Raw genomic sequence first — 121896 nt, 5'->3', positions numbered from 1 at the left:
TTAGATAAATAATAACTTTTTAGTGAGAGTAAAACGATTGCATGAAATGCATTACTTGCTCTATCTCCGCTGTAAGCGATGACTTTGGTGATTTCTCAGCCTCAGTTTTGAACTTAAAATCGCAGCAGGAATGGCTGGTCACGGAGCCATAGATTTAAATGAAAAATCAGACTATTTATAAAGTGTCAAATCAGCATTGGGTGCATGGCTCAGCGGTAAAGCACTCCAGGGTTCCACCCCGGGCTCCGGGTCACTCCGCTCCGAGCGCGCGAGGCCCGACCGAGCCCCGCCGCGGCTGCGAGCGCTTCCGGGACTGACGTGACAGACCCGGGTTTTCGTACCGAAGCCACGCCCCTCGCCGCTGGTTTGGATCCTTTCGGCTTCCGCCTCCCAGGACGGTCACGTGGCCTGGCTCACGTGACCGGCGTCCCTGTCATCCTGCGGCGGCTGCGGCTTCCTCCCACCTGTGCTGGCCTCAACGTCTCCGCAGTGCACGGTGGCCTAAGCTCTCCCGCCTTGGCTTCCCGCCGCCGCTCCAGGCCTCAGGACCCGGCCAGAGACGCCAGCGTCCCAGCCCCGCTGCAGTCCCGACGCCCCGGAACGCCGCACCCTGTCCTGCGTCCTTCGGGTGCCTCGTAGGGTCCCCTGGGTTCGCCCACGGGTTACTTGGCCTCGGCACCTGTCCAGGTGAGGTTACCCCGGCAGGTTCCCCAGCTTCCCGGGGGGTGTGCGGGTCCCGAGCCTCTCGGCCCGAGTGGTCAGATTTCCCTTCCAGCCCTCCGCCGGGTTTGCAAAACGGCAGGTAGGGAAAGGAGGGGGCTGCTGTGTGAAGGGTTTGCTTTCTCCAGGGCCGGCCTAGGGCCTCGCCAGTTAGAGGCAGCGGGGTGGGGGTGGGGGTGTGTGGGGTCGAGCCTCCCCGGAAAGGCCGCCGGGACTTTCCTGCTTGATTCCCTAGTTCCAGCTGGGCCCGGTTGGAGCCCGTTTCTTCCAGGGCGCCAGCAGCTAGCACTGCACTAGCTTGTTCAGGCAGCAGATCCCGGATACAGAGATTAAGTTCCAAACTGACTAGTCATTGTGAATCCGGGATAGAATTTGGGGTATGATTTTGGTTTCTTTGAGGTTGGGGACCAAAACTTATGTTTTGCAAATGGAAACCTATGTTTTGTGTCGTGGTAAAATCAGGTCTAAACTTGTTTGCAAGTTTAAGAGTGAGAATTACTTAAATTACCGTTGTTGGTTCTATCTACATTGTAGTAATATATATATATATATATATATATATATATATATATATATTCTTTGTTTTTCCTTTTTCTTTTTTTCGTGTCCTGAGGCATGGACTCAGAGCCTAGGCATTGTCACTGAGCTTCTTTTGCTCAAGCTAGCACTCTCCCACTTGAGCCACTGAACCACTTCTGGCCTTTTCTGTTTTTGTGGTACTGAGGAATTGAACCCAGTACTTCATGCATGCTAGGCAAGCACTCTACCACTAAGTCACATTCCCAGCCTGTAATAGATTTTTAGTTCCAGAAATTTCTTCCAAAATTGAAACAAATTGTATTTTGTTTGAAAAGGAAAGAATCATTTTCTGAAAATTTACTTCCCCACCTTGTATATCTTATTTATAATGAATACTTTTAGAAACAAATGATGGTTTCTAATGGGGTACTCCAAATGATGCTTAATGAATGTTGATTAAGTACTACATTACATGGCCTTATTTGTATTATACAGGTTTTGGTCTTTGTCAGAAGAGCAAAGTTGAACTCAATCATAAATTTAAAGTTTTTTTTGTTAGCATATGAAAAACCTTGAATTCAAGCCTTAGCACAAAAAGAAAACTTTCCTTTTTATTTTTTTGTATCTCTGTTCTATTCAGTAATGGTTTCAGATGTCAGTTTCATAGGTGATAATTAAACCTCAGTGTAATTAATAATAATGCAAATAAACTTTCCTGTAAAAGAAAAAGCCCATAGAGAGCAATTGTATGGAGCAGTGTATAATATTTGAGATGTACTAATGTTTTTAGTTGAGTTTTGAATTCCTGGGAGAGATTAAACAAAGATCATGACTAGTTGGAGTTTGAAAGAAAAATAATTCCTGTTTTTACTTTGAAATTGAAGATCTGCTGAAAACATTCACGATCATAAAGTGTTGATGACCAAAATGGATATTCGAGGTGCTGTGGATGCTGCTGTCCCAACCAATATCATTGCGGCCAAGGCTGCAGAAGTTCGTGCCAACAAAGTGAACTGGCAGTCCTATCTTCAGTAAGTACTACTTTGCAGTGAATCACAGATAATCATGTGCTTTTGCATCAGAAATTTTCATGATCATGCTTCTATGAGGGAAAAAGTGAAAAAGATAGGAAGAAATGTGGAAGAAGCATTTCCTCCTTTGGATGATTAGCCATCTTAGGGAGAGAGCCTAGTGTGATGGGAACACACTAAGGTCTCTAGTGGGGAAGAGCTGCTCACAGTGCCATGTCTTTAAACCTTCTTGGCTAGGAAATAAAGACCTTTTGAAAGAGTGGGAAGAATGTGAGGAATGTTCATTGCCTAAGGAGGAACAGGATGAAGGATGTGGACCTGTGTGGCAGGCCAGTGTGTCCTGGTGATCAGAATTGGGAGAAATGAGTGCTAACACAAAGTATAGATGTTTTTGAAGTTTTCCCCCTCTCCTAGGCAAGGCCTCTTACTCGTTGGCCAGTGAGCTGCCACTTAAGCCATACCCCAAACTCTCTTTTTAAGTTTTGAAGTCTGTATTAGTGTGTTTCTATTCATTAGTTTGGTGATCCTTGTTAAATCACCCAGTTTCTCTAGTATGAAATGAGGATCTATGTTCTCCAGGCTTATTGTTGAAATAGTATATTTTAAAATATTATCGCAGTTGAGTACAAAACATTCATGTGTTGAGTACATTGAATAAATTTTGGTTCCATCCTTTCTCTTGTGTGTACTGACATTTCAGGATTATGTATTTATTTGTAAAGTAACCATTCTTAATAATTTTATCATTAGTTTATATGTGTTTATTTTAAATACTTATAGCCAGAAATTCTGTTTAGATTTGTATATAAATTTTGAAAAAATAAATTTAGAGATTGGTTTTATATTTTGAATGGTTTCTTTGGTAGTAGGAAGAATATACAGTACAAAAATTATTCTTCTATAATTTTATCCCCTGTCATAGTGATTTAGGGGCATTTTTTTCTAGACCTTGTGGCTATAAAAAGGATATACAGTAACATCCTGAAGGAACCATATGGTATCAACAGATCATTTTAGCTTTGTGTATTTACTGTGATACTAAAAATATGTCCAGGGGCTGATGTACACAGCGAGGGCAGGTAAGCCTATCATTAGAAGTGTTTTTTGAAGGGAATAGTCCCTGAGTAGGGTTCTTTAAGTATAAGTGGCATTTAGCTAAGAATGTTTTTTCAACTAGAGCAGACGTTGCCTGAGTAAAGACAGGAGGCAATATGGTATGTTGGGTGGAAGTCATTCATGTTTTGCAGGTAATCAGTGCGAGAGCACAGAGGCTTAGCTTATTGTGAAGGTCAGGGTGCCCTTGGGAGAAGTGTGGACTTAATCCTGCTAGTCACTGCATTATGTGTGTGTATGTGTGTGTGTATGTGTGTGTGTGTGTGTGTGTGTGTGTGTGTGCACTCATGCGCTAATCCTGGGGCTTGAACTTTGGCCTGGCTGCTGTCCTTGAGCTATTTTGCTCCTACAAAGTGCTTTACCACTTGAGCTACAGATTCACTTCCAGCTATTTGGTGATTAATTGGAGATTAGAGTCTTACACACTTTCCTGCCCAGGCTGGCTTTGAACTGGGATCCGCAGATCTCGGGCTGAGTAGCTAGGATTATAGGCATGAGCCACCAGCACCCAGATAAGTCAGTGCTTTTAAAGATAATTTGAAAGCCACAAAACTCATATTAATCTCATATTAATGTGATATCTAATAAAGAAGCTCAGTATGTAAAACAGAGGAAAATGGTAGTTGAATGGGGGTGGGGTATGTGTCTCAGAGCCTTTTTAAGGCCATTCACAATTCTTACTAGGGTTCAGGGTTCAAATTTAAGGATCACTTCTGGGGTGGGGTATGCGGTTCAGTAATACAGCACTTGCCTAGTTCACATGAAACCTTGGTACTACAATATCCCCAGCACCATAACAAAAACAAACATGCAGTCCTATACTGGGTGTTGTAGCTGTTGATATTCTGAGCTTGGAGTGAGACTGTCAGATTTGCTTCTTAGTTTGATTATTCTGCAGATTGGGTAACAGGTGGACTTGGGAGTAAAAAGTTGATAGACGGAGAAAACTGATAGTTGGACAAAATTGGATAGACTTGAGAAAGTTTTACTGATTAATGTGTAGCCCTGAAAGAAGTCTAGGATGACTCTAGATTCCTGCTTTTGAGGAACAGGATTGTTGTGGGGCCAGCAACTGATTGATGGAGAGGAGTAAGAGGAGAGGGAGGGGGTGAGTTATTAGAGGGGAGGGGGGGAGGAGGAGGAGGAACAAGACTTACTGAGGTTCACCTAGTTCATTGTATCTTGCCATTCTATAAATCCCCTGTGAAATTAGGATTCTGAGCTCTGTTTTGTAATTTCTTTGGTCAAGAGTGTGTTTAGATTAAAAACAAGGAGTTCCATGTTTATAAAGTCTGAATTTGTTTATAATGTAAATAGAATAATATTGTTGCTCATAAGGCGCTAGCAGAACTTTCTCTAGCATTGGTATTTGGAATGTTTTTAGTGATAAGTTAGTTTTCAGTTGCTTTCTTTTCTGTTTTTCTAGTTCCTGGAATTTGGAAGAACAGACTTGTACTATGTAAATTATATTCTCCATTTTGTCATAGTTTTGTCCTTTATTCTTTTTGGCCAGTCCTGGGGCTTGGACTCAGGTCCTGAGCACTGTCACTGGACTCTGTTTTGATCAAGGCACTCTACCACTTGAGCCACAGCACCACTTCTGGCCTTTTCTGTTAATATGGTGCTGAGGGATTGAGCCCAGGGCTTCGTGCATGCTAGGCAAGCACTCTACCACTAAGCCACATTCCCAGCCCTTGTCCTTTATTCTTTTACCCATTTCACACCTTCCTTTCTTCTTTTCCTTTTCTTTTCCCTTTCCCTATCTCTTTCCTTTCTTCTTTTCTTTCTTTGTGCTGGTACTAGGGCTTGAACTCAAAACCTGGACGCTGTCCCTGAGGTTTTTTGCTCAAGGCTAGGACTCTACTACTTGAGCCATTTCCATCTTTTTGGTGGTTAATTGGAGATAAGAATCTATGCACTTTTCTGCCTGGGCTAGGCCTGAAACAATAATCCTTAAAGCTCAGTTTGATTAGCTAGGATTACAGGAAAGAGCCACTGGCACCCAGCTCTACACATTTCTTTAAGAAATCTTCCCCTCTGTGTCTGAAAGTGCTTATCACATGTTAACTATGTGCCTGCTTTGACCTAGTTGAAAAGGATATCTGGCGGGTGTGATATGTGCCTTCTTTAAAATACCTTACCGATTGGTGAGAGCTAGACCTGACATGTGCATAGTCTGAGAATCTTGCATCACTGACAGAAACATGTAGAAGAGTTTCCATTGTCAAAGTGCCCCTGTGCTGTTTTTCCTTCATGAGTTAATATATTATGGAAATGAGGGATTTAAATGTGTTTATATTGAGCTTTTACCTAACTAGAGAGTACAGAAACGAGTAAGTATGGTTCTAGAATCCAATCTGGAATCCAATAAAACTATAGTACATTTTTAAAGAATATATTATTTTCCAGTGCTAGTATTCGACCTCAAGACTTTGCACTTGGTAGGCAGTCACTTTACTTCTGAGACACACCTTTTGTCCTTTTTCCCCCTGGTTGGATTTGAGATGGGGTCTGGCTTCCTGTACAGGTGTGTACCTGGACACCTGGACAGTGATCTGCTGCTCTGCCTGTTTTAGGTAGGTAGGATGACAGTCATCACACCCACTTCTTCTGTTGAGATGGAATATTTCAGAAGATTTTGCCTGAGCTTGCCTGAACTGTGATCCTCCCGATCTCAGCCTCATGAGTAGCTAGGATTATAGTGAGCATCTTGAGGATAAAAGAATTGTACGAACCAGTCTTTCTCTTGAGCTTTCACGCTGATGAAGAAGTAGTCTTTTCAAACATTAATGAGCTGTGTTAACTAGTAAGTGGAGAAATGTATTATACATAATATATTAAAATGTGTATTATACAATATATAGTTAATACTTTATAATATATGTTTCTGTTATATATATATGTGTGTGTGTGTGCCAAAAGGAAATAAATAACAAGGACATTGCAAATAATGTGTGGGAGCCCTAGGAACATCTCACCGAACACATGTAGTAAGTCTTGGAAAAACTTGGAGTGATTAAGGAGCTTCAGCTAGTTTGTGTTGGCTCCTTCGAATCTGCTTCATGCCAGTATGTATCCTAAGGTTCCCAGAAGGTACCCATACTTCTTACAGAAGTCAAGCATGGTTGTTCTCTTGACATGTATTTAAACAGTATCTTTCAGGAGGCTGGGGACAGTGGCTTAAATTGTAGAGTAACCTGAGTTCAACTCCCAGTACTGCCTACATTAAAAAAAAAAAGGATTTAGAGATTAGAATGGAGGTGGGAGATACTTTCTTGATACATTTTACATTTCTGGCTGAGTGCAGAAGTTGGGATGTGAAGCAAGCTTAGAGTGTAGAAAACAGATACAGTGGTAATGAAGCAAATTTGTTTCTGTATAGAGGTAGAAGGCAGTTGGAGTGAATTTCTAAGAGAGGGAAGATGGGACTGTAGATTTGAATTCCTGTGAAGTAAAGAATTTGGGGAAAAACCCTACCAACTTTTTAAGGATCAAGCCATGGGGAGAAGTCTTGAAGAAGAAAATTGAAATGCTGAGAGACAGGATGGGAGACAGAGACATAGGGGGTTATTTGAGTGGAGAAAAATTCGGATAACCTGAATATGGAGAGAACAGATACTTGGAGGATATAATTATAGAAGTCATTGTGAACTGGCTTTGATTGTGGTGAAGTAGAAGGTCAAGCAAGTATTTTGGCTTGGGAGGAGGAATAAAGGATGCTAAATGATGACATTTTATTGAGTGCTTACTGTGGGCCAGATGCTATGTTAACTATTTTATTTGAATTGTGCATTTTTACCTCAGTACAAGACCCTTGAAAACACTGTGGTTATCATTCCATTTTGTAGATAAATTTATCCAGGTTCCTCAGAGGTTATACTATCACTAAGTAGCTATACCATTCCTAAGCTTTGAAGTGACTTATAGCAGGGCCTCAGTCTAAACTTGTGGTTTACTATGACCAAAAGATAAACTTATGAAGAACTTAATGATCTTTATTGGCTTTGCTTGTGATTCAAGAATCACACTTCATTTCATAAAATAAAGTAAGTATTCTGATGGGCTTAGCAAAAGAGTTTTATAGACAAAGGCTGAAGAATACTGAAACAAAATACAAAAAGCGAATTTGTCATTACAAGGTTACACTCTTCCTGAGATATAGGGACAGAAATAACAGTAGAAAAATAATTGCCTCTTTTGGGTAAAGAGTAAAGAATAGGGAACTTTCATTATTACCATGCCATTGAAATGAAACTATTGGGGAAATTTCTTGATACTTATTGATTTCTCAAGGTCAAATAAAAGCCCAGCTTCAGTTTGGTGATGTTAGCTTTTCAGGTAGTCTCTTGTGGTCCAGGGCAGCAACCTATCCCAAAAATAGTCTCCTACAATTTTTGATGAATATTATCAAGAAGAGAGGAAAGAAATTAGGATTCACTCTGTCTTTGCTCACATTGGCTGTCCATCTCTGATTAAACAAAATAACTAATTTTTATTTTCTAGGGGCCAGATGATTTCTGCTGAAGATTGTGAATTTATTCAACGATTTGAAATGAAAAGAAGTCCTGAAGAGAAGCAAGAGATGCTTCAAACTGAGGGCAGCCAGGTAATCCATAGATATTTTGTTGTGACACTCTTACAAAGCCATACCTATTCTACAAAGGACTAAAACCATAGCTGAGTAGTGGAGTGCTTGATAAGGATGCACAGTGCCATGGGTTTAACCTTCAGTATTACCCCCCTAACCAAATACAAATCATAGGAAAAGCTTAATGACTATATGACATTGCATTGTATATGCAGGCACACTGGGGATCAGCTCAGGGCTTTACATATGCCAGACAGGGTTTGTGCTGCTCAACTACACAGAAAGTGTTGTTATTTCCAGCTTTCTTTGTTAATTGTGGGCACAAATGTTATACTGAGTGTTTATTTTTGTATTTTCTTCTGATTATCTGCCTGCCTGCCTGCCTGCCTGCCTACCTACCTACGCTGTATTGAGGTTTAAACCCAGGGGAACTGTGTGTGCCTCTACTACTGAACCAAATTTATTAACCCTTTAAAAATGTTTTGTTTTGTGACAGGCTCTCACTAAATTGCCTAAGACAGACCTTGAACTTGTAACCTGTAAGTTGTGCCTCCATGTCAGGATCTTTTCTACATTTAAAACTTTCTGAAATTTAGACCTTCCTAGAAAAGATTTTAAGGGGAATCCAGTATTTCAAAGCATATGGAGTTTTAAAACTAACTTTCTTTCCCTCCCTTCCTTCTGTCTTTCCTTCCTTCTCTCTTTTTCTTTCTGGTATTGGTCCTGAGACTTGAACTCAGGACCTGGGTATTGTCCCCGAGACTTTTCACTCAAGGCTATGGCTCTACCAATTGAGCCACAGCTTCACTTCTGGCATTTTTGGTGGTTAATTGGAGATATGAGTCTCCTGTATTTCCTGCCCAGGCTGACTTTGAACTTCAGTCTTCAGATCTCAGCCTCCTGATTAACTAGGATTACAGGCATGAGCCACCAGTGCCAGCAATATTTTCCTACTCCATAGTCTCAATAGTTTATTTGAAATACCTAAAGAAATTAATATATTTGAATTTATAGGGTATATTCATGAAATTGTATTTTTTATCATTAAGTTTGTGTATCTTTTAAAGTATATAAAAGATTTTGAATCTATAAGATTTTTGTATTTCTTGATTGATTTATACTGCTTCTGTGTGTATGTGTGTGTGTATGTATGTATATATGTATGTGTGTATACATGCTCTAGGGATTTAACCCAAGGCTATGTGCCTGTTAGGCATGTGCTTTACTAGTTATACAGAAGACTCTATTAATAAAGAAAAGTCTAGTAACATTTGCCATATTCATACCAAACATGGTTTTCTTTATTTACCATTGAATTGTTTTGGAGTTAAAAAATATACGCTAGCTCAAAGTATTTGTATAGTTACATATATTGATGTTTTACTTGTCCTTGTGATTTGTTTGTTGTACAAAAATAAAATGCTGTTAAATAAAAAGGAGAAAATAAACATTGTTTTACCTGATAGTCTCTGTTTAAGATGGGACTTGTAATGGAAGTGACACTGGCTCAAGTGGTAGAGTGCTAACTTTGAGCTGAAGAGCTCAGGAACAGCACTCAGGCCCAGAGTTCAAGCCCCATGACCAACAACAACAAAAAAAAAAAAAAAAAAAGAAAAGAAGAAAGAAAGATAGAACCTATGTTATCTCTTTAGTGTATCTCCTTTTAGACATTTTCTGTGCATATATCACCTGCATACTTATTAATACAATGTTTTTCAACAAATGACATGATATATCTACATGGCCTTTTTCCTTTTATCTAACTAACTGAATATACCACCTTTTACAAACTGTTGACAGTATGCCTATGGCTTTTTAAAAAATTATTGAGTAGGTTTCCATTTGGTGAAAATGTAGTTTTCCATGCACAACCATTATCTTCTAAACCATATTTCCCCACATATTTTGGTAACTTTCATTTTTCCCCTCTGTTTTGAGATCAATATTCTTATTTCCTTCTAGGATGTGATTGTTGGTCAGACAACTTGAACATTTATAAGGGCTTTTATACACATCATAAAAATACCCTCTTGAAAGAGTACCAATTTGTAATGCTTGTTGGCAGTATGCAGGCATGTCCATGTTCCTGGCGACATAATACCCATCAGGTTCCTGGATATGTGGGTTCCTAGGTACTAGTAGTACCTAGTCCCATTTGTTCTTGCATTCTTTTTTTGTTAGTTGTGGGGCTTGAACTCAGGGCTTGGGCACTATCCCTGAGCTCTTTTGCTCAAGGCTAGTGCTTTACTACTTTGAGCCACAGCTTCAATTCCAGTTTTCTGGTGGTTCATTGGAGCTAAGAGCCTCATGGACTTTCCTGCCCAGGCTGGCTTTGAACTGTGACCTTCAGATCTTAGCCTCTTTTGTAGCTAGGATTACCAGAGCCTGGCTGTTATTGCATTCGTGTCCTTTTGATAGGTGAAATGGTACACTAGTGTAATACATTTTAAAGTAGATTTTGGTCTCTTTTTTCCTCTGGGTGGTTGCTTCTCACATTCTTTACTATTGTATAGAAATGTATGTATGCTTATTGATTCATCAGATTATTTTATGTGATAAATATATTAGTTCTGTGTATGCCATTGTTTCCAGCTTGTTCACTAAGTTTTAAACTTGGTTTCTGTGGCACTTTAGTGAAGTTTCACTTGTGCCATCAGGCTTACTCCCTTCTTCCTTTGTGATGCCAGCTATGGGTCTGTCCTCACTTGAGAAAGCTTCTCGGTCCCAGGTGCATGTGCACTGAAAGGGACTCCTCATTCAATGTTTGTTTAGCACATGGTACAGGGTCCTTGTCAAGTACACAGTTAGACTGGGGAAATGGTGCTAATAGTAAATGTTCTTCCCTTCAGGAAGTAAACTGAAGGCTTTTTCTTAATTGCAGTGTCCGGTGTGATGGACCTTCTAGGGCTTTTTGCGAGGAAATAAGCATTTGTTTTATTCAAACAAATTGACAGTATATCTGAAAAGCTAAAATAGAAAGGCTATGGGTAATTCATTCTTAGTTTTGAGAAAGGAGTGTAAATATTTCTACTTAATGTTTTTGACTAAAAAATCCAATTATCCATTACTTTCAACTTTCTAAATAATTTGAAGGTTATCCTAGGTGTGTTTTGTAGTCTTTAAAATTCCACTGTTTAGTATGGTGGTAGACTGTCCACAGAAGATACAACTCAGATGAGAATGTGTATGATTTTTGATAAGATATGTATTCCTACAGCATGATCTTGGTCATGATTGTTGTTCTACTACTTGAGCCATGCTTCCAGCCCTGGCATGATCTTTGCTACATATTTGCTACCTGGAGGATTTACTGAGTAAATGAATACTGAATGAAGTATACTTCAATTTATATGCCCTTATGTTTCAAAGCACACCTATTGAGTAGTGTTGCATCCATCAAACTATAATTTTTGGATTATTTAGAGAATTTCAGGGAACAATTTTAATTGGGCTGTATTTGATTTATATACTGAGTTAAACATATAAGCCTGGCATAAACCTAGCTAAGTGTAGTTTCCCTGCCCACAGATTTTCTGCTGTAGGACCCTGGTAGGTTGAAGGAGCCCATATATAATTTGGTCTGATCCCTACAATAGTCTTGGGAAAATTAGGAGGCCACCTATTTGTTGTTGGGTGCAATTTTATTGAGAGGTCATGTAGTTGATATATTGTAGGATGGAGAGGGTTCGGACCTTCTGATTACAGTCTCTAGTACTCTGATTCTACTGTTTTGCTTCCCAGTAAGCACTAAAGACAAAATAAAAACAAAATAAAGTTGTTTTTTTAAATTGTCGATATAACTTTTTTCTGTCATGAGTAATCAGTTGCTTGTACCTAGGTGTATCTGTTTTAAACATAGAAAACATTTTGAAGTTTAGCACTAGAAATAAAAAATCTGATGAAATCATATGGTCCTTTATTATGACAGTATTTATAAAGAAATACATTTTCAGTAATTCTGTTTGCTAATTGCATTTGTATCCTATTTGATGAAAGAGAAATAATGTTTACAGAAGTTCCATTAAAATGGGGGTTGCAACAATTAACATTAATATCATTTTTTTCTAGTGTGCTAAAACATTTATAAATCTGATGACTCATATCTCCAAAGAACAGACAGTGCAGTACATACTAACGATGGTTGATGATATGTTACAGGTAGGTATATCTGTTTCCCCCTTTTTTTTGTGCTAATCCAGGGGTTTGAACATAGGGCCTGAATGCTATCTCTGAGCTTTTGTGTTCAAGGCTAGTGCTTTACCACTTGAGCCACACTTCAATTTGAGGTGCTTTCTGCTAGTACTTCACTTAGGCTGTTCTGCCTCCTCCCTGTTTGAGTTCCATTGTTTGGCAGACAGACAGGGTATTTACACAGCACACATTGGTATTGCTAGAGGTGTCAAAATAATTTTAGGAACAGCAGATGAGTACAGGCAGAGAATGACAATGTATAGTTTCATCCCTTTTGATTTAAAGTAATCATTTTGATTAAACAACAATTTTGATATGTAAAATATGTCCCTCCCTACCATCCCTGCCCTCTGCCCATACTAATATCAGTGATAGACAGTGGTGTGTATGCATACAGTGGAAAAAGAACACAACACTGATGGATCATAATGGAAGGTTGGAAAGCTGTGCACAATCAGTACATTCTTCAGTACAGTTCTTTCAGACTAGTGATACATTTTCTTTTCTGTTCAGGAAAATCACCAGCGTGTCAGCATTTTCTTTGATTATGCGAAACGTAGCAAGAGTACTGCCTGGCCCTACTTTCTGCCAATGTTGAATCGCCAGGATCCCTTTACTGTTCATATGGTAAATTTTAATCACATTGTGTGTGTGTGTTCGTGTGTGTGTGTGTATGTATGTGTGTGTTATATAGTTCAATAAAGAAAGGACATTGTTTGAGGCAGTCACTGGATTTTTGTAGATAATTTGGATAATGATGAATTCATTAGCATCAAAGTACATGATGAATTCATGTATGTAAAAAGCTCCAGGTCATCAATAGGAGAATAAAGCATATTGCATATTTTACTATGTAGAAGTTAAAAGTTAAATTTTTCTTTGAAATAGCTACCGAGTCTTGTTTTAAGTTAAGTAAGAATTGCTTTCTCATTTCTTAAGCACCTTTGTTTTAAACAGTGTGAAGGGCTGTGTTTGGAAGCTCTGATATTTGAAGCATCTTTTATGGTGTCTGGAGAAGTAATGAGAGTAAACTATAGTACACACATTTCCTTTTCTATTTCCAGTGTAGTGGAGATTGTGTGTGTGGTGTGATGGGTACAGGCAGGAGCTTGGAGGTTCCTCATTTCACTGAAGGCCTTTAATTTTTTTATGTCACGGATTATGGTCTCCAAAACATTTTTGTGCTTGCAAGTCTTCCTTTTCCCCCTTTTTATTCAATTCGTTCGTTTGTTCCTTCCTTCCTTCCTTCTTTCTCTGTTTTTCTCTCCCTCTTTCCCTTCACGTCCCTCTTCCTCTTTGCCATCCCTCCTTCCACATTTATATTTATTTACATATTAATATATTTTTATATCTGATATATTGAAACATTTATAAAAAATTAAAAAGGAGGACTCATGAAATAAACTGCACATTAATGAATGATTATTTTTTTCTTTTTGAATTGTAGAAGCATGTTTTGATTATTTGGGTGCTCAGATGTCTTCCTAGTGTTTTTTTTTTTTTTTTGGCCAGTCCTGGGCCTTGGACTCAGGGCCTGAGCACTGTCCCTGGCTTCTTCCCGCTCAAGGCTAGCACTCTGCCACTTGAGCCACAGCGCCGCTTCTGGCCGTTTTCTGTATATGTGGTGCTGGGGAATCGAACCTAGGGCCTCGTGTATCCGAGGCAGGCACTCTTGCCACTAGGCTATATCCCCAGCCCCTTCCTAGTGTTTTAATATAAAATTAACATATATACAGGTAAGGCAGGCTTATGCTAAGTGTACAGATGCAGCCAAGTCGTAATTATCTTTTTTTTCTTTTTGGTGGTACTGGGAATTGAATCCAGGCTTTGTCAATGCTAGGCAAACTGTCTGGTATTGATCTGCATTCCCAGACTCATATTAACTTTTTGATACATAAATGACTTTTAGCTAATATTTCAAATTTAGAGGGCTAGACTTCTGTTAGTTTACATGTACTGATGGGGTTTGTATTAGCTGTAGAAATGTCAGGTTTCTGTATTCTTTTGTCATTATGTTTTTGCTTATACGTGTATCGCCAATAATATTTTCAATCTGTGTTCTTAACAGGATTCCTTTTAATTCAGTTGTTTATTTGTGAAGGTTTTTTTGATGGTCTTAAGATGAATCTTAATCTTACTTTTGAAATGCAAAAAGGGAATGTTATGATATTCTTAAAACCCAGCTAGTTTTAGTTTATTTTAAAGGAAATCTTTTAAAAATACATTTTGAATGTTTGTATTTCAATGTAAGTTAAAATTTTATTTCTCCAGGAATTGAGTATGACAAAAATCATAAAGCAAAGTTGCTACAAGTCCTGGATTTTAAGGCATGCAAAATGATTTTAAGAATCAATATTTAAATGTTTCTTCATTTCCAGGCAGCAAGAATTATTGCCAAGTTAGCAGCTTGGGGGAAGGAACTGATGGAAGGTAGTGACTTAAATTACTATTTCAACTGGATAAAAACGCAGCTGAGTTCACAGGTAACACAAATTTCTTTTAGTATCTTTGAAAGGAATATAACATTCATGTTCCCTTAAGCGATACTGAATTTGATGAGTATGCTGAACTGCTACTCTTGAGTGTGGTAACATGGGCTTCACTTGTTCTTTCTTTGGTTGTAATTTAAACCTTGCTGCCTTTTCTGCCACTTGTTTTCCCACTCTTGGTGGCTGCCAAGATTGTATGGCTTGGAGAAATGAAAGGATCTACAGAACAACAATAAGCTCCTCACACAAGGCTCCTGATGCAGGAAGAGAAGTGATCCAGCAGGAGAGAGTGGCCTGGCCAGCTCTGGGGCAAGAGGCTTCCAGGCACACTTCCCCGCTCTGCCTCAGGAATCTGAGCCAACAAGATTTGCCTGAGACATACTGGCTTCTTGGAGAGTGCTCTTAACATTTCTAATGAGGTCTGGTCATTTAACCAGGTTAGCACCAGTAGACCAACGGTTCTTGAGTGCTTCCAGGGGAATTTCAAAATGCACGCAGAACATTGTAGATCAAAGTTAATCAGCTTGGCTTCCAGGTATCCCTGGGTAAGCCTGGGCTTTCGCAGTCCAGCTGTGAGATGATGAATGAGCAGTGGCTTATTGTCCACCCTATCCCACTGTGATCATGGGATTAAGCAGCTAAGGCCAAACTGAGACATGATATCTACATATTCGTCATTTTGGTTGCTTTTGGGTCTTTCCAGCTCTGCTTTTCCATGGTGGAAAATGACTGCCTGGTGTATGACTGGGAGCATAATAGGCTTTCTATATTTCACTTTATGGTTGCTTAAAAGAGGACATTTGAAATGGCTCTTTGGGGTGTTTATTTTAGGCTTCCAGTGACTGTTATGTGGAGGTGGAGGCTTGGTGGGAATGATGCTCAGACAAGGAGAGGAAGGGAGGTGAGTTGGGAAGAGTATTCTGGGGACAGAAAAGGTACTGGAGAATAAGATTTTGCTGTGGAAGTTGTGACATGGGAGAATGATAACAGGAGAAATAATACTCATAGTTATAGTACTATATTTATAAGTAGGAGTGTATTTACTGAAAATAAATGCCTATTTATTTTTTGGAACGTTTTAAATTTTAATTCAGGCAACTCTATTGTTTTAGTAGATTTTAATTTGAGGCATTGGAAAGGTGTACTTTTTGTCTTATTGTATGCATGGGGCCTAATTGCCTCCCTCCCTTTTTTTTTTGTACCAGTACTTAGGCCTAGGCCCTGTCTCTTAGCCTTTTTTTCACAAGGCTGGCACTCTACCACTTTAGCCACAGCTTCATTTTCAGCTTTTTGGTAGTTAATTGGAGGTAAGAGTTTCATGGACTTTCCTGCTGGGCTGGCTTCAAATCGGGATCTTCAGATCTCACAGCTCCCTGAGTAGCTAGCATTCATTATAGGTGTGAGCCACTCGTGCCCAGCTCGCTAATTGCCTTTTATATTTGGGTAAAGACATTTTAGAATGAATTTGTTAATTTGAATGGAATTAAAAATTCTAAAATGTCAATAATATCAATTTTAACCTCCTACGGGCTTAGTTTATAAAGTATTTTTGTAAGAGCCATCAGCTTGCAGATTTTACTTAGTTTGGAAGATATTTAAAACATGAAAAATAGGTGTGTGAAAATGAGATTTTTTTTTTTGCCAGTCCTGGGTCTTGAACTCAGGGCCTAGGCACTGTCCTTGGCTTCTTTTTGCTCAAGGCTAGCACTCTACCACTTGAGCCACAGCACCACTTCTGGCTTTTTCTATATACGTGGTTTTGAGGAATCGAACCCAGGACTTCATGTACATGAGACGAGCACTTTACCACTAGGCCATATTCCTAGCCTGAAAATGAGATTTTAAATCTCTAATAAATGTATATTATTTGGAATCAGAATGCTTAGTTCATTGGGAAACACTCTTTCCCTTTGTATCTGTTTTATCTGTTTTTATCCGTCCTTTTCCATAAACCCCATTTTGCCTTACTGTTGTCTTTCTAGTTGGGCTCAGATGTAGCTGAGCTCATACAATGAAATCTGGAAGGGAAGACTGTCAGACTGTCTTTTTGGGCCGTTTCACCATAGCATTTCCTCATGGCAGTGCCATTGTCTTGTGCCTCAGATGATCTATCATTTTGGAATGATTAACATGTGTTTCATGCTCACATGGTAGTAACAATGTCCAATAAGTGGGGGGAATATTTCTCTCATTGCTAGTGGTAGGAAGTATTGCAGTGTCTAGAACAGCCTTCATCAGAATTGAACTACTTGGTATTAGATCCATGCTTTCTAAGACCTTTTCTGTATTTCTCTTAGTGCACTGTTTTTAACCACAGTCTTTGACTTTTATTTGTGGGTTAGTATTTCTGCTTTGCAAGGCCTTCTACTTCAAGGTGCTTTTTCAGGCTACAGATGACAGTCTGTTTTTGCTTCTGAGTTTGGCCACTGCTTTTGCTTGGCTCTCATCTTGCTCTCTGCCTTGCCCTGGGCAGAAATATCTTCCATGGTCTTGTTTTAGAATTTATTTATTTATTTTTGTGCCAACATAGGGGCTTGAACTCAGAACTTAGAGCTCTTGCTTGGCTTTCTTGCTTCCAGCTAGCCTTTTACCACTTGAACTATGCCTCTACTTTCAAGGTTTTATTTTCTGCATCAGTCAAATACTATGTAATAGTGCGGTATGTGGAAACTCTCCTTTTCTCTACCATAAATGCTTTCTCCTTCATGTATAGGACCATACATCCATGATTCTAGTAGAAATAAACTTTCAAAAGCCTAACTTTTGTAATTTTGGTCATTTTGTGTCCTTTTACTTTATTGTGGCAATTTTTGGAAGAAGATACTTTGTTTTCCACTAAGTGACCCACTATCTGTAGTAGTTACTGAGTAAAAAAAAAATAAACATTTTCTTTTAGAAATTCATTATCACTTTTCTCTTGCACTTTCAGCCTTTGACTTTCTATCTTGTATTTTCTTCATTTCTACATCACATTTTCGTCATTTCTACATCACATTTAATTTTCATGAAAATCTGTTAGCTTTGTTATGCATAACCTGATTTTAAGTCTTAGCAGGTACCTGTTTCACAAAGTTTTGCCACAGGCCATAATATAGATAATCAATATATGCCAGTCTTCTGAAAAGTTAGTTAGAAAATCCTGAGGGAAATTTTTGCTAGTTTCACTTGTGAATCTTAGCTGGAGCTTAACATTCAGTTTATTAGTCTGTTTTCACCAGTCTCTTGATTAATGTATTATCTGGAAGAGTATAATGACAGAATAGTTTATATCATCTTCATGCTTTTTGTAAAGTAGAATTAGTGAGAATAATGAAAAATTGTAAAAAGTAGCAAAGTGTAAACTTCACTTTGTTCTTTTTTTGGGTAAGCTGGTAAATTAGGGCAAAATTAAAAACAAAACTAGGTAATAAGTCATTTATTTTACAATAGAAACTGCGTGGTAGCGGTGTTGCTGTTGAAACAGGAACAGCCTCTTCAAGTGATGTAAGTACACCCTGCTTAATTCACCAGCTTCCTAACACCCAGAAATACATTACTTTTATTCTCAGCCATTTATAGTTGTGAAAGTGTTTGCCAAAATGTCAACCACGGCTTTGATGTGTTGTCCATCTCTAGTCAGTATAATTGTTTTGCAAAACTATATACAGGTGTGGTCTCTAGGGATCACATGAGATATGTCCTTCTTTGTTTCTGTTTTTTATTTTCCAAGGTACTCTATTTAGACTTGAGAGTCAAAGTGGGAATCTGACTTCAAATGCACAATTTGAGTAAATAATCATTAGGCTACTCTCATACTTCTTGCTGTCTTGTAAACTGTTTACTATTAGTCTAAGCAAAAGGGGACCAGTGAATCAAACACTTGGCAGGAATTCAGCTAACTGATGGCCTAAAATACACTCTTGTGCTGTGCTGCTCAGAGTTTGTGTGGATTCCACCTCCTTCTTCATTCAATCGTCTTTTCTTTGTGCCAGTACTGGGGCTTGAACTCAGGTCCTGGGCACTGGCCCCTTGGCTTTTCTGCTCAAAGCTAGCATCTTACCACTTGAGCCACAGCTCCACTCCTGGCTTTTGGAGGCTAATTGGGGTTAAGTGAGTGTCTCATTGACTTCCTGCCCAGTCTTGCCTCAAATTGGGATCCTCATGTCTCAGCCTTCTGAGTAGCTAGGATTAATAGATATGAGCCAGCAGTGCCGGGATTCTCATCCAATCTTTCCTCACATTCGTGTGGAGTGGAGAGCTTAAAAGCTAAGATAAATTATAGTCCTCTATGTTCCTTTCTTGGCTAACATTATTTTTCTGCTTTGGACTGGTTTAACTTTAAGCCCAAGAATTAGACACAGTTTAGACAAGTATGGATGGGCCTGACTTGGGACCAGCTGAGGTTAAAAAAATGCAGGTGCATTGAGCTTTTTTTTTATTCATTGATTCATTTATTTAATTAGTTACATATTTATTTATTTGCATGTGTAAATGTTTTGAGTGAATACAAACAGTTGCCTAAGCAAGACCTTCTTTCCCCACTCCAGAGTTGCATTGAGCTTTCATAAAGTTGGAAACACCTCTTGGACACTAGAAAGCATTGTTTTAGCATAGTTTCAACATACCAGCTAATGTAGATAAAAATGAAGCTCTGATGAAACCATCTAATATTTATATTGACTGCTGTAGCTTTCTTCCATAATTGGAATGAATTGGACTGAATAGCAGTGGAATCCAGTTTTAAAGCCAGGAGCTGGGCTCCCACTGGGGCATGGATTAAAAGGATTGACTGTAGTGTTAGGTCAGATAAAGGGAATCTAAGATGCCAAAAAGGGAGTCACAACAAGGTGGAGAGAGGAAGCTGTGGATAGGAGGTCCAGTTAGTCCTAGCACATGCATATATTTGGAATCTTCATGTTGCGTGACTTGTATTTCTACCATTTGAACTTTGAGAAGTTGTTTAGTATAGGTTTTAGACATATTGGTGGATTTCTGAAACAAGGTATTTCCAGAATCATTTGCCTTATTTTAGTTGTTGTTAAGGTATTTGTAAGTTAACGCTATCATAAGGAGGTGTAAGCTCTGCTGACATGAATGCTTTATTTTACTCTTTTCTGGAAAAACAACGTGGATTGAGTTGGCAGCTTGTTAGTGTCAGTAGGGTAGGTTCATACATATATCATTCCAGCTGAGATTAATATCAGGGGAAATTGTTAATAAGAAGTTTTCAAACCTGTTCCTATCTCTACTCTTCCCAAAAGGGTCTTTTTTTCATACTTGAGGTTAAGAATAGAGAATCAGGGCTGGGGATATGGCCTAGTGGCAAGAGGGCTTGCCTCATATACATGAGGCCCTGGGTTCAATTCCCCAGCACCACATATACAGAAAATGACCAGAAGTGGCGCTGTGGCTCAAGTGGCAGAGCGCTAGCCTTGAGCAAAAAAAAGAAGCCAGGGACAGTGCTCAGGCCGAGTCCGAGGCCCAGGACTGGCAAAAAAAAAAAAAAAAGAATAGAGAATTAGACCTTTTATCAGTGCATGGTACTGAAAAAATAGCTAGTACTTATTGAGCACTTACTATGTGGCTGACAACTGTTTGCTTGTTTTACCTTTTTCTTTTTTTTTCTTTTTTCTTTTGCCTGTCCTGGAGCTTGAGCTCAGGGTCTCTAGGTGCTGCTCCTGATCTTTTGCTCAAGGTTAGCACTCTACTACTTGAAACACAGTGCCACTTCTGGCTTTTTTCTGAGTAGTTTATTGGAAGTAAGAGTATCATGGATTTTCCTGCCCAGGCTGGCTTTGAACCGTGATCCTCAGATCTCACCCTCCTGAGTAGGTAGTATTACAGGCATTAGCCACTGGTGCCTGGCTTTCATTTTACGTTGGATGTGAATGCAGTTTGGTAAACTGTATTACCTGGTGTTGCCACTTGATGGCAGTATAAAACAGACAGAAACAGCTGTACACTGCAAAGTAGGAAACAGTTCTAACAGTCCTGTCTTTCAAAATGTCCACAGAAGCATCATCTCCAGTTATGACTGGATTATTGCAAACATTTAAGTATATCACACAAGTAGAATTTTCTTAAAATATGCTATTTTGTCTTTAGATAGTTGTGAAAATAATAGGAGCATATTCTATCTTTGCCATCTCTATGGTTCTCAGTTTTAGAATTATGTCTTTTCTTTTGAGGAGGCATCATGGCTTGGGAGTGGATTGCTGGGCAGATGGCCTGGCCAAAGAATGCTGTGATGGTTCAGAGACTTTGGAATATTTAGAAAGAACATGGGTGCTGGATGTGCTATTACATGCCTCAGGCCGAGGCGGGAGAATCTTCAGTTCAGAGTTATCCTGGGCTACATAGCAAGACCCAATCTTAAATTATATAAAATATAATAAGTACTCACAAAAGCTGCTAGTATTACTATATTCAAAGAGCATTTGGGGATTTTCTTTGTTTCCTTTTTCCTATGCTGACTTTCACTTATAGTTGTGCACAGGTGAGTGAGATGGCTTCCTTCTCGTGTCCTCTTCTTGGCTACTTTTGTTGTAGACCTGGTCTGGCATCAGCTGGTCATGGACAGACATCGTCTCAGTGGTAGACAGTGACTCCATTTCCTGCAGTAGGCCTCCTGTGGTGGTGGAAAGGCCCCATGTGTGTGCCCCTGTCCACGGTGGCAGCCACTAGCTCTGGAGTTAAAATATATTTCACATGCTATAGCGTTCCTCCCTTTGTAGTTAGGCAGTTTGTAATGTACTTATGAAGTTGTGTGACTATTACCACAATCAAACATTCTACATTTCGCTTCTCCCCAAAATACTCTATGCATCAAAAGTCTTCCCCATTCCTTCTCTCCTCTTTCAGGCCACGGAAGCACTTACATCCCTTTGTCTCTGGATCACCTGTGCGTTTGTAGAAATAAAACTGTCCACCTGGTTTTCTGTGACAGGCTTTGCTTACTCTTCGTGGTGTTTTCAAATGTCATCCATGTTTGTACAAGCAATGACAGCAAATTCAAGTGAACAGAGAAAGTCCAAATGTTGTTTCTTTGGCTTTTGGACATATTAGGTTGGTTTCTGTGGCATTTCTAGTGCATTTGTTGATGGAGTTGGCGTTCTGCTTTGGCTTGGTTTTTTAGTTTAATGATGTGCTGGTGTGATTCTCTTCAGAGGAGGAGGATGAGTTCGATCTGGTTAGTGCCAGTTTGTTAAGAAGTCCACCAGAAGGGTAGCCGATGTCAGTGGTGGTAGCTCCCCAGTTAAGGCCCGCTCTCTTAATCTGTAGACTGCTCTAGCTGGGGAGCTGTGAAATTCACAGGCACCAGAGAAACTTACAATTGATACAGTGGTTCTTTCTTATTTGTGGTTTTGCTTTTCAGTTACCAGGAGTCAACTGAAAATATTGAGTGGAAAATTCTGGGAATGTATGACACATGGCTTTAAACATCTTTTAAAATTACAGTTATTATTAGAATTAGAATTAGAATTAGAATAGAATAGAATAGAATTAGAATAGAATTAGAATTCTATTTTTTATATTGTTAATGTCTTACTGTGCTTGCTTTAAATGGCACTTTGCCTTTGTAGAAATGAAAGCCATTGTACACAGGGCTCAGTACTGTTCACATGTTTAGGCTTCCACAAGGGACTAATGGATAAAAAGGGGTTTACTTTATATAGTTTGTAAATTTTAAGAGCATTTATTTACCCAGAGCTATTTTTTATTTTTTTAAAAATTATTGTTCTTCAAATAGTGAGAATCTTTAAAATACACATACAGAATAAAAAGTAAGGAAGAGCAGAAGCCAAGTGTGGTGGTTCATGCCTGTAATCTGAACACATGAGGGGCAGAGGCAGGCGATTCAAGTGTTTAAGGCCAGCCTGGACTGCGTAGGGACCTACGGACTTCTGTCCATTCCTCCTCAAACAAAAAGGAAGGAAGAAACATAAGAAATTATGATTTTTCTTGTCATCCTTTTTGGAAGGATTACCTGGAGATTTATTCTGGCAGTGCAAAAAAATTAACTGATAATGAATTTGAGAATAAGACTTTGATAATAATTTAGTGCCATGATAAGGTACTCTAATATGCGTTAGATGTGTTCTTGGAATTTTTTTTTTTTTTTATAAAACAATAGCGAACAAAGTAAATCAACAGTACTTCTTTTTTTTTTTTTTTTTTTTTTTTTGCCAGTCCTGGGCCTTGGACTCAGGGCCTGAGCACTGTCCCTGGCTTCTTTTTGCTCAAGGCTAGCACTCTACCACTTGAGCCACAGCACTACTTCTGGCTGTTTTCTATATATGTGGTGCTGAGGAATTGAACCCAGGGCTTCATGTATACGAGGCAAGCACTCTTGCCACTAGGCCATATTCCCAGCCCCCAGTACATCTTTTTTTTTTTTTTTTTTTTTGGCCAGTCCTGGGCCTTGGACTCAGGGCCCGAGCACCGTCCCTGGCTTCTTCCCGCTCAAGGCTAGCACTCTGCCACTTGAGCCACAGCGCCGCTTCTGGCCGTTTTCTGTATATGTGGTGCTGGGGAATCGAACCTAGGGCCTCGTGTATCCGAGGCAGGCACTCTTGCCACTAGGCTATATCCCCAGCCCCCAGTACATCTTTCTTATAATAAAGGTTTTCAGTAATCATGTAATATATAATCAGGCAAATTGTATTGAAAGTACTACTTGAGGACGTATGACTTTATAAATTAATAATGAAATTAAAACTATGTCTTAATTAGTCCAGATATTTTCTTGAATATTGTACTAGTGTTTGAGCATAGCCTCCTTCTTACCTAGTAGGGCTCTACAGTTTGAGTCACACCTCCAGTTAGTTATTTTCAATTAGGTTTTCATGTTTTAACACTGATGAGCTGCACATGGCAATCTTTCTGCGTATATCTTCCTTAAGTCTAGGATTAATAGGCATGTGCCACCATGCCCAACTTATTTGTTAAGATAGGCATATTGCTGACTTTTTGCCTGGATTGGCTTGTGAGCCATGATCCTCTAGAGCTCTGCCTTTCAAGTGGCTTGGATTATAGGTATGAACCACTGTGCCCAGCTCAAATGATCTCTATTCATTCATAAGGCCGCTTCAAGAGAATTCTTGGGTATTTATACATTAGTTTTTGAATATAATAGTAATGTCTTATAATCATAGAGTATTTTGCAATTATCTAGTGTTTTATAGAAATAAACATCATTGTCATAGCCGCTTCACATTTTATTTTGGAAGATCTAGTCTTTCTTTCATCAGTGATGAAACAGTTCTGAAGAGGTTGATTTTCCCAAGATAACATGACTGTTAAGAAACTTCCAATTCTTCGTGTTTCCCCCTCTCCTTTAAATGAAAACTCGGAAGGGGCAGGGTTGAAATTCAGGGCCTTGTGTGTTCTAGGCAAGTGCTCTGTATCCTGCTGTGTCCTCTGCTCTCTCCCTCTCCCTCTCCTACTTCCTTTCCCATTTCTTTTTTTTTTTTTTCTTCAAATTTTTATTATCAAACTGATGTACAGAGAGGTTACAGTTTCATACGTTAGGCATTGGATACATTTCTTGTACTGTTTGTTACCTTGTCCCTCATGCCCCCCTCCCTCCCCCCTTTCCCTCCCCCCCTTCCTTTCCCATTTCTTTCTTTCCCACTTCCTCTCCTGTGTCTCTCCTCCACTCCTTTTCCCATCTGTTTCTTTCCCACTCCTTTACCTTTATCTCTCTCTTCCTCTCCTCTCTCTCTCATCTCTCTCTCTCCCTCTGGCACTCCTTCTCCTGTCGTGTGTGTGTGTGTGTGTGTGTGTGTGTGTGTGTGTGTGTGTGTGTCTTTCTCTCCCTTTGCTACTTTCTCTCCCTCTCTGTTTCATGAGGTGATTATTGCACTAGAATACTGCAAGAGTTTACATTTTTAGCAATTTATGCCAGTAAACTCAGGACCTGGGTGCTATTTGCTTTTCCTGCTCAAGGCTAGAACTCCACCTCTTGAGCCACAGTGCCACTCCTGGCTTTTTGCTGGTTTAATTGGAGGCAATAGTCACGGATTTTCCTACCTGGTTGGCTTAGAACTGTAATCCTGAAGATCTTAGCCTCTTGAGTAGCTAGGCTTATCAGTGTGAGCCACTAGCACCAGGATGTTATTTTATCACTAAGATTGATCTAGTGATAGGTTCTCAGCCAGGTGCTGTGCACTGTGATGAGCTAGCTCAAATGTGATTTCCAATGCTAACCCATGTCTAACTTAACTTCTCATATTTTTAAACAAGAACAATGTCTATTATAATTGCTGACTTTGAAGTTTCATGTTAATAACATGAGTACAAGCAGTTGTGCATGAAAGAACATTTTAACTATGAAAACATTGAGAGAGAAAAGAGTTCATAGAAATAATGACTTTTTTATGCAGCAATTTTCCTATATGTAGGAAGCATGAAAATTTCACCATTTGTAACATTGTCATCACAATACAATGAGATGATGTGTGTATGCTATGCAATTCAAGAAATAAGTGGAAATTGCTCAAGGAATTCATCTCGCACTCCACTAGAAGTAACATAATGTAAGAAAAGTAGCTGTTAGGCCATTTCAGGTTAGAATTCCTGACCATCAGATTGTGTAGATATAGGGCTGGGAATATAGCCTAGTGGTAGACTACTTGCCTCATATCTATGAGGCCCTGGGTTCGATTCCTCAGCACCACATATATAGAAAAAGCCAGAAGTGGTGCTGTGGCCCAAGTTGTAGAATGGTAGCCCTGAGCAAAGAAAAAGATTGTGTAGATATAGAAGACTTATCTCATTGAAATTCTGACTCCTTAACTACAAAGCCTCCAACATAATATCCATTTTAAAATGACATTAAAACATGTAGATTAAACAAAAATATTTCCCTGTATGAAAAGTTTTGTACATAGTAGATACTTGTTTCTCTCCAACCATCTCTTTCCCAGCATTTCTTCTTTTCCATCAACTCTTTTGCAGTAATACATTTCTGAGGGTAGAAATAGCAATATTTTTGGTTTATTTTTTAGACCCCCTGAATGTCATTCACTGCTGTGTTCAGGATCTTGACATTATCAAAGCATGTGATGTGGCTTTTCCTCCCTTCCTGTGCCATTTCACATCATGGGCTTTTTCTTCCCTCCCTCCCTTCCTCTCTCCCTCTCTCCCTTTTTCCCTCCCACCCTCCTTCCTCCTGCCCTCTCTCCTCTTTCTTTCTTTCTTTCTTTCTTTCTTTCTTTCTTTCTTTCTTTCTTTCTTTCTTTCTTTCTTCTCTCTCTCTCTCTCTCTCTCTCTCTCTCTCTCTCTCTCTCTCTCTCTTTCTTTTTATAACTTGGGGCAATAAAAAAAGGCAACTCATGGAAGCACCGTGTCTGACTGGATCTCTGAAGGACTCCTTTCCTTCCAGTTTCTCTCTCTCTCTCTCTCTCTTTTTTTTTTGGCCAGTCCTGGGGCTTGGACTCAGGGCCTGAGCACTGTCCCTGGCTTCTTTTTAGCACTCTGCCACTTGAGCCACAGCGCCCCTTCTGGCCATTTTCTGTATATGTGGTGCTGGGGAATCGAACCCAGGGCCTCATGTATATGAGGCAGGCACTCTTGCCACTAGGCCATATCCCCAGCCCCCCAGTTTCTCTCTTAAATCACTACTTTAATTTTAGCAAATTATACTAACTTTTTAAACCTTGGATTCCTCAAGTAAAAAATGACTATCATAATAATGAGCTATTAATATCATTAAGGTAGGAATTTTCCCTCCTATTAAGTAAATGATTTGTTAATTCATAATATTAAATAGTTATTTGAAAGTCCTTTGAAAAATAGAGTGGTCTTTGTAAAAATAGGGTTTTTTTTGCATAGTTTTAGGTTTGGGAGAGTAAAAAATTATTTTGATTATAGAAAATATAAAAATTTTGTGACAGAATTAGCTATATGAATACCATAAAACAAAAAGAAACAGTGCTCAGCAAACAGTATAGTCATTTTTAGTTTGTCTGTGTTTTGGGTTAGTCCAAATACAGCTAATACTTGGAGAAATGAATTATTGGTTCATTAGCTATTTAAGTAGGAACTACCTTGAAAATTTTTTTTAAAAGATTAACAAGTAAAACCACTTAGCATTTTTTCTTTTTCCTTATCATATCCCTGATGTAAAGGGTGCTTCCTTGTGATATTTCCATACATGTGTACAGTAGCCCTGATCAAATTCTTCCCTCTTGTCACTATGAATGAGGGTTCCTCCTTCCCCTTTAAGAAACAGTTTTCTTGGTTCTATTTTCTTTTTCTTTTCTTTCTTTTCTGATGGCACTGGACTTTTGAACTCAGGGCCTCACACTTGCTCAGCAAGAACTTAATGCACCGAGCCACTCAGCCAGCTAGCCCCTTACCATGTAGGCTATTTTCCAGATAGTTCTGGCTTTATGATTGGATCAGCCTGCACTGGTATTCTTCTGTTCCTGCTACTTTTAGTTGTTAGGATGACAGGCACATGCCACTAGTTGAGATGGAGTCTTGTAAATTTCTATGCCCAGCCTGTCCTTTAACCTTGATCCTCCAGTCTTTACCTCTCCAGTAGCTAGGATTAGAGGGTTGAGCTGTTGTGCCTAGCTTCTTGTTCTATTTTCATGCATGCATATAAAGTACTCAAATCTTATTCACCCATTTTTCACTCTCCTCATTCACCTTTTTCCTGCAACAGGTACCTACCCCTCAACATAACCCTGTCTTTAGTGTACATTAACTTTACAAAGGAGGTTCATTGTGATATTTCACACATGCATACATTATACTTTAGTTCCATATTACTTTCTCTTCCCATGTCTCCCTTACTCCTTATCATTCAGTGGCTTACTGTGAGTTTTGTCATGTCATCTTCATACGTAGATGCAATGTATTTCAATATTATTCACTCTCCACCATTCTCTTTCCTTTTCCCCTCTCTGATGTTCTCTCAAATAGTCTCAGAGTTGCAGTCATGTTTGTGCGTGTGCATGTGTGTGTATGTGTGTGCACTTCTGTGTCTGTGGATATTTTTACCTTTTAGGTCTAGATTCCACACATGAAAAAAAACACCCTACAATTGTTGTCCTTCTGAAGCTGGATTACATTGCTTAACATTAGAGTCTATAGATCCATCCATTTTCTGGAAAATACTGTACTTCTGTTCTTTATGGAAGAATAATATTTAATTTTATATGAAGATCATATTTTCTGCATCCATCAGTTCTAGGGCATCCAGCCTGTTTCTATGGTTTGGCTATTAGGAATAGTGTTGCCATGAACATGAATGTGCAAGTGTCTCTATTGTATCTTGATTTACCATTCTTTTTGTCAGTCTTGCTCTTATTTGCTGATCTGTTGAAGAACTTAATGCTTTGTCAATATGTTCCAGTGGTTTGACAGTGTTTTTCTGTAATAGCTTCAACAGTTCAGGTCTTATATTGAAGTCTCCAATCTACTTTGAATTGAGAGACAGATATAGTTCCAGTCTTTACCATTTGATCAAGATTATTGTCTTTTATCCAATGTATGTTTTTGGCAGACACATAAGACTCAGTAACTGTTTATGCTTATTTCTGGACTTCCTATTTTGTTGCATGGGTCTTTTGTGTCTGTTTTTGTACCAAAACCATGCTGGTTTTCTTTTTATAATTTTTTAAATAAAAATCCTATTTTTTGCTATGGCTCTGTGCAATAGTTTGAAACAAAATATTGTGATACCTCCCATATTATCCTTTTTGCTTGGGATTGCTTTGGCTATTTAGGTCTTTTGTGCTTCCATATGAACCTTATTCTTTGATTTTTCTATCTCTGTGAAGAATATCATTGGAATTTTGATGAATGTTTCATTAAATATACAGATTGCTTTTGCAGTATAGCCATTTTTACAATATTGATTTTGCTAATCAATGATCATGGGAGGTCTTTCTGTCTTTCTTTAGTTACTTTCTACAAAGATTTATTGTTTTATAGAGTTCTTTCACTTAGTAAAATTAATTGCTAGATATGTTAGTTTTTTGATAGTATTGCGAATGAGATTATTTTCTTGATTTCTTTCCCATTCAGATTATTGTTGGTATATAGAAAAACCAGTGATTTTGTTTCTTTATTGATTTTATAGTCTGTTAACAAAAGGTTTTTTTTAAATCAGATCTAGGGTTTGTTTTTTTTTAAAGAATCTCTAAGTTCTTCCTTTTTAGGGTCTTTTAAAGATACATATCATCTGTAAATAGGGATAATTTGATTTCTTCCTTTCCTATTGGCATCCCTTCTCTTTTTCTTGCCTTTGTGCTCTGACTAGAATTTCTAGCACTATATTAAATATGAGATGAGAGAGTAGGTATCCTTGTCTCATTCTTGACTTTAGAGGAAATGATTTCAGTTTTTTCTGATTTAGTACAATGTTGGTTATAGATTTATCATGTATAGCATTTATTATAGTGAGGTACATTCCATGTATTACTAGTTGTATCAGAGATTTTATTATAAAAAGGATGTTGAATTTTTTTTTTTTTTGGCCAGTCCTGGGGCTTGGACTCAGGGCCTGAACACTGTCCCTGGCTTCTCTTTGCTCAAGGCTAGCACTCTGCCACTTGAGCCACAGCGCCACTTCTGGCCATTTTCTGTATATGTGGTGCTGGGGAATTGAACCCAGGGCCTCATGTATATGAGGAGGCAAGCACTCTTGCCACTAGGCCATATCCCCAGCCCCAAGGATGTTGAATTTTGACAAAGGTCTTTTCTGTATCTATTGAGATAAGCAATCATGTGATTTTTTTTTTTTTTTTGTGTCTCTTTTTTTTGGTTCTGGGGATCGAACCCAGGAGGTTGCACTTGCAAGGCAAGCACTTTGCCACTGAGCTACATCCCAGCCCCCAATCATGTGATGTTTTTGTCCTGTCCTAGACAGTCATCTGTGTTTCTGTGTATCAAAATGGTCTCAAACTTGAGATCTTCTTGCCTCAGCCTTTCAAATACTGAGATTATAGGTGCTTATCACCATCCCTGGCTCCAAAATTGGCTCTCAACACTAAAAACATTTGCTAGTAAAGCAGTATAACATAGAGTAAATTAAAAACTGGTAAGCAATTTATTATCATCCTCAAGGATATGTAACTTAAATAATTAAAAATAAAAAAGAGCCAAGTGCCAGTGGCTTGGCCTGTAGTCCTAGCAACTCAGGAAGCTGAGATCTGAGGATCGCAGTTGAAGCTGGCTTGACAGGAAAGTCCATGAGACTTATTATCTCCAGTAAACTACTCAGAAAAAGCTGAAGTGGCATTGTGGTATACAGTGCTAGCCTTGAGCAAATGAAGCTCAGGGATAGTGGCCAGGCCCAGAGTTCAAGCCCCAGGACTGGGGGAGGGGGGGTGGGGGTGGGGAGGATATTTGCTTTAGAGAGGGCTTTTATCAGTCAGATTTAGTCCTGGTTCCAAAAAGCAATAAGGTAACAGTGCTATATTGTATATATTCTTAATTTTTAAATTGTTATTATAAAGGTGATGTACAGAGGGGTTATAGTTACATGAGTCATGTAAAGAGCAAATTTCTTTTTGGACAATGTCACTTCTTTCTTGCTTTCTATTATTGTGTTCTTGCAGTATTACTGGTATTTATAGCAATTTTTATCAAGTTTTTAAACTATTTATTGATTGCTATCTGTTAGGGCGTTGTTTAGAATTAGTGTGTGGCATAGGGATTATTTGTAATTTCTTTTGGGTATTTGGTGAGTGCTTCCCAGGTATAGTGCATGGTATTGAATACAATACTGAACACAATGAGTGTGATTCCTGCCTTCAGAGGGCTACATTATGTTTGGGGATGACAGTATTAAACCAGGAATTACACAATTGGTTAATGTGGCACTGCCTAGAAGAAAGATGCATAGAGTCCTTTCGTAGTATAATAAAAGGGGACTTCTGTTGGGTGGGAAGTTTGCTCAGGCTGTCCTGGCAAAGTTTAAGGATGGAGTGGATGAACTCCTGGGGGAGGGATCTAAATGGTGAAAGAGAAGGATATAGACCCTTTGGAGCTGTGTTACTCTGTATTAGGAGCATAACCATTGGAATGGTATCTGAACTGCCTTATTGTGCACAGTAGAAGAGAGTGATGTCAACTCTAGGACCAGCACCTTACATCTGGTTATAATGTGAGCATTGAAGCTACAACAAACAACAAAGAACCCATACTTGTTATATATTTCAACAAACATGGTGAATGGACATAGAAAAGGCTTGTAATGAAGCAAGACTTTTTTTACACTAAGAGGCCATAGGTGATGAGTGGAAGAGGAGAGAGAGAATTACCTAGGTTGCTTTTTATTTATGTATAGAAGTCTTGCTCGGATTCTCTCTAATATCAAGAAAGATAAATCCTTCTTCTATAATAGAAATTTTTACTGCTGGCTTAATTGGAAAGATGCATAGTTTATTCTGCTGTAGAATATTGTTTTAGTACATTTTCAAATGCACTATTTTTTGTCTATTTCTGCTATTGGTTTGAATTTTCAGGCAAATTAAATTTCTGCATATATTGTGTGAATGAGACATACTACCCTCTAGGTTGAACATAGATAATCTTTTGTTTATAACATTTGTCTATTTCTATAAAATGTACTCATATCATTGTGTTTTTGTAGTTGAGTGCATAGAATTTCTTTGAAGTGTTAGATTTTTATAGATGTTTAAAGTAGAACATAACGTTTACTAGTATCATATATATATATATCATATGTTCTTTGACTTTCATAACATCTATAGTTTTTTTTTTTGCCAGTCCTTGGTTTGGATTCATGGCTTGAGCACTGTCTCTGGCTTCTTTTTGCTCAAGGCTAGCACTCTGTCACTTGAGCCACAGCGCCACTTCTGGCCATTTTTTATATATGTGGTGCTGGAGAATTGAACCCAGGGCTTCATGTATACGAGGCCAAGCACTCGTGCTACTAGGCCATATTCTAAGCCCCACATGTATAGCTCTTCTGTTATAAAGAATTCAGAATTATTCTTGATGAAGTCTAGAGCCTTAAAATTTCATTTTGTGTCTTTGCTTCTGCTTCTTTTTTTTGTGTGCCAATTCTGGGGCTTGCTCTCAGAGCCTAGGCACTGTTCCTGAGCTTTTGTTGTCAAGGCTAGTGTTGTACTACTTGAGCCACAACTCCACTTCTGGCTTTTTGCTGGCCAATTGGAGGTAAAGAGTCTCACAGACTTTCCTACCTGGAGTGGCTTCGAACTGTATTCCTCAGATCTTAGCCTCCTGAGTGGCTAAGACTATAGGTAGAAGCCACTGATGCCTGGCTGTTTTCTCTGCTTCTTAAAGATGTAAGATTTATTGTGTATATTTTAAAGAAGGATAGGCCTTTTATCTGACTTAAATAAAAAAAAAAGAAGTCTGTTGTGGGGCTTGAACTCAGGGCTTGGGGCACTGCCTCTGAGCTTTTTTTTCCTCAAGGCTAGTGCTCTGCCACTTTGAACCACAGTGCCCTTTCTGATTTTCTGGTGATAGGAGTCTCAGGGTCTTTCCTTGTCTGGGTTGGCTTTGAACCATGATCCTCATATCTTAGCCTCCTGAGTAGCTAGGATTTCAGGCATGAACCACGAGTGCCTGGCATTGTTTTTGGTAAAATAGAGGGCTTTGAGACTTCTGAGGCGTATGATTCCTATTTATTTCAAGTTTCACGTTTAAGCATAATTTCTGTGAAACACAGCTACTGAACTGGCAGTGTTATTTTTAACGAGGACTGTTTCTCCACCCCCTTTCTCCCAAGTGTTTTTTATTACATTTTGGAATATGCCAAACATAGTTTTTGAAGTTTTCATCAGTTTGTATGCTAAATTAATTATTTCCCTCAAACCTAACAGCACCCTTCAGGCATTGTCCCCTGGTAATGTTTCCCTTATTAAAGACAAGGAAGCTGAGTGCTGTTTGCAGAGGTTCAGTAACTGGCCAGAAGTTATTCAATTATGAACTTGCCTCAAAACATCCACTCTTCTTTTTATTCTTTTGCTTTGGTATTTTTATAGTTACAGAGAGTATTTTTCTCTCTCTAGAGTACCTCTTGTTCAGGAGTATGTGAAATATGGCAAATCAGTATGCTTAGTTATCAAACAATCAAAGATATCCTAAATGTGTTCAATAATGAATTCTGTCAATTTAGTCTGGGACACAAAGTTGTCTTCGTTTCTGTGAAATAGAGATTAAAACAAATTTGAGGATCAGCTTTTAAGAACATGCTAGGGAATTTGGGGGTGCTCAGAAGTTAAAAGATTATAGTAAAATGAGATTTTTATGTAGCAATGTATCTGTCTAATCTCATGACTTTAAATGCTTTCCACTTTAAAACTGTGCACCTCTTCTTGTGTAGAGTTCTCAGTATGTACAGTGTGTGGCTGGGTGCCTCCAGCTGATGCTCCGGGTCAATGAGTACCGCTTTGCCTGGGTGGAAGCAGATGGGGTCAACTGGTGAGTGCCCTTTTACTTTTAATGTAGAAAAACTTTGAAAAGCATTTCTCCTTGAAATTTTCAGAGAAATTAATACATTAATCATCTGAAAGAAGTATTTTATTTTTTTGTGTCTGGTTTTACAATGGATTATGTTAACCATCTTCGAAGTCTGTAACTATCAAACAGAATGTTTCCTCTTCCCTTATTTGATCTTCAATTTTCTAAGAGGTGAAGTCCTCCTAAGAAGCTAAAGCTGGACAGAACAATCCCAGACAGACTCATTATAAGAGTATTGAGTGGGACTATATAGATAGAAATCAATAAAGGAAGGGCTTTCCCCCTTACTTTTTATTATGATCTTCCAATAATTGTAGAAAGGAATTTTAATTAATATATCCATTTAGGTGTATAATGCATCTTGATCACTATCACCCCTTCCATTCTCCTCACCTTCCATCTATCCCATTCCTATTGATTTCAAGTTTCCTAGATCCAGTTTTTGTATGTCCTTTGAGCATTATGACTCCGCTCCTCTTTCCATTTGTCCACACCTGTCCCCTTATCCCCCTTTCTCTCAGTCAGTGTGTTTCAACTGCTTGGTATTCATTTTGTGAACCTGTTAATTGCTCAAAGGGGTTACACCATGGAATCCCATGCCTGCATATACCATTCTTCATTCGGTTTTATTGTGTGTGTGTACATAAGCATATGATTCTGTATATATTTTCATATGTGTTTATGTTTTGGGTCTAACTTCTATATGTGAGGAAAAACATGCATCATTTATCTTTCGGAGCTTGACTTATTTTACCAACTACTATTTTTTTCAAGGTCCCTCCATTTTCCCTGCAAGTGATCTAATATTTTTCCTGATAGATGAATAAAATTCAGTACCACATTTTCTTGCTCTGTTCATCCATTGTAGGGCATCCGGACTGTTGCCATAACTTCACCATTGTGAATGGTGCAACAATAAACATAGGTGTGTAGGTGTTTTTGTTGTGTTGTTCTTTGCAATTTTTTGGATAAATGCCCCCAAATGGAATATCTGGATCATAGACTAGTCCTTAGTTTGTTGAGAAATCTACCTACAGAATCCATAGGGTCACACTAATTTGCATTTCTACGGATCCCTTTTGCCCATATGTTCTCACTAGCATTTGTTGTTGTTTGTTGTTTGTGTTCTTTTTTTTTTTTTTTGCCAGTCCTGGGCCTTGGACTCAGGGCCTGAGCACTGTCCCTGGCTTCTTCCTGCTCAAGGCTAGCACTCTGCCACCGGAGCCACAGCGCCCCTTCTGGCCGATTTCCATATATGTGGTGCTGGGGAATTGAACCCAGAGCTTCATGTGTAGGAGGCAAGCACTCTTGCCACTAGGCCATATTCCCAGCCCGTTGTTTGTGTTCTTGATGAATGTGATTCTGATCCAAGCGAGAAGGAATCTCATGTTCTTTTGATTTTTATCTCCTTTATGGCCAGAGATAGTGAACATTTTTTCACATATTGGCCATTTGCTCCTCTGAGAAGTATCTATTTAGCTACATAGCCTATTTTTTAGTTGACTTATTGATTATTTGGGGTTTTGGTTTTTTGCACTCCTAGGTCAGTCATTTAGCTGGCAAAGATCTCCCATTCTATAGGCTTGTCTTTTAGCTTAGTGACTATGTCCTTGCCATGTTTCCAGTTTTCTTAGCCCTGGACTTTTATTCAGAGAGTTCCCACCTAGGCCAATAAGTCCTTGTGTTTACTCCTTCCTGTAGTTATTTCAAGGTTTCAGGTCTTACATTGAGCTCTTTGATAATCCACCACTTGGAATTACTGTCAGTACACTATTTCTGTGAGATACTGGAGCACTCTTCTGCATACGGACATCCATTTTCCCCCACTACCATTTGCCAACAAGGCTTCTAAATAGGGAAGAAAGGGATCTATTTAAATAGGGAAGAAATATTGAGTGTATATGTATAGATACATCTATATGTGTGTATACACAAATTTCCTTCACTATTTAGATCCCTTTTATATATTTTTTCTTGCTTACTGCATATGCTAGCAAAGTGTAGAACTATTGAATAAGAGTCAAGAGTATGGATGTCCTTTAGGGGAAAAGGTTTCATTTTCTCACCATTTAGTATGATGTGGGCTATAAATGTGTTGCATACAACTTTTATTTCTGTTGCTCATGTTTTTCTAAGAGCTTGAAGTGTATCAGGGTATTAGTTTGAGAACTGTCTGTTTTGTTGATATAAGTGTTCATAGGTAGAAACTTACCTCAGAATTGTCTTTGATGTATCACAAAGGTTCTGATAGTTTTTCCTTTTATTTTCATTGGATACTAGAAACTTAAGGATATTTCCTCCTTTCTCTTCAATGACTCTCTCATCAAGGAATGTGTTGTCCAGTCTCTATTAGTTTAAGTGTTTTCTATGCTTTCTTTTGCTGTTAATTTCTAATTTTATTGTTATGATCTTTCAGGATACAGGGAACTAATTCAATTTTCTTGCATTTGATGAGACTTGTTTTATGTTCAATAATATTTTATGGGCTACTAAAATGCATATTTTATAGCTACTGGATAAAATATTCTGTAGAAGGCTGCAGCTCCAATTAGTCTGCAGTGTTATTTAAATTCTTTGTTTGAATTTTCTATCTGGAAGATAGGGAGATGGGAAGAGTAGGATATTGAAGTTTTTAGATATCATTGTGTTGGGGCTTACATGATTTTAAGTCCATTACTATTTGCTTTTTAGCAAAGTGAAAGTGCCCGACATTTGGTGCATTGATGTTAAGAATTATTTTGCCTTCTTTATTCTGAGTTCTCTTTGTTAATAAGAAGTGACCTTTTTCTCTTCTAATTTTGATTTGAAATCTACTTTGTCTGATATACCAGCTTATAGGTCTGTCTGCTTGGATTTGGAAGACTTTTTCTAACATTTCACCCTAGCCATTGTTTCTTTACATTGGTTGATATGTTTCTCGTAGACAACAGATGGTTGGATGTTGCCTTTTGATTCAGCTGGTCATTCTGTGCTTTTTGATTAGAGAATTGAGTCCTTTGACATTGAGTGTGAAATTTAAATAGCAACAGTCCATTAAGATTATTCTAATCTACCCATTTATCAGATACCCTATGTCTTGTATATATGTTTAGCTGATTTGGGGAAGTGAAGGGGAATAACAAAATGATGAGACAAAGAAGAAAGGATGAACTAATGCATCAGTGATACAAGATGCTATGTTGAAAATGAACTTTACAATTTGCGGGGAGAAGTGGGGGAAAGGGAAGTAGGAGAAAACAAGGGATAGGAGTACCATGTTCAACATGAAATATACTCATTACCTTATTTATGTAACTGTAACCCCTCTGAACATAACCCTTACAATAAAATTTTAAAATAGGTTTTTTTTAAATGGAAAAAAGGTATGTAGTGATGTCTTCCATGTTTTCTTTCATAATTTAGATACATATTCTTTCTTGTTTCTCTAATTTTTTATTTACTCCTCTGGAAAGACATGTTTTCTCCACTTTCTTCATCTGTAAGGCGTCTTTGGGTATTTTATGTAGTCTTTGTTTATTGGTAATGAATTATTTTGATGTGTATTTGTTTTGGTTTTCTGATTAAAAATTTTTGTTTCTCATTTATGAATGGAAGTATACTAAGGTCTTCTGGGCTGACAGTTGTTGACTTTTAGTGCTTCAGATACAGAGTTCTAAGCCCTCCTTGTTTTTAAGCTATTAGGAAAATTGCTCTTATTTTCAAGGTTTCTTCTTGTGACTTTTTTTTTCTTATAATACTTTTTAGTATTCTTTCCTTTTTTTTCTGTACTTAGTATTTTAACTACAATGTGTGAAGAAGTTCTTTTCTGGTCTTATCTATTGGGTGTTCTAAAAGGTACAAGAGTATCTGAATGGCTTTTCTTTTTTTAAAGACTTGGGAGGTTTTCTGCAATTATTCTGGTGAATATATTTCATATGCTTCTGCTATTGTCCTAATCTTGACCAATACCCACAAAATGTAAATTTGGTTTTTTACTAATCTTGAAATTCTTACAAACCCCTTTTGTGTTTATGTGATATTTTTTCTGTATCTTCTAACTTTCCTACTGTATCTCTTCAATCTTCAAGCCCTAAAATCTGCTTCCCATATTATCTGCTCTGTGTGAGAAGCTTTACACTTTATTTATTTATCTTTGAGATTTCAATTGGATTTTGTTCAGGATTTCTAATCTCTAATTATTAAGATCATTTTCAGGTCTTGCATTGACTTCTTCATTAAATTGTTTGTCTGTTTTGATCTCTCTCAGTTATAGTCTCTTTGAGCTCATTTAACTTTATTTGTAACTACTTGGGATTCATTTAGCTTCTTATCCATGCTGTCATTGAATCCCTTTATTTCTTTGTGTCCATGTAATTTCTTATAGATATCTTCTTTGATTTCATTAAATATTCTTATCAACATTCTTTGGAGCTCAGTATGTCTGGTTTCCCCTACTTTGCTTTCTTTTTGATCCATTGTTTTATACTTGTTGATTTTTGAAGATGTTGATATCTGTGTTTTCCTATATTTCTTGTACTTCTGTATTTTAGTCATTTACTTATATTTTTATGGGTTTTACTCAAAGACTCTTTGTAGTCTTTACTTTTATTTTCTTGAAATTCTGGTAATTCTCAGTAGTCTTACTAGATAGATGTTAGCTTGGTTGATCAACAGTTTCTTTACTGGTGCAAGGGTATATGTCAGCTGTATGAATTCTTCAATTCAAAGCCCATCTAAATATTTACATACAGTAAGATACCATTAATAGTTTTATCTGCACCACCAGTCATACTATGTGTTCTAGGGATTGGATATTTGTAAAGTATCATTGAGATTAGAACTAAATTACTGGGTTTAAGGAAGTCCAGGGAAGAGATAATTGAGTAAGGAAGTGCCAAGGGTAACAGGTAGGTATATAGTTCAGAATGCTCATATTTATGTCATCTTCCTCCCTACCAAAGATTCCACTATTATTAATGTCTTGTATTAATGTGATACATTTGTTTCAATGGATGAATCAATATTGATACATTATTACTAAGTCCATAGTTTGTATTAAGTACCATTGTGATGGAGATACTTTTAACCTAAATTGTTATTTGACAGTCTCAATTGATAGTTGTTTGAATATAAACGTTTCCCAGGGAAATGTTCTTAGCTCTCTTCTTTATGTGTTGTCTTCCTTGGGATACTTTCATTTCTATGAACTTTTCTGATTTTTCTTACTTAGTGAAATAAAGTATCAAGCTAAGAAAGTTATAGAGCCCTTTTCTGTTCCCTAAATTCTTTGATTGGCGTTATCAAATTCAGGCTCATCTTTGGTTTCATCCAAAGTCATCCGAGTTTCCTATATATTTTAAAGCTATGCTCTTGGTTTCTCAGACTCAAAAACCTTGCTGTAGCTGGGTTCCAGTGGCTCACACCTATAATCCAAGTTACCCAGGAGGCTGAGACCTGAGGATCCTAGTTTGAAACCAGGGTGAGCAGGAGTCTGAGACTCTTATTTCCAGTTAAGTAACAGAAAAAGCCAGAATTGGTGCTGTGGCTCAAGTGATGGAGTGTTGGCCTTGAGCAAAAGATGCTTAGAGACAGCCCTAGGCCCAGAGTTCAAGCCTCAGCACCAGCAAAAAACCAAAACAAAAACCTTGCTATAAAATCTGACTTGAAGACCCATACTCATTTTTGTCCTCATGTCCTCTTTATTTCAGCTCTGTGCTGTCTGTCACATTCCTTTTACTATTTTAGTTACTTTTCTTGTTGCAGAGCAAGTGCACCTATTTTCTGAGGTATTGTGACTTTAGGAGAGTAAGTAAAATGGAAACAGATCTTTGTAACTAGCAGTCTAGCAGAGTGCTATTGCTAGTAAGAAAGAAACTGAGGCCATAGTTCAGAGAGACTCGTTCCATTAGTATACAAAGAATTACTTCTTTTTTTGTTGTGCCCTCATATTAAATGTTTTCTAATTGTGTATTCCTTTCAGCATAATGGGAGTTTTGAGTAACAAGTGTGGCTTTCAACTTCAATATCAAATGATTTTTTCAATATGGCTCCTGGCATTTAGTCCTCAAATGTGTGAGCACCTTCGGCGCTACAATATAATTCCTGTTGTGTCTGATATCCTTCAAGAATCTGTCAAAGAGAAAGTGACAAGAATCATTCTTGCAGCATTCCGTGTAAGTGCTTTATGTATTTGTTGTTGTTATAGTGATAATGGTGGCTGTGTCTGTATGTTTGTGTAGCATTTTCTATTGTACTGTATGTTTGGGTTTTTAGCATGTGGGGAAATTGCTTATTTTTCATGTGGTTATTGAGTTATAGAATATCACAATGTGTCTTTATGACATGAAGCTCTGGGACAGGGGGAAGAAAGCACCTAAGCGAATAGAGTGCCTGTATCACGAAGCCCTTGTAAGGAGGAGTGCTGTGATGACACGTGGAGGGAGGCACTTAGTTTATAGTGCTCACCAACAGACTGTTCTGAAAGCAGGTTTTCCTCTGACAGCCACAGTGTATGGAGTGTACTTCAGATACTGGATCAACTGATTAGTAGTATGTTTTCAAGACAACTACAAAGACTTGAAATTATTTTAAAGAGTAAAGTTATATCATTAGGAAATTAGAATCTTAACAATTAGGTAAAACTACTTCCTGTCCTGATCAGATGAGGAGGCTGAGGGCAGTAGAGGAGCTGGCTAGAATCTGAATCTAGGTTGTTAGGTGTAACACAGAAGTAAAATACTTTGCTTTGTTTCTCTAGAGACAGTGTCTTCACAGTATCTGCTAGTAATTTTTGCTGATTGATTTAGGACTTGATAGGCTTCGGAGACATGGCTTTGTTGGCATAAAGTGTCATTCTAAAATGGTGATGTGTACCTATAATCCCAGCACTTGGGAGGTGGAGGCAGGAAGACAGAAGATCTAGTACTACTAGGTTCACTATTGAAGAGCTACATTGTGAGACCCTGTCTCAAATCACCAAGAAAACAAAGCAAAAACAAAAACAGAAATCCCACAAAAATAAAAAAAAAAGAAGGAATGCCAACCAAGAGGAGCAACAGTGGACATATCCCATGTTCTTATTTAGTCTTTCCTCAAGGATTTCATTTGTTATTCTACTTAATGCTCACCAGAGCCAGGTAACATAGCAGTCATTATTGTTAGGGAATTAGTATTATTAGTGTTTCAGTTAGCCTTTGCTTTGCAAGTAGTGTTTGCTGAGGCAGGATGGTTGCTTTTCTAGTTGGTGGTAGACATATAATAAGTGCAGGTTCTTTTTTCAGAATTTGTACTTATAACTTTTATTTGTTCCTGTGCTTTTTTAAAGTAAAGAGTTGTTGTGTATAACCTGGCTATGAAGTAAGAAGCAGAGATGAGAGGATTGCTATTTGAGGCTATCCTGGGAAAATGTTGTAGTGAAACCCTATCTCAAAAAATAAGTTGAGCTGGATGCTTGTGGCTCACGCCTGTAATCCTAGCTATTCAGGAGGGTGAGATCTGAGGACTGTGGTTCAAAGCAAGTCTGGGAAGGAGTCAATCACCAGAAAACCAGATGTGGCGCTGTGGCTCAAAGTGGTAGAGTGCTAGCTTTGAGCTGAAGAGCTTAGAACCAGAGTTCAAGCTCCATGACCAAAAAAAAAAAGTTGGGCATTGTAAGGCACAGGTAGGAGGATCATGGTTCAACACTAGCCTTTGACAAAATGAACCTATCTGAAAAATAAACTAAAGCAAAAAGGATTGAAGTTAAGGCTCAAGTTTTGAGTGTCTACCTAGAAAGCATGATGCTCCAGTTCAAAGTGGAATAGCACCAAACAACAACAACAACAAAAGAAGTAGTATAGTTGTACTATAAAAATTTAAATAATGTATATATCAATACAATCAATAATGTATATATCAATGTATATATCAATGTCAAATGTGCTATATACATCTTTCAGATGTTTCCAGGCACATTAAGGTAAGGTATAAATAGGTGTATGGCTTCTTTCTGCATTTAAGCAGTAAAATGCTATCATGTTGTAGTGCTCTATGTGATAAATATGCTTTAATTTCTTTATCTATATACATATTTAACATCCCTTTTATGGATTTACTATACAGTGTCAGTGTGTTAGCCAGTTCTCTATTGGTGGACATGTGGTGTTCTTAGTGTCAGTAAACTATAGTTGTCTACTTTGATGAAGAATTTTCTGGATGTAGTTCTAGGGGTGTGCTTACTGAGTCAAAGGAATATGCTTTTGTTTTTTAATAGAAAGCTATATGTAGATAATGTCAAATTACCTTTCTAAAGTATGCTGATTTATATTTTTAGGAGTTATGTATGGGGGAGTTCATGTTTTTCTGCTCTCATTTAAATTTACTGTTATATAATATTCCAAGTTGTCTAAAATCAGCTAAAAAGTGAAATCATTGTTTTAATTTGCATCCTATTAGTAATGAATATAGCTGTTGTATTTTAATATTTTTATTCACCACTTATTTTCTTTCTATAAATTGCTTATTCATAGCATTTGTCACTTTTTAACATTGGAAATTTAATGTGTAGGAACTCTTTTTCCAGGCATCTGTAGTTAATCACAGCTGATACTTATTGAGAGTGTAATTCTGGGTCAGCACTGTCCTAATTAATTGAGAGAAGTACACATTAAATCATTCTAAATGCTCCATGTAATGGTTATTAGGCCATCAAGGGGTAAGTGATTTGCCAAAATAGCCAGGAAACAACAGTACAGGGATTTAAACTCAGTTTGATTCATGCACTTGACCATCAGTTACCCTAGGTTTGGTGCTGAGCATAATAATTGTTGAATTTTTTAAACTGTACTTTTTCTTGTTTTTTCTTTTCTGGTACTGGGGATCGAACCCAGGACTTTCTATGCAAGCTTTGCCACTGACCTACATCCCAACCTGATTGTTGTATTTTAATGAGTCACTTTCATGTACTGGTATATTTAGCCTTCATAATTAACTTATATGGCCCATTATGACTTTTGTTTCCTACATAGAGAAACCAAGGCTTGAGGGAAAGTTTTTCAGTTAGTGTAAGATAACATTTCGTGGTGCTCTGTCAACTCCAAAACTGCTTCTTTAAAAAAATTCCAAATTTTATTTATTTTATTTTATGTGTAACAGTGCCTTCTTATTAACCATTTCAGGTACCATCATCATCCTCTCTTTCTTTCTCTCTCTCTCTCTCTCTCTCTCTTTCTTTCTTTCTTTCTTTCTTTCTTTCTTTCTTTCTCTCTCTCTCTCTCTCTCTCTCTCTCTCTCTCTCTCTCCTTTCTTTCTCTCTTTCTTTTTTTGATTCATTTTTTTTCAGGAACTTTAAAGTGTCATTCAAAGGGGAGGGGGGATTCATGACAAAGAAAATTGAAAGGTAATTTAAGAAGTCAAGTTTTCTTGCTGTTGACATTTCTTATTTGTTGAAGCATTAAACTCTGTGTCCTTCCACACTGTCTCAAGAGTGTTGAGGGGGTGATTGAAGGGTGGAGAAGGGATCAGTGCAGTCCTGTGGAGAGATAGAAAGTGAGATCCAGATGTGATCTGCTCAGTGCTCACCAACTGTTGGCTCAGTGTTGCTCTGGACAGTAGATTGACCTGTGTGTGTGTGTGTGTGTATCCTGGAGCTTTAGCTCAGGGCTTGGGCTCTGTCTCTGAGTATTTTTGCTCAAGGCTGACACTCTACCATTTGAGCCACAGCTTCACTCTGAGCTTTTTCATGGACTTTCTTGTGTGGGCTGGCTTCAAACCACAGTCCTCAGATCTCAGCTTTCTGAGTAGCAAAGATTATAGGGATGAACCACTGGTGCCTGGCTTAGATTGGCTTTTGATTATTGTTTTTTTTTTTTAATGCTTTTTCATAAAGAGATTGTTCTAGGAAGTATAGGTATGGCTCAAGTGTTAGAGTGCCAGACATAAGTGGAATGCCAGTGAGAGGCCCTGAGTTCAAGCCCCTGTACCAGATAGTTTCCTCATAAGAACTAGGCAAATGAGGCATTTCTTTATCCCTCTTCCTTAGCAGGGGGTGGATGTGGCATGCCCATTTCAATTGGGTGGCATGATGGGAAACACAAATTAAGCACCTGGTATAGTGCTGACTTCTCTGCATCCTGGTCACTCATGGTTTTTCCGCAACTTCTGTCTTTCACTGTACACTGTGTATTCAGTGAGGTAACAAGTGAAGTACATGGGGATAGTAATATCCAGTACAGTTTCCACATCCCTGAAAGCAGTATGTCTCTCTCTCTCTTTTTTTTCCTTCTTTTTTTCTCTGTGCCAGTGTTGGAGTTTGAACTCAGGGCCTGGGTACTGTCCCTAAGTTTCTTTGGCACAAGGCTAGTACTCTACCACTTGAGGCATAGCACCACTTCTGCCTTTTTCTGATTAATTTATTGGAGGTAAGAATTTCATGAGCTTTTCTGCCTGGGCTGACTTCGAACCTCGATCTTCACATTTCAGCCCCTTGAGTAGCTAGGATTACAGGCATGAGCCTCCAGTACCTGGCTGCAGTATGTCTCTTAAAGTTCCTGTCTCTGAAGAGATAGAAAAACAGAACGTAAGATATCACAAGAAATGTACACACTGCCCTACTATGTAACTGTACCCTTTTTGCACAACACCTTGTCAAAAAATTTGTGTTCAATTAATAAACAAATTTTAAAAAGTTCCTGTCTCTGTAATTTGAAATTTTGCTAAATTAAAGTTGAGCCCAAAGATCTAGTACTGTTTTACAAAAGGCAGCATGAATATTAAACTAATATTTAGTAAGCTATAAAAAGTTTTATTTTAACTGTAGTCATACATTCAAATTTTACTCGTAATGCATGTATTTGTCATAATTCTGGGCTTCCATTGTTTCTAATTTTGGATTTCAGATTATTTTCAAAATAGACCCAGGTCATTGGCAGAAGTAATAGCTCTCTTAAACTATCTTGTGCTAAGTTTTGGTTATTGCTGTCAGTTATGTGAACATTCAGAGGGCTGAAACTCAAAAGAACATCTCTAAGACAACCACAGGTTTCATAGATAGGACTGAATTATTCATAAGGCTGTAGTACAACTGTTTGATTTAAATCATCAATGAGGAGAAAATAATATTTAAAAAAAATCTCAATTTCATCTAGGTGCTTGTGGTTCATACCTGTAATCCTAGCTACTCCAGAGGCTAAGATCTGAAGATTGGCTGAGATCTAGCCAGTCTGGATAGAAAAGTCACCCTGAGACTTATCTCCAATTAACTCCTCAAAAACCAGAACTGGAGCTATGGCTCAAAGTGGTAGAGAGCTAGCCTTGAGCAAGGGAGCTTAGGGACAGCACCCAGGCCCTGGTTCAAGCCTTGCAACCAACAACAAAATAAATTAAAAAAAAAAACTCATTAGAACTAGGAAAGTGAAAGGGAATATCAAAATCGAGAGACAAAGGATAAAAAGACAAACGACTACAAAAGCAATACTTGCAAAACCATTTGGTGTAAACCAACTGAACAACTCATGGGGGGAGAGGGAAGGGGGAGGGGGAGGGAGGAATGAGGGAATGAGGGAGGAGGTAACAAACAGTACAAGAAATGTATGTATGCAACTGTAACCTCTCTGTACATCACTTTGACAATAAATAAGAAAAAAATCTCAATTCCTATATCTTTTAAAAAGAGATTTTACTAATGAGATTGTTTGAAGATTGTTTGTTCATTATTTTTCCCACCTGAAACTCAGCAGGAAATTTTTGTGAAGAAGTGAAAAAGCTCATTGAACTGCTATGAATCAAACAAATCTAACAGCTGTTAATTATTATTTCCTTCCATTTAGCTGGATGAGTTTTATTTTTGAAAATGTCACTCTTACTTATTCATAGGAGATGCTGAACTCCAAGTCTCTGCAAATGTTATTTCTGTTGGTTCATTTTATTTGTCAATCTTTAGTTCCTAAAATAAATTAGAATGTTTTGGGGCTGTGACTATGACAAACATTGCAAATCATATTTGTTGTTTAGAATTTTGCCTCTGTTGTGAGTTTTATTTCTCTTTTTAGGTTTTTTTTTGGGGGGGGGTCAGGAGCCTACATGGTGTGCCAGATAATAAAGTATATTATAGTTGTACAGCTGTATGATTTTTATTGGAAAGCTTAAGTGTTATAGCAAAGTTAAAAAAACCTTTATCTTTCTTTTTCTCTTCTTTTCCCTTTCCCCTCCCTCCTTCCTCTCCTCCTCCGCCCCTCCCTCACTCCCTCTCCTCTCTTCCTTCCTTTTGTTGTGGTCCTGGGGTTTGAACTCAAGGCCTGGGCTTTTTTGCTCAAGGGTATTGCTCTATTGCTCTACCTCTTGAGCCACAGCTCCACTTCTGTGTGTGTGTGTGTGTGTGTGTGTGTGTGTGTGTGTGTGTGTGTGTGTGTTTCAGTCCTGGGGCTTGAACTCAAGGCCTCGGCACTGTCACTGAGCATTTTGCTCAAGGCTAGAGCTTTACCACTTGAGCTACAGCTCCATTCCCAGCTTTTGGGGTGGTTCATTAGAGATGGGAGTCTCACAGACTTTCCTGCTTGGGCTGGCTTCGAAGTGCAATTCTCAGATCTCAGCCTCCTGATTGGCTACGATTACAGACATGAGCCACTGGTGCCCAGCATCCACTCTGACCTTTTGGTGGTTAACTGGAGATGAGTCTCATGAGCAGTAATCCTCAGATCTCAGCTTCCTGAGTAGCTGGGTTACAGGCACGAGCCACTGGCACCCAGCTTAAAATATTTTTTAAATTTATTTTCCTTTCTCATGAATTCTGCCTACATTTACCTGCATAAATTCAGAAAGTGAAAATGAGGAACATTTGCAGGAATCAGGAGAATAATTGAGTGTTTATTGAGTTTTATAATAGAAATGTTGAGCTTAAATATTACATCTTAAAATTAAATTTTTTTTTTAGAAAAAATTCCCATGACTGATGTAAACCTAGCAAGCATAACTTACAGTTGATATGCTTTAACCTACATTTTACATGGTTGTTAGTTTAATTTTGGTGGTTGAAATATCTGAATTGTCACATGACTCTATGTCCTTAAGTGAAGTTAAGAATCCTCAGCACCACACTTTCCAAAGGCCAACGTAATATTTATATTGGTGTGGCCACTTCTTATGTTGTATTGAGTGAAGATACTGGTTAATTTGAGTCTTTGATTTTCCTAATTACTTTGCACAAGTCATTCATTTCTCCTCTCCATTCTTTATCAGATAGAAAGATGAAATGGAAACTTAATGAAGGAGTAGTAGATAAGACTTCATAATTGATTTTACAGAGTTGAAGAAAAGGGGTAAATAAAAAATGACTAAGTTTTGCGATGCCATTGTTTTGAGAACTGAGAGGGGAGATGGTTTGAAAAGATTACCACAGGACTATCCTGTATTAATTATATGTCACTCTTATAGTTGAAACCATTACTGCCAATGATAAATAAATACAGAATTTAAATAAATGTGTAGGGAAAATACAAATGACCATAGGAACAAAAGTTTTAATATGCATCCAAAATTCAAAGAGCAGTTAGTAGGAAAATAACTCGAAAAATTAACCAAAACTTTATTAGGAACATTATTTAACATCTCACAAAAGAAAAGGAGAGTTCTCATAAAGGGAAAAAGTTATCAAATTTAGGTATTTGCTCAGTTTAGAGTTTCAAAAGAATTTGAAGGAGGAAAGCATAGGTGTCTGGGAAGAGAATAGTTTATAGGGGTAGTTGTAGTAGGAACTAGAGATTAGGGAGGGATTAAAAATAATCTGAATAGGAAAAGATTTTTGCCATATATACCTCAGGCAAGGACCTAATATCCAGAATGTCCATAGAACTTAAAAAATTAAACCCTTAACCTGGCTCCAGTAGCTCACACATAGTTAGGAGACTGAGATTTGAGGATTGTGGCTCGAAGCCAGCCAGGGCAGAGAACTTGATGAGACTCTTATCTCCAGTAAACTACTCAGAGAAAGCAGTAAGTGGTGCTGTGGCTCAAGTGGTAGAGTATTAGCCTTGAGCACAAAGAGGCTCAGGGACAAGCCCCAGGACTGACCAAAAAAAAAAAAAAAATTAAACCCTCAAAAAACCAACAAGTTGGAGTTTGCTTGCTAGATTTTTGGCTGGTGACGCATCTTTCTGTTTAAGTAAATTTTGCTTTGCTGTGAAAAAACAAACCCAACAACCTTATGAACATATGGGCTAATGAGCTAAAAAGACAGTCAGAAGAAATAAAAATGGTCAGTAGACACATGGAGAAATGCTCAACATCTCTGGACATAAAGTAAATACAAATCAAAACAACTTTGAGATTCTACCTCACCCCAGTTAGAAAGAATGGCCATTAGCAAGGAAAAAACAATAGATGCCAGTGAGGATGTAGCCAAAAGGGAATCCTAACACACTGTTGGTGGGAATGTATTGTTATACATGCACATAGAAATTTAAAATGTAGTCTTTAATTGAATTCCATTATGAGGAGTGAACCTGTCTGTAGAATTTTATAGACTTTTGAAATCTGAGACTAGTTTTATGACTCATAGTGTATCATAGTGAGGTACTATGTGTACATGAGTGTACTATGTGTACTTTGAAAGAATGAGGACTTTGTAGGTAGGAGTCGTATTCTATAAATGTCAGTTAGGTCAGAGTTGTGGATAATATTATTTAGATCTCCCATGCTCCAGTTTTGTCTAGCTTGTTTATTTTCCCTTTAATTCTTTCAATTTTTGCTTCATGAATTTATGAATGTTGCATTTTCCTGATGAATGCACCCTGTGTCCCTTGTGAACTATCCTTTATTACTGATAATACTCTTTGTGTACTTTATCTGAAAGTAATGCTATCAGCCTGTGGTCTTCTGCTCTGCATAATATATCTTTTCCGGTCTTTTTAGTTTCCCTTATGACTTTATCCTTAAAGATGACCTCTTTCAGACAGCATCTTGGGTCTTGAACTTTTATCCAATCATCTCTCTCTGTTCAGCTGAGTGTTTAGTTGACGGTTGTTTAAAGTAATTATTGGGTTGGATTTAGTTTACCTTCTGTCCCACCTTTTCTGTGATTTCCCTTCCCTTCCCCAAATCAGATAAACTTATATACAAGACAGAAATAAAAAACAGTGTCAACAGGGAACAAAGAAAAAAGAAATAACTGCAAACACTACACTAAAAAAACCCCTCTTATTTATTTATTTTTTTTTTTGGCCAGTCCTGGGCCTTGGACTCAGGGCCTGAGCACTGTCCCTGGCTTCTTCCCGCTCAAGGCTAGCACTCTGCCAATTGAGCCACAGCGCCGCTTCTGGCCGTTTTCTGTATATGTGGTGCTGGAGAATCGAACCTAGGGCCTCGTGTATCCGAGGCAGGCACTCTTGCCACTAGGCTATATCCCCAGCCCCCAAAAAACCCCTCTTGATTCCATTTCCTGGAGTTAATTTCAATAAGCATCATTTTATATGGTTATATGCAGATAGGTATTGAGCCACTGTGATCCTCTCCTAAGACTATCCTAGACATATTCTCATTATTACAGAGCTTCTTGTTTGTTTCTGTGTTGTTTGTGGCTGCTTTTGCGTGCTAACAAACCATAAAATGCTTACTTTTTGGCTAATTTTCACTGAAAAGCATTGCTTTCCCCAGCTTGAGCATCTGTATCTGCTTTTGACTGATTAGCTTAATTTTCATTATACAAAGATAATTTTATTTTGCCTTTATTCTTGAAGACACTTTTGTTGAATGCAACATTCTGGGTTTGGTTTTATTTATTTATCTATTTTTCATTTAGCACTTTAAAGACTGAGTTCTGGCCTCCCTGCATTGCTTTGGATGAGAAGTCACCCTTGTATAGGCAGTGGTTCTCCTACCTGTGCTTCCCTGTATCGTGTGTAAATTGCATGCCACTGCTCCCAGCCATTATACTTCTCTTCTGGCTGTAGATGTTGTCTTGTGGCCACATACTACTCTGCCCAGCTATTGGTGTGGCTGACTAGCTGCTGTCTCCCTCTTCAACTTTGAACTGAACACTGTTTTGTTTGGTGGTTCAGATCTTTTCTCTTGGGCTGAAATGCTTTGAATTTGTTCTGTGCCTGACTGTCTTAAGGGGTTGGTTCCATGTTATCAGACAAGATTCGAGTCCCTTTCCTAACTTGTTTTCTTCTTTTCAGCATTCATTGTTGTGCAGATTCACTATTGTCCTTTTCCAGGCCCCCAAACCTACCATTTGGCCTTTATTTTATTTTTTTGGTGAGTTCTGACTGTATTTAATCTCCAAATAAAACCTTTAGTGATGAGGCATGCTTATGTTGCTCTCTGCCCTCCCAGCTCAGTGAGTGCTGCTTACTTTCTACGGTAATTGCTTTTTCAGCATGTCGTGGTTTTATAGTTGTTTCTTCAGGACAGAAGTTTGTCCAGTAGCTTCATATCTGAGTTGAAGTTCATGTTTTTAGTTTTGAAGCAGTTCTAAATGCAAATTAATTGAGCTATGTTATTGCTACTCTTTTTATTTATAATAAAAAGATAACAGGTAATTTGTGATATTATAGGTAAAAAGCACTCAGAAGCAATGTTAGTAAGTTTACAAATATTTTACAAATATTTCTGAGTCAGACTCTGAGCCAAGCATTAATAATATAAAGAAAAACGAATCATTATTTTTCAAGGATTTAAAATCTTGGGGAAACCTAACTGAAAGAGTAGGCACTGACTTAATGCTAAGTAAATATTTTCTATATTTATTTAGCATAATTATTAAGGGTATAACTTTCTTGCAAAAATAAAATTCAAATTTAGTACAATTTATTTTGAGAGGTGTGTGTGTGTATGTGTGTTGGGAGGGTAGGCAGTTCATGTTTTTTTTTATTTTTTTTATCTGATGGTAAAAGTGGATTTCCTGAGATTGTGGGTCTTGGTTATTCTTGTTTCTAGAGTTTAGCCTGCACTTTGCCAAGTGATGATCATTACAAAGAACAGTTGATCTTCATAAATTTGTAGATTCCCTAATGTTTTCATAAATACTTTAGAAAATAGAACAGCACAGAAGAAATGTAGAATTTGACTGCATGTCAATGATACTTGTATAATCAAGAAAAAATTTAAGTTGTTCTTTGTGCCTTGTGTCCTTATAGGTTGATGGTGGGCTAGGCAATTTGTTAAACTAGAGATACTTGAGTGAACAATCTTTCTGTGTGTGTACGTGTGTGTGTGTGTGTGTGTGTGTGTGAGATACTGAAGTTTGAACTCAGGACTTCACACTTGCTAGGCAGCTGCTCTACTAGTGAGTCAGGCTTCTAGCAAGGATGATTTGTATTTTTAGTATCTTATCTGCTCTATGTGGGCAACAAATGGAAAGATCAGTGTGGTGTGCTCAGGAGCAGGGTCATGGTCAAGAATTATGATGGGGATTTAGTGTTATTTCCCTTGTCTGTGTGTGCTACTGAAGTTTTGTACTCAGGGACTTATGTCTGTACTTGACCTATGCCTCCAGTCCTTTCTGCTTAAGTTATTTTATTTTTTAGGCAGTGTCTTGTGTTTTATTGCTCAGGAAAGGATTGCCTCAGGAAAGAGGGATTATAGGTAAAGTCATTCACTTAAAAGTGATAGTTAAATCTGATACCCACAAGAAGGATATGAGAGGAAGTACAGAAATCTGCAAACATCACATGACAAATTATATTAGGTTCTCATTGTCTCTTTGTCTAACACAGAACTTTTTAGAAAAATCAACTGAAAGAGAAACTCGCCAAGAATATGCTTTGGCTATGATTCAATGCAAAGTTCTCAAACAGTTGGAGAATCTGGAACAACAAAAATACGATGATGAAGATATCAGTGAAGATATCAAATTTCTTTTGGACAAACTTGGTGAGAGTGTCCAGGATCTTAGGTGTGTTATATTCTTATTTTAGAAGTGTCCTTATACTGGATTTGTTGGGATTTGCTTGACTTAGTGTTTTGTTTTTATTTGGTTTTAAGATTGATGGGGAGGAGAATCCTACTAAGTTACCCAGGCAAATCTCAACTTCATGTGTTCAGGAGTTCCTCTCACTTCAGCTTCCTTAGTAGCTGAGACTACAGGTGCACCCACTGACTTGCATAGGTTTAAGAATTATTTTTTGTTATTGAAAAAGTGATGTACAGAGGGGTTACAGCTATATAAGTCAGATGAAGAGTACATTTTTTTGAGAATATTATCCCTTTCCTCATTCTCTCCCAGTTTTTCCTTCCTGTCCCCATTTTCATTTTTAACACAGTGTCTAGTGTCACTGCTACATTTGTTCACCCATTGTCCCATCATTTCTGTTCCCACTTTTACCCTCCCAAAGACACAGGAACAAACAAGACAAAAGGAAAAGAAAACAAGACAGCAACAACAAGAAAAAACAACAACCCTCATTTCCATTTCCTGGAGTTCATTTTGATAAATATTATTTTAGATGATCAGATGCACATAGACATTGTGCCTTTGTGTCCCTCCTCTAGGAATATCCTCCTTTGGTCTCAATGAGTGTGGATACCTACAATCCTGTATAATTTATCATTTCCCAGTATATATGTTTGTTTGTAGATTTACAGGCACATTCTAGTTACCACATATTAGGAAAACCCTGCGACTTATGTTTCTTTGTTTCTAGCTTACTTTGCTTAATATAATTTTTCCCCCAAGTCTTTCCATTGCCTTACAAATTGCATAGCTTTTAAAGAAAACAGGCGAAGGGGCTGAGAATGTTGAAAGGGATGATACTGATCAAGATGCATTGCACTTGTAAACTGCTTTGTTAAGTGACACCTCCTTTGTACAACTAAAGATAATAAAAATTAAAAAAAAAGAAAATTGAATTGGTTGTCAGCTATGAAAATTGAGAGCTTTCCCTCAATATCTTTTGTTATATTATTCTCACGTGGCAAGGTGCATTAGAGCCTTCTCTCTTGGAGATTCCCATCATTTTATTTACTCAAAGATAATAGAGTGATGGGTACAGTTGGTTTATCTGTTTTGGTTGTTATAAGGCATAGGATATGAATATTAAAAATTCTAGTTGACTTCTTATATAAACTGGCCTACATTAAAGTAAGAAATTGTTCAGTTAGGAACTCTGATCAACTTACGTAGTATGTCCTGGTTACACTGAATTACCAATGAATTTTTAATGAGTACATCTCTTAAAGTTTAACTTGAAAGAAAGTGTATGTATGTCCTGACATTGTCCACTGGCTAACCACAGTAAACAGTTTATATAAAATTTTGTATAACCAAGTTACTGTACACATAGTAAATGTTTTTTTTTTAAGCCAAGAGTATTGTAGTTTAATATATATGCTTTTGCTTTTAGTTTGTAATGGATTGATTCAACAGGTAAATCATTGGTAATCACAGGGAAGATACTGTAGTAATATTTATGATTTTGTTTTTATGATATATCATCATGGTTATAGTTTAATAGTATTAGAATTCTGATTTTACATATATTTACAATATCTTGTGGTCTGGCAAATAACAGTGTTTTAGATGTTATGGTAGATATTCTGATAGATTTTCTTTTTAAACGGATGGATGTTTATGTGCTTATTGGGTAAAGATTTTGAAAACATACTTATTTTAATATTTCATACCAGACATATTTGACATTTGAGTATTGGCCTTAGTATTTGGGATACTATTTTGCATGATTTCTTAAAGATTTTTTAAAGTGCTTAAGTTTTGTTTAGTGGTAGTTATTAATGTACAGAAGGTGGTCAGTTAGATATTTTATTTTGCTTATTAGTTTTGGAGTAGCACTTCGATTCTTATGAAATTAAAAAAAACACATTTTATAGCTCCTTTGATGAATACAGTTCAGAACTTAAGTCTGGAAGATTGGAATGGAGTCCTGTGCACAAATCTGAGAAATTTTGGAGAGAGAATGCTGTGAGGTTAAATGAGAAGAACTATGAACTCTTGAAGTAAGTTGTTATTCTATCTTGTGCTCTGAAAACCTCTGTTTTTAACCAATTAGCATTTTTGTTATTTTCTGCATTTTACATGTTAAATGGTTTTGACTTATATTTTCTTGCTGAAAGATGTTATTGAATGCCTTTTCTTGTTCTTTTTATCATTTTGCACAGCTTTTCTTGAAGACATACTTGTTAACTTTATTTCCATTTTATGGAGTTCTATATTTTTGAATTTGAAATTTTTTGATCATCTATTCAGCACTACTCTTTTGTCTCACTCTCTTATGCCATTTCAGTTTTTAATGGTACCTTGAGCACAAGCTTTCAGTTTTAATGTGATTCGATTTATTCATCTTTTCTTGCATGGCTAGTGCTTTTCTGTCTTTTGGTTAAGAAGTTTTTGCCTCCAAGACACAACGGTTTCTTTCTGTTATCTTGTAAAAACTGTTGTTTAGCTTCTTAAATTTAGATCTCCAGTTAATTTGGAGTTGATTTGGGGTAAAGCATGAAGTAGAAGTCAGGATTCACTTACCTGATAAATAAATGAATCAGCACCTTTTCATTGAAAGTAGTATTTTACCCCCATGTCCTATAGACTTCCTTTTGTCAGAATAAGTGGGCCAAATATCTTTCTTTTTTTTAGTGAGGTATTATTTACATACCATATTAATTGGTTTTCACAGATATGTGTAACGATCAACAATTAATGGTTTCATCATTTCTAAAAGAAACCCTGTAGCTATATCCTCTCTATGTACCTATTTACCCAGCCCTCAGTAAGCACTAGTCTACATTATAACACTATGAATTTACCTATTATATAAATCTTGAATTTTTGCACTTCAGGGCTGGTTTCTTAGTGTTACCATAATGTATTTATGATTTATCCCTATTGTAGTATTCATCATTACTTGTTTCCTTTTTTATGGTTACATAAATAGTCCATAGTATGAATAAGACCATATTTTTATTTTGTTTTTGATCAAAATCTAATACTTAAATTAATCTTAGGGATGTTTATTTTTAAATATACATATTTTTATTGTTATTATAAAGGTGATGTACAGAGGGGTTACAGTGATGTAAGTTAGGTAATGAGTACATTTCTTTTAGAACAATGTCACCTCTTCCTTCTCTCTCAGCTCATTTTCCGAATGTCTAGGGAGTATCACAGCTACATTTGTTCACCCTTTGTCTCACTATTTCTTTGCCTTCCTCTCCCCTCCCAAAGACAGATAAACTAATAAGACAAAAGGCAAAGAAAACAAAAACACCAACAAAGAAAAAAAAAATTCTAAAGGATGTTTTAAGCTCTAGTTGCTTTATTTTTTATTTTATTTTAAGGATTTATTATATTCTTTATTATATATTCTTTTTAATGAACATAAGAAGGGCTAGACTCAGAAGCTGAAAATAACAAAGCAGTTAAGCTTACCTTCATTCAAATGCTCATAATTACAAGATCTGGAGGTTAACATTCTCCTTTGAAGTGGTAAGTAACAACTCAGCAAGATTTGAATAAAAGTTTCTTCTAGCCCTCACTGGTGGCTCATGCCTATAGTTCTAGCTACTCAGAGGATGAGAACTGAGGATTGGGGTTGGAAGCTGGTCCAGCAAAAGCCAGAAATGGAGCTATGGCTCAAGTGGTACAGTGCTAATGTTGATCAGAAAAAGCTAAAAGATAGCATCCAGGCCCTGAGTTCAAGCCCCACGACTAGCACAAAAACAGGGGAGGAGAATTACTACTTCGTTCAGCACAAACCTCACACTATCTCTTTTTTTTTTTTTTGTCACAGATGGTAGAATTTTATTCTTTTTTTTTTTTAAATATTTTTTATTATTAATTGAACATAAAATTTTTTTTACAAGGTGTTGTGCAAAGAGGGTGCAGTTACATAGTAGGGCAGTGTGTACATTTCTTGTGATATCTTACAACCTGTTTTTCCATCCCTGGTCTAGGTCAGGTAGACCCATATGCAATATACAATGTATCAAGCACATATACAGTGTTCACAGACTTGGTCTCTACTGTCTCTCCATCTCCCTTTGTTAACAGTCATATATCAGGGAGATCATGCCCCTTTGTTTTCTGTGTTCTAGGCTTGTCTCACTCAACATTATTTGTTCGAGTTCTGACCATTTCCCTGCGAATAACAATATTTCACCATTCCTAATCGCTATGTAGTATTCCATTGTGTATAAGTACCATATTTTTTGGATCCATTCATCTGTGGAGGGGCATCTGGGTTGTTTCCAAATTTTGGCTATTGTGAATTGTGCTGCGATAAACATGGAAGTACAAATGTCCTTTTGATATCTTGGGTTTTGCTGTTTAGGATAGATGCCTAGGAGTGGTATGGCTGGGTCATAGGGTAGGTCTATATTGAGCTTTTTGAGAAACCTCCATACTGTTCTCCAAAGTGGTTGTACTAATTTGCACTCCCACCAACAATGGAGAAGGGTTCCTCTTTCCCCACAGCCCCTCCAGCATTTGTTGTTTCCTGAGTTCAGAGTATAGGCCATTCTAACTGGGGTGAGGTGGTATCTCAGGGTTGTTTTTATTTGCATTTCCTTTACTAGCAGGGATGTTGAGCATTTCCTCATTTGTTTCTTTGCCATTTTTATCTCTTCTCTTGTGAAGTCTCTCTTTAGCTCTTTTGCCCATTTCCTAATAGGTTTATTGGGCTAGGAGGGGCTTAGTTTTTTGAGTTCTCTGTAGATGACAGATATCAGGCCTTTGTCTGTTGCTGTGCTGGTAAATATCCTTTCCCATATCGTTGGCTGTCTTTCTATTTTGGTGGCTATGACCTTAGCTGTGCAGAAACTTTTTAATTTGTAGTAGTCCCATTTGTTGAGTCTTTCCCCTATTTGTTGTGCCCCTGGGACTCTATTCAGGAAGTTCCTTCCTGTGCCTATAAGTTCTAGTGTCTTTCCTACTCTGTCCTTCAGTAGTTTCAAGGATTCAGGTCTGATGTTGAGGTCCTTGATCCATTTTGAGTTGATCTTGGTGCATGGTGATAGGCTTAGGTCTACTTTGAGTTTTCTGCATATGGCTGCCCAGTTCTCCCAGCACCAGTAGTTGAAGAGGCTATGTTTATTCCATTGTATGTCTTTAGCTCCTTTGTCGAATATCAGTTGGCTGTAAGAGTGCGGTTTTATTTCTGGGTCTTCAATTCTAATCCACTGGTCTTCCGATCTGTTTTTATACCAATACCATGCTGTTTTTGTTATGATGGCCTTGTAGTAGAGCTTGAAGTCTGGTATGGTGATACCTCCTGCACTATGTTTTTTGCCTAGAATTGCTTTGGCTATTCTAGGTTTTTTGCTGTTCCATATGAATTTATGGATTGGTTTCTCTATTTCAGTGAAGAATGTGGCTGGGATTTTGATAGGTATTGCATTGAATTTGTATAACAATTTGGGCAATATGGCCATTTTCACTATATTGATTCTGCCTACCCATGAGCATGGGAGGTCTTTCCATCTCCTTGTGTCTTCTTTGATTTCCCTTATTAGATTTTTGTAGTTTTCATTGAATAGGTCCATCACGTCCTTGGTTAAGTTGATCCCTAGGTACTTTATTCTTTTTTTGGCTACTGTAAATGGAATTGTTTCCATAATTTCCTTTTCTGTTTGTCTATTGCTGGTGTACAGAAAAGCTGCTGACTTTTGTGGATTAATTTTGTATCCTGCTACTTTGCCAAATTGGTTTATTAGATGTAGGAGTTTGGGTACTGAGTTTTTTGGGTCCTTGAGATATAAGATCATGTCGTCTGCGAATAGGGATAACTTGATTTCTTCCTTGCCGATGTGGATCCCTTTGATGTCCTCCTCTTACCTTATTGCTATGGCTAGGGATTCCAGTACTATGTTGAACAGAAGTGGGGAGAGTGGGCATCCTTGTCTTGTTCCTGTGTTTAGGGGGAATGATTTAAGTTTCTCTCCATTTAATATGATATTAGCAGTTGGTCTGTTGTATATGGCTTTTATTGTTTTGAGGAATGTTCCATCTATTCCTGTTCTCTCCAAAGCTTTTAATAGGTATGGATGTTGTATTTTGTCGAAGGCTTTTTGGGCATCGACTGAGATAACAATGTGATTCTTGATTTTAGTTCTGTTTATGTGGTGAATTACATTGATTGATTTACGGATGTTGAACCATCCTTGTGACTGAGGGATGAAGCCTACTTGGTCATGATGTATGATATTCTTGATCACTTTCTGGATCCTGTTAGCTAATATTTTATTGAGGAGCTTTGCATCTGTGTTCATTAGTGATATTGGTCTGTAGTTCTCTTTTTTTGTTGGATCTTTGCCTGGTTTGGGGATGAGTATGATATTAGCTTCGTAGAATGAGTTTGGGATTTCTCCCTCCGTTTCTATTTTGTGGAAGAGTTTGAGGAGTATTGGAATTAGCTCCTCACTAAAGGTTTTGTAGAATTCGTTGGTGAATCCATCTGGGCCTGGGCTTTTCTTAGTAGGGAGGTTCTTGATTACCTCCTGTATCTCACCGTAAGTTATTGGTTTATTTAGTTGATTTATTTCTTCTTGGTTCAGTTTGGGCAGTTTGTACTTCTCTAAGAATTGATCCATTTCTGTAAAATTATTGGTTTTTGCTGAGTAGAGGTTTTGGAAATAGCTCCTTATGATTGTTTGGATATCGTGTGTACTTGTTGTAATTTTTCCTGTGGAGTCCCTGATTTTACGAATATGAGTCTCTTCTCTTCTTTTTTTTGTGAGTCTTGCAAGGGGTCTGTCAATTTTGTTTATTTTCTCAAAGAACCAGCTTTTAGTCTTATTTATTTGTTGAATGGTCTTTCTATTTTCAATCAGATTTATCTCTTCTTTAATCTTTGTAATCTCTCCCCTCCTAGTCGTTTTAGATTCTGTCATTTCTTGTTTCTCCAGTTGTTTTAGTTTCATCGTGAGGGTATTCACCTGCTCTGCTTCCATTCTTTTAATGTGGGTACTGAGTGCAATGATCTTGCCCCTCAGTACTGCCTTAGCTGTGTCCCATAGGTTTCTTTGTGATGTGTTTTCTTTGTCATTGTGGCTTATGAATTCGTTGATTTCATCTTTAATTTGATCTGTGGCCCAAGTGTTGGATAGCAGCGTGGGGTTTAGCCTCCAAGAGTGTGTATAGGCTCTGTGGTATCCTTTGTTGTTGAGGGTTACCTTTAATCCACTGTGATCAGATATAATACATGGGATGATGTCAATACTTTTGTATTTGCTGAGGTTCTTTGTGTGGGCTATGACGTGGTCTATTTTGGAATATGATCCATGGGCTGCTGAAAAGAAGGTGTATTGGGTCTCTGTAGGGTGGAAGGTTCTATATAGGTCTGTTAGATCCATTTGGGAAATGGTGTTATTTAGGTCCTCAGCTCCCTTACTAATCCTCTGGGTGTTGGATCTGTCTCTTGGAGAGAGAGGAGTATTAAAGTCACCCACTATGATTGTGTTTGCATCTATCTTGCTCTGTAATTCTGTGAGAATTTGCTTGACATATGTCGGGCCTCTTTTGTTCGGTGAGTATACATTTATCACCGTGATGTCTTGATTCTGGATTTTTCCTTGTATTAATATGTAGTGTCCTTCTTTGTCTTTTTGAGTGGACTTTAAAGAGAAGTCCAGCTTGTCTGAGATCAGAATGGCTACACCTGCCGTTTTGGTGGGTGCATTTGCTTGGTAGATCTTGCTCCATCCTTTCATTCGAAGCCTGTTTTTGTCCCTTGCTGTAAGGTGGGTCTCTTGTAGACAGCAGATGTCAACTTTTTGTTTGCGGATCCATTCTGCCAGTCTGCTCCTCTTGATCGGGGAGTTTAAGCCATTTATATTTAAAGAGATCAAGGATAAGGGTGTTTTTTCTCCTTCCATTTTCTTGTTGGGCTGTTTTTTCCTGTTTTTTTTTTTTTTTTTCTTCTTGTCTTTAGTGAGCTGGTCTTTCTGCTGGACTTTGGCTATTGAAGTTTCTTTCTGATTCTGTCTGTGTGTCTTTTACGATCTCTGTTGGGTGGGCTTCCCCTCTTAATATTCGCTGTAGGGCTGGTTTTTTATTCACATACTCCTTTAGCTCCTCTTTGGTGTGGAAAGATCTGGTTCTCCCTTCGAATGTGAACTCCAGTTTCGCTGGATATTTGATCCGAGGTTGTAAATTGTTATTCTTAAGTACTTGGATGGTGTTCTTCCAATCACTTCGAGCTTGGTAAGTTTGTGTGGATAAGTCGGATGTTATTCGAATCCTCTTCCCATTGAAAAAAGTTTCCTTCTTCGCTTTGGCTGAATTCAGAATTTGCTCTTTAATCTTGAGGTCTGTAGTCTTGAATATTATGTGCCTTGGGGTGGTTTTCCTGGGGTCTGGCCTGCCAGGTGTCCTATAGGCTTCGGTTACCTGGATGGGGTCCCCTGTGAGATTGGGGAAGTTTTCTGCAATAACTTTATTGAGAACATGATTAAGCCCTCTGCTCTGATATTCGGCTCCTTCTTCTATTCCAATTATGCGCAGATTATATCTCTTGTCTTTGTCCATTAGTTCCTGGATTAATCTTCCCTGAAGCTTCACCTTTTCTTGGAGTGTGGTCATTTTCTGGTTGTTGTCAGCTGCTTCATCGTCCAGGCGAGAGATTCTGGATTCCATATGGTCCACTCTTTGTGTTATGGTTTCAATTGCGGAGTTTATGGATGTCAGAGAGCTATTCATGGTTGTCATATCAGCTCTGATCGTGGAAATTTCTTCCTTTAAAGAGTTGTATTTTAAATCTATTTTTTCATGCATTTCAATTCTCAGGGTGTGGAGATTTTCTTTAAAGGCGGCTTGCATTGTATCCATTTTTGCTTCCATTTCTTTAAACGAGGCTTGCATTGTATCCAGTTTTGCTTCCATTTCTTTCTTGGCTTCCTGGGTGTCCTTCCAGATTTCCGCTCTAAACTCCTGGAATTGTTTTCTGATTTCATTTCTGACGGTTTCGATCATTCCTGTTAACATGGCCTCATTTGCTTTTTTATTCTCCATCTCCTCTTCAGTCGTGCTGCTTTTTGGAGCTGGCGAGTTGGCTTGTCCTTTGATGAACTGAGTTATGTTTCTTTGTGATTTGCGCATCTGGAGGTCTGTGTAGATCTTCCCTCCCTTCTGTGTAGGCGTGTCTACGGCAGCAGGTGCTGTCGCTGTGGCCCCGCCCACCAGTGCAGGGCACGCCTACCAGAGCGGGCGCTTTCGCCGGGGCCCCGCCCTCCTGTGCACTGTGAGTCCCCTACAACAGGCACTTTAGCGGGGTCTGCCTCCCAGAGCGAGCCCTGGGTTGTTGGGTTGTGCTTGCGCCCTCCCGCGAGTCCGCTGGGGGGGGAGGCAGTATGTGTGGGGCCCAGTGGGATCGACTGTCTGGGTGTGGCTTGGCACCCTCAGACCTCGCCTCTGCTGCGAGGACGGGGAACGAGATCAGGCTCAGGTGGCCCTGCTGGGCTGGTATTGCCCACCAGCGCCTGTGATTTTAGTTGTAAGAGTCCGCAAGGTCTAGGCGCCTCGGGTGGGGCTTGCCCTGCCGGCCGTCCCCCGGCCCCTGTTGGGAAGGGGACGGGGCCGGTTCTGCCAGTTCAGGAACCTTTGGGGGCTTGGGGCTGTTCCGCCCTTCCCCTGCTAGACTGGCTTCCCAGCGCCTGATGGGAGCTTCCCGCCTGATTTGGGGGTTCTTTGTTCCCACGGGAGTGGGGAGGGGGAGGGAGGGAGATATAGCTTCTTTGTCGGGCTTGGGTCTCCCGTTGGGGGAAGGGATTATGGGGGACTCACTTTTGCGGCTTTGTGTGTGTGTCCCGCGCCGCTGTTGGCCCTTCAGGGGTTGGCGAAGTGTCGTGGTGGCTTCCCCCGTTCCCTCTTTCTGCCGCCCTGGGTTCCCTTGTCCGAATCCGGTGTGGACCCGAACTTCTCGTCGCTGCCGGGTGTGTCTTGGTCCGCACCCTGCCTTGTGTCCGTGGGGTCTCCCGCTATATGGATTCTGCGCTCCTGGCAACCTGTCTGCCGATCGCCGGGTTTCCCTTTCCCAGCCTGACCCTGTTTGGGCCAGGGTCGGCTGGTGGGGGGAGGGTGCCCCGATGAATCTCCGGCTCCGTGTAGGTTTTCGGTTCTTCTTTTTTGCTCCTTTTTGTTTTCCTGCGTTTCTCCACTGCTTCTGGATGCTGGTTTTGCTGGGTTCTTGGTGGAGTGTTGGGTGTTGGAGTTCCCAGTTCGCTATTCAGTTGGTGCGAGTCGGGGTGCCTCCCTATTCTTTCGGCGCCATCTTTCTCCTTTTCACACTATCTCTTGACACAGAATGTGAAGCTTGCTGGGTGCTGGTGGCTCATGCCAAGCTGCTCAGGAGGCTGAGAACTGAAGATCCTGGTTCAAAGCCAACCCCGGGCAGGAAAGTCCATGAGATTCCCATCTTCAATTAATCACTGAAAAACCAGAAGTGGCACTGTGGCTCAAAGTGGTAGAGCACCAGCCTGGAGCAAAAGAGCTCAGGGACAGCAAGACCTACAACTGACAGGGGAAAAAAAAAATGATGATGCTTCAGGGTCTTTTTAATGAAGAAACTAGTAGCTGTGGATAATAATAAATCCTTATGTGCCTCTGTGGGACACATCTAAAACCCCAGGAGGCCGAGGCAGAATTGCCATTTCCAGATTTTGCCTCAAAATCTTCTGCATTTGAAATACTGATTTAGCAGGAAGAAGCACTTATAAAGGATCAATTAGTGTTATCTCTGGGAAAGGCACCTGGCTTTGATCACCCCGAACTAGATCGAGGACTGCAGTGGTGTTGTGAGTGATTGGACTTCTGTATGAACCACACTGGGGGTTAATAGGTGACCTTATGAAGAGTTTCTGTTTCTTTGAATTCAGGGCCTTGAGCTCCCGCTTGGTTTTATTCACCCAAGGCTGGTGCTGTACCACTCAAGCCACAACTCCACTCTGACTTTTTTTGGTATTTGAGGATAAGAGTTTCATGAACTTTCCTGCCTGGGCTGGCCTCCAACTACGATCCTCAGATCTCAGCATCCTGAATAGCTAGGATTGCAGACGTGAACCGTGGGTGTGGGGAAGCTTTTAGGGGAATCTTGTTTTACATACTTACACACATGTTGACACAGACTTCATCGAATTCTAATTGCTTTAAACTCAGCTTTAAACTTATATATTTTAAATAAAAGAGACAAAGAAAAGTATACTTTGTTATTTTATGAACGTAAGGTACAAAATATACCTACTGCCTTTGAGAAATAGTATCATAGGTAAAATATATTTTGATGAACACTGAATATTAAAACATAATGATATGTAAACAGATTGAACAGAAATGAACAGAAATACATAATCTTCAAGTTTCCAATAGCCTAAGAATTTATCACAGCCTTGGAACCATGCACCAGTGGCTTACATCTGTAGTGCTGGCTACTCAGGAGGCTGATGTGGAGGGTTACAGTTCAAGGGCAGCCCATGGAAGAAAAAGTTCACTATACTCCCTCTTCAAAATAAACAGCAAAAAGCAGGCTTGGAGGTATGGATCAAATAATAGAGTTAACAGCCTTGCAAGTGTGAATCCCTGAGTTCAAATCACAGGATTGATATATAAGGAAAAATGTTTGGATTTATTTTTAAATTTGAAATTCTCCTGGTTGTCTGCTGAGAAGCTTTAGTAGTGAAAGGGTGGCTGGGCTGCCACTAAAGGACATGCATTTGGCATATAATATTAATATCTGTTTTCCATTCTGGTGCCTGGATTGCCATAGTTTGGGCCTGGTGAACCAGGAAGGTGCATTCATTAGTGAGACTTTTATTATGACATAGTACAGACAGAGTATTGGGCTACTTGTTTCATGATGTTATCATGTGGCCATACATTTTTTTCAGGAAGGTAAATGAATAATTTAGTTGTATTTCTTCTATAATATCTGGAATATTTTGTTAGCAGATACTCATCTGCTGCTATTCCACCAGAGAGAGGTGGCAAACTCATTCTTTAGCTGGGTAAACAGTCTTATCTCAGTCTTATTAACATGTGGCTTATTTCAGTTAAATTTTATAATGCAGGACACTAAGCACCTTCATATTGCTGTTCTTGCTTTTAGGAACATTTGAAAACAGTGCCTTCTTCTCAGCGCACTCACTCTGTAGATCAGGATTCTCAGGTGATATCTTTTGCTCTTGGTCCATTTCAACCTCTTCTCAGACACAGCTTTGCTGATAGACTTAGTTGTTCCAAGTCTTAAAAAGAATGATAATTCAGAAGAAAGTAATGCGAATGATTTAGCAGGACTCTAAACTCGGACAAATCCAGCATCAAACACTATTTTACCAACTTCCTTTGGTATTATAGAGACCGTTGTTGCATCAGCATATTCTCTCTGCTTAATTCTTTCTGTTTCACTGTCTTTATATCTCTCTTAGATGACAGGGTCAGCGTCTTAATTTATTTCAAGTGATGGGACTCCTTTTATTCAAAGTCAGTTTGAATTTTAGTATTAGGTTCATTTTGATTTAAGCAATGTTCTTCATTAAAAACTGTTAGAGAGGGCTGGGAATGTGGCTTAGCGGTAGAGTGCTTGCCTAGCATGCATGAAGCCCTGGGTTCGATTCCTCAGCACCACATAAATAGAAAAGGCTAGAAGTGGCTCTGTGGCTCAAGAGGTAGAATGCTAGCCTTGAGCAAAAAGAAGCCAGGGACAATGCTTAGGTCCTGAGTCCAAGCTCCAGGACTGGCAAAAAACAAAAAACCAAAAAACAACAACAACAAAACCAAACCCAAATAACTGTAAGAGAATTGAACAAGCATTTTGATCTATTCAACTCTTGTTGTACTGTCTTAGTACAGTGAGTTATATGCTGTTGTGCCAAGATTTCTTTTGTTGCAGTTTGAGTTTTATCACCTTCTAGTTCTAAAGGATTCTGGGTGTCACTGGCTTCAAAAAGGCGTGAGTGTTATTCCATAGGTCTTTAGACCATCCAGTAACTGAAATATAAAATTCTCAGTTGCAAAGGAATTTTTCCTGTTTGTTTCACAGAATTTGTCTTGGCATGCTTTCTATTTTTTTCTTGATTCTTTCAGTTTTTAAAGTTGTTCTTTGTATTTTTGGGGCATTTTGTCTTCATTGACCACTTAGAATGGTTTTCATTGACTCTATACTTACTTGGCTTGATGTGGCCCATTTTTGAACAAGGTCTTGAGATGTCTGATCTTTGTTAACAAGAATTCCACCCATCAAGGATAGAATGTTGACATCTTTCAAACCAAAGTATATATTTCATTCATATTCTTATGTCTTTTTTCCTTTTGTTAGTGATTTTTTTTATGAGCGATTTTGATTCTAATCATGTCATTGCTTAAATCTTCCTGTGATCACTGGCAAAATGTGATGAAGACAGCCTGATGTACCTACTTGAGTGAAACCTCAGATAAACTCTGTAAAGACACATTTTATGTTTGTGTGTTTGTATTATTTTTATCTTTTGCATATTGTATAATGTCACCAATAATACTGTAAATCTAATGTTTGGGCATGTTTTTACTCCTCTTATTTGAGTAGATAACCTAGGAGTAGAATTGGTGGCAGCACAACTTTACATTCACAGGAAAAAAAAAATGAGCACAAAGTACTGAATGTTCTCCCACTAGAGCACAACTTCCAGTTTTTAAAACCTTGTATTTCTCCTGCTTTCTGTTAATTTGTGCCACAAAACAGACTTAAGTACTTGCAAAAATATACTTTCAATGGATTTAAAGTGGGTTGTTTCTAGGGTAAGAATGACAGCAGTAGCCTTTAGTAGAATGGCTGTTTCATGATATTTATTCTGTATATTCATGAACATGGGAAATCTTTCCTGCTTTCTTCTTTAGTTTCTTCAAAGTTGTTAGTTTTTGTAGTGGATGTTCTTCATCTCCTTGATTAGATATTCCAGTGGTTTAAAGAATTCTTTTAATATTTATTTTTATCAAGTAGTTGTACAAAGGAGTTTCAAACCAGAAATCAGGTTATGAGTTATTTTTTAAGCTATTGAAGAATAATTTGTTCTCCTAATTTCCATTGTATATAGAATATAGAATTTTTAATATATTCCTTATATTAAATGTTTTTGTATTTTTTTTACTTATGGCTTAGAGTCACGATAACTTTCTTAATCATTTTTAAAGATAGTCTGTATGTACATCTGTGTAGAAATGTGAAAATACTTTTTTCTTTTAATACTTTTTTTTTTTTTTGCCAGTCCTGGGCCTTGAACTCAGGGCCTGAGCACTGTCCCTGGCTTCTTTTTGCTCAAGGCTAGCACTCTGCCACTTGAGCCACAGCACCACTTCTGGCCATTTTCTATATATGTAGTGTTGAGGAATTGAACCCAGGGCTTCATGTATACGAGGCAAGCGCTCTTGTCCCCAGACCATATTCCCAGTCCTGTGAAAATACTTTTCTAGGAAAGATTCCTAGAGAAAGAATTGCTGGGGCAAAGGGGCCATGTATTTTATATTGTCAGGAGTAGGGCTAGAGACGTGTCACAAGTTGTAGAAGCCATACCTAGCATGTGTGAAGCACTGGATTAAATCCCCAGTCCTGAAAAAAAAAGTTAAAGAAAAGTAGAAATAAATCAAGGGCTATTGTTTTTTTTCCCAATGAAAGAAAACCTTTATTGTTTCAATGAGTATTTTCTTGGCATCTATTATGGTTAGTACTTTTTTCTATGTAATGCAGAAGTAATGGAAGATAGAATATGGTCCTTATAAAATTGCACTCATAAAAGTACAAAATCTTAAGGATTTGTGGGAAATATGTTAAAGTATAGCAAAATTAAATATCTAACCCTTGGTTTATAGCAAGTGTCTATTCCATGTTAACTAAATAAAAGACAATAATTCTTTTGGAGATTTTTTTTAGACTTATACGAAGACCTTGACAATTTTTAATACAATGCTGATTTATATGTTGTACCTTATTTTTATTAAATGTAGATGGAACAGAATTTTGATTATTTGAGCCTATTAGATTCATTAATACATAGGTTACTTTTTGAGCTGGTGCTAAGCTCAAGAAGGAAATTTAAATTTAGGATTGTTATAAAGGTCAAAAGTCAGGCAGACCTTAATAAATTTGGAGATTATGGGACTAATAGATATAAGAAAGATAAAAAAGGGAGGGGTTATTTTTCAAATCACTTGGAGATTTTCTTGGTATTAATGGTAGTCTGTAAGAAAAATTAAAGTGGAAGTAGTATTTTAGTTAGTAGTTTATATCTATTCTACTAGTAGGAGATAACTTTTACCAGTATTCTATTACCAATGCTAATGTAATTTAGAGATCTAGCTTAGTCACAGGTTTGAAAACAAAAGGTCTGGCAACTGGGTTTTCATGATAATATGAAAAGAAATTTTTGGAAGTAAAGATTGTATCCAAGTTTAGTTCTGATAGGGATGTATTTAAAGTTTTTACAATTGCCTTTTAGATTTAGAAACATGGGTTCATTTAGAGGCATGAAGTCTTGATTTTATTTGGAATAATGGTTATACTTTATAAATGCCTACTTTGTGTTTCTCTGAAAAATGTCCTACTCTGTTACGATTAAACTATTAAACAAGTAAAACATGCTAATTTTAGACTTAATTGCAAAGCACTGTGTTTTTCCTGATCCAGCAGTGTAATGTAGACATTAGTGACCATTTATTTCTTACACCTGAGAATCTCTGAATGTGCTGCCTATATAATTCAAAGTGGAATTTACCTTAAACTCTAAGGTTACATTTCATTAGGTAAAATATGTTTTAGTCCCATCAACATGTTCATAACTGTTAATAAAACTGCTTATTAATTTCACTGAAAAAAAGAATACGGCCCTTATAATCATTAATCTTACATTGTATTTGAGAAAGAAAGACTAAACATGGTCAGGGAATAGAGAATGTAAATGGCAAGTGTTGATTAGTATTATGAAGAGAACAAGTAGGAAAAGAGAATGATGGGTCTTTTCTTAGTGTGATCGGACTCCTAGATAAGAAAGGATATTTGAGCTGAAAAGGAAATGTGTGCTCTCAATGTTCTACTAGGTTGAATCTGTTAATTTGGTAAGGTATTTATGAATCTGTTTTTAAGTAAATGGGTTTTCGTGTGGTATATTAGAGTGCAGTAGGTTTTATTAGTTAATCTTTTACTTAGCCCTCAAATATTGCTCACTCTGATTATCACTGTTTTCCTTTGCTTGTAGAATGAGTTGAGAAATTTTCCATCAATTTTTGGGCTTTTGACCAGAATAACATCATCAAACATTCAAGGAATAATATTAAAGGAATTATCAGTTCCTTGAATAGAAAGTCAGTCCTTTGTTAGCTCATTGGATTCTGAGCACTGTGCCTCTCCACTTCACTCCCAAGGACCTGTACACTACCAGATGGAAACACTGCCCTTCTGGTCATATTGAGGAGGGCAGTCAGACCTTGACAGAGTGGAGTCTTCTCTGCTGTTGTTCCCTTGGCTTCTGAGAACAGAAGCACCTGTCAGATGCCAATGGAACATTTCCTCTATGTGGCTGTTCTGTGGAAAGTATTAGGAGAGAGTCAGGAAGATGATTTGGGCTTTCTTAGAAAAACACCCTTGCCATAATGGGTTTAATCTTAGTTGTAAAGCACATGTGCTAGCCTTTTGTTAGAATTGGGGAAGGCAATGGTAGATGTGTGCACTATCTTGAATGTGGGGTCCTGAAAAGATTTTGCCCCAGTACTAACAGTAGGTACTATGGTTAATGTAACTGTAATTACCAAAGATCTACTGATAGTTCTATATTAAAAGAACTTATTCATATTCTAGTTTCATTCTAAATGGAGAAGGAGGAGGAGTTCATGATGTTTGGGGAGTTGTGTGTTATATTGCTTTTGAAACTACAAGCAACCCAGTGCTTGTATGTGTGCGTGTGTGTGTATGTGTGTGTGTGTGTGTGTGTGTGTGTGTGTTATAAGGTTTGAAAATAATAACGGGGTAATTGTGAAATTCTTAGAAAAATAGGATTATATTTATAAACTTCTACTTTGAAGATGCCAGTATTATACCTGTGCTCTATTGTGTTCTTTAGACATCATAGAATTTGATGTCTCTGTATTAATTTTGTTTTGTTTTTGCCAGTCCTGGGGCTTGAACTCAGCACCTGGGCACTGCCTTGAGCTTCTTTTGCTCAGGCTAGCACTGTACCACTTGTGTCACAGCTCCATCTCTGGCTTTTTCTGTGTACATGGCACTGAGGAATCGAACCCAGTGCTTCATGCATGCTAGACAAGCACTCTACCACTGAGCCACAACCCAGCTCTGTATTATTTTTTTCAGAATATTGACAAAACTTTTGGAGGTGTCAGATGATCCACAAGTCTTAGCTGTTGCTGCTCATGATGTTGGGGAGTATGTGCGGCATTATCCCCGGGGCAAACGGTAAGGGAATCCAAGTGCCCAGTTTCTTCAAATTGTCAAATAGAATTCTAGTAATGTATATATGTACATAGTAGAGAAACTCATGTAGTAAATTAAGATTACCATAACAGTAGTATGTTCCCTCTTATATTTAGTGCCATGTTATTTGCATATGTATCTCTAATTTTTGTTCATTTTTTGCTGTTTAAAATACCATCCTGCCCAAGAGGCTGTGACATGCCTAAGGAATGCCTAAGGAAAACATGTGTGTCAGATAAGCATCTTCCTGGCTGGAAGAAGCCCGGAGAACCCCGTGTGATCCTGCTTCTTGGAGCTGTACAGAGGCTCCAAAGTAGATGATTAGGCCTGTTTAAGGATTTTGCATCCCTTTATTAAGTGCACTGGGTGTTACTGGGTTGTTTTAGACAGGGAAAATGTTATTATTTAGAATTTTGCAAAGAATATTTTGGCAACAAGTATATATTGAGTAGGAATAGCCCTCACGCCATCAGCATTTTGGTGATGTAAACAGCTCTGGACTTATTGTACTCCAGGGCCTGGGTGTGTGACTGTTGATTTTCACAGCAACTGTATGAGAGCTTTTCTTTTGCTCCATATTTGGTAGGGTGAAATTTACTGGTTAAATGATTTTCTGCTGTTAATGTATTTGATTAAATAGCCGATTTATAAGATAACCTTTCCAAGTGGTGTTTAATTATTCTTCTAGTTCTCTATTCTTTTCAATTCAATCTTTAAAAAGACTCTTCAGATAAAATTTGAAAAGGCATACAGATGAAAGTCTATCTCAAATCCAGTGTATCCATTGTTATTGACCCAAGATGTTTTACTCACCTGTGGGGCTGGCCTCTTCTTACCTTACTGGTTACATTACTTATTGCATTGAGCTGTCATTTGTCACTGACAAATAGCAGGCACTGCCCACCAGACAGTACTGGGGGATGAATTTAAGCGACTCCATAGTTTTATCAATAACTATACCATTGAAAAGCCTTGATTCTGTTAGAAGAATTTGCTTCTACTCATGAAGCAAATGGCCATTTTTAATCAGTCATTTCTGAGCTTAGAGTAAGTGGATTTTCAGGGTATAGGGTTATAGTGGCAGATATGTGTATGCTCTTGAAGCATAATGCTTCATCATCTTGGTGCTCTTGAAGACATGACTTTGCTCTTCACCAACTCTCTTCTGTTTTGCAGCGTTATTGAGCAGCTGGGCGGGAAGCAGCTGGTAATGAACCACATGCACCACGAAGACCAGCAGGTCCGCTACAACGCTCTACTGGCTGTGCAGAAGCTCATGGTGCACAACTGGTATGTCTCCATGTCTTGCCTATTCCTGTCCCATGATTGGCAGGCTCTCATTTGTCTATGCTCAAAGTTCTTATGCAAATGTTCTGATAAGTAATTGCTTTAAAATCAGTTAAAGTTCTGGTAATGTAAGTTTCATACTTAGAGCAGTGGCTTGATAATTCTAAAAGAGCTAACTTCACTAGAGGGTCTTAAGAAAGGCATCACATTCTAAGTACTGATATTGAAAACAACTCCAGAAGTAACTAAAATGGGCCCTGGAGACAAAAAGTGAACTAGTGTTTCTTGTTGAATGGAATGTGATTGGACTACTAATTGCTCTACAGTCTTGCAAAATTTACTATGCAATGTATGGTTAAGCTGAGTAAATTTTATCAGTTTACATTAAAATACTACAAGCTAACTAACTCAGATTCCTCTTGTATACTTCATTCGTTAAAAATCAAGATTATTGATCATTTTGTATCTCCTTAAGATAAAGAATAAATTTAGTCATAATGGTGAGCCCTTGTGTACTAGACAGATTGAATGAAGATTCCCTTTGGGATGGTTTTAGCTATAGTTTGGCAGTTCAACACTCCTATGAACAGATCAAATGCTCCTATTACTCCCTGCCTTCTCCTTTTGGACTGTTTTTTGTTTTTTGTTTATGTGCTAGCCCTGGGACTTGAACTAAAGGCCTAGGTACTGTCCCTGAGCTGTTTTTCTCAAGGATAGCACTCTACCAAATGAGTATAGCTCCACTTCTGTCCTTTTTTTAAATAGTTAATTGGAGATAACAGTCTCACAGATTTTCTTGCCCATACTGCCTTCAAAAGCCTTCTGAATTACTAGGATTACAGGGGTAAGCCTCTGGTGCCTGGCTTGGACTGTTTTTGTTAAGGCACAAGGAACAAATGTATATTGCTTCTAACTGGCAAAAATACTACCAAAGGGAAGAATTAATGATGCATTAGAATAGGGATGTGTGGGCTGGGAATATGGCCTAGTGGCAAGAGTGCTTGCCTCGTAGAATAGGGATGTGTGAAGGTGCTGTCACATACAATGCAGAAAACCAGGCATGCTGCCTGGAGCTCATATACAAACTTTTGTGGTCATGATGCTTCCAGAGTTTTCTCATAACCACTGACATTTATACATTCCTGTAACAATGGCTTTTGGAGCACTTGTATTGTATCCTGTTATTTTAAGGGTCAGGCTAAAGATACAATGGAAGAGAGTACAGCTTTGCATAGGACAATTAGAAAAGGCTTCTCTGAATAGGACAAATCTGTTAGACTGAGATGATAATAAGAAGCAGAATGACAGCTCAATTATTGGAATAGTTAGCATTTGAGGTAGAGAGAATAAGAGGAGAACAGGCAAAGCAGGAATGAGCCTGGCTTGTTGAAAGCACTTCATGGCCACACATTTGTTTGTGATACTTAACAGAAGGATATGGCAAATAGACAGTAGAAACCAGGAATGCTCTGAGCATTTTACTATACCCAGGCAACCCCCTCATGAAAGACTGTACTGAAGTTGAGAAACTAATTTGAAGGGACAGTGCCAGCATCTGTGTAGAATAATACACTTAGAAGGACTAGTATCTCCAATGGTCTTGTTGACTAAAGTTATGACTCTTACAAGATGGATTGAAAGCCATTGGAAAGTTTTTAAGTGATGGAGTGACAAAACGTGATTTGTGTTTTAAAAGTGTCACTGTGGCTACTTTATAGAGAAAGCATTACATAGGTAACACTGAAGGCAGGAGGACTGTTTTGTCTCTCTTGGGGACAGATAGTTGGTAGCTTACTGATGGCATTAAAAATTGAGGAAAGAAGCTAATGAACTTGGGTAGCTTTCAGAGTTCTTGCTAACAGCAGTTCATGGGCTATCTTTTGTGTAAGAAGAAAAAGCAGAGGGTACTCCAAAATGATATTTTTTCTGATTAGCAGGGGGAGAAAATTTCACTTGTAAAAACTAAATACACCACTAGATTTTTCTTTGAGATAGATTTTTAACATAAACAAATAGTAATTTGATATCTTGTGACTTTTTATGTCTTTCATAGAACTGTTAAAAATGCTGGCATTTCATACATCTGGGTCTCTTGTGACATGTGAGCTTATATTTGCAAACACATTTTCTTCCCGAAGTTTCTGTGAAAGGCCCCATTTAATGTTTCCATTTTGTTGAAATTAGGGATGCTGAAATATAATTTTACCTTCTTAATTAGAAATCCATTTTAACAGTTCTTTTTCTTAAAGAGTCTGTTGATGGGTTTAGCTGTTTTATTTATTTATTTATTTATTTATTTATTTATTTATTTATTTATTTATTTATTTATTTATTTATTTTTGTCAGTTGTGGGGCTTGAACTCAGGGCCTGAGACCTGTCCCTGAGTTCATTTGCTCAAGGCTACACTCTACTACTGAGCCACAGCTCCCCTGATGATTTTCTGGTGAATAATTGGAGATAAGAGTCTCATGGATTTTCCTGCTTTGAACCACAGTCTTTAGATCTCGGCCTTTTGGTAGCTAGGATTATAGGCATGAGCCACCAGTGCCCAGCTTCGTGGTTTTTTTTTTTTTTTTTGCCAATCTTGGGACTTGAATTCAAGGCCTGAGCACTGTCCCTGAGCTTCTTTTCCTCAAGGCTAGCATTCTACCACGTGAGCCACAGCACCACTTCTGACGTTTTCTGTTTATGTGGTGCTGAGGAATCAAACCCAGGGCTTCATGCATGCTTCAGGCAAGCACTCTACCACTGAGCCACACTCCCAGCCCTATTTTTTTTTAATGTATATTCTTGATGTGTGTGAGAGATGTGTGAAATAGGAGATTGACATGTTTTCTCTTTGCCAGTAGAGAAAAATATTTAGTTGAGAGTTTTTGATCATGCATTGGAAATGGATTAAAATTTGATTTTCTATCTTAATTTTAAAACTTGACTTAGTCTCATACTACATTTTCCATGCATGATTGTGTGTGTGTGTGTGTGTGTGTGTCTTTATAGACAGAAACTAGGTATTGTGCTATTTATCAATGACTTAAGGAGAGTATCTGTCATTTTTCCCCCTACCTAATTATGTGCCAATCAATTTTAAATCTTAATGTTTTAATTTTGATAAATCTTCTTTGCATTTAGTGGAGGTGCTTAGTGTCATTGTTTTCCTATACTGGGCTTTATGACAGGTTTTCATATCTCGGGATTGCCAAGAGCTTAATTTAGTTCAGGATGACCTTGAACTCATGATTTTCTTGTTTTAGCCTCCCACATGCTAGGATTGTAAGCATGTTCCACTACATCTGGCATCTTATACTTTGTTCACAAAGGAATCTTCATTTGAAGATTTGAACTCGCATATCTTTTTTGACTTAGATTTTCATAGCTTTTGTTCAAGGGAGTGAAAATTACTCAAGTAATAGATATTTATTTCTCAGTATCAGATTAATATGACACTACATAAAATCTCACATGAGAAGTTAATCTTCTGCAAAGTATATCCCTAAATAGAAATGGTTATTAGATGCTTATCTTTATGCAATTTCTTTACGTGAACTAGTTGTCTTGTGCTTGGTAAAGACTGTCTTCCTATTTACCTAAAATGAGGATTATATGTTAGGTGTGTGTGTGTATTCATGTGCGTCCACACAGTTTACCTGAAATGTGCCACTGATGTTCTAAATATTTATTTCATTGCATTATGAAGTTTGCTGGAAACTGCTTACATTAGCACCAAGTGGAAACATGAAAACATAGTTGACTTTCTCTTAGCACTTTGCATTTGTTGTGATTTAATAAAATAGTTTTATGATTGATAAGTTTTAGTACTCTGTAATGTAGTAAGTCATTGCGAATAATTAAAATATAATTGTAGATGAAAGTCTGTCTGCCTTCTGGGTGGCAGTAGCTTTTCCTCATAGCCTGAGTAGCTTCTTTTTGCTTCCAGGCTGGGCTTTCAGCATGCCAGCACAATCTCAGTTTACATTTTCTCTTCTACACTAGAGAATTTGTAGGCTTTTGATTATTATTCCTATAGTTTTGGTTTATTGGACTAAATCATGATTTGTGATATAGTAAAATTAAAATTACAGGTTAAAATTGAATCAGATGTTGGTTAAATCACAGGTCTGGGAAGCCATGTATCTTGATTTTCTTTTTAGAAATGTAAACATGAAGTTTCATGATTATGTAGGGATAGATGTGGGCTTATGTCATATGGATTATGGAGTTGTACAACATATGAAAATACTTAATTCTTTTTCACATCTTGACTGATTTCAAAGTTATTCCCTTGAATTGACTTTTCTTACAATTGCCTTTTTTCTCTTCCCACTTGACATCTGTATTGAAACAGAATAATTGATTTCTAAGTGGGGGTCTGGAGTGCTGGGGAAGGAATGAATCACCACAGATTTGGGGGCGGGGAGGGACGGTTGACACATACTGGAGCCCCTCAGCTCAGGAGGCCTGGAGCTGGGTAGCCCTCCTTCACACAACAGCATGTGTTTCTGAGTTTTCCTGCCTCATTATGGCATTTCTCATGCAGCCCTTGTTCTTTTCAGCAGTGATAGGTTACTATAGTCATAACTCTGAGCAAATTATATGTCCAGTGACCATTTACTCTAGAGAACTTTTGTACATACTTATGTTCATACTTTGTTAAGTAATTTAACATCATAAAATGTCACCATTTTTCCCCTACAGAATGATTTTAAATGTAATCAGCCTCTAATGCAGAAGCAATAATATGTGCATATGGACAGCTCAGGACTTCACTGAAAGAGACACTGAATTCTGTAGGTAGAGGATCTTATGTAGAATATTCTGTTTTCTGTTTCAAGACTCATTTTCAACCTTGTCTCAAACAGAATAAGTTATGAGTACTAGCATCTTTATATCTTTTATATCCATGTGCATGGACAGTACTGCTTTGTTCTGTTATGTTTATATTAGCTTAGCATAATCTAGTTATTCTGTATGTAGCAATAAACACAGTGTTTAAAATGGCTATTTATGCACTGAAGAAAAAGAAGCTGTTAAGTATGTATTTGAATCTTCTAGTATTAGTACTAATGTTACCAAAAGATTTCCTTATGATTTTAATAAGCATAATGTTCTGAATTTAAATATCTTTTAGAATTAGTATTTAAAAATTTGATCTCTTTTTGGAAGCCTGCAATTTTCTACATTAGTCTTTTGATATTGTTAGTTGAGGATCCTTTGAAAAAGTGTTCAGTATCATATGATTTTACATATACACAATGGAATTCTGCTCCTCCATCAGAAAGAATGATATTGTACCACTTGTAAGGAAATGGAAAGACTTGAAAAAAGTTATATTAAGCAAAGTAAGCCAGACCTAAAGAAACATAGGTTGTAGGATTTCCCTCATTTGTGGTAACTAGAATGTGCCCATAAATCTACAAGTAAACACACTGGATGGAAAAAGACAAAAAGTACATCAAGAAATGATAAATTATACTGGTCTCTAGGTATTCACACAGTGAGACCAAAGGAAGATACTCTTAGGAGAAGATCACAAAGAATAGCTTATGTGCATATGAGCATATAAAATAATATTTATCAAAATGAACTCCAAGAAATGGAAACAAGAGGGTTTTATTTTCATTGTTGCTGTTTTGTTTTCAGTACCTTTTGTTTTGTTTGTAAGTTTATGTGTTTTTGGGTGGGCGAAGGGGGTCACAGGGTAAACAAATGCAGCAGTGATATTCACTAGACACTATGTTGAAAGTGAACTATACACTGGTTAAGGATGGGGGGGAAAACTGGGAGAGAGCAAGGGAAGGGGTGACACTTAAAAAGGAAATGTACTCATTACCTGACTTATGTAACTGTAACACCTTTATAATAACTACATATACATACACATATATACATATATTTATATATAACTATTTAACATAAATACTAGGTTGAGACGGTGACTAGTAGTAAAGTGCTTAACCTATGTGTGGCCCTGAGTTCAACTCCCAAGCAATGCAGAATGAATTATGTATATACATTCATACATATATACATGCATGCATTCATACCAATTCCAAGTGACCTATAGAATTCCAAGAATTCCCTGCAGATGTTGTCTCATATTCAGATCAATTTAATCTCTCAGTCTAAGATTTCTTCTGCTTTGCTAATAGTTGCTTCATGAGGTTGTACATTGTGTGTTAATAATTACAGCTGAATGGGCAATGCCAGTATGGCATAAACTTTATGTTGTTACAAAGTGCCAGCCCATATAATGGAATTAGACAAGCATTTTGACAATAAAGAATATATAAGAAATTTATTTTATTTCCTGAACTTCAAAAATATCTTCATAGGGGAATTTATGCGTTTTGTAATTAAACATAATATCGAGTACAGATTCTCACAGGTGTTCATGTGACTAAGGAATAAGGATCATGTATTCTGTGGATGCAGTACAGTATGATTTTGACAAGCAGATCCTTCACATTCTTTGCTTGAACTCAAGGCTTGGGTGCTGTCCCTGAGCTTTTTTGCTAGTGCTCTATCACTTGAGCCACAGCTCCACTTCCAGTTTTTTTGGTGGTTAATTGGAGATCAGAGTCTCATAGATTTTCCTGCCAGGCTGGCTTCAAACTGCCATTCTCAGATCTCAGCCTCCTGAGTAGCTGTTACAGGTATGAGCTACTGGTGCCCAGTGCCCTTTTGATCAGAGTTTTGAAAACTCTGTAAAGTCTCTCTACCATCAACAGGCCTCTAGATTTTATCCACTTCCAGCACTGCAAAAAATCAAAACAGAGAACTGTCATCATTTCTTGCACTGTTGAAAGCATTGCTTTTATGATTTCTTTTCTCCTAGGCTTTAAGTAAGGCTGGAGGCTAGCAGGTACCTGAAACACAGCCTCAACACAGATGACAGTTTCCTTCCTTGAAAAAATGTCCCAGAAATATCTTAGGAGAAAACATTTTAGTGTTTGGTTTGAATAATGCTCTGTCCATTCATAGTGTTTTTTTTCCCCCCTCAGCTAAGGGAATTGAGGGAGTATTTACTTTTACCTTTGTAATTAGTAACTTGCAATTATAAATTCTTGTTAGAGGACTCAGTATATGCCAATGCAGAGAAATATGAAGAATTTCGCCTTCTGGAGAGCTGCAAGAATAGTATAGTGAACTCGTTTTCCTGTCACTAAATTCACCACTTGTGGACATTTTGCCCGATGAGTGTTCTCATCTCTCATTCACATGTCCCCTCTCCCTCTCCCTCTCCCTCTCCCTCTCCCTCTCCCTCTCCCTCTCCCTCTCCCTCTCCCTCTCCCTCTCCCTCTCCCTGTCCCTGTCCCTCTCCCTCTCCCTCTCCCTCTCCCTCTCCCTCTCCCTCTCCCTCTCCCTCTCCATCTCCATCTCCCTCTTCCCCGTCTTTCCCTTTCTGAACTATTTGAAGTGATTGACAGTATGGCCTTCAACCTTAAATATAGTGGCTTCCTTTGGTGGCACAAAGCTACAACATACAGTGTAAACTCAAATTTGCTTGTTTGCCCTGTATACTGATAGCAAAATGTTTTTGTCCAGTTTAGGACTGAACTTCATTTTGTTGCCATTTCTCTCTTTAGACTTTTTTTGTTAAACAGAACAGCTCTGTAGGTTCTCAATGTGGTTCATCTGATGTTTCCTCATAATTAGATTCAGCCTATGCATTTTTGGCAGGAACTCTCAGGTGAGATGTGGTATTCTTTTCTATCTGGCTACCAGGAAGCCCCTGTCAGGTTATGGTGATGTTAACTTTGATAAATGGTTATAGTAGTTTCTGTTAGATCTGCCACTGTAATTAACTTACTTTCCCTTTGTAGTGAGTAAGCAATCTTTGGGGAAATGCTTTGAGCCTGTAAAAACTATTTTCCAACAGATTCTCACCCAATGTTTTTAGCATTTATTTTTTGTTTTTTCCTCCTCCCTTCTTCCTTCCCTCCCTTCTTCCCTCCCTCCCTCCTTCCCTCTTTCCTTCCTTCCTTTCTGTTTTCTCCATTTATTTAGTGGTTTTGGGGGGTTTGAAGTCAGTGCTCATGCTTTCTGGGTTGGAGTGATCCACTTGAGCTATGCCTCCAGGCTTTTGCTTTAGTTATTTCTCATGTAGGGGCTTGCATTTTTTGCCTTGGTTGGCCCCCTGTCCTTATTGTGCCTCCTATATAGCTGAGGGTACAATATCTGCTATGATTCCTGGCTTATTGTTTAAGAAAGCATCTGATTGACTTTTTGCCCAAAGTGGCCTCAATCTGTAGTTTTCCTTTCTCCTCCTCTTGAGTAGCTGGAATTACAGGCATACGCTACTGCACATATCTCATTGATGTTTCTGTCTGAGTCAATTATTACTGCAAAGGCTGCAACGTATATTTGGGATTTTAGTATTTGTAGGTATAATACCTTTTGAGTCAGCAATCCATATTGGTCAGCACATAGGAAACTGAATCTTAAGTGGAGATAATGTACTTATTCAGTAAAGAATCAAAATTGGGCGACTGAGCAAGAGGCAAAGGTAACCAGGCACTTGGTGTTCCTGAACCCTGTTTTTGGGAGCCAGTGAGAGTTCTATTATTTTTCTATCTTCTTTCTTTTAGTGCCTAAGAAGAAGTACTTAGGTACTAGAAGGAAAGGAGAAATGGAAATAAGATAAAATTGTTCCTTTATTCACTTGAGGTAGTTATCTTGAGAAAGCTGTGGCTTAGTATCAACTTCCAATCTCAGTTATGATTTCTGGAAATGGCATATTTGATCTTTTAAGGTATTTATGATGGATATAATACAGCTATTAGAAAATTTTCTCCTAATCAAGCTTTTCAGCACAAGTTAGTACCAGAGATTTTACTTGGGATGCCAAGATTGAATACAGTTTGTGTGTGTGTGTGTGTGTGTGTGTGTGTGTATTTGTGTGTGCATGCGTACATGCTCGCATGCCAGTCCTAGGTCTTAAATTCCATCCCTGGGTGCTGTCTTTGAGCTTTTGTGCTACCCCCTTGAACTACCACTTGAGCCACAGCACAACTTCTGGCTTTTGGTAGTTAATTGGAAATAAAAGTCTCATGGGGCTTTTTGACCTGGGTGATTTTGAACTGGGAACCTCAGATCTTGGCTACCTGTGTAGCTGGGATTACAAGTGTTAGCCACTAGTTCCTGGCTACATAAATAATTAAGAAAAATTAAGAAAGTAAAAGAAATTAAGAAGGTAAATCATAAGGTATTTGGTTATTCACTTGTTCAGTTTTGTTTGGTTTATATAAGAAGTTCTTGTGGCTTCTTTGTATGCATTTATAGGCATATACACACATTATGTTTTTCTGGTCCTGGGGCTTGAACTCAGAGTCTAGATGCTGTCTCTGAGCTTTTTTGCTTAAGGCTAGTGCTCTACCACTTGAGCCAGAGCTCCCTTTCCAGATTTTTGGTAGTTCATTAGAGATAAGAGTCACACAGACTTTCTTGCCCAGGCTGGCTTTGAACCACAGTCCTCAGGTCTCAATCTCCTGAGTAGTTAGGAGTATAGGCAATGAGCCACCAGCACTTGGCTATATACATGTCTTCTATAAGATATCTTTTGTGTATTTAAAATCATACACACACACACACACACACACACACGCATACTTGGTTGTTTTTGTCTTAAGAAGAATGGTATTTTAAGGTTGGCATGGGACACATGCCCATAATCCTAGCTATTCAGGAGGCAGAGGAATTGTAATAAAAGACTAGCCCAGGCAAAAAGTTTGTGAGACTTCCCCAAATGAACCAATAATCTGGGCATGATGTAGTACATGCCTGTAAATCTAGCTACATAGGAGACATAGGCAGGAGAATTATGGTTTGAGGCCATTGCAGGCAAAAAATGTCCAGTTCATGCTGAATGATTTCCTCATAGTTGAACATTTAATGTATTGTGTTCTAAAAGTATACTTTGAGGATTACTTGTAATTCAAGGATTGTGAATGGGATGAGGTAGTGAGAAGGAAGCAGTACAGTTCTTTAAGCATGTTCAAGTATTTCCCAGTTTTTATCAGTCACCATGTGTTCTAGGTAGCTGATGGCAATAGAGTGAGACAGCGCTACTCTAGATTACGGGAAGGATTAACCTTGGCCAGGCGCCAAAGAGACACTAACCAAAGACCTTCATTGTTTATCTTCACACATTTATTTCTTCACTATAGATGTCACTGTAGGTAAGAAGTCTTGGATGTAAAAGTGGCTAAGTAATTGCCCACAATCTCCTAGTTATGGTAAAACCTAGGTCTTTTTAATCCCAAATTGGAACTTTGATGTTCTATCATTTTCCTCAGTAAGCCATACTTGGGACCTAGCAGGCATACAGTTGGCATACAGTTGATTGTACACTGTCCTTTATATAGGTTCTTCCTAATGAGGCACCTTCTAGACTTGACTTTCTATGCAGAAAGCAAAGTTCATTCCTCCTCTCCTCTTCCTCCTGTTTTCATTGTCTGTGTCTAGAGCCTACTGTCCTGATCACCTCTCTCCCACCCTGCAGTCCTTACCATTTTTATCTCCATTGCAACTACCATGTCTGCAGTTGGCTGAGTGATTGATTTTTATTTGTCACTTCTTTTGTTCCTCCTCCCTGGCTTTTGTGTAGGTCTTTTCCAGCAATCAGAAGCTCCTTTTCCAATGCTGAGGACTAATGGAGACTAATGGGTTGGCCGCAGTAGGTTGATTACCTGGTCTTCTCTTCCTTTGGCTTCATTTAATCACTGCCTGCTATTGCTGGCTCTTTGTTGATGAAAAATATGCCTTGTACCCCATTTCCCATGTGCCTTTAGCTTAGGATGATTATTCTGTTCCCACTGAAAAGACAAGTGACTGACCTCTGGTAAGCAAATGGCTGCTAGGAAAGACAGAACTCTGCCAGACTCCCCTAAGTACCTTTCCACATCTTTTTCGGAGCAGAGGGAATATGAGTTATGACCATTTAAATCAAGTAATAGAGCTCTTAGACATGGAATATGAGTTATGACCATTTAAATCAAGTAATAGAGCTCTTAACAGCCTGGCCGGAAGGCAGTGGAAAACAGTTGAGGGATAGTCAAAGTTGCAACAGTATCATTTTAGGAAGGTTGTTTTAGAGCGAGTGGTGGCTGTTGGATAGGAGTGGGTAAGACTGAAGGATAAGCATGCAGCTCCACTCAAGCCATGGATCAGGTATGTCAGCTAGGTAAACGTGTACTGAGGAGACAGATTCTCTAAGACCTGGACACTTCTGGGATGGGGTGGGAGACGTAAATAAGGGCGAGGAAGCCAGCAGTGCCCCAGGCTTTTACTTGGTATTATGAGTTACCAAACCAAATCGGAAACACCAAACCTCTTCTTGCCTTGCATGTAGAGTACCAAGGTTACATCATCTTCATTTCTTTACATAGCTCTGAAACTCACTGCAAGTAATTATAATTCATATTGAACAAATCACCACCAGCCCTCATATTTTTGTTTATTTTAGTTTCTGAGTGTCTCATGGAGAAATGGCTCCCCAAAGAACAATTTTGTCAGGCTGGGGGAATCTCTTAAGCTTAATTGCAAAGCTGATTTAATTCCCATTTTACTGGTATCATTAAAACTGAACTGTTCTCCAGCTGGAATATAGAGGTACATTCCTACAATCCCAGAGCTCAGGAGGTGGAGGTAGAAAGATCTCAGTTTGAGGTTAGCCTAAGCAAAAATGTTAATGAGACTTATCTCAAAGAATAAGCCTGGTGTGGTGGTGTGGTATGTCAGAACTTTAGCCCTAGTTAATTAGGAGGCATAGGTAGAAGGGTCTCAGCCTGAGGCCAGTCCTAGGCAAAAATGAGAGACCCTTGTCTGAAAGAAAGAAAGAAGGAAAGAAAGAAAAAAAGGCAAAAGGACTAGCGGTATGATAGAGTGCATGTTAGGAAGCACAAGGCCCCAAGTTCAAACCCCAGTACTTATTGAACAAGTAAATACATCAGACTATATTAAATATTGATTCTTCATTCCAGATTTAGTTGTTTCATTGTTTTAGAACCATATTCTAAAGATGACTTTACATTATGCTTGAGCAATTCTGCTATAATGTACTGATAGATTGTGGAAGAGTTGGTAGGGTTAACTACTGACATCTTTGTCTCTACTGATATGTCAGTATATTTCTGGGAAAAGGATGCTTCCTTTTTCAGGAATTTTTAATTGCCCTCTAGGAATTATTCAACTCCTTTTGTTGTTTCAGTGATAGGTATGGAACTCAAAGGCCCTTGAATGCCAGATAAGTACCCTGACCTATCCCTCTCGTCACTTGCAAATACTTCTAATTGGATATTCACTAATAGCTTAGTTTATTGTAGGCACCTGAATACCAGGAGAATATAAATAATTCTCTTTATCTTCCTGTGCTCTTACTCTTACATTCTAAATAGAATTCAAGAAATAGGAGCCTGTGATACATCTTAAATGTGACTCTGCTTACTTGGGTTAGTATTTAGATGTTATAATTACACAGCCATATCTTTCCCCCATGACCATTTCCCCATGGTGTAACTGGATTTGTATGTTATGTGATCAGTTAAGGGTGTGCTGTGCATTGTGCTGTAGTCAGCATCTTTAAAAGGAGAAGGGGGCTTCCTGCCAACTCTGAGATATTTTCAATGGCTGGACATATCACATCATCACCATATGGATGAAAAATGATGACATCTGTGAGGTGTTGCTGACCTGGTGGCAGAGTGGGTAGGTATAAGTAAAGAGACACTCTTGATAAACCTAAGTCAGGACTGAAGAAACTCAGGATTTGGCTAGAGATGTTTAGATCTTACAGCTAGTTGAAAAAAAGATTTGAACTAGGTGCTAATGGCTTATGCCTATAGTCCTAGCTACCTTGGCTGGAATATGAGGACTGTAGTTCAAACCCAGGTCTAGCAGCAAGTCTGTGAGACTCTTATCTCAAATTAACCACCGGAAAAAAAAAAGGTGAACAAAAAAAAGAGAGTGTGCCCAGGCCCTGAGTTCAACAAGCTCTAGTACTGGCATGTGTGTGTACATGTGCGTGCACACACACATACACACACACAAGATTTAATAACTAGAATACTGATGGGAAAAATAACATAGTTATTAAGTTTTGCATATTTCTTTTATTGTAATTCATTTTTGCTTCCTCTCTTCACATATATATTTATTTATGAATGATAATATTGGGTTTGGACTCATTGCCTCATTCTTGATAGGCAGGTGTTTTGCCACTTGAGCCATGCTCTAGGCCATTTTTGTTTTATGAAGTCTCACTTTTTTGCCTTGAGTGGCTTAAGACTACTATCTTTCAACTTAGAGACTCCCAGGTAGCTGTTTTCATAGAAGTGTGCCACCATACCCAGACTACTTGTTAAGGCATAGGTATTGCTAACTTTTTACCTCGGCTGCCCTGGAGCTAAGATCCTATACATCGCAATAGCTGTTTTATTTTTAATTTGTATGAGACTACATATATATGGGCTATAATGTGATCTTTTGGTTCATATGTGTAATTTGTAATGATCACCATAGACATCATCTGTATAGTGAGAACATTCAAAATCATCTTATGGTTGTTGTAGAATACAGTTTAATATAGCTTTCAAAATTCATATTTTGTTTTTGTCTCTTATGACTACTAGAGAGTAAAACTGGCATAACAACTACTTTTAGAATCACTGACTTATTTTTAAAATTTCATAGCACACCTTGTTAGCGAGTCTGCTGATCTCTTATGCTTTGAATTTAGATGCTGATTGAAAATGAAGCAGCTAGTGATTATGAAAATGTATTTCAGAAAATAGAGATTTACATTGTGAGATTCCAAAGCTCTTTCTTATTCATATACAGTAATCCCTCTGTAACCTGTAAGAAGCAGAACAATGTACTATGACACAGTACTTGTAGTCATTGAAATTGTAAGTTTTGAAATCAGACAGAATTGGGTAAAAAATACACTTTTCATCTTTAATGAGTTAACCTTGTTGTGTGTTATTTATCATTGCTAATGTTGAGTTTCTTATCTATGAAAACAGGGATGATTTCTACCTTTTATGGATGTCATTTGAAGAGTAACAAAAATGTGTATCCTACCCAGTGTGGTACATGCCTATAATCCCAGCTACTTGGGAGAATCTGGAGTTCAAGCTCATCCCAGAAAATTGTGGGGCTCTATCTCAAAAAAACAACAACAACGCTGTAGTTAATACAATGCTTAGTTAAGTAGAAGGCACTAAAACATTGTACTTGTTGCGATGAGACCTCATCTCCAATTAACCAATAAAAACTTGGAATTGGAACTGTGGCTCAATTGGTCGTGCACTAATCTTGAGCCAAAAATCTAAGGGATAGTACTTAGACCCTGAGTTCAAGTCCTAGTACAGTACACATGCACTTTTCCTAGGCTAAGACTTAAATATTTTGTGGAAACAATTTAAATAGTAGTAACTTTTAGAATTTCCAGAGAGAGAGAGAGAGAGAGAGAGAGAGAGAGAGAGAGAGAGAGAGAGAGAGAGAGAGAGAGAGAGAGAGAGAGAGAGAGAGACAGAGAGGAACACTGTGTTTTGTGTGTGGTTCAATTGCTGCATAGAAAAACCAAAGTTTGTTTTTTGTTTTATCAACTCAATATAAGCAAAACTTGCCTTGTTTGTGACTAATATTAAAATAATAATAAATGTTGATGGACTCAATTTACAATTAAACTATAGTGAACTAGCATTAAAATAAGACTATAGAGGGGCTGGGAATATGGCCTAGTGGCAAGAGTGCTTGCCTCATATACATGAGGCCCTGGGTTCAATTCCTCAGCACCACATATACAGAAAATGGCCAGAAGTGGCTCTGTGGCTCAAGTGGCAGAGTGCTAGCCTTGAGCAAAAAAAGAAGCCAGGGACGGTGCTCAGGCCCTGAGTTCACGGCCTAGGACTGGCCAAAAAAAAAAAAAAAAAAAAAAGACTATAGAAAAAATTTGCAATTTATTTTTCTTCTTTAAGCAATAAAGTCTCTATTATCAACAAGTATAGTTTATGGTTTTTAATATAAATTATATATAGTGAATTAACGTATATATTATACTAACTTGTTTCCCCAAACAGAATAAATTGAGTTAAGACAAGTATTAGATAAAATTGACTTATAAATTTAATAATCATTGTGATAAAACTTAGGGAAAGATGTGAGATATAGATTCTAGGTACATTGTCATTTTGTTTTTGGGAAATTTTCACACTGAAAGACCAGAGAAAATAATTCAAAAATGGTGTTAATCATGAGTTTCCTAGAGAGCTTGGTAATTAAAAAAGTAGGAAAGGAAATGGAGACTTTGTAGTTTTGATTGGTTAGTCTTTAGAAAATTAATTGTTCTTGGCCTAAATTGTATAGCTACAGTTGCAGTGTGTTTCTCATTGTATGGCAAGAGTTAGTTTTCAAGTACTGTGAGTCAGTGTCTTCAACTATAGTTTTAAAGAAAATAAAGATTTGCCTATCGCGAGAGTGCAGCACTAAGTATAGTACAGTGAAGCCTCTCTGGTGTTCCAAGGGCTAAGGTAGCCCAGATGCCAGCTCCTTGCAAAACAGAAACGTGATCGCTCATGTCATGTTCACAGCTGTTTGGGGGTGTCCTGTAGGGACGGGGGTGCAATTTCTGAATAGTTTTTAATGAGAGGGATACTCTGCTGGGGCATAATCTCTTGTTTGTTGTTTTGCTTGGAGTGTGTGCGTGTGTGTGTACACGCACATGTGTGTGCGTGCTAATCCTGGGGATTGAACTCAGGATCTGCACATTGTCACTGAACTTTTTTGTTCAAAGCTAGTGCTCTACCACTTGAACCACTACTCCACTTCTGGTGTTTTGGTGGTTAATTGGAGATGAGTCTCACAGACTTTCCTGCCCAGGCTGGCTTTGATCTTTTGGACTGCCTCCTGAATAGCTAAGATTGTAGGCATAAGCCACTGGTGCCCAGTCTTTAGATTGCCCCTTTATTTCACTTGCAGATATGTTAGGGTCTGAGAGATTTTGTTAATACATGAAGAGTATTATAGTTCATAAAGATTGTTTCTTAGGCAGTAGGAGAGCAGATTTAATGTCAGCTCCCGATTGCATATAGAAACAGCCCTTTTGAGCAAATTACAAGTCCAGTTTTTGTTTGATCTTCATGTATAGAAAGAGTAATTCATTTGGAACATCTTTTGTCCCTTCTCATAGGAGCTCTGAAAGCTTCTGAAGTGAGATCCCTGCTAGGTTTTCCTTTGCTTGACAGTAATGTGATTTGGACCTGAAGAAATTAGTCACAACCTCCATTTTCTATAACATTTCTATAAAATATGAACACAGGCTGTTTCCATACTTCCCTGGATCTTCTGGGAGGCCTGTACCCACAGTCAAGAGAAATGGGATGAGAGCCCTGGCCAGGTGCTAGAGAGTTTTTGGCACTTTCTTAGGCTCTGGTTCTTCCCTTGTGAAATAAAGCCAGCCCCCACCTCACAGGCTGTATCAGGATGAGGGATGGCACGGGGCTACATCTGGATAACGTTTCCATGATGGCTTGTGATAAAAGACAGAATGGTAGTGGTCATTCCCTGAGTCTGGAGCCACAGAGGATTCAGAGGTGAGTGGGTTCCCTGAGTCTTGAGAAAACTCCAGTTGGCCTCATGTTCCTACAAAGCATGTAGATCAGGCAGCACAGCATCTGTTCACTTGGGTGTGACTTGGATGCCTTTGGCAAGAGGTTGTGAGATATACAGTGAGTTCAACACAGCCTGTGGACAGAGGTGAACTCTTCTTTCTTGGGTCCTCTCTGGATTCTTCTCTTGGTAGACTTCTGGTGCCTTGTGACCTACTTTGGTACCTCAGGTTAGGTTCACAAAGTTCCAAGTGGGGAATGTAAGTTCTTGGTTGCATTCTTTACTTCCATAAGGTGTCCTGACCCTCCCCCCAAATCCTGTGTTTCATGAACCCTTTTTAGCTGATAAGAGAGGAGGCGAGGTTTCTCTCTTGTTTCTGGTCATTAAAGAAGTGCCTCTGGGCCACCTTGTATATGTCAAAAATGAGATGTGGAGAGTTGCCTACAATGAGGGCCTTTGACCTGCAAGACAAACAGGAGCAGTTGAGGAGTGGGGAGGAAGCCATAGTTGAACGCATCTTTAAATTGCTTTGCCGGAATGAACTCATCTTTGCTGTTGTGGCTCTCCTTCAGCAGTCTCTTCTGTGAAGCACCCACTTCCAAGAATCCTTCCTTGTCACCTAGACATTAATCTGGTGGCGAGTAGACCACCTACAGGTCTCCACAAGCCCTTTGCAGTTACCTAGCTCCCCACTTCCAACCTTGCGGTTACCTGGAACCCCACAGCCGGCCTTGAGGTTGCCTGGCACCCCACTTCCAGCCTTGTGGTTACCTGGCACCCACAGCTGGCCTTGCGGTTGCCTGGCACCCCACAGCTGGTGCTCTCCAGGACTTTGCCCATGGAAGCAGCTAACTCGTTTTCTTGACCTGAGTTCTTTGTTGAAAGAACCAGGACCTGTTGTAACCGAGGAGTGGCATGATGTCTCTCAATTTACTCTTACAATGTTTTCTAAGGAAGTATACTAAAGAATCTAATGTTCAAAATGAGAATATGTGTTGACTTTTGTTGTTGTTTTTGTATCCTGAACATGCCTGACATTAAGTTGAAAAAATATATTGAAAATTCCTTCAAAACCAGCATTTGCATTGTTTATACATTATAATCTAAAGAAAAATATTACTATGTCCTAATATGTGATGACTTTCTTAAGGTGAAAACTATCAATTTCAGGTCTAAATCCTTAGTAGGAATATCTGTTTGTCTGTCTATCTGAAACTTTGTCATAAACATTTAACACCCTCCCCTCCTGCACAAGACCACAAAACAAACAGATGTTTCATAGTTGCAGGACTTCCCGGAGTAGCAGCATTCATAGTGACCATGAACTCCTGTGATTTTGTCTAAGGAAGTTGGTAGGATAGCTTTTCCTTTGGTCCTTATATAAAATAGACATAACTACTTCTTGTTGGGAATTAGATTCTCTTTGTCTAAATTGTGTCAGGATAGTTCCTGTATCACAAGAATATTCTACACTAACATTTAAAACACCTAAGATTAATGAGTCAGTTATAAGTACTTCCCTGTTTGGATAAAAAGGGACAGTAAAGGATTTGGTGTTGTGCCATGGGGAATCAGCCAGTCTGTGGACATTGGCGATCATAGAACCCCGTGCCTCACACACAGTCCGCTCGCACATTCCCTCCTGTGTGCTTTGCTACAGTGTGCTACTTCTATTGCCAGACCTTCCTACTTCTCAGAGCCTGTTTCAGTCTCTGCTCCTCTGGACTAGGTTTTGGCAGCACAGCAGAGTATGAAACTGGTGCCCCATGCAGGCCCCTCTTCCCATTCTGTGCCTTTGAGGAGAAAGGCAGGGTGGCATTTGCCAGTGATGGTGTTAACACCCACAGTCTGCTTGCTGGTGTTCCGGCAGCAAGGAGAGGCTGAGTGGCCAGTCGATCATGTGAGAAGGAGATGGCACTGACCCTGGGCCTGATGCTCTGCCTCCCAGCCATGCATTTTCAGCACGTCCCTCCTTTAGCCCCTAAGAGAACACTGTGACAGCACCACTGTGATGCGAAGTTTCTAGAATGTAAAGCCAGTTTCTATTCCAAAACAGACTCTTTTTTTTTGTAGGAGGGAATTTTCTTGTCATTAGTTGGTTCTAAACAAAAGGATTTGAGCGAGTCCTTAATAGGAAAGCAGAGAAAAGATCATCTTCCAGCCTGGAGTTGGTGGTGGGCCTGTGTGTGACTTAGAGCTAAGTCTATTTGGGGAGCATGTTCAATTGGTTTTTTAAGGAAAGTGTGATCCAAGGAGTTTGGAAACTACCACCGTAAGCACTGGTGCCCTATGGGTAGAAGGACTATCTGCTTCTCAGTCCCTGAGAGTGCGTGGATGCATTACCACTGCCCTGTGTGGGCTTTGGGATCTCTCAGAACAACGGCTCTTGTCTGTGATGTTATGCCTGATGTTACTATCAGATACTTATTTCTGTTAGATTAAAGAGGTGCACAAGATAAGCAAAGAACTGGCTCAATACCAGCACTGGCTTATTCAAGAGGGGGTTCTCCAGCAGAATGCTTCAGTCCCTCCTCCCCCCCCCCCCTTCCAGATTGCAGGGTTTTATAGGGGAGGGAAAGCGTGTTCCTGGAAAGGCTATAGGAGGAGGCTGTGTATTGGTGGGTGACAGAAGAAGGTTGGGGTCTAGTCTGAAGCAGAGCTGCTATGGATGAACTATGTAGCTTGAGGTCAGGGCATAAGATTGTTGCTTGTGATCAGGCCAGGTGTGGGGAGGGGAATATGGTGGGGTGTTTTGCTGCATCTAACTAATACCAAGCAAAATACTGGTTAGGGACCTCAAGATGGTAGCACACAGCCAACTGAAACCTAACAGTTTCCATGTATCCTTGTACTCACCCTCGGATCTGTAGTCCTGCATTTGCTAACACATAAAATGGCACCACATAAAATCATAATTAAGTTCGTGTGTGTGTGTGTGTGTGTGTGTGTGTGTGTGTGTGTGTGTGTGTGTTGGTTCTGGGGATTGAAAAGTTCATTTTAAAGCTTACATTGCAGAAGTGGCAGCAGTTACGAACAAGACCATGCTATGCGGAAAGTAGAATTTCCTCCGAAGGAATTCCATTGCCTGTGATTATTGGTTGTGTGTGCAAAATTACCCACTCACAATGATCATGAATTGTTTATGTATGGAATTGGGATGTTCATACAGTAGAGTACTTTTGAAAAATTGGGATAGTTTAGTTTCTCTAGGGCTATTAATAATGTTTAGATCTCAAGAATGGCCTTGTTATTGAAGTTGTAATTTGCCTTGTTATCTTGTTCTCATTTTTTTAGGGAATATCTTGGTAAACAACTCCAGTCCGAGCAGCCTCAGACCGCTGCTGCCCGGAGCTAAGCTGGCCTCCTTGGCTTTCCCCTGCACCTTCGATGGACCACTCAGGGTGGGAACCACGGTACCTAAGGTCAAGAATACATAATTTTAAATTTGCTAGTAATTTTTTTCTTCTGTTGTTTAGCTTTTTCCAGTGCTAATTTTAAAAAAAGCGGTGTTTGCTTGTTATGTTGTAACTTTCTGTGTCTAAGGAAAACATTAGTGTTACATATACTGCTTGCAATTTCTGTATTTATGGTTCTGTGGAAATAAATAGAGTTATTAAAGGATTCTCACGCCTAACGTATCATTTCTCTTTGCTAATTCCTTACTTGGGCTTTGATTGGCAGTTACTTCCTGTCCCTTCTCAAACCAAATTGCGATAATAGATGCAAAGTAGTGGTATGGGATTTGGGATGTTGTCAGTGGGCAGAGCCCATGCAGCCTTTCTGGCATCACAGCCCTTGTCCGTCCACAGAGGCAGAAACCAATAGGGCTTAGCCCGGTCGCAGGCAGCGTCTGCTTAGTGTTGCAGCTTAACTGCAGATAATGCCCGCCACTGTTGTTCAGCAGCACGTAATGCCTGCCAGTGGCTGCCAGCTCCTGCCTCCGGTGCTACTGTATTGGGTTCCTGTCTCAGGACCTGAAGAAATAAAGTGGAGGACAGTGCAGGGTGAGGGTGAAGAATTTTGTTCAGCAGAGAAGCATCTTGCTACTCTGTTCTTCTATCTCTCAGTGACTCTGAGTCTAGATGTTTTTATTCCCTGGTTTGTACTCTTGATTGATTTCCCTTATTATAGTTAAGTGTTTGGGAAGGTAATACTTTATTGGTCATGTACCACAACATTCTAATTGGTTGTTAATTCCTAATTAGACCCTTTCTGCAAACTCCCCAGGGACATAGGAAACCTGTGGAAACTAGAAGGGGTTAAGGAGAGTCAGAAGCAAGATAGTCGAAAAGTATGTCTCTTTGCTTCTGATTTTGCCTCTTTTGCTAGGCCAAGATACTGTTCCTGGGGTATGGGTCCTAACTAATTTCCCTTTTCAGTAATGAATGGCAAATAAATATTTTGAAATTCTTTTTATCATCTTTCTATCAGCACACACACAGACATAACACAAGCACACATATACACTAGAGCTATTACTTCAAGTGAGCAAAACTATGTTGTGTTGATTAATAATGGGATTATGTCTTGAGAATGGTGCCCTTGGGCGATATTGCCATTGTATGAACATCACAAAGTGAACTTACACAGACCTAGGTGGTCCAGGTCTTGTTTGACTTAGCGTCTTGATGGACTCAAGGAATATTGTAAGATGAGATCGGTAGTGAGTCTGTTGTTGGGATAACACAGCACATTGTTTTTCAGTAATATTTTTTCTTTTTATGCCATGCCAGGACTTGAACTCAGGGACTCTTGCTCAGCTTGCTGGCTCACAGTTGGCACTCTAACACTTGAGCCATGCCCCCAGTCTGACATTTTGCCACTTGTTTGGAAATACTTCAGACCTCAGTCCTCTGGATCTTAACCTCCTGAGTAGCTAGGACTGCAAGTGTGAGCTACTCGCACCCAGTTGTTTTTTTCTTTGATCAGTTACATGAGTGTAGAGAGCTTTTTATTGTTTCATCTTTATGCATGTTTATACTGTAAACAATCAATATCACTCCCTGCACCCACCGCTTGAAATTTCTTTTTAATTAGTAGGAGTACACTCAAATAGAGTGTTAAAAATATCAACAATGGCCAGGCAATGATGGCTTACTGCTGAGGAGGCTGAGATCTGAGAATTGTGGTTTGAAGCTAGCCCAGGAAGGATATTGGTTATCTCAAATTAACTGCCAAAAAGCCAGAAGTAGAGTTGGAGATCCTGGTGCTTAACCTCAGAGTCTAGGCACTATCCCTCCGCTTTTGTGCTCAAGGTGTTCTACCACTTGAGCTACAACTTCATAGTCTTTGAAGGGCATTATTAGAAACAAACAGACAAAATGTGGAGGGATATACCGCTTCTTCCCTCACTAGGCTGAGATGCTTAATTCTATACAAACTCCTGCTCAGCAGCAACCAACACTTGTATTTACACATACTTCAGCTCAGCTCTTCCGACTTCACTCATACCTTTAAGTTACTTGCTTCTCTTTTCATCTACTACATTCCTTTTTGTGGTCAGACTTTTTTTTGTCCGTTGACTTTTTAAAATCTATGCTTCATAATTGAATTCTCTGTTTTCCTTTTTGTTGTGTGTAACTCACACCTTAAAAGGTCACTGTTTTTGCAACCCAGTGTTGTCAGTGCCTTTCCAGGTTCTTATACGTCACCCATTTCGGTGATATTCAGCCATAAGTGAACTGTGGTATCCTTCATCCTTTAGGGGATAAACTCCCTTCCCCTTCTGCTGAAAAATACGTCTCTGTCTCATGGACATTCTCAGTATGTTAGAAATACTTTAAAGTTGAAGTGTCTTGGGGAAAACATAGTGTTGGATTTAAATAGTGTTTCAGTGGATTTCTTGTTGAAGGCATGATCTTTTCTATGAAGTTTAATAGGAAACCCATTTCTAAAATGTCATCATTAATCATATGTAATAAAATCACTCCTGGGCAGGTATCCACAATAATATTACAAAAGGAAAAACCAATCTGGCTGTCAGCATGTCAGAGGAACACATGCACATAAAAGGGAAAATGCAATCTTTCTTCCTTAGAAAACATCTCCTTTGGGTTTTGTTGACCTTAATATTTTAAAAGACATATGCAGACAGCCTCATTGGTGAAGTTCATTCCTACACACTGTACCTGGCCAGCTGCAAATACCACATCACAGAATGCCCGCACCTTAAACATCTCCTTCCCTTTCTATTGAGCCACATCCTAGTACTTCGTGTTGTCTTGTAATTAAAATTTAAATCATCTTGTGACCTCTAGCTGTCAAATCTTGGAAAGCACAGAGCAGCCAAGATTTCATGCTTTTTGATCTATTTGAAAATTACTTAAAAGGTTTTCTGTTCTCATTCTTTGCTTTTGATAAAATTTGAAATCATTCAAAGTTAGTGGGTGGCAAAGTCACTTTTCACATTGAAACCTCGTGATGAAGTCTCTTTGTAGTTTGGAATTTTTCTCATATTGCTGAAGGAAAAAAGTTTCCTACTTTAAAAAATGTGGCTTCTTTAACTTCCTAAACAGCTTCCCAGTGTCAAGAAAAACGCAACATCAAGTTCACATTCTCTTTTAGTACTTAAAGGAGAAACTGTTGATTACTCTTCCAAAAAAAAAAAATAGAATAAAGGTAGAAGATACCCTTCTATGATTTGGAGCAATATTGTCCAAGGTGCTGTTCCTTCCAGCCGGGACCTTTTCCCTGTCAGAAGAGGAAAGAAAATGTCAAGTGACTTGGTTGAAGGAACTAGTGTTAGAAAGCGCCCTGAACAGTAATGTTTATAACATAGGTAGAATGTAAATGTTTGGAGCATGACACAAGCTTGAAGGGAAGACATGAGATTCTTCTAAGGTTCTCACATTAGATATGAAGTATTATAGCATGAATATAAAATAGATTGCATCTTTAATTCCCAGAGCAATCACTGACAAATTAAACTGAACTAAGAGATAAGTCAAAAGATTGGAATAGAATGAATAGTAAAACTACTTAACCCAGCAGAAGAGGATCAGAAAGGGACATATAGGAGATAAATAACAAGAACAGAGACATTAACCCAACAATAATAACCATAATAACAACTAGCACTTTTTCCTGTTGACGGAGGGTCTCTTAAACTTTTCTGCCTGGACTGGCCTAAAACTACAGTCCTCCTGATGGCGACATTCCATGCAGCCAGGATGTCACGTGTGTGCCACCACTCCAAGCTACTGGGTGAGAAGAGGCCTTGGGAGCATGCCTGGATTGGTCTTCTGCTCTCAGTGTGCCGTGAGGACCCAGCTTATTTATTCTTTTCAATATCCCTTCTAGCCTTTCAACTGAGGTTTTGAAGGAAGCAGTAATAAATTGTGTGTTCAGTTCTTTATGCTTCAGCTGAAGGCTGATAGGTGCTCTTTTTAGTTAATTTTGACATGTCAGGTTAAGATAAATGAGATTAAATTTGGGAACATTGGGCAGATACTCTCCAGTTGCAGGGCTCAGAGTTGAACATTTTTTATTCCATTTATTTGAGCATCTGGACTGGGAGATTGAAATCCACATGTGTTCGTGGAGACGTCTGTGATGGTTATGTGAGGTTTCTGCCGTTATGTGGAGCCTGGCAGACACCTGTTCTGCCTGGACATGATTTGTACCAGTGGCAGAGGCTGTTACTGCAAAAACCTATGGTAAAGAAATTCTTGCTTGGAGCCAGCATCTGTTTTTTTCTCCTTTTTAGTATCAAGACCAAGGTTTACCTTTGAAATAATGTAGAATAAGTCTTATCCTTAAGATTCAACTTTCTTTTGTGTTCTAAGGCAATAATTGTTTAACTTCGCCATTTGACATTTTAATTCTAGCTCCCATTTTGACACCTAAAGATTAAATTGTGGTTGTGTGATCAATCAAACAGTGGCTTTGATGTCCCTGCCAATCTGTTTGAAGAAAGACTGCATAAGGGAAGTTTGGAGCAGGCACAAAACTGTTTTTACAAATAAGCCATCTTTTGTGTTCCCTGGACTCTGAGGACCAGTCATTTGTCACTTTGAAGGAGTGGCCTTGTCCAGGCTTTGTGCAGAGATGTTGTATTGGTTGCTGTTTTACTGCTATACCAACTCTCATCAGCAAACGAGATACTGACCACTGCCCCAGGGAATGGCCTGACTCAAGCCTCTCTTTTGAGGCATTGGTATATGAGACTTACATGGAAGCAACAAGCAGTAAGATTAATACCAACAGAAGAATCCTTAAGAGGAAGAGGCAAAACAAAACCACAAGCAAAAATCATGAGGCAGAGACGAAAGGGTAGACATGATGGGCACAGCAGAGAGGTAAAGAGTTAGGCAGTCATAAGACTAGTGAAAAACCCATTGTCAGTCCCTCAGGACTAGAGTGACGAGACGCACAGCCCTGCTCTGAAAGCCCCTGGCCACTTCTGCAGGCCCTGTTTTGCCCTCTGGCTTCTCAAGAGTATCCTTGCCTGTTCCCACTGGCTGGCTTTGCCTGAGCTTCTCACCCGAGGAAGTCTAAAACATCCTGATGACACAGGTGGAGATCCTTGTGTGGCCTGAACCCAGCTGAAGCAGACAGAAAATGCTGTAGTGGGGAGTGTTGGATGGAAGGTGAGACAAGCTAATGGGGTGAAAAAACAGTCACTTACAAAGAGAAGATCAGACTGGTTTTGAAGGTAAGGGAACATCACACATTCAAAGAACAAAGATGTTACAGCCCTTTCAGAGTATCAAGGTTGGCTAGATGTAAGATTTGGAGGAGTAGACTCATACATACATGTAGCCTTTAACATGCTTCTGGCTGCAAGCAACCGAAAACTTGACTGTTGCTTGGAGACAATCATTGTGCTCCTAGGAGACTTTCAAGGTCATCTTGTTCTTGGCTTAGCTCAGCCTCTATGCACCTGCCTACTGCAGGCCTTTAGCTTGGACAGACACCAGACTTGCCCATGCTTTCTGCACCTGTCTCTTTCTGTGTCTGGAAATCCCTATGAAAGCAGTCACTTCCCACTTGCCTACAGCAGTGTGCATTCAATGGCAGAGAGGGGAGTTCAATGTGATGACCTTGCTTGCCTTATAATCAGCATCTGGCAGTAGCTATATCTTCTCCTGTAGCAGGTAGAGGAGTGCAGGTGTTTGAACCCAGTGCGGTTTCACTGACAAAAAGGTGGGGGCATGTGGGCAGCCACTTCCTACCATGGACCAGTGTTTCTGGATTGTTGGAGAAGGTGACATGTCAGAGAATTTGGGGGTCAGGAGGCCAGGGCCCTTGTCTGAATGTCATTTGTAGGCCTGGATTTTAGTTACACCCTCACCAGTGTACAAACAAGTCACCAAACAATCTCTACTTACAGGGAATCTAGTCCTTCCTTGAAGGCCATGTTATTAGGAAGTCAGATGAAATGGTCATTTTGTAGCATTTTGTACAGCTCTTCATCACTGTCTCTCCATTCTGTACATAGGTATTTACCCCTAGCTCCAGCATCCACAGTAGCTCCCAGAAATGGAGTTCTAACATCATGAACTCTTTCTACTCACCATGTTAAAGGTTAAGTGATGTATAAAAAAAATCAGAAAACAGCCATGCTGGGCACCAGTGGCTCATGCCTGTAATCAGCTCAGAAGGCTGAGACCTGAGGATCTTGGTTCAAAGCTAGCCTGGGCAGACAAATTCATGTAGCTCTCATCTCCAACTGACCAGCAAAAAGCTGGAAGTGGAAGTGTGGCTCAAGTGGTAGAGTGCCTGCTGGGAGTGAAAAAGCTAAGCAAAAGTCTGAGGCTCGGAGTCCAAGACCCAGTACTCATATAGACAGACAGACAGACAGACAGACACACACACACACACACAGAGTTATGTTTCCTATGACACCTTTAACATCCTTGGGAGGCAGGGAGGAGTAATGCCATATGCAAAGTCCCAAAGTTCCAAAATCTTCCAAAGGTATGTAGAATGAGACACGCAGGCGACACTTGGATCTCAGACTTGAGGGCACTTGCTCAGCTGCAGATGCTGGCTTATACTCATCACTGTATATACCAGTTTGGCTTTGTGTGATTGCTTGGGTTTCTCACTCTGGATTTGGTGGTTCCCTTTCAATCACATTACACAAATTACTCTGGAGCCCCTAGGGCCAGTCCCTCCTCTTTGGCAAGTTTAAAGTATGATCAGCTAGATGATCAGCTCTGGAGACATGTTCATGCAGGTCACTGCTGGTTGGTGAGTGGTGCAGAAAAAGGCTACCAGACCGTGCTGCCCAGGGCCAGCATGTTCCTTCTGGCCCCAGGAAGCGGAGAGCCAGCAGGCTGATGACCTGTACAGCTATTTTGAAAGGGTTTGGGAAAAAATGTGTGGAAGAAATAAAGTTTTAAATCAAGGTTTGCTCCTGAAATTGGCAAAAGAGGAGCCGCCAAAGAGACCTGCAATGGAAAGACTTGGAAAAAAATTACACTAAGTGAAGTGAGCCAGACCCAAAGTAACAAACTCTAGGGTTTCTCTCATTGGAAACAATTAGTACTTGTCTAGGATAGTCTTAGCAGAGGAGCACAATAGCTCAATAGCAACGTATAGATGATCACATAAGATGATCCTAAGTGAAATGAACTACAAGATTTGGAAATAAGTGGTTTATATTTGATGTTATTTCCAATGTACTCTATGAAATTATGCCTTTTTATTTTGTTGTTCTTCACCATGCTTTTGCCCCTGATGTCACTATAACTGACTTTGGTACACTGTGTATTGTATGTGCATTTATTGGAAGTATGGAAGGGGAACACCAAAATGGAGAGATGAAGGATAAAAGGAGAGCCAATGCACAGCAACCAAGTGTACATCTCAGGGGAGTGGGGGGAGGGAGCCTGGGAGGGGCGAAGGTGGGAGAAAAATGAAGGAGGAGGTAAAAAGTTTGATAAGAAATGTACCCACTGCCTTATGTATGGAACTGTAACCCCTCAGTACATTACTTTGAAAAAAAAACAAGGAAAAGGATATTTCCATGTGCAGCGATCTATACTTAGATGAACTTGACTCTAGGAAGAGACAATTCAGTTGACAATGTCTATATTTGTTAGCACATGTTGAGCAGAGAGAAGTGATTCAGAGATTTCTGCCAGCAGAAATCTGCATATCTTACCAGCTGAGGTCTCACCAGCTACAGTCTTTTAGAGAACTTGAGCACAGAGGTTAGCAGGGATTTTGATGTAATTGCGAGTGTGTCAGTGTGCGAGTGTGTGATTGCAATTGTGTGTTTCTGTGTGCTGATTGCATCCAAACTCCTCCAGGCAAGTATTTGGTCACTCATTTTAGAACTCAGCCCCTTCCTGATAACCAGAAGCTGGGTGTCATTGGGAGAAGGGCTCGGAGCTCTTCATTGCATTAAGAGAATCAATCTGTTCTTCTGACTTGGAATTTTTCTAGTGAGCATTTTAAAGGTTTCATTTTATTTTTAATTGGTGCCTAATTATCCATGTACATTGAGTGTCATGTGCTGTTTCAATACCTTGTGTAATGATCACATCACAGAAATTATCATTTTCATCTTCAAACTTCAATATCCTCTCCTATTGTTAACTACAGTCACCCTGCTATGCAGCAGAACTGCCCGACTCTTCTCTTAGCTGCAATTTTGTGCCCATTTACCTTCCCCTCCACTTTCTCCTGTCCCAGGTCCCTGCCCCAACCCCTGGTAAACTTGAATTTTCTATAAGTTTTTCCGGGAGACCTGTGGGGTTTGTATTTCTGTGTAGGAGAAACAGGAGTGGGGACATATATGAGGCTGGGAGTATTTCCTCAGAATCCAGCAATGGAAGCAGACAGGGTGCCAGGCAGGAGCCTGGTACATTCTATAGCCATGGCCATGCTGGCCCAAGGTCATAGCTCACTGTGGAGGCAGTAGGTGGGCTTCCATGTTGGGTGGTGGTGTTAAGGCTTCAAGCTCCCCAATAAATTTTGGCTCTTGCTTATAAGCAAGAAGTCTGAAGAGCTTCTGGTCGGTGGGGTGATGATCTGTTTTGGAGAGATTGGTGTGATGGTGGTGAGAGCAATGTGTCTCTGAGCTTTCACTTGGAGTGGTTAGGCTAAAAGCCTCAATGCTTTTGACCTCTTCAGCCATGTCACCACCGTGTGACGTCAGTAATGTCCTGCCTCCTATCCAGTCCTAAGCTCTCCCTAGCTGAGGAGCTGTTCCCTTGCCCGCCCTGATGCTGCAGCGCCTCCCATGAATCCTCCCAGGATGCCTTCCTACCTGCTTCAGTTTCTCAATAACTGCCGACCACAAACTCACTTTCCTTCTGACTGTTGAGACCTTTTACATTCCTTCTTCATCCACCACCACTATCCTCATAGCTCACTTCCAGGTTTCCCCTTTCTAGAAGTCCCCCTGGACTGGTAGTCACCAGTCTGAGAAACATCAATGGAGTTGCCTCCTTTGGGCCCTGAGGATGTCGATTTTAGGAGCGTCAGCCAGGATGGGGTGGAGATTAGATTCTCCCATGGTCTCATCTCACCCACAACCGAACAGCCAGAAGCACATGGTAAGTAGGGATGGAGTTTCAGTGACTTGAAAGAGAAAAGCAACCGAGAACTTGCATGGATGTTACAATGTCAGGGAAGGGGAAAGAAGACCCCACATCAATCAAGGGCCATAGTAACCCATGGTAGACTCCAGCTCCAGAGGACACTCTGAGGCAAAAGCCTTCGGCTCTTTCCACAAAACTAGCGTGTATTCCGTTTTATAGATGAAGAAAGTAAGATTAAATAATATGTTTAAGCACTGATAGCAAAATCAAACAATAGGAATTCTTCCCAGTTGACCCTTGTAATGTGGGGAGGTGTGTCTCCTCCCACCCTAGATCCCAGGGCTGTGGAAGTGACAGGCCCACTGAGCAGTGAAACCGTCAGTCCTCCACCTTACATCTGCATTCAGGGACAGCGTTGTGTATTGTTCTGGAGGAACAAGTGAATCCTGTTTGCCTGTCTGCCAACACCTGGACCCCAGCCTCTACTTAGCAGCTTTGTTCTTGGTGAAGGATTGTACCTTGGCTTGCCCCTGCTTCACCCACTAAAGGCCAGCTCGTGGTTGATATTGATTCCTTTAACTCAGACCCTCTTGAACCTGGCAATGGTAACCTGGGAAGTGTTAGCACTTGGTTTCTATTCTGGCATTTTTCAGCTTTAATTGCAATATGGCAGGAGAGAGATTCTGGCATGAGCTTCTGTATGTTAGATGTGGTGGCTTACCACAGGTAATTTCAGAGACAGGAGCTTTCCTGGTGAGGCTGGCAGTTGTTTCATCTTCAAGAGGGGTTGGTGCTATTCATGTCCCTTTTTCCAGAATGGCATTGGATCACTGACTCTTTGCCTCCATCAGGATGAATAGCAGAAGACAAGTTCTTATTTTCTTATCTAAATACTTACCTAACTCCTGCTTCTCTAGCTTAGAAAAATCGAGGCAAGAATATATACCCCATCTATGAATTTCATATTTGACCAAATGTTCCCATATATATGCACAGATATATTATTATTTGATATTGCATCTAAGATGATGCCATTTGCTGAACTAGCTTGATGTTAAGAGTTTATGATAGATGAGACCTATCTGTAGTTCTGTGGAAATTCTGTGGAAGTAGCCCCATTACACTGGATGTATAGGAGCTTTTTGTAACTTTAGTTATGGAATACAGAAATTGGGTTGCCTCAGAGAAGCTTTCTGGATGTCCTAATTTTTATCCTTCTGGTTCTTCTTTCCTTTCTAATATTACTAATGTTCCCTGTATTGCTTTCTATTTAAATCACAGAAAGTGGATCAGGTTACTTGCAGGTAGTGGTTCAAGAACAGCAGCCCTCATAGTAATCCAAACCAAACTTCACCCACAAACAGCAACAAGGATCTGCAAAACAAAAAGTCTGTTAGTGGATATGCACTTATGCATTTATTTTTGAAATTTAAAGTTCTAACTACCTTCCCAAATCATGGACACCTACCAAGATTTTCTTTATTTGTAACTGGAAACACAGCCCAATATAGTTACAGTAATCTCAGCACTCAGAAGGCTGGGGAGCGGTAGATGGAGGGTGAGAGCCGCAGGGAAGTCTAGTATAGCATACAGACTAAGGCCTCATTTCAGGAAACCAAACAAAACTCAAAAATATGCTATTTAAGTATACTAATTGCTAAAACTGTAAGAACAGCCTACTATCTGGTGCTTTACTTCCAGCTCAGCTTGTCACATTAAGATGGTGTACCACCCTAGAGCGGACATTCCTAGGCGAAGAACACAAAGGCACAAGCCTATGTGCATCTACTCATGTAAAGGAATATTTATCGAAAGGAACTCCAGAAAATGGGAACGAGGTTTTTTATTTTTCCTTTGTCGCTATTTTTGCTTGGCCCTCTTTGTTTATCTGTCTTTGGGAGAGCAAGAAGGGGGGGCACAGAAATGGAGGAACAAAGGCTGAACATATGCAGCAGTGATACTCATTAGATACTATGTTGGAAATAAACTGTACAACTTGTTGGAGGGATGAGAAAACTGGGAGAGTATGAGGGAAGGGGTGCCATTGTCCAAAAGAAATGTACAAATCACCTGACATGTAACTGTGACCCCTCTGTATAATAACAATTTAGAAAAAGATGAAAAAATGACATACCATATGAATAGTATCTTCTGATGGTGAAGTGGCCCTTCTCCAGATGAATGTTGTGTTCCAACCATTAAAATAGGTATTACAGTTTAGATTTTGAACCCCTAGTCCATGGCACTACTGGGAGGTGGTAGAACCTTTAAGAGGTGGGGGTCTAGTGGGAGGAAGTTAGGTCACTAGATATTTGCCTTCTAGTGGGATTGTGGAACCCTAGTCCCCCTTTCACTCTCCTTTGGTGTTTTGGCCCTGAGACAAATGGCTTTGCTTTCTCCTGATGTAGCATCTTGCCACAGCCTGCAGAGCAACAAGGTCTGGGCAGAAACCTTCAAAACCAGAGAGCTAAATATTAGCACAACTGGTTCCCACATGTATTTCAAATTTTCAAGAGATGACTGCTGAGATTCTGTTCCATGTCACTGCACACATCTATGAGGTGGCCTTAAATGAGAATCAGAGTGACTCACAAAGTGCTATAGAAAGCTCTGCCAGAGCCCAGCTCCTCACACGCTTCCTACTAAGAAGTGTGTCACTGTTCTCATCAGCTCTGCAATCTCAGCATCCAACTCAATTTGCTGTCTTCTTCCTCTTTTTGCTCCCTATGTCTTATTTTCCTCCCAGTAAACTTTAGCTTCACATAACCTCCCAGACCATTGTGTGATGAAAGCAATTCCTATTGTTCCATGTCATAGTGGGGAACCTTTTTCTCCCCAAGAGATATTTGCAGGCTGTACAAAATTACCCAAACAGGCAGATGAGGCTGAGGGCAGCAGACAAGAAGCATGATGTGTGTGTCCTGACGGGTACCAAGCGATTGCAAGGGTCTTAAGTGGTCTGCAGAACAAATGCTCCCCACCCTTGGAGAGGCTGGGTTTGGTTGACACCACACCAGGGATCCTAGCATCTGTAATGTCTGTTACAAAGATAGATACACTCCAATGGCCTAAGATTCCATGGAAAAGTGATGCCCAGCTCTCTCCAGAAACTGTGAGCTACTCTGGAAGCAACACGTGAGTGGATGTTCCACAGAGAGAAGATTTTTGGAGCTAAAGATATGGAAGAGCATGGATTAAGGAAAAAAAACAAACATTTTTGTTGTTACTTTAAAAATCTGGGTCCCGCCTGTATGCCAGGCTCATGATCCCTGAAGCTACATGGCTGTGAGCAGTTATGGAAGGTACACTTTGCTGACCAGGAAGGGTGCCCATCATTCACCCTTTCTTTGTTCCATTCCTTTCTCTGGATCTTGCTTTTTTCTGGGCCCCTGAGGGCCTGTCTACATGCAGGGTCCTAAATCCCAGTGAACGGCAGGGCTTCCTCATCAACTGAGACCCTGTGGTATTTACTTGTTAGGATGTTGTAATCCTTCACAGTGAAGGAAATTATTTAGAAGCAAGCAAAAGAAGACAAACAACAGCGAATCCGGGAAAGACTGTGAATATTCCTTTCTAGAATCCCAGAAAGATGTCTAGAAATGTATTCTACAATGTCAGAAACAAATGTTAAAGCCTAGAGAGTGACCACATGGACAAGTAGAAAAAGAGGAACAAGATTGCCCTCAGGGTAAAAGACTCAAAGCTGTGAAGGCAGGGAAATTGGAGGCTGCACAGATGGAGGCCTGTTTAATGTTGTAAAAGTAGATGGACACTGAGGATTTTCATATGAAACCACTTGGCAAGAGGGAGGCCACTGAAAGCTGTGGCAAATCTTGTGGAGCTCTACTTACATGCCAGGGGTCTGCTTGGGAGTCATTTGTCAGTGGACCTTGTTGGGGCTAACAAACCAATTTTAAACAACTATAATTTATAAAATTACAGCAGTGGTCTCTCACTCACTGTGTTCTTGCTTATATAATAGATCCACAATTACAACTAGAGGAACTCACCATGAGAAGAATCATAAAGGGGAAGGTAATTTTTTCTTCCTCCTCTTTCCAGCAATGAAGGACAGAAAATTGGAAGTTAGTATTTTCCAGAATTTATCTGCACTTCTCCACTCCAGCTGTAGGAGAAAGAGGGAAGAGTAATTTTATAAAGTTGGTTATTCATTCATTTATTAGCTCACTTGTTTTATTGACAAATGCTTTTTTATATTAAAGGCTTTGAGTTGCTTTGATGTGTAAACATTGTAGAAAGATTAAATCAAGCTAATTAACATATTTATCACCTCACCTACTCATTTCTTTCTGTGGTGAGAATGTTAAAAAGCTACTCTTTCAGCAATTTGAATATGTATAGTACACTATTATTAACCCTGGTCACCATGTTATGAGGTAGATCACTACATCCTATTTTTCCCAACTGAAATTTTGTAGCAAAAGGATGCCAATTGTAATTGAATAGGAGATTGAGGTGACCAGCTTGTTTTGCTAATGAAAAGTGAATGTAGAGAATCAGACAGAAAGAAACTTAATTAAAGAAACATGGAAGAAAGGAAGGATTTGATGGAGCAAATTAATATAGTAATATATGATAGAAATTCTCATTTGTATTTTAATGAGATTCACTCATCAAACACTATTGGCTTATCTGCCTATCTGTCTTCCCTATCTATCATCTCTCTCTCTCTCTCTCATGTGTCTATCTATCTATCCATCCGTCTATCTCCTCTATCTCTCTATATCTGTCTGTCTGTCTATCTATCTATCATCTCTATCTCTGTCTATTTATCATCTTCTGTCTTTCTATCTTCAAATCAAATTGAGAGGACAATAGAATTAGAAATCATGTCTGCTTTTTTTCTCTTTTCTGTTTTTTTCTTTTCATTTTGTTTTTTTATTCCTTTCTTTCCTTTTTCAGTTCTGAAGGTCAGAATCAGAGCATAATGAATGCTTGGTAAATCTGTTGCCACTGAGCTAGAGTCCTAGCCCCAGACCATGTAAGTTTTTGTCACCCAAACATATGTGAATCTCAGCCAATGACTGTATCAAGTAGAGATTCATAGATTTTTGTTCCATGGCTGTTGTAGAATTCCCCTCTTGACCTGCTCTATAGTTGATCACTGAAGATTATAAAAAATGTTTTTTATTTCACTGACTTCACAGAAGGAACAAAAATGGCATCTTGGATGTATTGAGGTCCTTGGGCTTTTGGCATTGTGGTGGGAGTTCTCCCTGAAATGGCCCATCTGGAGACCACAAGGATGCTGTGATGCAGGTGTTACAGGAGAAGAGAAAACCACCAGCAGGAGAGGTGAAGGGGAATAAACCACAGTGACCAAGCCGTGACTTAATTCCACTCACTAGGTTCTTCTCCTCCATGCTGTGGAAGGTCACTATATCAGGTATATATTGATCACGTTTTTATATTTCATGATATTAGTTTTAATATGAATCATTATATATTCTATGGAAAACAAACATGTTTATAGATTTTTAGCTTCTTCTAGGTGAAGTAAAAGATTAACATATGGTTTCCCTCTTAAGAGTAGAGCTGAATTTCTGCTTCCACTCCTGAAGTTGTAAATGCTGTGGGAATTACTTCTGGTAATTGCTGCATACCCAGTGGGTTACAGTCCACACTTATTAGCAATTCCTGTGGATAGAGAGTCAGGGCATGGCTTAGCTCTATTTTCTGTTTTAGAGACCATGAATTACTATTTTTTAAATTGTGGTTATGGAAGAATGATGTACAGAGGGGTTACAGTTGCATAACTCAGGTAATGAGTACATTTCTTGTTGAGCAGTGTCTTCTCTCCCCATGCTTGCTCCCAGTTTTGTCCTCCTGACCACCCTCTCCTACAATTTGTGTAGTCTATTTTCAGCATAGTGTCTAGTGAATATCACTGCTGAATTAGTTCACCCTTTGCCCCATTTCTGTGCTTCCCCTTACCGTTCCCAATAAGATAAATTTGCATGCAAGACAAAAGGTACAGAAATAAATAATAGTGACCAACAGAAGGAAAGAAACAGTTCAAAAATAAAATAGAAAGACTGCTGCTTCCATTTCTTGGAGTTCTTGGAGTTTGATAAGCATCATTTTATATGATTACATGTACATAGCTATTGAGCTATTCTCCTAAGAATATCCTTCTTTGGCCTCATTGTGTGAATTTGTTTAGATTGCTGCCAATTAATCATGTCCAGGTATAATTATTTATCTCTTACTGTCTACTGGGTTTACTTGAAGATTTATAGGCACATTCTAATTATCACAAATGAAGGCAACCATGTGACCTATGTTTCTTTGGGTCTGGCTTACTTTGCTTAATGTAATTTTTTCCAAGACCTTCTATTTCATTATGAATGGTACAACATCAGTCTTTCTGATGGAAGCATAGCATTCCATTGTTTGTATACGCCATGTTTTCTTTTTTCTTTTTTTTTTTTTGGCCAGTCCTGGCCCTTGGACTCAGGGCCTGAGCACTGTCCCTGGCTTCTTCCTGCTCAAGGCTAGCACTCTGCCACTTGAGCCACAGCGCCGCTTCTGGCCGTTTTCTATATATGTGGTGCTGGGGAATCAAACCTAGGGCCTCGTGTATCCGAGGCAGGCACTCTTGCCACTAGGCTATATCCCCAGCCCCAACGCCATGTTTTCTTTTTTTTTTTTTTTTTAATTTTTTTTTATTATCAATTGAACATAAATTTTTTTTTTACAAGGTGCTGTGCAAAGAGGGTGCAGTTACATAGTAGGGCATTGTGTACATTTCTTGTGATATCTTACAACCTGTTTTCCCATCCCTTGTCTAGGTCAGGTAGACCCATATGCAGTACACAATGTATCAAGCACATATACAGTGTTCACAGACTTGGTCTCTACTGTCTCTCCATCTCCCTTTGTTAACAGTCATATATCAGGGAGATCATGCCCCTTTGTTTTCTGTGTTCTAGGCTTGTCTCACTCAACATTATTTGTTCGAGTTCTGACCATTTCCCTGCGAATAACAATATTTCACCATTCCTAATCGCTATGTAGTATTCCATTGTGTATAAGTACCATATTTTTTGGATCCATTCATCTGTGGAGGGGCATCTGGGTTGTTTCCAAATTTTGGCTATTGTGAATTGTGCTGCCAACGCCATGTTTTCTTGATCCATTAGTCCCTGAGGGGTGTCTGGGTTGATATTTCGGCTATGGTAAACAATGCTGCAATCAACATGTTTGTGCTAGTGGCTTCAGTGTAGCTTGGTTTGTGGTCAGTTGGATAAATGTCCAGGAATGGGATTGCTGGGTCATAGGGGAGCTCTATGTTTAGTCTTTAAAGAAGCCCCTATACTGTTTTCCTGAGTGATTGAACAAGTTTACACTCCCACCAACAGTGTAGTAGCATTTCTTTTTGGCCACATCCCCACCAGCATCTGCTATTGTTAGTTTTCTTGATAATGGCCATTCTTACTGGGGTGAGGTGGAATCTTAATGTTGTTTTGATTTGCATTTCTTTTATAGCAAGAGATATTGAACATCTCTTCATGTGTTTGTTGGCCATTCTTACCCTGAGAAGTCTGTCTTTAAGTTTTAGCCCATTTTTTAATTAGATTGTTGTTTCTTTGATGAGGGTTTGTTTGGGGGAGATTTAATTTGTTGAGTTCTGAGTATATTTTAGATATGAAGCCCTGGTCTGATGCATAGCTAGTAAAGACCTCCCATTCTATGGACTTTGTATTTACCTTGCTAACTATATCCTTTGCCATGTAGAAACTCTCCAGTTTGATGCAGTCCTATTTGTGTAGTCTTTCTTTGACTTCTTGTGATTCTAGATCTTTACTTAGGAAGTTTTGACCTGTGCCAAGTTGCCCTAGTGTTTCCCTTATCCCTTATTGTAATATCTTCAAGGTGTCTGTTCTTACATTAAGATCTTTGATCCATTTGGAATTGATTCTGGTGCAGGGTGATATATAAGGATGTAGATTTAGTTTTCTGCATGTGTACAGCCAGTTCTGCCAGCACCATTTGTTAAAGAGGCAGTTTTTCTTCCATCCTTACACCGTTATCAAATACTAGGCGGCCACAGATCTGTGGGCTCATTTCTGGGTCTTCTATTCTATTCAATTGGTCCTCAGGCCTATTCTTGTGCCAATATCAAGCTGTTTTTATTACTATGGCATTGTAACAGTTTGAAGTTTGGTATTGATATTCCTTCAGTACTCTTCTTCCTGTGGAGGATTGTTTTTGCTATTCATGGTCTTTTATTAGTCCATATGAATTGTTGAACTGTTTCTTCTATATCATTGAAGAATATTGTTGGGCTACTGATGGGTATTGCATTGAATTTGTGGATAGCTTTGGGTAGTATTGCCCTTTTCACAATGTTAGTGCTTCCAATCCAGGAGCACAGAAGGTTTTTCTATTTCTTTAAATCTATTTTAGTTTCTTTTTTGGGGGTTTTAAAGTTTTAAGCATAGAGGTCCTTCACATCTCTAGTTAAGTTAATTCTGAGGTATTTTTTGAGGCTATTATAAATGAGGTATCTTTCCTGATTTTAGTCTTGCTCTTCTCATTGTTGGCATACAGAAAAGCTACTGATTTTCATGGGTTAAATTTATGCCCTGATACTTTGCCAAGTTTGAAGTAGCTCAAGTAACTTGGGAATGGAATCTATAGATTTCTTTAAGTACAGGATCATGCAATCTGCAAATAGGGTTAATTTACTTCTTATTTCCCTATTTGGATCCCTTTATGTTTGTCTCTTGCCTTATTGCTCTTGCTAGGAACTCTGTACTATATTGAGCAGGAGTGGAGAGTGGACATGTTTGTATTGTTCCTGAGTTTAGAGGAAATGATTTTAACTTTTCACCATTAAGTGTAATTCTGGCTGCAGGTTTGTCATATACAGACTTTAGTATATTGAGGAATAGTGAGGCTATGGATTCTTAAAGACACAAATTGATTAAGAAACTATGAAGATTCATTTAGGCTAATCAGGTGGGCTGATATATGCTCCAGACACTTAAAGACTTCAAAGGAGTTTTAAAGGCAAAAACTACAGGTGAGAAGAGGGATTATATCATTTGCTTGCCAAGGATGCAGGATTGATGCAGGAAGTACAAGCTATCTTGTAAGAAAGGAACTGGTTAAAGAATATATTAAAGCTAAGCCTAGCATTGATGCTTCATGTCTGTAATCCTAGCTACTCAAGTGGCTGAGATTTGATGATTGTGGCTTAAAGCCAGCCTGAGCAGGAAAGTCTGAGATACTCTTGATTTCAACTAACCAGCAAGAACCAAAAGTGGAAGTATGGTTCAGGTGGCTCAAATAGAGCATTAGTCATAAGCAAAAAAGCCAAGAGACGGGGCTTAGCCCTTGAGTTCAAGCCCTAGTACTAGCACATACCAGATACATACACACACAATATATAGTGATATATATATATACACACATATATATCACAATATACATTATATTGTATATTATATGCATTATATTATATGTTGATATATGTAGTATATTTAGTGATATATGTATATATATATACAATTACACATTTTATATATAAAATATAGCAATTTTGAAAAGGGGAGGAAGGAAAAGATAAGAGCAAAGAAATTCTTGGTAATAAAGAGAATTAAGGGTAAGTGGCCCTGGTGGCTATCACTAAGATTAAAAGATGCAACTCTAATGAAAATTATGGCTCTCAAAATGTAAAATACAGAATGTGGCAAGTTATATAAGGCCCAAAGTTTCTTTAAAGGTGGGACAGACTGAAATTTGGCATCTTATTTACTCCTGGCCTTGTATTTTGGGGCACTGCAATCTGCCTTTGTCTGATTTAGTTTTTCCATTGGTTTGAGAAAGTTGCACTCAGGATATTATCCAAGGGGCAAGGGTCTCTTCTGAAGTTTGAGATAGAGTACACTTATGCACACCCGTGTGACTCCTCATTGGAAGAATCATTCAGTTGTACACTTCTGGCTTGAGTTGTTTAGTTCTTGCAGGCTTTAAGCATTTGGCCATCCTCAGCTCTTTGGCTGTGAGATGTTCTAGTTAGTTACTCAACAGCTTGTTCCTTTAAGGTCATGAAAGGAAAGAGTATCTTCTCCCATGGGCACTATAAATTTAGGTAACACGATCACATCCAGCTCATAAACTTGCCAAATGTTGTTGTTTAGAAGAAACTCCTATGTTCTGTCCACATGTACAAAGTCCCACACAGAGATGGTCATCAGGATGGGGAACCATGGAGGTGTCCTCAATTTTGTGTGTACCATATTGGTTCCCCTATCATATATGGCTAGAAACTCAGACCAAAATGATAAAATAGCTCTTGCAGACACGGGAACACCAGGCAGTACAAAAGTGCAATCCCCAAGGCAGGAAATTCAGGCATTTCTTATGATTATCCTGGCTGACTGCTAGAAGCAGTGTCCAGGCTGCAACAGAGAAACTAGTGATCCTTCTCAGTGGGAGACTATATATGTAGAGACCAAAGCAACTAGAATTTTTGGAGCACAATACTGGGGAGGAGGGAGCTACACAGGATAAGTGCTGAAGATAGATCCACTCAAATCTTTGAATATGGGGTTGAGTGTGCATGGGTGAAACTCTACAAGGCTGCTGAGAAGGAGGAGGAACAATTCCAGGAGCTCACACCAGGCTGGGAAAGTATGTGTTCTTGCCAGCAGGGTAGGAAGACTTGGTAATACATTGAAAGTCAGTGAGTCTTCAGAGGTGGCACACCTTACTTGTGGGGCTCTTAGACTAATGGTTGTTCTGGACCTGCCCTAGAAAGCTTAAAAACATGCTGAAGAAGGACTATTGTCCCTAAGTAACTCGTTTATCAGCTCACCTTAATGGAATTCAAATAATTTCAGTGTACAATAGAAAAGTCACGATGCCTATCATCTAATTAAAAAAATTGTAAATTATTCAATGAAATATCCTCAGTATGAAGAAAAAGAACTATGGAGAAACAAACCTGGAAATAACAAAATGAGAATTTTTACAGATGCTAAGTTTAAAAAAAATCTCTTATAAAAAGTTCCAACTGCCCATGAATGTAGAGGAAAACATAATTATGACAGGGAGATAAATCGGAGATATTAAGAAGTACCCAAATGCAACTTGTAGAGATGAAAGAGGTAATCAGAGAATGGGAGAATAGTTTTTGCCAGCTGTAATCAGACAATAAATATTGAGAGAGCTTAAAAAAAATTAAACCCTTCAGGCTGGGAATATGGCCTAGTGGTAGACTGCTTACATGAAACCCTGGGTTTGATTCTCCAGCACCGCGTATATAGAAAAAGCCAGAGGTGGTGCTGTGGCTCAAGTGGTAGAGTGCTAGCTTGAACAAAAGCCAGGCTCAGTGCCCAGGCCCTGAGTTCAAGTCCCAAGACTGGCAAAAAATAAATTAAACCCTCAAAGAACCAACAATCCACTGAATAAGTGGGAAAATGGTTAAAGTGAGTCTTCTTAGAAGTAAAAATGGTCAATATACACATGAAGAAATGTTCAACTTCTCTGACCATAAAAGAAATGAAAATCGAAACAATACTGAAATTCTACCTCATGCCAGTTAGAATGGCCATTATCAAGAGAACAAACAGTTACAGATACTGGCGAGGATGTGGCTGAAAGGGAACCCTAATATGTTGTTGGTGGGAATATACATTTGTTTAACCACTCTGGAAAGCAGTATGGAGGTTCCTCTAAAAACTAATCATAGAAATATCCTATGACCCAGCAATCTCTCTCATGGAAAATTTATCCAAATGATCACAAACCAGTATGCAATAAAACCACCAGCACAACCATGTTCATTGCAGCAGAGCCAACCTATGGAATCAGCCCAAATGCCCCTCAGTGGATGAGCAGATTAAGAAAATGTGTTATATATACACAATGGAATTTTATATATAAAAATATGTTGGGTAGTATGCTAGTGTATACAAATGTGTTAACTGAAATATGGTAGATTCAAAAGAGAACTCAAGTAGTGTAATTCCTTAAAAAAGCAAAGTCAAAGTTCAATGAAATAAACCCAGGACTGGGTTTGTTTTTGCCTTTCCTCTCATTTTCTCTTTGAGAATTGCTTTAGACATAAACTTTAAGTTAACCAACCTCTTACCACAATACATCTCTGTCCCTGCCTGTACCAATTTAAATTTGTCACAAATAAGTGAGAGGATCCCCCTTTGCTCTTGTACTTGAAAAGAGTGGGGTGGGGTCAAGGGGAGAAGGGTAGACAATGAAGAGGAGAAATGGGAGGATGCAGATAGGAATTCAATATATGGCCTACAAAATTAAGAAATGAGAGTAGGGGTGGGTGGGTTTGGAGCGATGGGTGAGAATGTTGAAAGGGGAGTGATGAACATGCATTGCATTCATAAACTGCTTTGTTAAATGACAACTCCACTGTACAACTACTTAAATATAATAAAAAATAAAATAGAAATGAGCCAGTTTTTGCAATGCAGATACTGGTAATAAATACTATTTTGGTATTTGAAAAAAAATAGATGACCAGAAATGAAAACATATTTGATTGTCTTAACCATTTAGGCTCAACATAAAGAAAGAAGAGCAATGTTGAAAATAATAGCTTGATTTATCTAAAATGAGTAGCAGAGAGAAAGAGGACTAGCAAAATAAGTGTCAGTGTCAGTGGTCCATAAGGAGGACAGGTGTTGGGGTAGGGGGAAAGGGAGGGGGAACCATAAGTGGGAAGAACTAATGATGACTAATTTTCCACATTTGATGAAAATGATAAAAGCACAGATCCAGCAAACTCAATGACACCTAAACAGAAAAAAAATACTGGCAGCTCACACCTGTAATCCTATCTACTCTGGAGCTTGAGATATTATGATAGTGGCTTGAAGTCAGCCAGGAAAGTGTGTAAGACTTTTTTTTCTTTACTGTCAAAGTGAAGTACAGAGAGGTTACAGTTTCCTATGTAAGGCAAGTACATTTCTATTCAACTTGCTACCTCCTCCCTCATTTTCCCCCGTCTTCCCCCTCCCCACCTCTCTCTCCCCCTTGTGAGTTGTACTGTTGGTTTACACCAAATGGGTTTGTAAGTATTGCTTTTACAATGGTTTGCCTTTTTATCCTTTGTCTCTCGGTTTTGGTATTCCCTTTCCCTTCCCTAGTTCCAATACAGTATACAGTATATACAGTATCCAGGGTACTAAGATCTGATACAGTGATAGCAGGGGTAAAACCACGGGAAGTGAATACAAGAAAAAAAATAGGGTACGGTTTCACATGGCATGTTGAAAATAATTACAACAATGATATATCACTTATTTCCATAACTTGGAGTTCATTTTGCTTAGCATCATCTTATGTGTTCATACGGGCATAGCTATTGGAATATTGTGATCTTCTGCTAGGACTATCCTAGACATGTACTAATTATCCTCTATGAGGGAGAATATAGAGTCCATGTTTCTTAGTATGATTTTTTCCAAATCCTACCATTGCCTTATGAATGGGCCAATGTCTTTTTTTTTTTCTGATAGAGGCATGGAATTCCATTGTATATATGTACCACATTTTCTTGATCCACTCATCTATTGAGGCATCTGGGTTGGTTCAATATTTTAGCAATGACAAGTTGTGCTACAATGAACATAGTTGTGCTGGTGGCTTTAGTGTGGTCTTGCTTGTAATCTTTTCGGTAGATGACCCAAAGTGGGGCTGCTGGGTCATAGAGGAGCTCTATATTTAGCCTTCTGAGGAACCTCCATACCACTTTGCAGAGTGGTTGAGCAAGTTTACATTCCTACCAGTAGGGTTCCCTTCTGGCTACATCCCCTCCAGCATTTGTTATTGGTTTTCCTGATAATGGACATTCTTACTGGGGTAAGGTGGAATCTCAATGTTGTTTTGATTTGCATTTCTTTTATGGCCAGTGATGTAGAGCACTTCTTCATGTGTCTCTTGGCCATTCTCATTTCCTCTTCAGAGAAGGCTCTTTTTAGGTCTTTAGCCCATTTGATGAGGGGGCCGTTGGTTCTTTGAGGATTTGTTTTGGAGGAATTTAATTTTTTGGGTTCTGTGTATATTTTAGGTATGAGGCCTTTGTCTGTTGTATGGCCAGTAAAGATTTTCTCCCAATCTGTGGGCTTTCTGTTTATCTTGCAAGCTGTATCCTTTGCTGTGAAGAAGCTAAGACTTTTATCTCCAAATTAATCACCAAAACAGCTGGAAGTAGAGCTGTGGCTCAAGTAGTAGAGCACTAGCCTTGAGCAAAAAAGCTTAGGGACAGAGCCAATGACCTGATTTCAATCCCCAGGGCCATCACAGAATATAAATAAGGAAAACATACAGAGACTGGAGGAAGAAATAAAAATAAAAATGACTAAATAGATTAAGGCATCCCTAAATCATTATGCTGAGAGGACACAAGAGACGGCTCAGCCACTTTCACCCGAGAGAACTTTTGGCCTGTATGAATTTTTAAGTCAAACCCTATGAGGCCCAAACTACATCTTTTTTAAAAAATTGATTTATTGTCAAAGTGATGTACAGAGGAGTTACAGTTTCATACATAAGGCAGTGAGTACATTTCTTATCAAACTTGTTACCTCCCCCCTCACTTTTCTTCCTCCCCCCCCCCATGAGTTGCACAATTTTCTAAGTATTGCTGTTGCATTGCTTCTCCTTTTCCCCTTTGTCTTTCCATTTTGATGTTCTCTTTCCCTTCCCCAGTTCCAGTAAACATATATACAATACCCAGGGTTCTGAAATCAGTTGCAGTGACATCAGGTGTAAAATCCTAGGGAAAAAAGACAAAGGAAAGTGGTATAATTTCAGATGAAATGTTGAAAATAACAATGATAATGGTTGCCACTTATTTCTATAACTTGGAGTCTCACTGCATCTTTTAGTTTTGTACTGAGAATTGTGATTTTATATGTAGCTACCCTGATGGCTTTTTTCAGGAATGGGTTTGTTCTTGCCTTTCCTTTCTTTCCCTCTCTGAGAATTGCTTTAGACATGAACTTGAAGTTAACCAACCTCTTTATCACAATACAGCTTTGTCCCTGCCTGTGCCAATTTAAATTTGTCACAAATAAATGAGAGAATCCCCCTTTGTGCTATGTTTTTTGCCTTTAAAACAGTACAAGAAATGTATCCAATGCTTAACATATGAAACTGAAACTCTGTGTATATCACTTTGACAATAAATAAGAAAAAAAACAAGTGTCAAAACTTTAATTGTGCAGTGTATATTCAAATCTGTTTGAATCTGTATTTTCTCAAGTTGCAGCTGTGATCAGCCCAAATAAACAATCTTAATCAATAAAACAATCAATTAAAAAAGCAAAATATACCAAATTTTTAAAGGAATACAACTTTATACCAATTTCTCCAGCATAGGAAGATGAAAGAATGTTTCTGAATTAATTCAGTGAGGGTGAAATTACCAGGATACCACAGTCAAAACTTAATTTATAAGAAAAACTACAGACTAACATTTCTTATGTATGTAGATGTAAACATCTTAATAAGACATTTGAATGTCTTAAGAAACACATAAATATATTATTTAATATTTGGGCAACTGGACTCAACAGTGTACAGAAAAGGATAATACATTTTGTCCAAATAGGATTTATCAAAGGAATTCAAGACATTTAATTTTTAAAAATATTACTCAATAAATCTCAGAAAATTTCTAGATTAAATAAAAAATGCAAAGAAATAATGAAATTCAATACCTATGACTATAAACCCCTCAGCAAACCAGGGTAAAAGAAAGCTTCCTCATTTTGATAAAGAACATCTACAAACATCACAGATGACATTTTAAGATCAAATAAGCTTTCTTCTAAAATCAGGAGTAAGTCAGCATTGCAATGCACCTTCTAGTGTACACAGATGACATGTAAACTGGAAACCAAAATGTGAAATGTCATTTATTTACATGGGACATCATCTATGTGTGAAATCTGAGATAATATATAAACATTCCTATAATTAGAAAATATAATACAAAGTCATTGTACAAAAATACATTTCTCTCTGCTAGCAACCAGCAATTACACAGATTTTAAATATAAAACACTTGACACAGTTGAACAAAATAAGTGCAAAGCCTATACAATGAAAATATTACAAGGACAAATAAGAAAAGGCAAAGTACATGAAGAGCTACATTGTGGTCATGGAGTGAAAGATAGCAAACCTTTTCTCATTTGATCCATAGATTCAATAAAACCACACTAGAAACACCACTGAACTTTATGGAAGAAACCAACAAGCAAATTTAAGTTGTCATGCAGAAACACAAAGAACTCACAAGTGATTAAAAACAATTTTGAAAGAAAGAATCAAATTGGTGGACTTACAGTACATGGTTTAAAGTCTGCAAGTCACTGTAGTCCTGGGATCAGAATCACCTTGGAAGTTGGTGGATGGGATGGAAGACAGATACAGAGCATGACAGAATAAGTGACAATAATAGCTAATTTTATTAATTTATATGATTACTTATAGATAGATAGAACTGGATACCCATGACTAAGGACTGTTATCCTAACTACTTAGGAGACAGAGCTAAGAATCTCGGTTTGAAGCCAGCCCAAGCAGGAAAGTCTGTGAGACTCTTATTTTCAATTCACCAGCAAAAAGCCACACACACGATAAATACTATGCTTCCGCCATTCTGAATAGCAGCATGGATAGTTGGAATCCACTACATCACTGATTGCAACCAATCACTGACACTGCATCTTATTTGAAAGGTAAGGATTAGAAACAAAAATATGTTAAACTTGAAAAAATAATAAACTCACTTGATCCTAAGATGTATATGGAAATGCAAAGGACCTAGAAGAACCCAAACAATATTTACAAGGGAGAACAAAGTTGGAGACAGAATACCAGATGTAAAGGCTTATTCCGAAAGATACAACGGTCAGAGTGATTGGGGTGTATGGATAAACATCTAAATGTATGGAATTTAGAAAATGATTACTAGAACATGTCAAGAAACAGTCCCATCAACGTTAAAGTGCAAGGGCAACCCCAGAGCCTTTGAAAATACTGGTGTGATTGCATACCCATCTGCTAAATATACAAAGGAATATATAAATAAATAAACTTGAACCTTTGACCTGCTTCATATAAAAATAGCTCTAAATGTATCATCAAGTCAGGTGCTGATGTCTCATGCCTATAATCCTAGCTAGATCTGGATGGTTAAGGGCTGAAGGCAGCCCAGGGAAGAAAAGTTGAAGAGATTGCATCTCCCATTAGCAAAATGCTAGGCTAGAGGTTTTGCTTAAGTGGTAGAGCCTCAAGCATTAGTAAGAAAGCCAAGGGAGCACATAAGGCCCTGAGTTCAAACCCTGGTACTGGCAAAACAACCTGAATGTAGAACTTAGAGCACTCACATTTCTGAGTGGCCATTAAAGCCCATTTGTTTTCCTCCTTTTTGCCATGCCTTGCCTCTCTCTCATACAGTACCTGACAGTTTATTCCTTAATTGGGTCCTACCTCTTCCTTTGAAGCCTTAAAACACAGTGGAGGGAAAGATGGTTAGATCACATTCATATGGATAGGCTCTGGATGTGATTTTAGCCCAAGATACAGTCTTCAGCAATGTTTTCTGGTGTGTGTGTGTGTGTGTGTGTGTGTGTGTGTGTGTGTGTGTGTGTGTATAGGCACGCCAGAATTAGGGCTTTAATTTAGGGCCTGGGTGATATCCCTTAGGGTTTTTTTTTTTTTTTTCTCAAGGCTAGTGACTCGAGTCACAGATCCACTTCTGGTCTTTTTTGTGTGTGTGTGTTTTGTTTTGCTGGTTAATTGGAGATCAGAGTCTCATGGGCTTTCCTGTACAACCTGGCTTCACACCATTATCCTCAGATCGCAGCTTCCTGAGTGGCTGGTATTACAGCCATGAGCCACCAGAGCCCAGATGATTTTTCTTTCTTTAATACAGAGCATTATGGATGGATGAAACCAATAAAAATTGTTACTTTAGTTGACTTCAAGGAAACAATTTGTGTTTTTGCTGATTTTGTGTTTTTCTATCTTCTCATTTATTACTTCTTGGATCTTTATAGTTTTTCTTCTCATATTTAGTTTGTTCTTTGTGCTACAAGTTCTATAAGTTAAAATGTTATGCTATTGTCAATTTAGGTTCTTCCTTTGCTTTTTGATGGCTATCGAGTTTGAAGTCAGGACACTAGTGCTAAGTTATGCCTTTAGCCCTTTTTAAATAGTTACTTTTGAGATGTGGGTCAGAAGTCTGCCTGGGCTATGATCCTTCTATTTTTTTTTTTTTTTGCCAGTCCTGGGGCTTGAACTCAGGGCCTGAGCACCGTCCCTGGCTTCTTTTTTGTTCAAGGCTAGCACTCTGCCACTTGAGCCACAGCGCCACTTCTGGCTGATTTCTATATAATGTGGTGCTGGGGAATCGAACCCATGGCTTCATGTATACAAGGCAAGCACTCTTGCCACTAGGCCATATTCCCAGCGTGATCCTTCTTCCACATCTGGGATGACAGTTGTGCACCAGCACACCAAGTTTTCCTCACTGATCTGGGGTTTCTCAGACTTTTCAGACTGTCTTGCAATGGTAATCCTCTCAACCTTAGTCTCCCAAATAGCTAGGATGACAGGCGTTTATCAGCCTTGACCGGCTTAGTTAGGCTCTCTTTAGTCTGGGTGATTATAGTTGTGTATTTCCCACTCAACACTACTTTTGTGGCATCCTCTACATTTAGATATTGTATTTAGATTTTTATCTTTTTTCAAATATTTGCTATATTCTCTGGTAATTACTGTTATGACTTCTTGAATGAGGAGTGTGTTGTTTAGTATCTACATATTTGTGAATTATCACAGTTTTCTGTTTTTATTTCTAGCTTCATTTCATTGTGGCCACAGAGCACGATTTGCATCATTTCAGTCTTTTTAAACTCTGAGACTTATTTTTTGATTAGCACATGGTACAGCCTTGGGAATGTCTGTGTGCATTTGAGCAGTGTTTTTTTCTGCTCTGGATGGGTGGACAAATCTGTAGAGTCTGGTAGGTTTAGTAGGTTTACTCTCAGTGTTATCCAAGCTCTCTTTCCCAAGTGACCTTCGTTTAGATATTCTGTCCACTTACTCCAATTATTGTTTTAGAATTATTTATTTTTCTGTCAATTCTGTTATTGTTTGCTTCATGTTCTCTGGGGCACTAGTGTTTGATGTGCATATGTTTATAATTATCCCTGCACAATGCTCCGCTTTGTCTTATAAAAATGTCTGGCTTTAAGTCTGTTTTGCATGACATTAGTGCTGCCATACCAGCTCTATTTTAGATACTATTTGCATGGTTAAAAAAAAACCCAAACAGTAATAGTAATAATAATGTGGCATTTGTTTGCTTTCAACTTACTTATGACTTTGGAGATAATGTGATAGTCTAGAGTTGGCCAATGTTTTTCATTCCTGCTGGCAATATCTTTCTTTAAGCAGCAGAGTATAAACAATTTCTGCTTACAATGATTACTAAGATAGTACGTTTTGCCATTTTTCTAGTTGTCTTCCAATGTCTTGTATTTTTTTCTGTTCTTATCTATCTCCATTATGACATTCATTTGTATTTGATATTTTCTGAGTATACTATTTCCATTGCCTCTCCATTACTTATTTTTCTACATTTTAAAGTTTTTCAAATAGTTGTAATTAAGGAGCTGTTAATATCCTAAATTTATAGCAAGCTAGTTTGGTACTGACTTATTTTCAGTGACATAAAAAAGCGTCTGCTCATATGCAGCTCCATAGAGCCCCTCCTTTTATTAGCACAGTTTAATTGTATAAAGTGAAGGGTGTCCTTGTGATATTTATATGGTGCACTTTGATCATATTTACACCTTCTCTTACTATTTCTTACCCTCCTATGTCTTAAAGGTTTCATTATGACATTTCTCAGGAGTATATTCAATAAATCTGGATCACTTACCTCCCCTCATCACTCTCTCCCTGCCAACTGTTTCCCCTCATAGAGCCCCCCTTTTTGTTCATACCCTTCTTTTCAAAAAATAGATATAGATTCACATATGAAGGAAAAAAATGACATACCTTTCTGAGTCTAATATATGTTGCATTTTGTTTGTTTGATAGTTGTGCAGCTTGAACTCAGGTCCTGGGTGCTGTTCTCGAGCTCTTTTGCTCAAGGCTAATGCTCTACCACTTGAATTACAAAACCACTTCTAGTTTTCTGGTGGTTAATTGGACATAAGAGTCTCATGGACTTTCTTGTCCCAGCTGGCTTTGAACTATGATCCTCAAATCTCAGCCTCCTGAGTAGCTAGAATTACAGCCATTAGCACCTGGCTTTATTTTGCTTTAAATGATGAACTCCAATTCCATCTATTTTCCTGCAAAGAATATAATTTCATTCTTTTTGTGGCTAAAGAATACTCCATTGTGTGTGTATATATATCATATACACTAATATCACAAATATGCCTTATTTGATGATGAGTGCCTAGCACATACCTTCCTTATGTTTTTATCAGATTATACTTCTATACTATTTGTGTCAACTAATTATCTATCTATCTATCTATCTATCTATCTATCTATCTATCTATCTTCATTATCATCTATCTATACCTGTCTGTCTGTCTGTTCATCCATCCATCCATCCATCCATCCATCTATCCATCCATCCATCTATCTAGTGGTGCTGAGGATCAAGTTCAGGGCTTATGTATGACAGGCAAGCACTCTAACAAACTACTGACATATTCATATTCATGCTATATGTTTTTAATTTACATAGAAAACTAAAAGAGAAGCTAAAAGCAAAAATATAAGAACATTGGTTTTATCTTTACCTATATAGTAAATACCTTTACTGTGTTGTTTTTATGTGGATTCAAGTAGTTGTATGATGTCATTTAATTTCTCCTTAAAGAACTCCCTTTAGTATTATTTATAAGGCAAATCTCCATGTAATGGACTCCTTTGATTTTTACCTATCAGGAAATTTAAATATTCCTTCAGTTTCAATACCTGTAACAAGCTAAAACTAGATCCGTATATATCACCCTGCACCAAAATCAATTCCAAGTGGATCAAAGACTTTGAGGTCAAATCAGATAACCTGAAAACACAACAAGAAGGGATAGGAGAAACACTTGGGCTCCTTGGTACAGGATGAAACTTTCTTAATAAATCAAAGAACACAACAAATCAAAGAAAGGTTGGCAAATGGGATTGCATTAACTGTAGAGCTTGTGTACGGCAAAGAGCAGAGCTTATGCATGGCAAAGGACATAGCTTGAAAGATAAATAGAAAACCACAGATTGGGAAAAGCTCTTTACCAGCCATACAACAGACAAAGGTCTCATATCTAGAATATATGTAGAACTCAAAAAATTAAATTCCTCCAAAACAAATCCTCAAGGAACCAACTGCCTCCTCAAAGACCTAATAAGAGACTTCTCTGTAGAGGAAATGAGAATGTCCAAAAAACACATGAAGAAGTGCCCTACATCACTGGCCATAAAAGAAATGCAAATCAAAACAACACTGAGATTTCATCTCACCCCATTAAGAATGTGCATTATCAGGAAAACTAATAATAACAAATGCTGGAGGGAATGTGGTCAAAAGGGAACCCTACTACATTGCTGGTGGAAATGTAAACTTGTTCAACCACTCTGGAAAGCAGTATGGAGGTTCCTTAGAAGGTTAAACATAGAGCTCCCCTATGACCCAGAAGCCCCACTTTTGGGCATCTACCCAAAAGATTATAAGCAAGACCACACTAAAGCCACCAGCACAACTATGTTCATCACAGCACAATTTGTCATTGCTAAAATATGAAACCAACCCAGATGCCCCTCAGTAGATGAATGGATCACGAAATTGTGGTACATATACACAATGGAATTCTATGTCTCTATCAGCAAGAATGACATTTCCCCATTTGTAAGGAAATGGAAGGATGGGAAAAAAATTATACTAAGTGATGTGAGCCAGACCCAAAGAAACATGGACTCTATGGTTTCCCTCATTGCCAATAATTAGTACATGTCTAGGATAGTCCTAGTAGAAGATCACATAGCTCAATAGCTATGTCCATATGAACACATAAGATGATGCTAAGCGAAATGAACTTCAAGTTATGGAAACAATTGGTATATTATTGTTGTTATTGTCAACATGCCATGTGAAACCATGCCCCCCTTTTGTTCATATTTGTTTCCTGTGGTTTTACCCCTGATATCACTGTAACTGATTTTAGTACCCTGGATATTGTGTATATGTGTATTGGAACTAGGGAAGGAAAAGGGAATTTGCAAATTGAGAGACAAAGGCAAAAACAAACAAACGATGCAACAGCAGTACTTACAAAACTATATGGTGTAAACTAACTGTACAACTCATGGGGGGAGGGAAATGGGGAGGAGGAAGTAGGGGAAAATGAGGGAGGAGGTAACAAGTTGGATAGAAATCTACTCACTCCCTTACATATGAAGCTGTAACCCCTCTGTACATCACTTTGACAATAAAGAAATAAAAAAAAAAGAGGTTCACATTTTAGAACCAAGTCCTAAAAACTGAGAGTTCAGTGTGTAGTCCTGGCTATAATTTGGGTTGTTGTGTGCACATCACCTGTCCAGATGTGTGTAAAAGGAGAAAATAAGCAGAATGTCTGAGGCGGGTGTTTGCCGGCACCACCTAGGGGAGAGTGTCTGTGCTGACCAATGGCATGCATGGACATTTGCATTCTGCTTGTCAGGAACAGCCACACACTCATCTGAGATCATGCTTGCAGGCAGAGTTACTAGTCCTCCTGAGTCCCCAAGCAGCAGGAAAAGAAATTGTGATCCAAGACATGGGCAACGCAGGGGGCCAAAGGAGGTTGCTGAGCAGACCTCAGGATGTCTGAATCCTGGCTTCTCACACTCCCTCTGAACTAATGACCTGACATTTTGCCTGTGCTACACTTGTAAGTTGAGAATCTGAAGGGCTGACTGGTTTTCAGTGTCATGACAAAATTAGGGTTCCAGGCTGAAAAGTTGAGGACAGATCTTGGAATGTGGCTGTGATG

At 38.7% G+C, this 121896-nt stretch overlaps 1 protein-coding gene across 3 annotated transcripts; it reads left to right on the top strand.

Moving 5' to 3' along the window:
• Positions 1 to 415: 415 nt before the first annotated feature.
• On the top strand, positions 416 to 89956 carry Atp6v1h (ATPase H+ transporting V1 subunit H). Of its 3 annotated transcripts, none has more exons than XM_048358376.1 (14): positions 416 to 656; positions 2122 to 2270; positions 7887 to 7989; positions 12040 to 12129; positions 12676 to 12789; positions 14541 to 14645; positions 18081 to 18134; positions 32965 to 33062; positions 39061 to 39253; positions 50768 to 50946; positions 52878 to 53003; positions 68321 to 68422; positions 69617 to 69730; positions 89628 to 89956. In XM_048358376.1, exons 2-14 carry the CDS (start codon positions 2158 to 2160, stop codon positions 89686 to 89688), a joined length of 1452 nt encoding a protein of 483 aa, XP_048214333.1. In that variant the 5' UTR covers positions 416 to 656; positions 2122 to 2157; the 3' UTR covers positions 89689 to 89956. The 3 variants fall into 3 exon arrangements, with proteins under 3 accessions (XP_048214333.1, XP_048214332.1, XP_048214334.1); XM_048358375.1 differs by having other exon boundaries at positions 416 to 687; positions 2124 to 2270; XM_048358377.1 differs by lacking the exon at positions 18081 to 18134 and having other exon boundaries at positions 417 to 687; positions 2124 to 2270.
• The last annotated feature ends 31940 nt before the right edge of the window (positions 89957 to 121896 follow it).

Source organism: Perognathus longimembris, chromosome 12, assembly GCF_023159225.1.
Source record: "Perognathus longimembris pacificus isolate PPM17 chromosome 12, ASM2315922v1, whole genome shotgun sequence".
NCBI lineage: Eukaryota > Metazoa > Chordata > Mammalia > Rodentia > Heteromyidae > Perognathus > Perognathus longimembris.
The sequence above is the reverse complement of the archived record's forward strand: the minus strand, read 5'-3'. Positions and strand labels throughout refer to the sequence as shown.

Excerpts from the sequence above, each read along its gene's own strand:
- Atp6v1h (XM_048358376.1), top strand. The coding sequence starts at position 2,158 with ATGACCAAAATGGATATTCGAGGTGCTGTGGATGCTGCTGTCCCAACC. Across the intron at positions 39,254-50,767 it reads TCATTCTTGCAGCATTCCGT|AACTTTTTAGAAAAATCAAC; the intron begins GTAAGTGCTTTA and ends TGTCTAACACAG. Across the intron at positions 69,731-89,627 it reads AAGCTCATGGTGCACAACTG|GGAATATCTTGGTAAACAAC; the intron begins GTATGTCTCCAT and ends TCATTTTTTTAG.